General features: G+C 42.2%; 1 protein-coding gene and 1 pseudogene across 5 annotated transcripts; one reads left to right on the plus strand and one right to left on the minus strand.

Annotated features, from left to right (window-relative positions):
* The first annotated feature begins 11,659 nt into the window (after positions 1-11,659).
* Edem3 (ER degradation enhancing alpha-mannosidase like protein 3) lies at positions 11,660-75,479 on the plus strand. Of its 5 annotated transcripts, none has more exons than XM_052201244.1 (20): positions 11,660-12,036; positions 16,085-16,130; positions 27,477-27,577; positions 28,121-28,160; positions 32,491-32,603; positions 33,986-34,139; positions 37,177-37,311; positions 39,344-39,449; positions 47,033-47,130; positions 49,458-49,583; positions 49,761-49,844; positions 50,911-50,994; positions 51,601-51,725; positions 57,394-57,559; positions 57,801-57,955; positions 58,967-59,123; positions 60,687-60,878; positions 61,482-61,647; positions 64,843-65,028; positions 71,695-75,479. In XM_052201244.1, the coding sequence occupies exons 1-20, from the start codon at positions 11,876-11,878 to the stop codon at positions 72,099-72,101; spliced, it is 2,802 nt and encodes a 933-aa protein (XP_052057204.1). In that variant the 5' UTR covers positions 11,660-11,875; the 3' UTR covers positions 72,102-75,479. The 5 variants fall into 5 exon arrangements, with proteins under 5 accessions (XP_052057204.1, XP_052057206.1, XP_052057205.1 ...); XM_052201246.1 differs by having other exon boundaries at positions 58,967-59,066; XM_052201245.1 differs by having other exon boundaries at positions 58,970-59,123.
* Positions 75,480-108,992: 33,513 nt separating this feature from the next.
* LOC127697999 (uncharacterized) lies at positions 108,993-109,072 on the minus strand (annotated as a pseudogene).
* Between the last annotated feature and the right edge of the window lie 13,434 nt (positions 109,073-122,506).

A 122,506-nucleotide genomic window follows, 5' to 3' on the forward strand; every position in this document is an offset into this window, starting at 1 on the left:
CCTGCGCAGATCTGTGTCAGAGAGAGTCCCGGTGCTGAGATGGGAAGGGGACACAAGCTCCCATCCCTAACCCAGAAGCTACAGCCGCCCCCAAAGGAAAACTAGTTTTCTCCAGTGGAGTCTCACTGCGTATACAAACCGCTCTGAAGGGCAGGCCCCATGTCTGCTGTAGATGCTCACACTGAACCAACTCAGTGGCATTTTTGAGGTTCTTTGTCCCATAATGCTTTGTCTGGGCATTATTTAAGTTCCTGTCTCTTTTTCTTTCTTTTTTTTTTTTCCTTTATAGGTCTTTTGCATATATACTATAGTTTCCACAGTTTTATTTTTATGGGATTTCTGTGTCAAATTCATCATGCCCCAGCTGAACTCACTTGTCCCTCTTCCCCACCCCTTCCCTCTTTTCCCCACTGTGGTCACTCATCGTACGGCTTCCATTGTAGTGAGTGGCACAATCGTTTAATCACTTGCCTAAGTAATAAAGATGTAAGGGATTCATCCCAAATTGCTACTTCTAACACATGTTTGTTGACTGCCTGAAGTAATGAACAGATGGAAAAGCTGACCAGATATGACGAAGACAATAGGTGAACCCTGTGGCGGGTGATGTAAGGGCCATTATATCTATACTGGGCCTGTTTTTAACTCTGCATACTGCCCAGTACTTATTATTTACTAACTTAAGGGACAGCGCTAGGTATAGATTTCATTAAAGATTGAAATTTGACAGTCTTTCAGGAAATTAAGGAGCAGAGTTGGTCAGAAAATAGTGTGTTTCCGTGACATAATTTATCGAAGTTTATTAATTTTACTACATGAATAAGACATGCTCAATTGTCAGTGGCTCTTCTAGGATCTTGTTCCTTACTGTCGCCCTCAAAGGTCTCAGCGCAGCTTATATACAGTAGCTGTTAAAGGATATTTAGGAAGGCAGGACACTCTTTGGAGTTTAAGGTCATTAAATTTGGCAATGTCACCTCCCCTGCATTCTCTTTGCTTTTTAGCTGCATTATGCTGGTGGCAGACACTGGTGGCTTTATGATTTCTGTGTATATCATACACCCTTATCAAAGAGATCTCACCCTGACCCATCTCTGGACTCTGAGCCTTATAACTTATAGCTCATAACTGAGTTAATAAAAGTTCATCATTAAAAAAAATAATTTAGAGGCAGTGTAAATATCAGATAAATATTATGAGTGGTATAAAGTTTGTATTAATCTCAACATTTTGTGTGTGTGTGTGTGTGTGTGTTTCATCTGCATGTATTTTGTCCACCACATGTGGACAGTGCCCCTAGAGGACACTAAAAGATGTTGGATCCCCTGGGACTGGAATTACCGATGGTTGTGACGCACCACAGTGGGGCTGGAAATTAAACCCCAGTCCTCTGCAAGAACAAGACGTGTTCCTAATTAATGCCATCACTCCAGCCACCTTCTTTGTTTTTTAAATATGAGAGCAGTAAGCTCGGCCTTTAAATACACTTCAGAGTTTTACTTCCGTCCACCGGCAGAAGGGAATAGGTTAACTCACAGGAGGTAGCGGTGAGGCCAGGTACTGGGTGGCTGAGTGTTGCCTCCAAGCTGGATTGAGTGGAGTTGAGACCTAGTTCCTCTGTGGGAGGTGAGGGGATAACAGAGATACTGTTAGTGGATAAAAACAAAGTACACCATGCAGAACTGTTTTATTTTCTAATTATTCTATGGAAAGAAAACACAAGAGTAGAAAGGGTAAGGGGAAATGCTTGTCTAGACGAGGAAAGAATGGAAAATGATTCTACTTGGATAAAACCACACCCATGGCTACCATTGTGCTCAGAGCACCAAATACCCAGTGCAGGTTTTTACCACCTAAATTAAGCATAGTGAATTAGTATTTGTTTATTTATGGTTTTCTAGACAGGATCTACTATGTGGTCATGGCTGGCTTAGAGCTCACTTCTGTGTAGACCAGACTCGCATCTAGCTTGTGGTGATCCTCCTGTCTCTGCTTTCTGAGTGCTGAGATTATGGGTGTAAGGTATCTCTCCTGGCTTAGTAAATATTTATCAAATGATTTATGTATACTGAGTATTGCTTTAGCAAATAACAAAAAGGTGCTTTTCCACAACCATTTACATAGTAGAGTCTGTAATAAAATAAACTTTTTGCTTATATTTTTGTTTTTAATGGTGATTTGCAATCCTTTGAAATGAAAAGTAAGCTCGTTATTATTTATTGTTCATTAAATTGTAGTGTCTTAGTCAGGGTTTCTATTCCTGCACAAACATCATGACCAAGAAGCAAGTTGGGGAGGAAAGGGTTTATTCAGCTTACACTTCCACGTTGCAGTTCATCACTAAAGGAAGTCAGGACTGGAACTCAAGCAGGTCAGGAAGCAGGAGCTGATGCAGAGGCCATGGAGGGATGTTTTTTACTGGCTTGTTTCCCCTGGCTTGCTCAGCCTGCTCTCTTATAGAACCCAAGACTACCAGCCCAGGGATGGCACCACCCACAAGGGGCCCTCCCCACTTGATCACTAATTGAGAAAATGCCCCACAGCTGGATCTCATGAAGGCATTTCCTCAACTGAAGCTCCTTTCTCTGTGATAACTCCTGCCTGTGTCAAGTTGACACACAAAACCAGCAAGTACAATTGATCCCTTGTCAACTTGACACACAAACACATCACTATTAAGCCTCAACCCTTACTTTCTTATTCATCCCCAAGATCTAAATTACTTTAAAAGTCCCACAATCTTTACATATTAAAAGTTCAATCACTTTAAAATGTACAATATCTTTAAAATTCAAAGTCTCTTAACTGTGGGCTCCACTAAAATACTATCTTCCTTCAAGAGGGAAACATATCAGGGCACAGTCACAACCAAAAGCAAAACTCAAACTGCAATGGTTCAATGTCTGGGATCCAATTCACAATCTTCCAGGCTCCTCCAAGGGCGTGGGTCACTTCTCCAGCTCTGCCCTTTGTAGCACACAGCTTGTCTTCTAGGCTCCAGTGGCCTGTACTCCACTGCTGCTGCTGTCCTTGGTGGTCATCGCATGGTACTGGCATCTCCAAAACGCTGCTATCTTCCACTGTAATTAGGCTTCACCAATAGCCTCTCATAGGCTCTCTTCATGGTGACAAGCCTCTGCTCCTATGCATGACCCCTTCAAGTCCTGGGACATCAATTGCAACTGAGGCTGCACCTCACCAGTGGCCTTCCGTGGCTTCTCACTGTGCCAAGAGCCTCAGCTGCTCTTCATGACCCCTTCATGCCTTCTAAACCAGTACCATCTGGGTGACTCTTACACAGTACCAAGTCCAGCCACAGCACAAAATACAACTGTGGCTATCTCTGGAACACACTCTCTGTGCTCTCAGGAAACACTTCCAAGAAGATTTCATCTCAGTGATGCTGTTCTCTTCTTAATCACTGCTAATTTCTTAGCTCCATCTAACCAACATCAATAGTCCCAGTAACACAAAGGTTTTCTTTAGTGGTTCTGGTATCTTGTTACTCACAGCTGATTCTTCAGGCCCAGCTAACCAAAACCACAGAATCTTCACAATCAAAACATGGCCACTGTAAGAGTCTTTAATCTTCCCTCTGAAATTTCACAAGCCAGGCCTCCATCTTTTGCACTGTTCTCAACATTGTCTTCCAAGCTCCTACAGAACTTTCCACCGAGCTCTTCATATTCTAATGGCTTTTTTAGCTCAAAGTTCCAAAGTCCTTCCACAGTCCTCCCCAAAACATGGTCAGGTTGTCACAGGAATACCCCACTCCTGGTACCAATTTGTCTTAGTCAGGGTTTCTATTCCTGCACAAACATCATGACCAAGAAACAAGTTGGGGAGGAAAGGGTTTATTGAGCTTACACTTCCACCTTGCAGTTCATCACTAAAGGAAGTCAGGACTGGAACTCAAGCAGGTCAGGAAGCAGGAGCTGATGCAGAGGCCATGGAGGGATGTTTCTTACTGGCTTGTTTCCCCTGGCTTGCTCAGTCTGCTTTCTTATAGAACCCAAGAATACCAGCCCAGGGATGGCACCACCCACAAGGGGCCCTCCCCACTTGATCACTAATTGAGAAAATGCCCCACAGCTGTATCTCATGGAGGCACTATCCCAACTGAAGCTCCTTTCTCTGTGATAACTCCTGCCTGTGTCAAGTTGACACACAAAACCAGCAATTTTATTAGAAGATTTTTTTTTTTTTGGTAACTTCTTGGCTCTTAGGAAGGATTTTATTCTGGAGACGTAATTTAGAGGCAAATGGGCACACATTTTCACACAATATTGTACTCTAAATTTTTGCTCAAGAAAAGTTCTTTTCCTTCGCAGACCATGTTAACTGACTAGCGAACCTCCCCTATTCTCTTCCCCAGGCTTCACCTCTCGCTGCCTAAAACCTTCCTGTAGCTTTAAAAAAAATGTATTTATTTTATTTATACGAGTACACTGTAGCTGTCTTCAGACACTCCAGAAGAGGGCATCAGATCTCATTACAGATAGTTATAAGCCACCATGTGGTTGCTGGGATTTGAACTCAGGACCTTCGGAAGAGCAGTCAGTGCTCTTACCTGCTGAGCCATCTCTCCAACCCCCTTCCTATAGTTTAAAGAGAGAGAACGGGCCTAATCAAACCTGAGGTTCACAGTAAAACAAACTCTGCCCAGAGTGTTCCTGGTTGTCCAGTTCAGCTTGCTGACCTTTTCCAGAGTCCCCTCTTTTTAACGACTTACTTTTAGTGACGTGTGTGTGTTTGTGTGTGTATGTGGGGGGGGGTATGTACACATGAGTGCCTGTGAAGTCAGGAGAGGGTATGGGTGGAGACTTGAAGCTGGAATTATAGGCTTTTGTATATTCTACTTGTCTTGAGTAATTGTTTCATGGTTGGGGCTTCATGGTGTGTTTCACGGTTGATTCAGGTCATGGTTGTGATTCTAAAGGTACAGAACCTGGGGCTTAATCAAAATCATGTAGGCTGTATGTGGTACCTTGTTGTTGCCTGCCAAGAAAAATTAGCTTGAGACTTGTCTCGTTAACTGGTTATGAAGTGGTCAGGTAATAGTTAATTTTCACCCTACTCCTGTAATTTGGCTGCTGTAATTGCCATATTTGCTGAAAGCAAGCTAGTAGTTTTGTATGATTAAACTGTGTCCTAGTTAGGGTTTCTACTTCTATAGAACAAACTATTATAAAACCAACAAACAAACAATACCATGATCAAAAGCAATTTGGGGAGGAAAGGGTTTATTGCATTTGATAGTTTGTAATCCATCATCTAGGGAAGTCAGGGCAGAAACTAAAGACAGGAGCCTGGAGGTAGGCGCTGATGCAGAGGCCGTGGAGGGGGGCTGCTTACTGGCTTGCTTTCGTATGCTCTCCAGGACCACTAGCCCATGGGTGTACTTCAATGTGCTGGACGCTTGCCCATCCATCATTAATCAAGAAAATGCAGCTTTCAGGTGGTGGCCTTTAGTTTCAGCACTCAGTAGTCAGAAGCAAGCAGATCTTTGTGAGTTTGGGGCCAGCTTACCTGCAGAACAAGTTCCAGGACATTCAGGGCTGCACAGAGAAACCCTGTCTTAGAAAAACAAAACCAACCAACAAACCAAAAATGTTCCACATGCTTGACCTATGATAGGGGCATTTTCTCAGTTGAGGTTCCCTCTTCTCAAATGCCTCATTGTCTTGTGTCAAATTCACTGAACATTAGCCAGCACAGACTGTATGTAACAGTTATTCGATACTTTTTAGGTTTTTTGTTTGTTTTTGTTTGTTTGTTTTTTCTGAGACAGGGTTTCTCTGTGTAGCCCTGGCTGTCCTGGAACTCACTCTGTAGAGCAGGTTGGCCTCAAACTCAGGAATCCTCCCAAATGCTGGTATTAAAGGTGTGTGCCACCACTGCCCCTATTCCATACTTTTAAATGAATCAGATTCATACCTGAATCCTCTGTAATTCTTCTGTAATTTACATTGGGAAAAATACAACCTAAAATTGAATCTTTGAGAAACTGGATTATATACAATGTAAATGCTATATCTATGTCTTAGGTGTATAAGGTATCTTATTCACATTCTATTCAAAGTTCAACAGTCAGGAGGAGTAGGCACAAGGTACAAGTATATGAACAGGCATGCCACATATATTGGAAATAATCCCAAGTGGCACATGACACATGGAATCCTGGGAACCTTATTCCCCGCCCCCTCCTCCAAATTGTCTGTAAGCCCCCTGCAGAAGGGATAGGAAGGCTCTTAAGGTAATTTTTTCGTATCAATTACTTGTACAAATGCTCAATAAAATCCACCAGTCTTTAGCAGTACCGCTGCGCAAAGCTCATGTTATGGTTTGGATATGCTCAGCCCCGGGAGCAGGGTGTGGCTCTGTAGGAGTAGGTGTGGCCTTGTTGGAGTAGGTGTGTCACTGTAATGTGGGCTTTCTCATCCTAGCTGCCTGGAAGCCAGTATTCTGCTAGTAGCCTTCAATGAAGATGTAGAACTCTTAGCTTCTCTTACACCATGCCTGCCTTGATGCTGCCACGTTCTTGCCTTGATGATAATGGACTGAATCTCTGAACCTGTAATCCAGCCCCAATTAAATGTTGTCTTTATTAGAGTTGCCTTGGTCATGGTGTCTGTTCACAGGAGTGAAACCTTAAGATAGCTCATTATCTGATGCACAGAAAAAGATGAACTTTGAAAGGATGGTGGTATCTAAAACCACATCTCTCAAAGTTTGAAGTTCAAATCCTTTATCTGGAAGTGGTAAGTGGATTTCACAAGGAGATTAAATCACCTGTGCACACACATGTACACACATAAACACATACACAAGCATGTGACATATACATACAAGCCTGGGGAAAAACCCCTCTCTAGGGGCTAGAGATGGCTCAGCAGTTAAAAGCACTAACTGTTCTTCCAGAGGACCTGAGTTTGGTTCCCAGCATTCACATGGTGGCTCACAACCATCTATGACTCCAGTTCCAAGGGATCCCATGCCCTCTTCTGATGTCCATGGGAACAGACACATACGCAGACAAACACCCATTCACACAAAATCTGTAAAAAAAAAATATTATACAGAATCTTTAAAAAAATTTTATAGACCAAAAGCTCACAAGACTTTCTAACTATACAGTCTCCAACCCATCTTAACAACTCTAAATGCCTTACAAGTGAGGTCACATTTCCTGAGGAAGGAAAGGTACTAGACATTTGTACATATGCACATTTACCCCAAAACAGGGGTGAGGCTCTGTGGCTTACACAAGGTCTCCATGGCAGAATTTGCTGCTGTCTGAGTAGCATGGAGGTCCAGGAGGGTTAGTATTTAGGACAGGGAAGCTGTAATCAGCAGAACAAGGTGGTGGATAAGATTGGTGGTAGAGATTAGATCCAGGGCTGTGGGCATCTACACCCGCCCATGGCTCCTACATTCATCATGGTAGCTTTCCCATTCTATTCCATAGTAATGATAAACATCAATGACTACTATATATTGAGCTGTTCTGAATTTTTCTACATATTGTGCACACACATTTTTTTGTTATCTTCACAACAGCCCCAGAAGGTACAGATGCCAAGTCACAAGCGCCTCCCAAAGTGCTGTGAAATCAGCCTTATTTTATAAGCAGAAATGCTAAGACACAAAGAATTTTAATAGTTGGCTTGTGTGAACATGACTAAAAGGTAGCAGGGCAATGGCTCAGACCTACTGTTCTGGGCCTCTGTGATGCCGGAGCAGGACACTATGGAGCAGAACTCACTGAAGACCTGTGGCTACTCTAAACTAGGGACACCCACGTGGGTGGTGCATAATGAGGCTGTAAGCCTGGAGAAAGAGCAATGAAAACCGAGTGTCACCTCTAATTAAGAGAGGACATAAAAAATGGCTACTAAAAGAACAAATGTTTCCATCTTGTATCATTACAAATGATACAGGAGCCCGTACTGATGTCAACTAAGCAGTGAGAGCAATCTGAAGTGTTCTTCTGAAGGTCTCAAATCATTGCTGACAGTGACTCATCTGAGTTCCTCATTCCCTTTCTGGAATTGGGATAAGACAGCCAGCCATTCCGGGAGACAACCCATAATATTTACTGAGTACTTTTCATAAAATACACCTTCTGGAACCTTAAAGTCCCAGAGTATAAATGCAGAATAAATGTTGCCTTGATTTAATATACACAGGCTTGAGTTCACAAGAAGAAAAGTGTCCTGAAAATTCCACATTATCAACTGATAGGAATACTGAAAGGATGGGAAGTCATTTGAGGAATGCTCCGGCAGCCACTTCCAGATCCTGTTTTAGGAGTTGTGAGAGCCGTAGAATTAAAGAACACAGGGGCAACTGCTGCTCTGTTCCCAGCCTTGTTCAGCTGCTCTCAGTCTCCTGGGACTCTCCTTGAGTCCTAATCCAGTGGAAGTGGAGCCTCTCCCTTGTGTCCATATGGTTTCTACCCATAATCCTTCATAGCCTCTGACACATCCAGGCAGGAAAGGGAACATATGTATTTGCATAAGATACAAGGCTGTAGAAACAAACTCTTAGCTAGTTAAAGGGCACCACTTTATAAACTGCCCTTATTATTTTTAATGGGCTCTACACATCCAAAAAAATCTGTTTTACTTTTTTTTTTTAAAAAGTCCTTCTCTTTTATTCCCTTTGGTGCTTTCCACTAATATTGTTTTTTCTGTATAACCCCAAGTTCTCCAAAATAACTTCAATATCATTTAAAGAGATTACTCATGTATAAGTTTTAAAACTAACAAATGTAAAATTTCCCAGTTCATAAATTGGCATTTAGCTAATAATTCCTATTCCCATTAATGGATTAAGATGGGATCTACTTTGAAATGTACTTTTGTGAATGTATTTCCATCATGAGTGTGAACCTCCAGTTTAGAAATGTTAACTTCCAAATCTTTTCAGGTCATACCAGATTTTCCTATTTATGATTTTGCAGAGGTTAATGAAAAATGGGCTCAACTATTGACTAGAAGTTGAATCACAGTGGGGAGAAAAAGATGCTTATTATTCAGTGAGTCAACAAAGAATGTGTCCTGGCCACTCATTACAGCCTTTAAAAATGCACTGTTAGCTTGGAGACAAGCAAAAATGCAGAAAGATAAACACTAAGGCCAGGACTTCCTTTTCAGTACGTTGTGTTTCTTTGACAAGATCACTAATGCCTTATTGAGAGCCAAAGACTCAGAAGTCTTTATGATTAGAACATCAAGAAGACTACATAATAATAATAATAATAATAATAATAATAATAATAATAATAATAAAACCAACTGGGTTATTGCCAATAAGCCGCTTCAAATAACTAACTTGAAAAGTCATTAGATATTTTTCTACTGTCTTTGCTCTTCATTTTCAAATACTAGATGATTGGTGTTGACCTTTGGTTTGTCCTGTTCTCTATGCCACATCTACACCAACTCAGAGGTATTTATTTACTAAGCTAACTTCATCATAAAGGCTGCCAACAAGGATCCGGGATAGCAGCAATGAAGGGTTGCAGGTTTGTTAAAGGGATAAACACCATTCAGAAATGAGCTCATGTGTACAGAATCCATATGAGTACAGGGAAAGGTCATATTATTTCCACTTTACAGCGACGAAACTTAAGGACTAAGAAAACAATACTTCTTGAACATGTAGAGTGGGGGAGACACAGCACTAGGCCTTTTAGAATAATCTGGTTATTTAGAAACAAGCTGGTTAATATCCTTCAAATGATCATAATCTAGTGTACATAATATTATACTAATAAATACAGAGTACAGTGGAAGAACAGGAAGGAGGTTGGCTTGAGCGCTCTGTGCAAGGTTTAGAACTGTTTTGTGGAGATGGAATCTAAGCCAAGCCTTAATGGTTTGTGGTTGTGGGGCGAAGATTACAGAATAACAGAAGAGATAGAAGAGCACAGATAAAGAAAGGCGTAGTGTGAGAATTTATTTCACTGTCGCATAGAACTTGAGGGCAGGGGCAGATCGAAAGCAGAGAGAGGAGGAATTCGTAGGGTTTGTAAATTGAAGGCCTACTCTGGGGCAGTGTAGAGGAGAATAGGGTGGGAATGTAATCACTTAGGCCATTGCAACCGTTCAGCAAAGAGATAATGAGGGCTGGAACTGCTCAAAAGTGGAATAGAAAGGCAATGGTCTGAAAGATAGTAGAGATGCGGATCTGGGTGATTTAGCCACTGGTAGGACACTAGGGAAGAAGTTCTGAAGCATCAAATAATTTTACACTTGAGTTTCTCTTGGACCAGACAGAAAAGAAGCAATGGAAGGCATATATAAATCAGGACAGGTATAAATCTAGAAATCAATCGGACAAGGTGCCTGATTCTGTGTCAGGAACCGCTAAAGCAAAACCCCAGGAGTACAATGGGGCAAAAGAGTTGAAACAAACCCTTCAGGAAACACCTGCGTTTTTGAAAGAGGAGTGAAGGAAGAAAGGCTATTTTGTAACCCGGATGGTCAGAGATAAAAACTTCAGTGGTGAGGCATTAAAAGCAAGAGGTTTCAGACAGCTCGATACTGCTGAAAGAACAAATATGAAACTTGCTGTGACCACAGAGGTCATACCCAAGCTCCTCAGCTCTGCCGCCACCTGCTGAGATAGCACAAAGTAAAGAAATGTGAGCTTACAAGAGAAACCCACTTGTTATTTTACCAACAGTTAGCCTGCCAATCAGCCATTGCAACTCATTACAACATCAAGTCTTCACTAAATTAAAAAAAAATCACTTTTGCATTGTACACTTTTTTCCTTCATGGGCTTTTAAGATAACTATTATTAATCACGTCCTTAGCTTTGTTTGCCCTCCTTCATTTTGAGGGTCCTGCTTAGTTGCTGGGGCTACTGAATTAGAGGTGTAATCCAGGAGTGAGATTAGTGTTTGCTAACTTCCTCAAGCCTTTGTGCAAAAGTTCAAACTACTTGTGCAAAGTAGAAGGACGATATATACAAATCAGAGTTGAGTATATGCGCGAATGAAAGTAAAACTCTCACATGGTTAAGTCATGTTCGAGTCATTTTGCTGTTGTTCATTTGCTTGCTTTTGTTTTGTTTTGTTTTGTTTTTGTCATTTCCTCGAGGGCAGAAGGCAATTCACACTGTTCCCCAAGACATTCGGGTACCGACCTGGGGGCAAGTCTCAATCTGTCAGCTCTCAGGAAAAACATCTTCAGGACGAGAATGGCAAAGAATTTAAGAGTCCCAAGAATTGGGCGGCCCACCGACGAGGTAGGGTTGGCCAAAGGTCCTGCAGAACACAGAACGCCTGGAACTTGCGTGGCCTTTACAGGATGGGACTACAAGTCCCAGAACGCAGGGCGCTACTAGGCAGTAATTTAGCAAGGCGCCTGCGCGTAGGGCTGTAGTCAAGCTGGAGGAAGCGGTGCACCTTGGGACTAGTAGTTCCTAGGTGGCAGCTCCTGGGGTCGGAGGTGGGTCGAAGGGACAGCTCCCTGCCCAGTCCCGCCTTTTGTCCACGTCCCGCTTCTCTTGGCCAATGCCCGGTCCTGTAGCTGCGGCCAGCCCCTCTCCGAGGCTGTCTCCATTGGTCCCGAGGCTATCTCACTTCGGCTCTACCCGGAAGTAGCCTTGGGGAGGCGGTTTCCTAGACTACGACACCGGAAAGCTGGGGGCGGTGCTCCGAGCCGTGGAGGGCGGAGGGTGGTGGCAGCGCTGGCGCTGGGGACCGGCTCGGTGACTTCGGCAAACAGTTTGGCGCCGGCGGCCGCCAGCCTCATTCCACAGCCCGCCCTCGACACGGCTCGCAGCCTCCTCGCCGCCAGCAGCCCGCAATGTGGCCCACCGTGCCGGTGTAGCAGCTGCGCGTGCGCGGAACCGCGGGGCCATGAGCGAAGCCGGCGGTCGCCGGGGCTGTGGGTGCCGGGTCCCCCAGAGAGCGTCATGGAGCCTGGTGGCAGCGACGGCCGCGCTCTGTCTGGTGTTGGCCACGTCCGTGTGCACGGCAGGGGCCGCGCCCATGAGTAGGGAAGAGAAGCAGAAGCTTGGGTAAGGGTGCGTGGCTGTCCGGGTGGGTTTCCTCGCGAGGCTGCCAGCAGTGGAGGTGCCTGTCATTGCGCCTCCGGCGCACCGTGGACTTTTTCTGGGGTGACTGTAACAGCTGGTGAGGCTGGAGGAGCTCGGTGCTGTGGACAGGGTCCAGGACGATGGGAGCCGATCTCCCGGACGTGACCTCGGGGGCTGTCGACTGTCTCCTGGGCAGCCTGTGACTTCTGTGGTGTTGTGTCAGCGCCTCTGCCAGGTCAGGGGCGGTGGAGGGGCTACCGCCTGGGTAGTGGAGTTGTGTGGGCGCCTTTTGGCAGAGGCAGGGTTAGAGGTCTCACCCAAGTGAGTTCCCAGCGGGAAAATGTTGCGATGTTTACACCTGTTAAAGGAAAAGGGGCGTTCACTGGAACTTGAACTTTTCTGACTCCACTATCCCTTTTGCTGTGTTTTCTTTCCTAAACAGCATTTGTGAAGTGGAGCAGGCGATTTGATTCAGAAGCCTTGATTAAGTGTACCCCCTTAGAGTAGTTTTATGAGTCTTAAACGTGTTCCAAAACACTACAGCATTTAATCCAGTAATTCTAATACATCCGAAGTGGCACAAATGACTAAGAATGAAGTGGAGAGTCTGTGGGAATTGGCAAAACCGTGAAGTTAAGTGAGAGAAGAGGAAATGTGTGCTTGTCAGTAGCACGACGAGTTGATGGTGAGAGATGCTTATTAAAACAGTGAAGTGGGTGGGTTTTGCTTGTCTGGTTAGTTAGCAGAGAGCATTAGAATGCAGCACTGCCTAGAGACGATGTGAGAAAACTGGGTGGGAATGTAAACCGCGTGACTTATTGACACCAACTCCGGAATTTTAAATTGTGCTTGCTCTTTGATCCATTTCTTCCTCTGGGGAATCTATCCTACAGAAATAAAGACACTGTTAGAGATAAGGGGATAACGGGGTGCATTTTGAAAGACCAGGACAGGCTCCAGGATGCCCGTACATTTAGAAAGCGTTCTGTACTAAAGCAAGTTGTAGGGTATTATATAAATAGAAAACATACCATTTTATAAGAAAAAAAGTTGCCTGAACTCAGGGGGGAAAAAAAGGTAACTTATCCCATAAAGGGAAGTGGAGCCATTAGGTTCTAATGTAGATACTTCTTTATTTCAGTCATTGCAAAAGAACTATACTAATTTTTTAATCAAAGAGCAAATAAAAATGTGAGGAAAAGAAGATGAAGTGTTAGCTATTCAAACAAAATGACCAGTGAACTCTAGTATCTTGCTTTTTTCCTTTATAAGTTTAATGTATTATTTTGTGACGTTTTAATGGTGTTCCTACTCTGTTGGCATTTAACTCAGTCCATTTCTAAAACTGTTATTTCATCATGAGGTGGATGCTATCTCCATTGTGCAAATGAGGAAATTGAGAGTCAAGGTCAGAATCTCCGAGCTGGTAATTGATGGAGTTAGGTTTGCTGTTTTTTGTTGCATTTGTATTTTTAAGCTATGTCTGATCTCATAGCTTGCAGTCTGTACAGTGCTGCACTTTCTTCAGATCTGGGGGGAGGGGAAGTATTATTTCTATTAAGGCTGCAAATATTTTCTTTGACATTCTTATTAAAATTTTTAAATGAGTCATTGGCCTGCCAGCCCCAGGTTCAGTCTCAAAACAAAACAAAACAAAAAAACTCCCCAAGCTGTACACACCCCCTCCCCCTGCCCCCAGCCCTCCTCCGCTGGAATTGTGAACAGTTGTTCAGTTTCTCGCAATCAAATATCTGATCATGCATAGTCTTTCACAGAAAAATTTTTTTCAGGGCAAGCAATCTTGCTAATATTTTTAGTTAACAGAGAATATAAAATCGGTGCTTTCTCTATTGGTGTTGGGAGGCAATGTGACTTTAGGAAACCATTTATAGAAATTAGTTAGAAATGAAAAACATTTTTAAATGGGGGGAGTGTTAGATTTCCAATGTTTTATATAGTTACTAAGTTGATATAAAACCATAGAGACTTCTTAACAGTTGAGTACAGTCACCGTGCCTTTCTGTAGCTAGGTCCACTTTGAAGTTGATATTGTGGGACTTGCTGGTTGTTGCAGAGATGAAAGTGTGCCCTTGTGTGCAATCATAATTTACTCATAATCTAGAAAATTGACAGCTCTCACAGTTGAGTTAGCAAGTTGGAGATTTTTTAACCTGTGATCCACCTCTAGGCTGTAGCCTTCCCAGAGACAGACAAGAGATTTCCCTTCTTGATATTAATCAATCAATTATTCACCTTCTGAGAAGAAAAAGTTGGTATATCCCATTTTTATGTGAGTACCTGCAGGTTTTGTGGGTCCTTGACTTTGCAGATGTTTGAGAGATTTTTATCATTTGCAAGATGAGGAATTCTCTAAGATAATGCTTAATTTTCTGAAATTCCCTGAATCTGTATAAATGTACAATATTTTAACACAATAGTAGGAAGATTTTTTTTTAAGATTTTATTTTATATATATGAGTACACTGTCTGTCTTCAGACACACTGGAAGAGGGCATCTGATCCTATTACAGATGGTTGTGAGCCACCATGTGGTTACTGGGAATTGAACTCAGGACTTCTGGAAGAGCAGTGAGTGCTCTTACCCACTGAGCCATCTCTCCAGCCCCAGGAAGGTTTTTTAAAATTACATTTGTGGGTGTGTAAGTGCGCCACGGCACGTGGAGCCACAGAACAACATGCAGGAATTGGTTATCTCTTTCCACCATGTGGGTTCTTGGGATCAAACTCAGAGTGGCAGGCTCTGTGGCAAGTACCTCTACCCAACGAACCTTCTTGCCAGCCAAGGTTTTGTTTTTAATGGTTAAGTGTTTTAAAATAGTGATAAAAGTTGTCAGGACTTATTTAGTTCACCAAAATGCAGTGTACATGACCTTGCTGATCAATAGCCAGGATCTGGATATTAGATTTTTCCTGCCTGTAAGCTTTATTGTTATCAGAAATTGTTATCTTCCATTGTTCTGAAAACGACAGTATAGTATAATAAATAGGAAGGGAAAAATATAGCCGGTCATTTTCTTTACTACTTTTTCTATTCCTAATTTTAGTATCTGGAACTTTGGGAAGAGAAGAGTTAGTGAAAGACTTGTTTCAGTGTTTTCCTTTGCTAGTTATTGGATTTGGCCCTGGCTGGCTCTCACATTAGCTTTTGTAATAACACTTCATTGTAAGACTTATTTCTTAGTTTCTGAGATTTTGTGGGGTTTGATTGGTAAATCTGGTTTGGGCACCTGAAACCTCCAGTTCAAACAGCTGCATTGGAAGTTGGTACACGTCTCTCTCTCCTCCTTTCTCCCTCCCTTCTCTGCTTCCTGTTTAAGGATCTGCCTTGGCTGATCTTAAACGTGTGATCTTCCAGCCCTAGCCTCCTGACAGCTACAAGTCTCCCTTAATATCTCTCTTCTGAGTGTTAGAGTTTTTACTTTTGAAGTGAAATCTCCTTTTTGAGAGTGTTTTTAAGAGAGCAGAGTACATTAGAAAGTGTATCTTTTGGAAACGAGACATAGTATGTACTTAACTAGGCATTAGTGGTTTTACTGAGTTTAATGGGCAAGGCAAAGGCTTGAGGAAAATGTTTTTATTTCATAGTAGGATACACCTCACGACTGCCCTTAGTAGAACATATAGAATAAGCAATAAATGGTGCTAATAACTGTTGCTTTGAGTTGTCTAGAAACCCCCACTCCAAGAGTACGTTACATAATCATGTTAATAGCGGTAGTGTTTATTCAAGCACTGCCTTCCTTCTCTGCCATTCTGACATGGATCATTCAAGAGTTTTCTCAGGGAAAGAAAAATCCAGAAGTTTTATATAAATCGCCAGTACTAGGACTAGTAAAATCCTGGCCCAGCTCCTTGTGGCGAGGTGAGAAAGGCCTCTCTGCTCGCTCTGTGGCGCCTGAGCTTGTTTTATGTTTTTATTAGTGTGCTTTTAGGAGGGAGAATTATGGTCCTGAAGTACAGTAGATAGACTATACAATAACTTTTCTCCCTCTCTGTTTTTCACAATTAGAAATCAAGTCCTGGAAATGTTTGACCATGCTTACGGCAACTATATGGTAAGTGTGACGCTCACCTGTACACGCCACGTCCTGCTAGGAGCCAACTGCACACAGTTAGCTGGCAAGTTTTGAAACCTGAAGTACTAATGTATATTTTTAAAGAAAGCTTTACAAAAAAAAAAAAAAAAAAAAAAAAAAAAAACAAACCACAGGACAAATGTAAGCTAGCAGGGCATTCCTGTTGGCGATTCCTAGGGATTCAATTTATTGACTAGGCAACAAATTGAAAGCAGGTCATGAAAGTTTGTATATAAGTTTACTTAGGTTTTGGCGGCAGTTGGTAATGTACATGGGTAAAGAGGAAAAAGATGTCTCTGGCTTTAAGGGATGGCCTTTAGGAAAACTACAACGTTACTTTACAGCCACCATTAAAACAAACCATTGCCTTAGGGATAAGATCACCCACCTTCTGTCCAGATGTTATGTGTAGACTCTGGATTAAGCATTTGCCTTCTGCTGTCCAGTGTCTGAAAATGTTTCAGGGCTCCTGTGAGATGCAGGAGCAGCTTCCACTGTTCAGGATGAAACGTAGGGCTCCGTAGCCCAGGAAGGGAGATAGCAATAGGCACGTCTTAAGAGTTCAAAAGGAAGTTTTGCATACAAATTTCTATAATTTTGTAAGGAGTTTAACCAAATTATGCTGAAAATTTCTTCTCATTTTCTTTTCTTTTTACATTTAAAATAAGCCAGATTTTTCCTATGATTACAATCTAAAAGTATAGTTAGCAAAATTTGACAGAGAGCTAACTCTCATTCTTTTTAAGATACTTTCCACCTGAGTCAGTAAATCTATTTTCAATTATATAGGACAGATATCATTATATATCAATTATTATTAGTCCCTTTATATATTTTTGTATTTTCTATTTTTTTTTAATTTATATGTCTGTGTGTGAGTGCTCACCGAGGCCAGAAGAAAGTGTCCAATGGCTAGGAGTGACAGGCAAGAGGTGGGAGCCACCCCGAGTGCATGCTAGGAATCAAGAGCAGGTCTTCTGGAAGAGCAGGAAATGCTCTTAGCCACCCGTTACCTCCCAGGCCCTGGTTTTATATTTTAAACACGTTTCATATTTGATAGCCTTGTTATCTTTTACCATCTCTTGGTTAGAGTGAGGCTTGACTTTCAGTAAGTTTTCTAGAATCTGATTATTATGAAACTTTGGGTGTAAACATTGAAAACATGGTTTTAAACTTACTACTCAGAGTAACTGTAGCTACTCCTCTAATATTTCTTTCAAAATCATTTACTCCTCATTAACTTTGTTTAGGGGAAGTGTAATTTAACAAGTCTAGGCTAGTTATGGTATAGAAATAGACAAATGGACCCCTCACAAGACCCTCGAGTTGTAGCAACTCATGCAAGTAAACTTCTGATTCCAAAGTTCAGTAAAATAGGAGACAGCTAGATGGATTTACCACATTTTGCTCTAGGGCCCTCTCCTAAAAGATTATATTTACTGAGTGTATATATTTGTGTATGTGTTCATGTGTGCGATGGAGGACAGAGATCGGCATTGGGTGTTTTCCTCAGTTGCTGTGCACCTTATATTTTGAGACAAGGTCTCCCTGGTGCTGAAGCTGGCTCACGCTTTGGCTCGATGGCAGGCCCAGGGAGCCTCCTTTCTCTGCCTCCCCAGTGCTGGGATCGTTGGCATGAATTGCCATGTCTGGCTTTTTGTGTAGGTTCTGAGGAATCTGAGCTCAGGTCTTCATGCTGAAGGGACAAGCACTTTACTGATTGAGCTGCCTTCCCGGTCCTTAGGAACCTTTCTTTATAAAGCATGGTATCTGTCTTAGTCAGGGTTTATTCCTCCTGCACAAACATCATGACCAAGAAACAAGTTGGGGAGGAAAGGGTTTATTCAGCTTACACTTCCACATTGCTGTTGATCACCTAAGGAAGTCAGGACTGGAACTCAAGCAGGTCAGAGGAACTCAAGCTGATGCAGAGGCAGTGGAGGAATGTTTCTTACTGGCTTGCTTCCTCTGGCTTGCTCAGCCTGCTCTTTTATAGAACCCAAGACTACCAGCCCAGGGATGGCACCACCCACAAGGGGCCCTTCCCCCTTGGTCACTAATTGAGAAAATGCCCCACAGCTGGATCTCATGGAGGCACTTCCCCAACTGAAGCTCCTTTCTCTGTGATAACTCCAGCCTGTGTCAATTTGATACACAAAACCAGCCAGTACAGTATCTTTAATATTTCCCCCCTTCTAAGTATACAGCAGTTAGTCTATCCCTATGTATTCAGTGGGTTTGCGACAGAGTGGGCATCAAGGACAGCCCTCACAAGATTTCCTGACCCAGTTCCTAATGTGACCTAGCTGGGTAACTTTGCTGTAAGCAACTACGTATAAGATTGAAGTGAGAGGAATTTCAGGCGTGTAGGCTTTAGGGTTGGACGGTAGCTCTGTGTTGGTTTTTATTCACTTAGATCCTAACCTGATGAGTTAACTCCTTTGAGTCAGGTATTATAGAACGGGAATCATTGCAGAGGATGGTTGTAGACCATAAGACTTTAAAACAGAGACACCCTTCTTTATATTGAATTTTTAATAAAGTCATCTTTTATATGTCTTGTGCTTAGGATGGTACTTGCACACCTAAGTACTTATTAAATATTTTTTTAAAGAACTAAATTGAATTCTTATGAAAATGAAATCAGACATTTGATTAATACATCTTGCCTTTAAAGTAAAGAAGAAACTTAATAAACTTCCTTTAAAATCGAAAGTTATGGAGGATTTCAGGATCCATAAACTTTTTGTCTTGGCTTCCTGGGTTAAATGCAAAGTGCCTGCTACTGAACAGGCTTTTAATAATGTAGAGAGCTCGCCCTCATTTCTCACTAGTGTGCAGCGCTGCTCCTCGGTCTGTTCCACAGACTACAGACTACAACATGTCGTTGAATCTTCTTGGCTCCCATGGGAAGAAGATGATATTTCTAAAGATGGGCAGTGTAGAGTAGTTATGGCTGTGGACTTGGGAGCTGGAAGAGGATTGCCCTGTGGAGGCTCGGCCACCTCCCAGCCTGGTTAAGAAGGGAAGGAGGCTCGCCCGATCCGGGAGCCTGGTATCATCTGTATAAAATGAAGTCAGTCCTTTACCTGCCTTACATTCTTGGGCAGGCAAGACTGTCTTCATCTTACACAGATTGCCTCATTAGAGCTAGTGTCTGGCAAGTATTCGGAAGCACTGAATGGAAGCTCGACTGGTAATTATAACTTATATATTATTTGGCAGAGATGGAAATTTCTCTTGCAAGCTGAATGTAGTGTCATACATCTCTAATCCCAACATTTAAAAGGTAGAGGCAGGAGGATCACTGCAAGTTCCTGTACAGCTTGGTCTATACAGCAAGGTTTAGACCAACCAGGATTAAGACCCTGTCTCAAAAAAAAAAAAAAAAAAAAAGAGGAAAAAAAAAAAAACCAAAAAAAAAAAAAAAAAAAAAACCAAACCAACCAGAAAAGGAGAAAATTCTCTTCTAACAGTCACCTAGATTTGGACTCAGTTGTGTTTCCAGGTTGAGCATGGGGCTTCCTGACAGCTCACACTTCTGTCACTGTCTGGGCACATGCTCTTTGAGCTCATTTTTCTATCTGCTGATGAAATACAAGAGTCTCCGTGTACTGTTTCTTGATGGAACATCTTGCCAGCTCTGGCTAGATTACTACCTCTCTGTGATCCCTGGAGTTATCATGAGACATATTCTGATTTTTGTGCTATTGCCATGGTTATTAACATTATAATGATTGTTTGACAGATCTCTAGTCCCATCAGACTGTGGTTTATTCTCAGTGAACTAATTGCACAGATGGCTTTTTCTTTTCCCAAATCACATGAAATTTGGTGTTTGTTTTGGCAACTCTTGCATAATTGTACTTAGCCCAAGACAATAGTTACTCTAAGGCTTCTAGTAACAGGTTTTACATGTCTACTAAGTTAAGTTTGCACAGTAATACAGATGATAAAATGCTATGTCCCAGGGCCGTTCCTGCTTATGATATGTGATTCTCAGGGTTTATCCTGGCTGCTCTGGCGGTCAGACTGTTGTATGCCGAGCACGCTCTATTGTAGACCTCTAAATGCTACAGATAGAATTTGGAAGAGCTGGAAAGCACACATCTTTCAACTAGTACACTCCTCCTAATTCTACAAGCACTTTAAGTTGGATTTCTGGAAATAGGCTTTTTGTTTGTTTTGAGATAGTTTCCGTATGTGGCTTTGAACTCACTAGTAGCACTGGCTGGTCTCAAACTACATCGGCCTCTTGAGTGCTAAGATTAGGACTGTGCACCATCACACCCAACTGATTAGTTTTCATCATTAAGCCATAAGACCTATTTTAAAATTTTATGCACTTTAAATTCATTACGTTGGAGTTCTAGATTAGTGTTCATCTATTCCCCCTTTAAAATGTTATTTTACAAAATATGTACAACGCACATTTTAGTCATTTTTAGAAATACAGTTCCAAGGCGTTTGCCTCTGGAGCAGCGGTTCTCACCCTGAGGGTTGAGATCCCTTTGGGGGTTAAACGACCCTTTTACAGGTGTTGCCTAATGTAAATATCAGATATTTACATTACAATTCATAACAGTAGCAAAATTACAGTTTTGAAGTAGCAACAAAAACCGTGTTATGGTTGGAGGTCACCGCATTATCAGGAGTGGCATTACATGGTCGCAGTGTTAGGAAGCTGGGGAGACTCTGGTCTAGAGCCCTGTCCTTCCCGTCTGAAGTACTGCACTAGGCTTTTCTTTTAACTGTTTGCTCAGCAGAACAGTACTCTAGGAACAGGGTGTTTTAGGAAGGGTACCAGGTCACCTGCGCGTGGGAGTGTAGAGCAGACTGCCACAGTATTCATTTTGCATTTCCACCAGCAGTGTGTGCCTCAGTTACTACACATCCTTTCAAGGATGGCACTTCCATGTCTTAATTTTAGCTGTTCTGGTGGGTGTGTGGGAGTGTTTCACTTTTCCTGGTGACTAATGTGCTTGAAATCTTCCCATGCATTTATTTTATAGTCATGTATCTTTTTTGAAAAAGCATCTGTTACAATTCTTTTTTCATTTTAAAATCAAGTCCTTTGTCTTGTTATTGCCGAGTTGTAAAAATTATTTTATAACCTAGGTATGAAACATTTATCATGTTTTATGGATATTTTTTAGTTTATAATTTAAATTTTAATTTTTCTAATAGTGATGTTTGAAGTAGAAGTAATTTAAAATGTGATCAAGTCTGATTTAATTTTTATTTAAAAAAATCATGCATTTACAGTTTCCTAAAAACAAACAAAAACTTTCCAAGCCCAAGGTCACAAAGCTTTTCTCTTTTTGCTTCTAATGTTTTTATAGCTTTAGTTTATTCACTTAGACCTATGACTCATTTTGAGTTAATTTTTGCATATGATGAGATAAATGTTGACTTGCAGTTTTTTTCATGTATGGCTGTCTAGTTATTATACCAGCATTGTTGTAACACCTGTGGGAAAAGGAATGATTTGACTCTATGTGTGTATGTGTGTGTGTGTATGGGTGTTTTTGTGTGTGTGTGTGTGTATGTGTGTGTGTGTAGGTCGATGGGTCTCTGTTTGTTTGTTGCTCCTTTAGACCAATGCCCCATTGGCCTACCTTTTGTAACCTTGTGATGCATTCTCAGCTCAGCAGTATGGATTTGCTAGCTTTTCCAAGATGTTTTTGGCAATTTTAGGTTTCTTTTTGCAATTTTATGTAAAATTCAAGACCATATTGCCAATTTCTACTCAGTCACCAGGTTTTGTTTGGGGTTCTGTTGAGTCACTAGAACAATTTGGAGAGAATTTCTTTTTTTTTTCTGAGAAAGAGTCTTGAATTTACTGTGTAGTCAAAGATCACCTTGAACTGTTGATCCTTCTCCCTCTGTCTTCCAAGTGCTGAGATTTTGGGTGTGTGCTCCAATACCCAATACCTAGCTTTTATAGAGAATTGATTTCTTCCCTTTCCTTCCTTCCTTCCTTCCTTCCTTCCTTCCTTCCTTCCTTCCTTCCTTCCTTCCTTCCTTCCTTCCTTCTTCCTCCTTCCCTCCCTCCCTCCTTCCTTCCCTCCCTCCCTCCTTCCCTCCTTCATTCCTTCCTTCCTTTCTTTTTTTTTTTTTTTCTTTTTTCCTTTAGGTTTTTCGAGACAGGGTTTCTCTGTATAGCCCTAGCTGTCCTGCAACTCACGCTGTAGACCAGGCTGGTCTTGAACTCAGAAATCTGCCTGCCTCTGCCTCCCAAGTGCTGGCATGTGCCACCACTGCCCGGAAATTTTTGTTTTATCTTACTTTGTTTTGTTTTGTTTTCTGAGACAGGGCTTGGCCTCTCTGTGTAATAGCCCTGGCTGTCCTGGAATTCACTCTGTAGATCACGCTGGTCTTGAATTCACAGAGATACACCTGCATCTGCCTTCTGAGTGCTGGGATTAAAGTTGTGCCCCACTGCTACCTGGCTGAGAACTGATTCCTTAAATCTTTAATCTATGAATATAGTTCTACCTTCTTAGGCTCAATAATATGATTAATGATTTTAGTTGTTTTTAGTAGGATAAAATGCCTTCCCTTTACCTAACATAATAAGTGTTACTAAAACATCTTTGGGCTGGTGTTTTAACTTGACTCCGTATAGATGAGTTTATTACCTCAAAGCAGTGGTAAATTGAGAGTCTAATATGGAGAATCTACTAGCTTGTAACTTCTGTTTTCTCCTGTGCTTTTAGTCAGGTACATTTTCTACTTAGTTTCTGCAAGACTGTCAGCATCACCTGAGTTTCATTTCTGAGTTATAATTAATTGTTAAGTGATATCCTGACTCTTAGTTGTGTCAACACGTGAAGAGGAGACTAACTGTGCCTCACACAGCTGTCTGAAGCCCGCCTGCTGCAGCTGTTTGTTGACACGCATGCCTTGCTCTGGCCTTATGCAAACTCTCTGGAATGTGCTTTGTGGTTAACTTGAAGAAAGGCTATGGTTTTATTTTTACCTTTAATATTGAGACAAAGAGTGTGAAGTATTTTTACACCTTAGCTCAAAGTTACTTTGGTTATTCTGCTGTGTACTTGCTATGGGTATTTTTTTTATCTAGATAGGTTCAGGATTTGAATTTTCATTTTAAATTTGGAGTTCAGATTTAATTTCAGATAAAAGCATTTGTGTTTTTGTTTACTAGAAATCTAAAAATAGTAGTGTGAGGTTTCTAAACAGTAGCTTAAAATAGTAAGGAACTTTTTGCCATCAAGTTAATTTTTTTTTTTTTACAAAATAACTTTCAAAATTTTAAACTTTTTAAAAAACTTTTTATAACTTACATGTGTTAAATATAAAACAAAGCAATAAAATTGTAAGCATTCTGGGGAATTGGTTGTATTGAGATTTATATATAAAAGTAATTAAGAATTTGTGCTGGAAATGTGTATTTTAAAATTTTAAACATATAGTATGGGATCCAGAATGTAGTGACTGTACATGAATTCCAAATATGTCAAAATATTGGATGAATACAGGATGAATCATCATGGAACATTCAATTTTTTCTAAAATGTAGGCTAAGAAATATAAACAGTGTTGATGACTATAACCACATATTCAAGTGAATATAAAAATTGAGAATTTAACAAGATTTATTTTTATTTGTATATGTGTTTTCCCCCACATGTATGAAAGCACACCATGTAATGCAGTATCCTTGAAGGCCAGAAGGGGGTGTCAGATCCCCAGAACTGGAGTTAAAGGTGGTGGTGAGCCACTCTGTAGATGCCAGGAACTGAACCTGCGTCCTTTGGACAAGCAGTTGTTTAGTCTGGTTCTATTGCTGTGATAAAGCACTATGACCAAAAGCAGTTTGGAGAGGAGAGGACTTATTTTGTCCTGACAGTGTATCATCCAGGGATGTCAGGACAGGACCTGGAGGTGGGAACTGACGCACAGGCGCAGAGTGCTGCTTCCCGGCGTGTTCTCCCGTGGTTTGCTCAGGCTGCTTTCTTATACTACCAAGGATCTCCTGCCCACGGCGGTCGGTGCCATCCCTAGTGAGCTGGGCCCTCTCAGACCAGCCATAATGAGAAAACACACTGCAGACGTGCCGGAAAGCAAATCCTCCAGAGACATTTTCTCAGTTGAGAATCCCTCATGCCAAGTGACAGTGACTGTGTCATGTTGACAAAAACCAACCAGGACAAACAAAGTGCTTTTCACTGCTGCTCCACCTCTCCGTCTCCCAAAATTGAGACTTTGGCAAAGAGCTTTGAAGGTTCCTAACACTCACGCTGTGGTCTGGGGACAGTCCCCAGGTGGGGAGTGTTCAAGTCCTCAAGGGGAGCTGACCCGCACCCCTCTGGTCCTCTTGTCCGAGTTTTGATTTTGATTTCTGCCTTGGTTGCCTGATTTCCTCAGGAAGTTTCCGGGGTTTGAAGATGTCATAGGTGTTGTATTTCTCTGGTAGGTTGTCGCCTCCCTTTCATAACTTGGAGAATACCCGAACAGTCTGGAATTGCTTAAGACAGACATGCTTTCTTTCCTTCAGAAACTTGAAGACACAGTTCTGCAGTCCTTTTGCACTGGCTGGTGTTTCTGTGGAAAGTTTTCAGTAGTCTGACGTGTGTGCTGTGTGTGACTTGTCTTACTACTCGACTGCCCGTGCAGTTCTTAATTCTTAAAGTTCAGCAGCAGTATTTCCAGTTGTGTGTCTGACTCTGTGTGTCCCTCATACAACTTTGTTACCTAGACTCCAAACTTATAGTCTATAGCAGAAGAAAATAGAGACCAGGAACACCAAACGCATGGTGTTTCTCAAAACTCTCTGATGGTTATAGATAAAAGGGAAAAGTAGCAAATCTAATATTTAATGTTTTTAATATTTAAAGTATTAAAAAGTGGAAAGTGAGCCCCTCGCTCAGGAGAGTCTCCTGGTGGTGCTCATGCAGTGCTTGCTCTCCTAAGACAGGACAAGTGCCTCCCCTGGCGTGGGGCGTCATCGCAGTCCTTCTAATTCCGGATGGATGTCAGGCATTTGATACTTTGCTCTCTTAGTGTCATGAAATATGTCTAGAATTTCCTTTGTAGGATTACTTTCTCTGTGACATCTTTAACCCTTTGTCATAATCAGTTTCTTAAATTACATCGATAATTTGGTTGATATATTTCATATCATTGAGAAATAATGAATTCTTTAAAAAGTAGACTTTATAAAATTGCCATTTGGGGGAGCAAATAGCATTAAACATTAGAAACAAATTCCACATAGAGAAAACAATTTTAGAGTGTGTATATGTGTGTATGTATAAGTGTATGAGTAATGTTTCTAAGGGCCAGAGTATGCTGGTGTAGCATTTCTGAAATCCAGAAACATGAAGGAAGAAATGAATAGATTTACCTACTTAAAGCTTATAGTGAAAACACTACAAACAGAAATTTAAAACTTTGTAAACAAAGGAAAGATAAAAGATATTTTATTGTTTATAACAGATAATGTTTGTTGAATCTCTTTTGGTAATAGAAGTAGCCTTTGAAAATATAAATTATATAAATGGACATTTTTCCAGAGTGACTAATATAAGAAGAGGTGTATCCTTTTTAATACTGGAACTTTTTTTTTTTAACTCAGGAGATTGGCAAAATACAAAGCATTGATCATTTCATACTGAGTGAAATAAATAGTAAATTGATACCCTGCTGGGTAGTAACTATCAAAAATTCAATATCTCTTTGACTTATATTTATTTTCAAGTGATCCACATAAATAATATGTGTATGAAAGGTGAAATGTCCACAGATGTGTGTTCATCCTCCATGTTTATCCATACAGGATAAATAAATGTATGCATACTGGCAGGCTTGTCCTGATAAGGGTGTGGCTTCCTCAGTCAGGTGACCAGGGTTTGAATTCTGGATTCATCATGGCATCTGCTCAACCTAGGCTTATGTGATGTCCTTGGGTCCTAGTTTCCCCTGTGAAACAGACAATTGAATCTCCTTCAGGATTGTTGAAATAATGAAACTATTTGCATGTATAGAATAGAGGGTAGAAAACACAGACTCAATAAATACTAGTTATAACTTCACTTCATTATTAAGGTATTTCTGAAACATTCTAGCATGATGGGGGAGGTTGTCTTAGTAACACCATAGCCAAGGCAACTTAGAAAAGGAAGCATTTCATTGGGGGCTTGCTTACAGTATCAGGTGAGTCCATTCTCATGGCAGGAAGCAGAGTGGCAGGCAGTGGGGCTTGGTGCGTGAGCGGGAGCTGAGAGCTCCCACAGATCTGAAGGTAGCAGCCAGAGAGAGCCAGGCAGGCTGAGCCCTTCTGAAACACAAAGCCCACTCCCAGTGACACACTTCCTCCAACAAGGCCACACCTCCTAGTCTTTCCCAAACAGTTTCACTAACTGGGGATCAAATGTTCAAATATATGAGCTTGTGGGGGCCATTCTCATTCAAATCACCACAGGGTACCTTGTGTTTTGAGTAAAATGTAAAATATACGAGACCAGTGAGTGTACTTGGCCTAAGTGCCTATTTGTAAATATAATTTCTGGATGTGGGTCAGTCACTTGTAGAGTGCTTGCCTAATATGCCTGAGACCCTGAGTTTGCACACAAAATAATGTGTGTACATAGCTGATTGAGAGCCTGGAATATCCCTGGTATTATCCATTACCAGGAGAAAGGACTGCATTCAGTAAGATCCACTAAACTGATCTCGTTTTTGTTCAAGCCCCTGTTTTTATGTGGGCGTGGCAGCATGTGCTTATAATCCCAGTTTTCAGAAGGCTAAATCAGGAGAATTGCTGGTAATAGGCCAGCCTGGACTACATATTGAGACCCTGTTTCGAAAGAAATGTTATAAATGATAACATGTGCATGTATTTGACTTTATTAATACATGAATAAACCTAAAAGGCGGAAGGCTGGTCTTAGTGGTGGCAACTTCTAGAGTGAGATTCAGGGAGGGAAGCTAGATTATTAGGTTTTGTTGTTATTGTGTGTTTCTTGTTATTCAAGATGGAGTAGCCCTGGCTGTCCTGGAGCTTGCTCTCTAGACAGGCCAGCCTTGAACTCACAGACATCCTCCTGCCTCTGCCTCTGCCTCTGCCTCCTGAGTGCTGGGATTAAAAGTATGCACCTCCACTGCCCAGCCAGATTAATAGTTTTTTTTTTTTTTAAGAAATTTTAGTATGTTTTTTTCCAAGCATGTATTACATTTCAAATTAAAAATGTAAATGATCTACACATTGTATAGAGAGTCCACCTGTTACGTATTCTCTATTCTCTAAATGATGTGTATGTTTCTCACTTTCTCGTGACTTGTGAACGACTTTTTCTGTAGGAACATGCCTACCCAGCTGATGAACTCATGCCTTTAACCTGCCGAGGCCGTGTCAGAGGCCAGGAGCCAAGCCGGGGTGACGTGGACGATGCCTTGGGGAAGTGAGTATGAGCTTAAGGCACACAGCATGGCGGTTCAGAGTAGCCAGGTCCCACTGAGAAAATCCAGTCACGGTCTGAGGCTTTGAATTCCTTTTTCATTTGTTTGTTTATTGTATGTGAATGTTTACACATGTGCCACTGCATATGTGTGTATGTATGTGTATGCATGTATGTAATTGGTATGTATGTGTGTATGTATGTATGTATGTGTATGTATGTGTGTGTATGTATGTATGTGTGTGTATGTGTGTGGTATGTTTTGATTTATGACTACTAACTTATTAGTGTTGCTGGGTTTGGACCCCTAGCATTGAGCTTTAATGTTTTGTTTTAAAAGGACCCAATGAAGTTTCTAGGCATCTTCAGTAATACATAGGATGTTTCAGATGGCAAGGTCGTTGTATTATCATGTTGCAATGCATATACATGGAGGAGCTGCTTACTAAAACTACCAGTCAGTAGATGTAGATAATTCTGCTTACATGTTCATGGATGGAGCATTTCAAGTTCTAGTGTTACTTACTTGTTATGCTTGTTTCTTAGGTTTTCCCTAACACTGATCGATTCTTTGGACACTCTTGTGGTAAGTTCCATTTTTCTTGGAATTATTTATTTTATAAGTTTCATGATACCCATACTCAAGTATTTTAAGTGTAACCAGCATACAATGTATGGAATAGAAGCCTTAAGAACTTAAGATGTTCAAATCTTTGCTTCTCAATAAAGCTTGAACTTCACTCAGTTATATCAAATTATTGTCAGATACAGTCACATAAGCATAATGGAAACACTTAAATAATGTATCAAGATGTAGGGCCACATATTTCCCCCTCCCTTTGGAAAAGGAGGTCGAAGCTTTTGAAAGAAGGTAATTTGGAAAAATGCTTTGCTGTCCTTAGTCCATGGGGGTATGCCACATGGTGCTGCAACTATGCACAGGAGAAAGTTGTTTTTTCCAGCAGGGATTTTTGTCTCTCCTTTGCATCCTATATACAGGAGATCGTGTTCATTAGTCTTGGTTTTAGAGTTGTTTGTGGTGTAGAGGGGCAAGAGTGTGTTCCAGATGCCGTGAATCTGAAATGCTATCTGTTGAGGGTTTTTACTGCTGGACCATTGTGGAATGTAGGCTTGTGTAAGCGTTTGCTTTACTTTAAATTTCTGTACTTTAAATTAATATTCTGAATGCTGATTAATCTAAAAATAAGATAAAAACATCATTCAAGTAACAAAGTTTTGGCTTCTTGGAAGTGTTTCTGTGTTTTCCTTAGCAGCACATTCTTAATTTGGGGACAGAGATCTCACTGTGCTAGCACTTTAGAGAGTACGCTTCTGACATCTGGAGAGAGGCAGGTCCACTCAGGTCATGGCTCTGAGATTGCTCTGGTGAGGCCTCAGTCCAGCTTCTCTCTGACCCTGATGTAGCCATGGTGAAAACGGACTCTTTAGATCTTTTGGCTGGGCTGGAGTTCTGACAGTCACAGCATCACTAACAAAGATGAATAAAACTACATTATAAGATCTTGAAAAAGATATCGTTAGATGCCGCATTTCTGATTTAGTGGTCACAGGAGAGGGGAGAGAAAAGACACACAAACTACCCCAGCAGATGTGAATGTGTGTCCTGGAGCTGTGCGGTCTCTGGAAGACACAAGTGTCTTCCACTAGGAGGCCAGACGGTGTGATTTGTGTACCTGTAGCTGCGTGAGGCACAGGGCTGCTTTGGGATGGGGAGAAGGTGAAGAACAGGAGCTGCGAGTGAGCACTGGAGAAAGGTGACAGCCTTCCTCATTTTGTCAGCTCCATTCCTTCAGAGTTCCTCGTATTTTCATGACTATGGCTTTAGTTGTCATTATTGCTTTATAAAATATCTTCAGACATAAAGGAGACAAAGTGTTTCCACACTGCATAACATTCCTACATTTAGAAATCTGTCAACTTTTCTTACTGGGTGGCCACAAATTCTTACAAAGATAATATTCTTAAGATTGTACCATTTAAAAGAGTTTGGTGTTAGTTCTTGAGGTAAGATGCCTAGACTAGTAATAACAGCATTATTTGGGATCTAGTTAGAAATACAAATTATTGTGGGCTGGTGAGATGGCTCAAAAGGTGTGTTTACCCCCAGGGCCAACAATCTGACAAGCAGGACCCACATGATGGAAGGAGAGAACCGACTTATGCAAATCATTCTGACGTAGTCATGTACACTGTGACATACATTTGCCTACATACAAACATGGGCATCCACATTCAAAAAATGACATATTACTTTATAAAATCCTTAATTTCATCTGGGAATAACCAAAGTAACTACAGATCACCATCCCACTGGAAATAAATGAATTCATTTTGGATCATTATCCTAAGTATTTTTGAGTTTAAACAGAAAAACTGGAAAAAAGTAGATTACTTTCATGTGTTTGCCTGCATTTAGAGGTGACAATATGTTGCGTGTTTTTAATCAATGCAAGTATTAGTATTTCTAATTAAGTTTGCCTTTTTTAAAGATTTATTTATTTATTTAAATCTTTATTTATTATATGGAAGTGTACTGTAGCTGTCTTTAGACATAAGAAGAGGGCGACAGATCTCATTATTGATGGTTGTGATCTACCATGTGGTTGCTGAGATTTGAACTCAGAACCTTCGGAAAAGCAGTCAGTGCTCTTAACTGATGACTCATCTTTCCATCCCTTAAGTTTGCTTTTTAAATTGTGATTTTTTAAAAAAATCTTGTGATTTGGCGATGTGATAACACTAACAAACCTTGTAGGGATTAGTGTGCAGAACCCAACCCATTTTTGTTTTGTTTGTAATATACTATGTTAAGTCAGTTCCTCATGCCACAGTTTGATTTTTTTAAATTTAAATAGTTTGAAATGCTAGTTTCAACTTATTGTCATAGAATCAGGAGCTAAAACATGGACTACCCACATTCCTGTGGGATCTGAAAAAGCAACAGTTCCTGAAACAGAATAAAAGTGACCAGGAAAGGCAAGCCTAGACTCTTCTTTTGTTACTTGTTAGGAGACAAAGAAACAGGGAAAACGGAGAGCCTGTTAGAATTAGTTTTTTAGCTAATCACAGTAAAGATGAGTTCTGTTTGGAAGTTTGGATTGGTGCTCCCGCGATGTCTGCTGGAGGGAAGTGTGGCTGTCAGTGACAAGAATTCCCGGGAGGTAGGCCACAGAGATTAACAGGGTCACAGCAGAAGGGATGGCCAGTGGGGACAGAACAGGGCTGTCTCACTCCTAAGTGACAACGGACAGCAGGGCAGGGACGTCTGCATCTGCTCTGTGGGACTTACATGCATGTGAGGCTGGCAAGAGCAACTAGTCAGTTCAGAGTCAGGTTCCCCACTGTCCTTGATGTCAGGCTTGCCCCAAGTGTTACTTGAATTTTAGACACATACTTTTAGGGAATCTGTCACACTTCAGTTAGGATCAGATCAAATTTGAAAAAGAACTGCAAAGTATTGTCAAACAAAAAGATTAAACAGGCAAAGGCAACTTTGTGTACTGACCTGGTCTCTGTGTAACATCTAACCACGTCCCTAAGTTAGGTGGACAAAAGGAGAGCAGCCTTTGTAATGACAGTGGCCCCTTTTCATGGAGCACATCCCAAGAACTCACTGAGGTCTCCATTGAGTCACAAGTCTGCACTTGCTTGATTATAATAATAATGATAGTAAATACTTGCTGTTCAGCACGCAAGTCAGATGCTCTGGCTAAAGTGTTTTGCACACGTGGTCTCATTTAATAAAACAGCTCTGTAGAGTAGTTCCTCCTTCCCTTTAGATGCAGGGGCACGCTCATGTGGAATAGCTTGGCTTGAGTCACGGGTGATTCACGTGAACTGGAACTCCAGGCAGGGCCTGTTCTGTACTGTAATATTACATGATTTCCTTTGCCGGCTGGATGGGATGTCCATGATGTGAGGGTGGCAAAGGGCGAAGGCTTAGGCTCAGTTAGATGAAGACAGTGCTTCCTTCTGAAGCAGGACGTTTCTTATTTTACATGTTTATGTATTGTGTGTTTATGTATGTGGGTGCATGTACCATACTGTGTGGTACAACTTGGAGGAGTTGGTTCTCTCCTCTCATCCGGGTCTAGGGATTGAATTCAGGCTGGGGGTGTGGGGGGAGTACGGAAGGTGCCTTTACCCACTGAGAAGCCCAAGAGAGCTTCGTTCATAGATGGTGCTTGATGAGCAGGGCGGCTGCTTGCTTGTACTCACTTAGAAACCAGCACACCTCTTACTGTTGGCCATACTATATATGTATATGTATAAGTATACATATACGTATATGTGTGTATACACACACACACACACATACACACATACATACATGCAGATATGTACAGTATTTGAAGTAGAAGAACTAGAAATAGGAAAAGTTCTTTAGACATGCCTGTCTATCTCATGTCTATGTATGAAAAGGAATCTTTTTTTCTGAATCACTTGGTTCTAAAAGTTTGTATTTTGGAACATGTTATAGGCTGAGCATTCCTAATCCAACAGTCTAAAATAGTTGACACCTGTAACATTTTGAGTGGTGCCAACAAGATATTGAAAACCTAAAATTTTTAGGTTTTGAAGCATTTTGTATTTTAGATTTGAGCTGAGCGATACTCCTCCTGCGTTATGAACCCCGTCTGGATCCCTTCGATGGAACCTTTAAAGCCCTGAAAGGGCATCTTGTTTAAAGATGCTGCATTGTTTGTACTTAGCTCTTAATGTCAATTTTAGACATTATCACATTTTTATAACATCCTTAAGGGATATATTATTTTGAATGCCTCATTTTTCTGACTCTTAAAGTATGCTAATATTGATTTTAGTATCTTATTCCGAATATAATTTTTTCTTGGCATGGTAGAAAATAATTTTATTTCATTTTTTTCTTCCCCCAGGTATTAAACAAAACTAAGGAATTTGAAGATGCAGTGAGAAAAGTTTTAAGGGACGTTAATTTAGATAATGATGTAGTTGTTTCAGTCTTTGAAACAAATATCAGAGTTCTTGGGTAAGTACACAATACTAGAGTCATAATGCTAACTATAGAAAAAAGCTTCCACATTTGACTATTTCTCGAAGGTAGCAAAGACATTTTTATACTTAAAAAACAGAATTCAGGGAACAGGAGAGATGGATCAACAGTCAAGAGCACTAGCTACTCTTGCAGAAGATGTAGGTGCAATTCTCAGCTCCCACATGGCCGCCCACATCTGCCAAAGGTCTAGTCCCAGAGGATCCGATACCCTTTTTTAGTCTTCAGAGGCATTGTGTGCATGCGGTATACAGACATTCATCAGCAACCAAAACACCCATCACATAAAATAAAAAGACAAAAAGAAAAAAAAAGAAAAAGAAAATTTGGACTCTAGGCATGCTGGCTCAGGCCTGTGGCCCTGGCGCTCAGAAGGAGAGCGTTAAGAAGGTTAAGTCCAGCCTTGCCACGCGGTATTTCCCATGCCAGCCTGAGCTAGAGTGAGCTCTCCCTTCAAAAGATAAAATTTGGGATGTTGTGAAACTGACCAGGGGATAATATTATATTATGTTGTAACAGACACAATAATCTTTGGAAAGAGACTCACACAACAGGTGATCTGCATGTGAAAGGAAATTGTAGGTTGGCCATGTTTTTCCTTAATTATGTTAGAGCTTTCTAAGAGTCTTTACAGTTGGCCAGCATTAGCCAGGGACCTCTGTAGAGCAGCCATGGGAATCTGAGAACAGTGTACAGGCTTGCTCCTCAAAAGCAATGCGTCAATACCTTTGAGGGCTACAAGGTAAGTTCATGTTCAATAGCTTTTGTAATTCTCTGTCCCATCTCTTCAGTTAAATGTAAGAAGTCTAAGATAACCTCTTAGAGACTATTAAACCTTTTAGCGAGGTTTAAGGTGTTTTAAAATTTTAAATGTTACACCAAGAGTCAAAGATTCATGGTGATGAAATTAAAACTTTAAATTCATTTTGAAGACCTTTAGCTCATTTGTTAAAATGCACGTGGTATCTAGGATGTATTCTAGTACTTGAGAATGTCAGGTACTTTATAATAGTTTGTATATTTTTGCATTTATTTATTTGTTATGTGTATGGAGGAGGGGCCTGCAGGGCAATAGTTTTCTACTTGTAGTAAGTGGGGTTTGGAACTCTAGTCTGCACCCTTGGTAGCAAGCGCCTTTACCGACTGAGCCTTCTCGTCAGCCCCTAGTGGCTTGTGTTTGTTTTACTATATTAGCTATGTGATTATAATAGTTTGCCACAAAATGAGTAATGAGTGAAAAAGAATTCACTTCCCTTATGTTTGCAAGTTGTTGGGAACAAAGGCCCACACCTTCTCAGGCAGTAGCTTGTAGATATCTTCAATTAAATTGGTGTAAAGTTTTGTCTCTGTGATCCCAGGGGTCTTTTGGGTGGACACTCGCTGGCAATCATGCTGAAGGACAAAGGTGAGCACATGCAGTGGTACAATGGCGAGCTTCTCCAGATGGCAAAGCAGCTGGGTTACAAGCTCCTGCCCGCCTTCAACACTACCAGTGGGCTTCCATATCCCAGGGTGAGTCACCGTAAACAAGCACAACTTCGGTTCTCCGAGGCTTCCTCGGCTGTGTGCAGAGGGAGTTCTGTGATCAGAGGTATTCCTCACTGGCAGGAGCCTCGAAGACGATGCATCAGAGCTGACAGCAAATTCACTTGACATTTCAGCTAACATTTGAGTGATGTGAAAATGAGTGTAAGCCTTCCTCAGCCTCCATGTGTCAGACTAGATTGTGCTGCAGGAGGAGGAGACAGATGCCAGGATGCAGTGTGGGCCAGAGTTGTTGGTACTTAGACAGTAGTGGGAGCTGTGAGAGTAGGAAGGTGTTACTCTCCGAGGAGAAGATGATGAGGAAGTGGGGCTTGTGAAGAGGAAAGCATTTAGATTTAGGAGCAAGCATCCCACAGTAGGCAGGGCAACAACCCCTAAGAAAGGCGTTCCAGGAGGGGAGTGTCTTGGTGTGATCTCTCCAGGCCCTGCAGGGTGGTCTGGGCAGCCGAGTGGGGAAGGAGGCTGCGGTGTGTCTCACTCATTCAGCCACCCTGAGACCTGGCAGTAGAGTTGTTGAGGGAGCTGTGCTGTTGGCTTGCCCTCCAAGAATAGTTTCTATTTAAAGCAGTGGGGAAGGAAGCCACTGAGGATGGAGTGAACTCTCTCTTTATTAACACTGTCTCCCATTTGTCCAAGTTAGACATGCGGTCTATCACTTCCCCTTCATCCTGCTGCTGTGCTAGTAAAGCCAATGTAAGGGCTCAAGACATGGCTCAGCCCTTAAAGGCTAGGCTCACAACCAAAAATAAAGCCAGCTTAATTTCATTCATAAACTACTGTGGTTATTCTTTTCTCAGGCTTACAATTCAGGACACTTGGGAAAATAGTATGACTGAAACATTTTTGTTTTGTTTTGTTTTTCAAGGCAGGGTTTCTCTGGCTGTCCTGGAACTCACTCTGTAAACCAGGCTGGCCTCAAATTCAGGAATCTGTCTGCTTCTGCCTCCCAAGTTCTGGTATTAAAGGCATGTCCCACCACTGCCCGGCTGACTGAAACATTTTTTTATTGAATTGCTTTTGAAACTTTAACATTCTTCCTGCTTCATTAAAAGTCCCCTAACATTCAGAAATCTTTATAGCTCAGCAGTAGACTTTGTAATGTTCTCTTGTGGTCCTTAGTTACTCTTCTATTGCTGTGACAAAACACCATGGCCAAGGTAACAGGAAAGGAAGAGGCTAGGACTCATGGTTTCAGAGGCTTAGAATCTGTTGTGACTGAAAGATGGCACAGCAGCAGGAACAGCTGAGAGCTTACATCCCAAACTGCAAGGGGGTGGGGGGAGCACAGCCACAGCTGGGAGCACAGACAATGAAGCTCAGCCCTGCAGTACACCTCCAACAAGGCCACACCTCGGAATCCCTCACTAATAGTTCCCCCAACTGGGGACCAGGCATTCAACCCTGAGCCTGAGGGGGCCATTCATATTCAAACCCCGATACTCCTGTACCCCTGGGAAACTACCTTTCCATCCAAAGCCATATGCAGTGATCTCACAAACCCCTAGGAATTTTTTTTATTGCATGTTTTAGGCCTACCATCCCTACTATCTAGTATAACTTCTCTGAAAATTTAAGCCAAGTAAGGCTCATTTTCTGTACTTGTGAAGTCGTTGTTGAATGAGTAGGTAGGTGGTCAGCAGTGTGATACGGTTAGGTCCTATCTGTATTTTCAGACCAGCGGTCATTGCTGTTGTTCTTCCCACCAATTTATTATATCATGACTGGCACTTTGGAGCTTTTTCTTTATTGGAAGACTAGTATTGAAGCCCATATTCTGTAAATTTCCAGTTTGAGTACTCTTTCCTTTTTCCTTTCTTCTGTATATGCACAGTATATGCACAGTTAGTGTGAGCATGGTGTGAGTGTGCTGGGCGTGGGTATAGAGACCTGAGCTACACGTTGGTTGTCGTTTTTCCCGTCTTTTTTTGAGACAGGGTCTCTCTGATTCTGGAGCTTGCTAGTTTATCTATGCTGGCTGCTAATGAGCCTCTTTGGGTCCCACTGGTAGAGGGGCTACAGGAGCATGCAGCCAACCCCAGAGAAGGTCCTTGTGCTTATGTGATAGCACTTACTGCTGAGCTATCTCCCTGGCCCCAGTTTTAGTATTTTAAATAGCTTTCCTGTCAACCATCTTACATACATCTTTTTACATCTTTTTTGGATGGTTTTTCTTTCAGATGAATTACTAGAAGAAAGAAATATGGAATGCCTTTTAAGACTCTGAGTGCTTATTACCAAATTGTTACCAAAAAGATATTTTAAAACTCCCTTAATATCATAGATTGTGTGATACAAACACTGTATTGTATCATTTTTTTCTCAGTATGGTGAGGGGAAATTGCAGTCGTTTTAAATGAGAATTTCTTTGTTTGCTAGTATATTTGCATTGTTAACTAGCCATTATCTCTTAGTTTATTAAAGTTAGATGCAAACTATTTAGAGCAGTATGTATACATTGAATTTATTTTCAATATTTTTAATTTTTGTTTTATTTTCATTTTTTTAACTTACAAAATTATGTGTATGGTTGTTTTGCCTGTATGTATACTAATGCCTGCCTGGTGTTCACAGAATCTAGAAGAGGCATTGGATCTCTTGGAATTGGAATTTCAGACAGTTAATTTATAGAAACCTATAAAAAAAATTAATCTCTTCTAAATATATACCATTACAATCAAAATTTTCTCTGTGAAGGACTTAAAATTGTACTAGTTTCACAAATTCTTAATTAAAGTTAGTTTTTTTTTACAGCTAATCTAACCTGTATTCTTCTAATGATTATATTGTTATAATGTTTTTTACCCCATAAGTTCTGTATACTCTGAATGTATTTTCCTGGATGTTCATTGGAGACATGAACAGCAGACATCCTCAGACTGACTTTACTGGTCATTCAATTCACAAATCATTTTCACAATCTGATAAAGTCTGGATTGACAGTGAGAGTTCATAAATTCGTTTACTTCTTGGTAGTTGCTCATGGTAGCATTCTCATTGTCTTTAGATTAATTTAAAGTTTGGCATCAGAAAACCAGAAGCCCGGACGGGAACTGAGACCGACACCTGCACAGCCTGTGCAGGCACCCTGATCCTCGAGTTCGCTGCCTTGAGTCGATTCACAGGAGCTACAATATTTGAGGTTTGCTTTTCATGACCTTTGATCTCCTGGGGTTTGGGAGGAGCTAATTTTCTATTCGTTTCCTTTGGCTAAGGATTAGGATTCTAATTGTAGGATTACTGGTACCTTAGTGTTACAGGCATGGAAGTCATTGTGAGGCAGCTGCATTAGATATAAGTTCACTTTTTGTTCATAGATCATAAAGTAAAGTTTTAGTTTTCTTCTTAGAAGATTGTTTAACTGCATCATGTAAATTTAATGACTCCTTGTTAGCACAGATGTTCTGCTATCTGTATTTATTTATTAGATTTTTAAGTGGCTGGTTGTATTTCTGAAACCTTCACAAATCATTTAATAGTGAAGTTTGTAATATAATTATCATTAGATTTCAAGAGTTACTTACGTGCCCACTTTATCAAGCACATGACTTAGGCAAACATTTTACAATCGTGGGATGGTCACATGGCCAGGGCAGAAGTAGGCCCATGCAGCACCATCATAGATACTGGATGAGGATGTGAATGAAGGCAGCCTTGTCTGCTTTTGTCTGGGTGTGAACGGATGCCCCTGTGCTCGTGTGTTCTCGAGGGCAGATTTATCGGGTATTATTGGTAAATGTTTTAAACTTAAATCTTAAAAATATACCTTTTGGTCTAGTAGTTTTCCTTCATTAAACATATAGGCAACTGTAATACATTTTAATATAAATTAAAACTTTCTGTGATATTGATGCATTTATAGGCAGAAGTGAGTTTCAGTGAGAGAAACCTGCAGTGTGTGGGTGAACAAATGTAACTGGATTTAGAGCCCATGTCTTTACTATGTCTTGGCCTATTTTGTTTTTCTGAGTAAATGTTGAAAAATCATGATTTGTAAAATCTTCTACTTTGCCTTTGATAGAGCCTTACTGTTAACAGGGTTTTGAGCTGTAGTCTGTTTTTTTTTTTTTTATAAGTTGATGTGAAACCACATCTCTGCTCTCTGTTATAGTCACAAGTTGAGAGTTGTGACCAGTGACGGTATGACCCACAGTGCCCAAACTGTTTCCCTCTGACTCATGCCAGAAAAGCTTTGCTAACCCTAATGTATAGAGGCCAGTATGCAAAGAAGTCAGAGATTGTGAGTTAGTGTCCTATAACTAAATTTTAAACTTTGCTTAAACCCATAGTTTTACTGTGCCTGGTCTTTTTGCTTTAGGCTGTAAAATAGGACTAGGGAAATATAATCAGTATCAAGGCTTCCAGATTTGAAAATCCACCATGTCATTATAGTTGTGATCTGCTTTGTTGAAATATAATTATCATACAGAATTTGCATCAAGAATGTAAATGATTTTGTACTCTATTGCCAAACCTACAAAGTAACAAATTAGACTTAATGATTTTTTTCTTGCAATGCTAAATATGTTCATGCCTTAAAAGTAATTTAGAATTTTACTGGTAGCTATCCTTTGCCATTCTGCTAGGAACATCTTTTATTGAAAGTCAAGAGTTTTATAAGAAATATTTTCAATATAATATCCAGTGAATAAAAATAAATGAAACTTGTCATAAGATTGCGCATTATATTTATGTATATATACATTAGTATACAAATAAGTCCTCAGTAGCCTAGTTGATTTGTTAATTTCTAAAAATAAAATTGTGTCACTTATAAAACAGTATCTGAAATGACTGTGAAAGATAGCATAGCAGCTCTGACTCTCTTTAAGCTTGCTAAATGAGACTACTCTAGGAGATTTCCACTTTGCACTTAGGTGGTAAGAATTATTTTAACAAGTACATTTACTTATGTCAGCAGTTACTAAAATAATCTGTCTATGTATGTGACCCATGCTACAAGGGCAAATGGCCATGGGTCTTCTCCAAGTGAGGGCACTTTAATCTGAAGTGGTTAAAGAGGAGCCAAGGCAAGATTTTAAGGAAATTTATAAGTGGTTGTCTTAAGAATTTTGCTTAATTCTTTTAAGATCCTGTGGCTCTTTGATTTATGGATTTTCCACTCTTTGCCAAAGACAAAATTCTTTAAATATGCTTTTGTTTTTTAATTATAGGAATATGCAAGAAAAGCTCTTGATTTTCTCTGGGAGAAAAGACAGCGAAGTAGCAATTTAGTAGGCGTGACTATCAATATTCATACTGGAGACTGGGTGCGCAAAGGTATGCAAGCTGGGCTTCTAGACCCAGACCTTTACATCTTCAGGATGCTTGGTAAATGCAGTAGTTGTGAAAATAATCAGGATCGATTAACCATAAACGTAATGAGTATAGCATTAACAGGTGCAAGGAGAAACGAGACACCGGGTAATTCCTTGAGGACAGTCTCCCCTCTCCCCGTTGTGTGTGTGTGTGTGTGTGTGTGTGTGTGTGTATCCCACCTCTAGAGATAGACTGGAGCATAGACTCTGGAGTCATATTGTTGGAATTTAAACTGTATGATCTTGGGAAGTTATGTAACTTATGTTTGTCTGTATTCAGCACTGTAAGATGAGGCATTAGTACTACTTCAGAGTTACTGTGAAGGCCAAACGACGTGACTTGGAATCCTGAGGACAGGCCTGGCATGTGTACAGTGTGCACTTACTATGAAAAGTCACTGGTAGTCCCTCTGACTAGTAACTTTACTTCTGGAATCTAGCCTGAGGAAGTTTGTTTCCAAAGATATTCATCACATATTTATTTATAGTACTGGAAAACAGAATTAAGTGATAATAACATAACTTAGAAATTTATATTCTACATGTCTCAGTATTAAGTTTTTAAAATTAATTAGAATCAGGGAAAGAAACATAGCGATGTTATGAGCAAATCGTATCGGGTATCCTGTAAAGAATATTTTGGGTTGTAAGACTCCCCTATTAGATAAGCACTGAAGAATGGAAATACACTGGAATGTTCCTAATGAGGTTATCTTTTATGTTTCTTTGCTTTACAAAAGGCTTGTCTTGTTTGTCTATAAATAAAAATTAAGTACCTGCGGATAAATAAAAATTAATGAATTTATTAATCTGACATTTAACTATTATAATGGTTATAGTTAATATACAATTTTTTTGTTCCTCCCCATATTCCTTCCCTAATCTCCCTCTTCTGTCTCCCTCCCCATTTGGTCTTCCCATATCAGCCCCCACCCCTCATCCTGCCCATCCATAACTGTCTAATTCCCCTTTCTATGGTAATCTGATTCTTCACCAAGTCCCTTACTCTATAACTAACCACTGAGGTTATATGGATGTAGCTTAATAATGGAAGACTTAGAAGATAAAATCCACATATAATGAACACATACCATATTTGTATTTGATGTATTTGAATCTAGGTTGTCTCATTCAGATGATTTTTTTCTTTTCATTATAAAGAAAGATTAACAATAAAATATATAAAATATACACACTGTGATATTTTAAAGGAACAATTTAAATGTAGCTGTCAGCTTTAATATTAATCTTTGTTGTGTCTCAGGCAATGTGCCAGTAATTTTATTTATATTCATTATTTTGGTTTCTGTTTTCATCTGAACATGTCCTTAGTTTTGGCATTGTAACAGCGGATCAGATTCTTTGCACAAATTTGTGAGATGAGCCTCCATCCCAGATGTCATGAGTTAGAATTCTACCTAGTGAGAGAGGTAGAGAGGTCCATGGGGGCAGAAAAGAACGCTTGTTCCCTGCTAAGTGTCCATTAGACTCAGTTCCAAATCAGGTAAAGGTAGAAACAACTAACTCTTCAAAAAAGTGCCAGGAAAGTATTTCCCCTGATGTCCTACACACCATGAAGCCAATCACTCCACATGGCAGCTCGTCGGGCGGAGGGAGGATGGCAGCTGTGCCAGCAGTGCTTGCAGAGCAGTGACTTGGGTAGCACCAGTGTCCCATGCCTGCAGAGCTCCTAGGGGCTGCGAGAGTGGCGGGGGCCCCTGAACTCCTTCCTGAGAGCTGTGGACCATTGCTTGCACAGAAATGCTACAGAAGTAGGCTCTACAAGAGCTGGCAGGACATGAATTATTATCTTTGAGAACCTAAAGACAGGTGGGCAGGCAGCAGTTGTGGAAGTGTACACCCACGCACCAATATGCCATCATTAATCCTATGCTACTACACGTTTATAATGTGTGTCTACACTGTTGGGCAGCAATGGTGGTTTTCTTCTGTTTGTCTGAATTTTCTTTTCTTAATTATATTTTTATCATTTAGAACAGTTTTGAATTTAAATATATTAAATCATATTCTTCCCCTCCCCCAAGTTCTTCCAGATCCTCTCCTCCCTACTTACTCAGCTTTAAATTCTTTCTCAGAAGACAAGCCAACTCCAGTACTAACCCCAGAAAACAAAATAAAATAACCAAAAAGGAAAAAAAAACTGTAACAAAATAAAAACACACAAAGAAACTGCATAGTCCATTATTCCTTTGTCAACTACTCCTGGACATTGAGACCTGTCCTGGTGTGGTTAATATACCCAGGTATATCAGTTTTATTAGTTTTTGTTTGGGTCTAAAAAAAAATCCACATTTAAGTAAATAGAATCTATAATTATTAATCTGACAACTAAAATAATACTTATATTTAGTATCTATACAAATTTTCCTAGGTTTGTTTAAATGGTCCCTGAGAACTTTATAATTCTTCAATTTTCCCTATTTTTTAGGTTCTCATAATCTTCTTGAATTCCTTGTAACTCCTCATAGATGGCATCATCATGGGTTCAGGCTCAGCCCGTTTAATTAGTCCTCCTTAATACCAAGTGCCTCCTAGAGAATGGTGTAAGTTAATGTTCTCCACTTCAGGATAGGAGTTCTAGTTCCAATCTCTTCACTTCTATGTACTTGACTAGCAGCATATAAGAGACCTGTGTGCTAGCATCTTCTCTAACACTGTATTGCCAGCCTTTTAAAGTGTGAGAACACTTTAAGAGTACCAAAAAACAAATATATAAGCCAGCCAATAAATATGAAGACATATTTGACATCATTGTTGTCAAACTAAGTGAGTGTCAAAATGCCACCCCATGTGGTTTAAGTTGTTTTGTTTTGTTTTGGTTTGGTTTTTGGTTTTTTGGATTTGTTTTTTTTTTTTTTTTTTTTTTTTTTTTCCCCGAGACAGGGTTTCTCTATATAGCCCTGGCTGTCCTGGAACTCACTCTGTAGACCAGGCTGGCCTCGAACTCAGAAATCCATCTGCCTCTGCCTCCCAGAGTGCTGGGATTACAGGCGTGCGCTACCACTGCCTGGCTCTGTTTTTGTTTGTTTGTTTGTTTGTTTGGTTGGTTGGTTGGTTTGGGGTTTTTTTTGTCTTTTTTTTGTACTAGGGAATCAAATCCAAGTCCCTACCCAACCTAGGCAGGTGCTCTACTACTGAGCTGTGTCCCCAGCCCTGTTTGATTATGTTAAACTTATATGTTTTTGTGGTTTTTATTGCTGGCATTTTGGTTAGATTGTGATTTTTTAAACTGCAGAATTGTCCCTCATGGCTGCTGCTGCTTGTGAGCTGTGTGCCTGCGTGCCCTCCTTGGCCAATGGCGTGTGCTCCCACGAGGGGCTTCTCCTTATAATGCCACTCACCAGCTTTTTCTCTGATTGACTCTATTTTGTTTTAAGAACATTTTCTTAATATGATAGTAATAGTTTCAAAATTTTGATACTAAAATTGACATTTGTGACTATCTGACGTTGATGGGTGTCTGTAACATGAGCCGCACTATCTCTGTGTAGGAGGGGTCAGCAGGGTTGTCACCTTATAGATACAGTTTCAGTTATGCCTGGGATTCAGTGGTCTGTACAGTACCTTTATGCTGGTACCTGCTCTAAAATTTATCAAGTGTTCTTTTTTTTGGCCTAAAACATGGACAGTTTTTGTAAATGTAACTTAGGGATTAGAAAACATTTTTCCTAATTGTTATTTGTAGAGTTCTGTACATGCTAGTTTTCTCAGTTAATTTTTTTGTTTTATTGCATTTTGATTGCACAAAGTAATGGGCTTCACTGTGACATTTTCACACACACATGCATGTCATGGTCACTCCTCGGTCACTTTCTCTTACCTGCTTCCTCCTCCTCCTCTTCCTCCTTCCTCCCTGATAGGCTCCCTTTACTGTCTGGGTCACTTCCACTTCCTGCACATATTTGGTTTCCTTGTGATAGAAACCATATGATTCTTGTTTTCTAAATACCATGTCTTAGTCAGTGCTTAATTGCTGTAAGAGACACCATGACCAAGGCTCTTATAAAAGAAAACATTTAATTAGGGGCTTGCTCAGAGTTTCAGAGGCTTAGTTCATTATCACCATCTCGGGCATCATGGAGGTACACAGGCACGGTGCAGAACAGCTGACAGTTCTGCTTTTGGAGCCACAGGGCTTTTGAAACATTAAGGCTTGAGTGACACAGGAAGGCCACACTTACTCTTCACAAGGTCCAAACCTCCTTATCATTCTCAAATAGTTCCCAGTGACTAAGGATTCAAAAATATGGGCCAGTGGGGGTCAACCATTCTTATTCAAACTGCTACACAGCATAATTAATTCTTTGCGTGTTCACACACACACACACACACACACACACACACACACACATTTTGACTGTTCATTTGTTCACAAGCACTCAGGTTATTTCTGTAGCTTGGTGATTGTGAACAGAGCTTCAGTAAATATCAGTATGTGGCTGTCCCTCTTCTCTGCCAGCTCTGATCATCAGATAAACCCAGGAGAGGATCATATGCTAGTCCTATTTTTTTAAGGCTTTATTTTCTCTCTCCCTTTTTCCCTCTCTCCCCTCTGTCTCTGCCTCTCTCTTTTATCTCTCTGTCTCTCTCTTCTATCTGTCCCCCCCCCCCCCCAAGCATGAGGACAATTTAATTAAAGTTTCAAAGACAAACCCCAGGGCTGACAAGATGTAAATTAGCAGCTGCCTGGAGGAGGAAGATTTTGAAGGGAAAGAGTGTTAGCCACACGCCAGACAAGCTGCCACATGGTAAGAAGGAACGCAGCCCAGTGTGTTAGGGAAAGCGTATGTAAAAAGACACAGAAGAAAGGAAACCCAGAAAACCAGTCCACGGCCATGGTGCTGTGGCTCTGCACAAGGGAGGGATTCTGGGAAGGGCATGTTTGCTTATTAAAGGGAGAATTATTCCTCCATCTCTTTAGTATGACTTAAGGCAAATCATTGTAAGGGGTGACATCTTCATCAGTTGACTGACCAACCCAACTGATTTAACTCTTAAGGGAGGAGTCTATGCATGGGCAGCTCAGGACAGGAAACTCAGAGGCAGCAACTTCAGATTTGCCCTTGGTCTTCTGGCCAGAAAGTATTGGAAGAGAGCTCTGATTTCTAACTTTTTTCCCAGATGAGCACTCCTGTCTTATAGACACAAAGGATCGGCCTAGAATTCTGGTCCAGACACTCATCCCATCTGGTGAACAGCTTTGAAACGGTCTCTGGGTTTTCATGGTGAAGATAGGCTTTATCTGTTCTCCACCTTCAGCTGTCTATAAATGATTTTAGGGTATGTCTTCAGAGAGGGGAATGTTATAGTGGTATTGGATGCTCATTAAGCGAAAGATATTTTCTGGTCAGAAGAGTGGAATATTTAAAATTTTAAAATTCATACTGAGTTTCATAGTGGCTGGGCTAATTTACATTTCTACTCAAATTATCAATAATGTATAGACCATATTAATTACCTGTTTGTTTAACCTGTCAAAAATTAAAGTAGATGATTTCTAGCAATGATTTTTATATGTGTTCCATTGAGTACAAGAGGTGATTCATTTTAAATTGCTGTCTCTTTTTATCTGAACCCTTTGTCACAGTGCAGTGATCCCTTAATTTCTAACCCTGTCTCTGAGTAGGTGTCTCCACGTTGTCTCGCAGTGTTTGCCAGACACACCTCTCCATCCCATGCAGGGGCTTATGCTGTAAACGTGTCATTTATCTGATTTGCACATATCTCCATGAATTTTTACCTCTTTTCATATGTAAATCTGTTAATATTTTAATACATATACGTTTATGATACTTTTATATTATCTCAGTATGTAACATCTTTTCTAGTTGTTTTTTATCCTCTTGTTTTTGATATCTTTGTCTCTAAAGACAAACTGAATGTGCTCTCTGTACTGGCTGGTTTTGTGTGTCAACTTGACACAGAGGAGTTAGCACAGAGAAAAGAGCTTCAGTTGAGGAAGTGTCTCCTTGAGATCTAGCTGTGGGGCATTTTCCCAGTTAGTGATTAAGAGGGGAGGGTCCCTTGTGGGTGGTGCCATCTCTGGGCTGGTAGTCTTAGGTTCTATAAGAAAGCAAGCTGAGCAAGCCAAGGGAAGCAAGCCAGTAAGTAACATTCCTCCATGACCTCTGCATCAGCTCCTGCTTCCTGACCTGCTTGAGTTCCAGTCCTGACTTCCTTTGGTGATAAACAGCAATTTGGAAGTATAAGCTAAATAAACCCTTTCCTCCCCAATTTCTTCTTGGTCATGGTGTTTTGTGCAGGAATAGAAACCCTGACTAAAACACCCTCTGATCCCTTTGTCTCTTCCTCCCCAGCCCTTTTCTGTTAGGTGGATGGTTTGAGTATCTGTCTGGTGTCTCTGTTTTCTTTTGGGTTGTTGTTTTTTTTCTTGTCTCTCCCCTCTTATGCTCCCTCCTCCGCTGTTTGACTAACAGCAAGCTTCATTAAGGTATTTACTTATTTGTACTTTGAGTATCGATTAAAATACATGAATTGTCTCTTAATTAACTCGTCTCTGCATATATGGGTTCTGCTCTAGTATTCAATTACCTGCACATGGAGAATATTCAGGGGGAAAAGCTCCATTTACTCTAAACATAATCTAGATTTATTGTCTCTAAACAATTCAGTATAAAAAGCATGTATATAGCTTATACATTGTACTTTGTTAAAATGAGTTTGGAGATTGCTCAAAGCATCTGAGGCTATGCCAGTTTATACCATTAAAATCCCCATGAGTCTCGAAACCAGTGTTCAGGTAACAGAGGTGATTGTACAACATACTAAACTGTGTGGTAGTGTTCCATGGGCAACAAAGCTGTGTTTCTGTAGTTGTTGATTATTTTAGTATTGGAGTGACGGCTTAACTGTATGGAATTCTTAAGTTACTTTCCATCAAGTCTTTAAAATACAATTCTTTTATTTTCAAACATCCTATTAAAAATGTGATATTGTTCTTATTTCTATGCCCTTAATATGTGTCTGTCCTTTCTTTTACAATTCTTTTACAAATCTTCCAAGTCTGGAAGATTGTAAATAACAAAAACAATGAAAAGTTTACAAAAATGTTGTTGCAATTTTGGTATAAGTTTTCGTCTTTCCTTAAGCATTTTTGGGCCTTTTAAATTTAAAATGCTTTTAATTGCTAAAGTTTGGTTTCTGTTTTTCTTTTTTAAGATATTTCGATTTGTGTTGGATGAATCACTGCTAACTATTCTCCATCTAGCATGGACTTGGTGATAGTGCTTTTTATAAATAAGAATATTTGTAACCATTTCATATAGCAACTTTTTAACAATAAATTATCAGTAGGGGAACTGTTATTCACAAAGCAGATAAGGTTGTAATTCTAGAGATGTACAGTTGTTACAGTAAAGAGTTTCATGTTGGTGTGTAATTTCATGGTGTGCAGTTGTTGCAGTAGAGTTTCATGTTGGTGTGTGATCTCCTTGTGCTGTAGTAGTGTCCTCATTTGAGTTTTCAGACATGTTTAATTAAGGACTGCCTGTGTGTGTCCTACAGATAGTGGAGTCGGAGCAGGCATCGACTCATACTATGAGTATCTGTTGAAAGCCTATGTCTTGCTTGGAGATGACAGTTTCCTGGAAAGATTTAATACAGTAAGTTGATTTATTTTCCTATTAATTTTGTAGCTAATTTTACAAGTTCAAGTTTGATGAAAACGTAACAACCTAAATGATGTTCTTAAAACAGTTTGTCTTAAAATGTGTTGTAGTGTTTTGCCAGCTCTCACTGATGATGTTGGGCAAGGCAGCATGCAAGTGACAGGGACACATCCACAAAATAGTCTCTTCATCTTTCATCAGAAAATTTCTTAATTTGGCAATGTATGTCAGAATAGGTAGATTTGGGTTTTACCTAATCTTGTTCTGAACAAAGAAGGCAGTTGCTGGAATGAGACACAGCTAGCTTTCGTTTTTTTGGGGTCCCAGTTCTATTTGAAATGTTGGAAATTTGGCCTAATCTTTGATCATACCAGCCAATCAGGGTTTGGGTAGTGCATATACATTCCAAAAGATGGTGTCTTCAGAATGGACCATAAGAACACACATAGAGGCTTTGGGGAGGAGATAGTTGGGCACATTGTGGGTTGCTCATAATTGAAGTAAGCTAAGGCTAATGTAGCAAACTCATCAGCTGTGTCTCTAGAGTCATGTGGACACAGTTTCCTTTTTTGACCACCCATCAGTTCATATGCATTTTATATGTGATATGTTTTGGTAATATAGTTAAAAGTAATAGAAAGATCTTGGTTTATATCCTGTTTGGGCAACATACTAATTTTGTGAGCATTTCTGGTTGCCTTCTGTTTTGGGAGATTACAAGAGTTTTTATATACATAGTGATTAGAACATAGCTAACTAAATATTGTCAATAGTAGCAATTAAATACCAGATGAGCTAGCAAAACAGCTTAAACTGGGGCTGAAGAGACTTCTCAGTGGTTAAGAGCGCTTGCTACTTTGACAGAGAACCTGGGTTCAGTTCCCAATACCCACATGGTGTTCACAATCCCCTTAAATCCATGTCCTGGTGATCCCATGTCTTTGTCTGGCTTTTCCAGGCACCAGGCATGCATACGGTGCACAAATATTCAGACACTCGCACATACACATAAAATAAAAATAAATAAAAAATACAAAATCCTAGTACAATTTTGAGTACTTAAAAAACTGTTAAGGTAAGATTTTGTTTTCTTCTTAGATATGAATTAAGTCAGTAACTTATTTTCATTGGCTTATTGATACAGCTTGTCCCGTTTTCAAAGCTGAGGCATATATATAGGAGAAGCTGTTAAAAGGAGGGGAAAAGGAGTCTCCAATAACAGAAAAGGCAGAGGTAGCAGACCACGTGAGTGGTAACAGTGACTCTGTGCATTAGTTTGGGTAGTAGTAAGTACCAGAATATTGGGCTAGCTGAGAAGGGACCACAGTTCTAGGTAAAGGAGAAAGACTAAACTCTGTAAAATGGAAACTGATTTTGTTCTAAGGGGACCAGAGAACATCAGTGGGCCACACAGGCATCCTAACCATGAGCCGGTCGCACAGTAAATAAGGATGCTTAGATCTGTTTCTCAGGAGACCCTTCCCCACCTTTGCTTTCTATATGTGTTCTTGTATGGTCAAGTGTATGTGCATGTGTGTGGGGGCCAGAAGCTGATGTTGACTGTCGTATTCAATTGCTGAGTGCCTTACCTTCATGAGACAGAATCTCTTCACCAGACCCAGAGTTCCTAAATTTGGCTAGACTGGCTGGGCCAGCAAGGGACCATCCTCTCCCTACCTCCTAAGCCACTGGGGCAAGAGAACGGTGCTTCACCTGGCTTTTTTACATGGATGCTGGGTGTCCGAACTCAGGTCCTCATGTTTGTGCAGCAAGTTCCAAGAAGTCTCATGTTAGTTGTAGGCTTTAATATTCTGCCTTGGAAAGATAAAGAATCCTGTATGTAGCCTACGGTACCTTTGGACTCGTGTTCCTCTACTTCAGCCTCCCAGGGTTGGCGTTGTGGGCACTTAACCACTGCATCCAGTCTTGTTATATACCTTAGTAGGTGTTTGTGTGGGTTGTTCGTTCTCTCTCTCTCTCTCTCTCTCTCTCTCTCTGTGTGTGTGTGTGTGTGTGTGTGTGTGTGTGTGTGTCTGTGTGTGTATGCACGGGCACCCATATGTGGTGTGTGTACATGCCTCAGGTACTTGACACCTTGGGCATGCTAGACAAATGTCCTTCTGTTGAGCTATAACCATACTTCTGCATATGACTGAGAAAATATATAGCAGTATATATAATTTCTTTCACCTAAATATTTACATAATCAATTGACATATCAGGAATTTATCTATCTTTATATACTCAGACGTAATTATTTTACTGTATTATATGTATATATTTACTTGGACTTTCATGAGCATTTTGTCATGATCTTTCAGCATTACGATGCCATAATGAGGTATATTAGCCAGCCGCCTCTCCTACTTGATGTGCACATCCACAAGCCAATGCTGAACGCTCGGACCTGGATGGATGCATTGCTCGCCTTTTTCCCAGGTTTGCAGGTAAAGAAACCCATTTCCTTCAGGTTAGACTACATTTATTTTAATTAAGTGCATTTGTGATATCCAAAATCCAAATGATAAACGTGATCATTTCAAGGTTGTACTAACCTGGTAAAGTAGTGGCCATAGATGAAATTAATTGATGCTTTACTGAATGATTTGGTTGTTTACTTCTAGGTTTTAAAGGGTGATATTAGACCTGCTATTGAAACTCATGAAATGTTATACCAGGTGATTAAAAAACACAATTTTCTACCAGAGGTAAGCTAATAATTGAAATTCTCCTACACATGCGTGCACGTGTGCGTGCATGCATGTATTAAATTTCTAATTTAAAGCTCCACATGGCCAGTCACTACCATCTTTAACTCCAGTTCCAGGGGATTCAGCAAAGACATACACATGAAATAAAAAAAAAAAATTAAGAACACTGTTGGCTATTATTGGTTAAATTTTAATTAGACTAATTTTAAATAAGTCCTTGATTCATTTCGCAGAGGATTTGACATTATTATAAAAGAAAATAGGCTAAAATAAAAATATATCCTTGAAAGTACATAAAATAAAAAAGAACAGAAAATACATAGAAGAGTGCATTCTAAGTGGCCTAAAAAAAGTTACGTATTTTTACATACATACTTATAAAAGATGAAACATATATGGATTGACTTGACTTAGCATTTCACTGTGTGTGGATACAGTGTTCTGTGTACCGTAAATACAGTTTTGTCAACTAGAGAGATTGAAAGGAAGTCGGAACAGCAGATACATACCAATTCAGAGGGAAAAGGAAAGAAACAAAAGGAACGTGCAGTTATTCACAACATAGGATGATGCATTTATTGCCACTCCTTAACGTCATTAGTGAGGTGTTCTGATTTTATTGTTGGTCCAGTTGGTTATTAAAAGGAAATGCAGAGATGGGTCAGTTGTGAAGTGCTGAGTTCAGTCCCCAGAAGCCAGGGTAGAGCACACCTGTAATCCCAGAGCTGGATAGGCAGCTGACTCTGGGTCTCACTGGTCAGCCATCTACTCTACTTGGTGAGATGGAAGGCACTAAGGAACACAAGGGTTGACCTCCATGAGTACTTCTGTGATTACACATGGATATGAGCATGTACACACAGAAAAATAAACTCATTAAGCTCGGCTAAACAGACTTTCTAAAAATGAATTAGTATTTTAGTAACAATATTTTATGGATGAAAATTTACCATGACTTGGATATTAATTACTATGATCTTTTATATATATTGCTTTGTATTCTAGAACTAATTGTTTATTTTCAGTCACATTTTAATACTCACTTGTATGTTGCTCTGTACAGGCATTTACTACAGATTTCAGGGTCCATTGGGCTCAGCATCCTTTAAGGCCAGAGTTTGCAGAAAGTACCTACTTCTTATATAAGGTAAGATAACCTACCACTCTTGGCTTTTCCCTACATCTTGTTGTCTCTTTTATAATAAAAAATAGTATTTATGGTTTTAATGGTTAGCTATATCATGATTTGCATTCATTTATCCCATAAAATTATAGAAAGATTTGATGTGAACTTCAATGCCTATACAAATACTCGAGGGAGAGGCTGTGGCTCCAAACAGAAGACAGGAAATTGAGATCCTAGCTATGCTATACATTAGCTCCTCTGAACACTGTAAACATGTCTGCTGTAAAGAAGAAGGGTCATGAGAACAAAAGAGAAAACAAGCAAACAAAACCCAATAAGCTTATATTGAGGATCTACATCCTAAAACGAGTCTCTTCCTTTCAACCAGGGAGTTCTTTTGAGCATTTAGAAATGTAACAAAAAGGCTAAGGGTATGGTTTCAGTTGTTCAAAAGTCTATAAATCAAATCTGTGATGTATTTCCAAACCTGTTTCCTGTGTAATGTGTGCTGGTGCCCACCACACGGCCTGGCATCTAGTAGGCACTCAGTAATTACGGGATGGATGAGTGGGTGTATGGCAGCATATGTGCTGTGTCTGTACATACATGTATTATCCTTTCTAATAGGCTACAGGAGACCCTTACTACCTTGAAGTAGGGAAGACACTTATTGAAAATCTGAATAAGTATGCGCGAGTGCCTTGTGGATTTGCCGCCATGAAGGATGTCCGCACTGGGAGTCACGAGGACAGGTAAGCAAGCCCCGCCCCTCCTTAGCAGGGACACAGCACAGTGTGCAGAGACACACACTGAATGCTGGAACACCCAAGGAGGCAAACCTTAGTTCATTGTGCTTGGTTTTGTTTTTTTAAAAACTTTTTGATCTGCTTATTTAAAGCAGTTTGGAAAGCCATGGTTTTTTGTTTTGTTTTTTGTTTTTTGGGTTTTTTTTTCTTTTTTTTCTTTTTTTGTTTTTTTTTTTTTGTTGTTTGTTTGTTTTTTTTTTTTTTTTTTTGCCATAGTGCCTCATGTATAGCAGGTACTCATGATTTTTAAGCAGAATATTACACATCAAAACCTGTTTTCGGGACATTGAAAACATTGTGTGTTGTGCTGTAATTTTTTAAAAAATATTATGTAAGAGAAATTATCAAAATAGTGAAAGAGCTGACTTGTATTCAGTCAGGAATTCTTCATCAACATTATCATGGTCAGTGTGTGGGCTCTGATTCTGACCCTGCTGGGGAGACCAGTGCTGGGGTCTGACTCACTGTCTGCTAGATAGGTGTGGTGCCATGAAACACTCACGTGATAAGGGCACACACATTGAGCAGTGTGGCTGTCACATTACTGCTGTCCCAAGGTCACTTTCGTAGCCTTCCTATCTCTGAGTGACCACTAAAGCTTGTTTATTCATTTGGTTAGCAAACATCCATTTCAAAACTACTCCTTAAACCCATTATATGCCAGCATTATACTAGTTTTAAAGATTAGACATATGGGGCTAGAGAGAGATGGCTCAGTGGTAAGAGCACTGACTGCTCTTCTAGAGTCCTGAGTTCATTTCCCAGTAGTCTCATGGTTCATCTGTAATCGGATCTGATGCCCTTTTCTGGTGTGTCTGAAGAGAGGTGTACAATGTACTCATATACATAAAATAAATAAATCTTTTAAAAAGACGATTAGACATATGAAGACATGTCCTTTGAGCCTCTGAGTCAGTAAAGGCAAGATTTATAAACAGACTTTTCAAATGTGCTGCAAACCATTTGGAAGGGGCATGAGATGCAAGGCAGGCTGTGATATTCACTGAAATGCTTCTGGAGAATGCTGAATCCTGACAGATGAGGAAGAGTGAGGAGACAGAGTGAAAAATTTTTCTAGGCAAAGAGACGGAAGACCTGAGGGGGAAGACCTGAGGAACAGGATGTTCACTCTCTCACAGCTCTGAAGACCTGAGGAACACAGTACTCATACTCTCACAGCTCTGAAGACCTGAGGAACACAGTGCTCACACTCTCACAGTTCTGAAGAGGAACACAGTGCTCACACTCTCACAACTCTAAAGACCTGAGGAACACGGTGCTCACACTCTCACAGGTCTAAAGACCTGAGGAACACGGTGCTCACACTTTCACAGCTCTGAAGAGGAACACAGTGCTCACACTCTCACAGCTCTGAAGAGGAACACAGTGCTCACACTCTCACAGCTCTGAAGAGGAACACAGTGCTCACACTCACACAGCTCTGAAGAGGAACACGGTGCTCACACTCTCACAGCTCTGAAGAGGAACACGGTGCTCACACTCTCACAGCTCTGAAGAGGAACACGGTGCTCACACTCTCACAGCTCTGAAGAGGAACACGGTGCTCACACTCTCACAGCTCTGAAGAGGAACGGAATACAGTGCTCACACTCTCACAGCTCTGAAGAGGAACACGGTGCTCACACTCTTACAGCTCTGAGGAGGAACATGGTGCTCACACTCTTACAGCTCTGAAGAGGAACATGGTGCTCACACTCCCATAGCTCTGAGGAGGAACATGGTGCTCACACTCTCACAGCTCTGAAGACACAAGGAACACAGTGCTCACATTCTCACAGCTCTGAAGATATGAGGAACACGGTGCTCACACTCCCACAGCTCTGAGGAGGAGCATGGTGCTCATACTCTCACAGCTCTGAAGACATGAGGAATATGTGCTCACACTCCCACAGCTCTGAGGAGGAACACAGTGTTCACACTTCCACAGCTCTGAAGACATGAGGAATATGTGCTCACACTTCCACAGCTCTGAAGACATGAAGGAACACGGTGCTCACACTCTTACATTACTTGCCCTTGATCCTTCTCTCAGAGTCTTTCAGAACTATTTAACTAGCCTTGGACTCCCTTCCCGGACTGTAGCTGATGAGGAAAGGCTAGGTTTTGGGAAGTGGACCTACAAACAACAGCAGAAACAGAAAGCAAACACTTCCCTGCAGTCAGGTGCTCTTCTGAGCACTTCATATGTTCCACTCACTTGATCAGCAGCCCTTGGAAGTGTAAACCCATCACAGCCTTCATTTTAAAGATGAACAACCCTGGAGGGAAAGTAAGAGAGTTGCTTCCTAGGCAGTGATAAGGCTAGATGAGAATTGTAATCAATACATTGGCATGGACAACCATGTGATAGCGGCAGTCTATTCAAAGCACAATAGTTAAGCACTTACTGTATGCCAGGCACTGCACTTAAGTGTTAGGGTTGGTAGATGAGATGCAGTCCTGGCCCTCCAGTGCTATGTGGTCGGTGAGCAGGGTGATTGTGTAGAGGTTAGAAGTGCAAGATACAGGATGCGGTGGGAGTTAGAGGACAGGTAGGTTATTCTGTTCAGAGCTTTCACTTTTCAGAATTTACCAGCCCCCCTTGCCCTCTCCTTGCTACCCACTACTCCTTTTATGATGTTGTTGCTCAACTTGTTATCACTGCTTTGCTCCTTTCTGATTGTAGTCCAGTATATAGAATATCTCTTGAATGATATGAGTTGGGGATATAGATTGATGGTAGAACGCCTACCTAGCTTGAGTTAAGTCCTGGATTTCATCCTCAGCTTGAAACAAAACTCTGCACACACAGACACACACAGACACACACAGACACACTCACACTAGTCTCTCTTTCTCTCTCTCTCTCTCTCTCTCTCTCTCTCTCTCTCACATACACACACACACACACACACACACACACACACACACACACCCCCCACCATCACCACCACCACCACCATCAATTCTACTCAGGCTGTGCCCAGCACAGAAAATAGCACTGTAATGATATGTAGTCATGTAGTCTTCATTATATTGTCTTATTAACTGCCGTTACATTTGTCTTTGTTTTTATTTCAGTAGCTATTTTTGTTGAATTCATATTGAATTTGTGTGACCCAGCTAGTCTCAGATACTGAGCTCTAGGCTGCTAATAAACATATTTTCTGACTTAATCCTGAGAAGCTGATTTATATTTAGAAGCATGAATTTAGAACTTTGTATTTATCCTAGGGAATTTTCATTTTTGTTTCTAGACAAAGCTTTCAGGCTGAATATCATCTCAGGATCTTTTGGCCAAACTGCTGGTTTTCAGTATCCTGCATCTTAGAGAAATATAATTTCTCTAATTGATGAGGAAGACCTTTGGATTGGGATTGTGACCAGTCCCCCTACAAGACACTTGAGAACTTTAGTGACAGGCTGTTTGCTTCGGATGCATATTCCCCTACAGATCTGCTGACATTATCCTGTAATCACAGGCATCTGCATGCAACACACACACACACACTTTTCAAGAAGGAAATATTTGTATTTTTCTAGTGATATGTGAAATCACTAAAAACAAACTAATTGACCAAAAAAAAAAAAACCAAAAAAACAAAGAAATGAAAACTTTTGAAGACCCCGCTGTAATGTGCCTGCGATGATGCTGATCACTTTGGTGGTCACGTAGACATGGGGAATGCATTTGCTTCTGTGTGTATATTTCTGGCTTTAGATAAAACCAGACCATCTGGAACTAATGGATGAGTGATCCAACTATGTCTTTTCTAAATGTTTACAAAACATGGTTTGTAATCAGTCTCACTGCTCTTACTTATTAATATACCCCTCAGGCACAGTTCTCCACGGAGCCATCAGAAAGGGGAACTACAGTAAGCTTAGTACAGATCAACAGGGCAGTGTTTTTCTAACAAGGTTTACATCAAAAACAGGCCACAAGGCTTTAAAGTATTATAACCAGGAGATGGCTCAGTGGGTAACGTGCTTGCTGCACAACATGAGAAGTGTGATCCCAGCATCCACAGAAGAGCCAGGCCTGCCCAGTGTCTGCCAGTCCAGAGATGCAGGGGCGGAAGGAGGGTCCTCCGAGCTCACTGGCCACCCCGTCTAACCAGCTGACTGGTTCCAGGCCTGGTGGGAAACGTGGTCTCAGATCGTAAGGTGGAGAGTAAGAGAACACACCGTGTCAGCCGCTGACCTCCCCATACACACCACAGCTGTTCAGACACAGGAAAGAGTCGAGCTGTGGTTTCATTCTCACACATGAGTCTGCTGTTTTGTTCCCTTTGCAGAACAGGAAACAGAAGTCACCGACTTTAGGTAATGTCCTAATGGCCAGTGACTTCCTAGCAGAAGAGCTTTGTTCATCTTTAAAGCCCTGCTCTTCACCACTTCTTAGTGACGCCCTCTCAGTTTGCATTAGGAAGCAGCACTGAGGCCTATGGCGAGCCGAGACTGAGCTTGGCGGGAAATGTGATCGGAAGTGACCTGTTAAATAAGCCCTAGGCTTGGTTACTGCCAAGCCCTGGCGCCTCGTTGTGGGGGGTAGTAAATTTACTTACATTTGATGTTGCAGTTTCATCTGCTCCCTATATATTCTTTTCCTGACATGTCATTTATTTGAATTTCTCTTTAAAATGTCGTAACAATAACCTATTTGTGAAGGCATGTCCACACTTCCCTCTTTCTCTCCTTACCTATCTAGTAAACAAATAGATAAAAGCTTATAGCTCTGGGACACAGTACTGTACAAAACTGTGCCTACAGTCCTGGGGCTTTGTGTTTACTTTTGTGGAGCTTTTTATAAATGACCCCTTTAAAGTCTTCATCACTTAAATGCCTGCATAACAAATGTCATGAAAGTGACGTGCCTAAGTCATGTGTTAACATGACTTGAAGATTCTTATTAGTCTCATTAGTAAATTTATCTTGTAGTTTACTTACTGAGTGTGCAGTAGTCTCCATAGTAGAAAACCTATTAAATGAGCAGTGTGGGGACTGGTGAGATGGCTCAGTGCTCAAGAATGCAGGTTCTTCCTGAGGTCCTGAGTTCAATTCCCAGCAACCACGTGACCTTCTATAAAGGGATCTGATGCCCTCTTCTGGAATATAGGGGTGTATGCAGACATAGCACACTTACATTTAAACAAATCAAAACAAAAATAAATTAATTAAAAGAAAAAAAAAAAAAAAACCCCAGGCAGTTGTGACTTAGGCCTTAATCACTTAGCACTGAGGAGGCAGAGGAAAGCTACTCTCTGTGAGTTCAAGGACAGCCTGGTCTACAGAGAGAGTTCCAGTTCCAGGACAGCCAAAGCTCCCCGTCTCAAAAACAAAAACAAACAAACAAAAACTCCTAAAAAAACAAGCAAAAAAAAATAGAGTAGGGTGAATTTTGTGTGTTTGTGTGGGATATTTTACAGGTTTCTCTTTATGACTCTTTGATAAGATTAACAGTAGTGGTAGGCAGCTCCTCTAGTCTTTTATGCCATTGTGTTATTCTGGAGTTCAGGTTATTTTGACAGGGGAGAATTGAAACACTTTGTGTTATATCGACTCTATGACTGATATTTGGATTTTTGAATATTTATTTGTGACTTCAATTTAGAATGGATTCATTCTTCTTGGCTGAAATGTTTAAATATCTGTACCTGTTATTTGCTGATAAAGAAGACATTATTTTTGACATAGAAGACTACATCTTTACAACAGAAGCTCACCTGTTACCTCTTTGGCTTTCTACCACAAACCGAAGCATCTCGAAGAAGAACACAGTGAGTTTTAAATTAAATGCCTTCATCACTTTTCACTTTTATATATTTGTTTTATTTTTCTAAGTAAGAAGTAACCCATAATTAAAATGTGATAATATATGCCTGGTAGGAGGGCGGCTACTTACAATATTGTCTTATTTTCTTTTAGGAAATCACTCTTGTTTAATAAAAATTACTTCCTTTTTATCCATAATATTAAGTATCACTGTTATTATTGGTTACATTTTTTTTTATGTTCTAGACCTCAGAATACACAGAACTGGATGATAGTAATTTTGATTGGACTTGTCCAAACACGCAGATTCTTTTTCCTAACGATCCATTGTATGCTCAGAGCATCCGTGAACCCTTGAAAAACGTGGTGGATAAGAGCTGCCCAAGAGGCATCATCAGAGTGTAAGATGTATTGTTTTATATTTAATACCATAGTTATTTTATAAATACCGTTATATTTAATAATATAGTTAATGCCAAGTTAATTCATAATAAATACTGTGCTTAAGGAGCTATAACAATAGGTGAAAAGACTTTCACTTAGACCAAAGATACTGAGATATGTAGTTTTTATTGAATAAAAAATTATGTGAACTTTATTATACTTTCATTTAATAGTAGATAGTATACAACAGCTTTTAAATTGAGATCCATAAATTATTTCAGCATGTCTTGATGTTTCCTCTGTAGTTTCTGTATAGTGGAAAGACAGTTTTTGTATTGCTTTGTTTGTGTTTTATTGTTTTTAGAATTCCTTCTGACTCTGGATTGTAACTAAACTTATTTGGGAGGCATATAAACAAAATCATTTTCTTCTATTTAGATAGTTATCATGAAGGCTGTTGACTACAAGGGAGCTCAGAGAGTGAAGTAGGCATTTTTGTTATCCACTGATGAAAATATTATTTTGCTTAAGTATTGTTAAGGCTGGTGAGGTGGCTCCGCAGTTAGGAGCACTGGCTGCCCTTCTAGAGGACCCAGGTTCAATTCCTTATACCCACATGGCAGCTCTGAACTGTTTGTAACTTTAGACCCAGGGATGGGACATCCTCCTCTGGCTCTGAAGGGCACTGTATGCATGTGGTGCACAGACATGCATGCAGACAGAGCACCAGTTCACATACAATTTCTAAAAATTAAAACTGGAAAAAAGTGTGAGAAAAACAGTTTTTAGAGAAAGACAACATACATGATCTAGTTAACTGGAACACATACACAAATGTATACACATACGGGTGGAAGTAGCACAGTTTGTTAATAATCAGAATTATACATGGGAAAATGAATTACTGCAGCTCTACCAGCTCTAAAATGAGCTGTTTTGCAAATATCTACTAAGATTATTCTTATTTTATTTTTATATTTCACTACTTGTAATGTGTAGTTGTAAGCCTTGCTTCTGATCCCTTTCAGCAGAGAGGAGAGTTTCAGAAGTGGAGCTAAGCCTCCTCTGAGAGCCAGAGATTTTATGGCCACTAACCCTGAACATTTAGAAATCCTGAAGAAGATGGGGGTGAGTTTGATTCACCTCAAAGATGGGCGAGTCCAGCTGGTCCAACATGCAATCCAAGTAAGACATTGCTGTATGGGCTAGGTCCTGTCTCTCTGCTCTGTGTGGGCTAGGTACTGTCTCTCTGCTCGGTGTGGGCTAGGTACTGTCTCTCTGCTCTGTGTGGGCTAGGTACTGTCTCTCTGCTCGGTGTGGGCTAGGTACTGTCTCTCTGCTCTGTGTGGGCTAGGTACTGTCTCTCTGCTCCGTGTGGGCTAGGTACTGTCTCTCTGCTCTGTAGCTTGAATAGGGTGATGGCGTTTGACTGGTAGAAGCCTGAGGAGGAAACACATGGAAGTCTTTTGGGAAGATCTGAATTCTTGTCATCAGTGGGATCATTCATTTGTATCACTATAGTCAAAAATAGGATGTAAATCTTAATTTTCTTTCTCAGTTCATTGTCTCTCCATTATTTTATTTCGAGTTAGTGGTTAATTTTAATATTTACATAATAATATTTCACACTGTTTTAGTTTCCCAAAAGCATTGAATCTTGGTACTTCATTCATCACAGAAACCAAGCTTTACATATATTTGTACCCGGAAAATATAACATACTTTTTAGATAAATTTTATTGGTTTTTACCTTAAAGTTTTTATAACATGAAGCCTTTAATTATGTTATTAGCACCTTGACTCTGAACAGCATTGTATTCTGAATAACTTTAAGCTTGAAGCACACTTAGACGATCTTTACTCTCAAGTCAGCCTGCCCACGACATCACCTTCCCCTCACATTCTTTTTCTACTTTCTTGTCACCTCTGACTTTGATTTAAGAATATCTCTCTGTCCTTATGGTCCCTAATGGTGATTGTGGATCTCTAATGCTTTTACTTAGGCCACCACTGAGGTAGTGGCCGCCTGTGGCCTCTTCTTAATCATTAGTACAGCTTAACTTTGCTTAACTGTTGATTTTCCTTCTCTTAAGATATTTTCTTCCTTTTGGCTCCCAGCAAAATAGTTCCTTTTCAGTTCTCACTTTCGGCTTTGTAGATTCCTTCATATGTCTGCTTCCCTGGCACACCCACTCAGTGTAGGCCAGTCTAAGACTCTAGGTGATAGTCTTTTCTCTCTCTTCTTTAACAGTATTCTGTTAAAGCTGCTAGCTTTGAATAGTTGATGTTTTGGACAAGTGCATATAGCACTTATTCAGAACTTTAATATCTTTGCTCCGTATTTCTGCATCTCAGCCTATGTCCGCCCTGATTTGAATTGTGTCTTCTTCTTGTGTAAGCTTTCTTCCTCCGAAAGCAGAAGCTTTCTTTTCTTTCAGAGGGGAAGCCAGAGAGGCAATCAAGCAGGAGGAGGGTGCAAGGGCGTTTGATATAGGACAGTTTCAGGTCTCCCCCAGAGCTGGCGTGCATAGTGGGAAAGAGACACAGAAAAGTTACAGACAATTGTTTTCAGACAATTTAATTGATGAAAGTAGTTGTATTGAGGTCAAGTTAGATCGAAGATATTTAGTGGGAACCTAAATTAAAAGGAGAGAAATTCTACACCCAAGTCTGTAATTTAGGAAGTCAAAAGGAAGGGGAGATTTGCAGGAGGACAGCGAAGCTCCACTGAATCTGTTTCTTTCATAGGCTGCTAGTTCAATTGATGCTGAAGATGGGCTGCGGTTCATGCAGGAGATGATCGAGCTGTCCAGTCAGCAGCAGAAGGAGCAGCAGCTGCCTCCTCGAGCTGTCCAGATCATCTCCCACCCGTTTTTTGGCAGGGTAGTCTTAACTGCTGGACCAGCTCAGTTTGGGCTAGATCTATCTAAACACAAAGAGGTAGGTGCACCCCAGTAAGCTTACTGGAGTTTAAATAGTAAGTACTTGACTTCTTTTTCTCTTACTTAGTAGCTTTATGTGTAGAAGTTGGGGACTCAGTGGTGGAAACACATAATCAGCTGAGTGAGACCCTGACTTCAGTCCCCAGCACAGCTCAGCACAGCACAGCATTACGTGAGCATCCATCCTCCTGCACTGTAATTTAAAGGGTTCTTAAATGGCCATCTGGCTGAGTGGCACTGTGGTCATTACAGTGCTTGCTGTGCACACATGCAGACCTGAGTCCATCCCAAGCATCCACATTAAAGCCAGGCATGTTAGTGCCTTCTTTTAACCCCAGCACTGGGGAGCAGAAACAGGAGGACTTCTGAGGATCCCCAAGTTGTGTGAGAAATCCAGTCTCAAAAGATGAGGTGAATGGCTCTTGATGGTGCATGATACTGATGATTGGTCTGTAGCTTTTGTCTGTGTACATATATATACTCAGGAGAAGGGGAGGGAGGAAGAGAGGGGCCGAGAGTCCTTCCCTTAAAACTGATGATACTAAAATCAAATGACTAGGTTATAATTGAAGATGATTTAGGTTGCTTTTATTTCTGACAGACAAGAGGATTTGTTGCAAGCAGTAAACCATATAATGGTTGTTCAGAGCTCACTAACCCTGAGGCAGTGATGGGAAAAATTGCCTTGATACAAAGAGGACAGTGCATGTTTGCAGAAAAGGCACGCAACATCCAGAATGCTGGCGCCATTGGTGGCATCGTGATTGGTGAGTAGTCCTCTGGGTCACTGTATTGGGCAAAGGTGATGATTGGAGCCTTCTCCTTCTATTTTAAAAATCTTGTCAAAGGGATGTTCAGGTTATTTATATTTTGACAACATAAAGGAGAGATGGTTCAGTGACGTGATCATTTTTTGACGATCCAAAGGTTTCTGTATATTGATGTCAGCGAAAATCCTTGGGGTGAGGTGGGAGGGTGGAATCAGAGGGCTGTGAGAATGCCCACACTCTGGAGAAGAACTGTCCTTGAGACCTACAGACCCCAGGGAAGGGCGCGCTCAGCCTGCAGGGGCAGCCTCTAGAGCCTTCTGTCCCTCCACAGGGTGGCAGGCTTTGGAATCCCAGACGCAGCTGTGGGGGCAGCTCCTGGCTCTGCCACAGCCTGGCATTGCAGGGCTGGCCCAGCTTCCGTGGTGAATTATCTTTTCTTTCTGAAAAGGGTTTTGTGAGTGGCACAGTACTGAGCAACACATAAGCACTAGTTGCCAGAACAATTTATCCCTGTATATGTTTTCCACTGAAGTTACAAATTACTAAGTTTAGCCTATTTTGCCCATGTGTTTCAACATGTGAGTTTTGCTATTCTTTACCCCTCCTGTTTTCTCCCTAACAAGCCATGATTATCAGCAAGAATATAAAATTGTGTATGTCTAAGGTAAAAAGGCATTTACATTTAGAAAGAAGTGAAAGACTGGAATCTCACATCAGTTGCAAAGTGACTGGGAAAGTTCATTCTGCATTTTTCTTTTCCTTAATTAGCATCCATTTCTACATTGAGAGTACATTAGACATTTAAAGGGCTGGGAGGGTGTTATCGAAGGGGTGATCCTACTTTTGACTGTAGCATCATGAAAAAAATGTGAATAATTAAATATTTAGTTTTATTTCAGCAAAAATTATTTACTATTCCTTTTGTTTATATGGGTACTAAAACATTAGTTCAAGTGCATAAATTTTATTAGTTTAAAGTTTTATGAGAAATTGTATTTAATAATTTAAACCCATATTGGGTGTGGACCTCCTAGCTTGTGTCTCAGTTTAGATGTTGCTGAGACACAGCCAACATGCCTCATGTACATCCTGTCTCTGAGTGCTTTGAATTGTACAGCTGGGTAGTTCTGACAGCTCTCACTGTGGGGCTGGTTTCAGGAGTTTTTTCTGACTCCTCACTTAAATCTTTTAAGTGTGTGTATGTACATGTTTGCGTGTGCATACGCATGTGTGTGTATGTACAGGTTTGCATGTGCATGTGTGTGTATGTACAGGTTTGCATGTGCATGCGCATGTGTGTGGTGGCCAGAGGTCAACAGTAGTGTCTTCCCAGCTGGTCTCCATCTTGTTTTGTGAAGCAGAGTCTTTCACGGAGCCCAGAACTCGTGACTTAGCTGGACTGACTGGGCAGTGAGAGATGAGGGTCTGCCTGTCGACAACCCGAAGCCCCGGCCGGTGCTAGCGTTTCTGATGTGTTTCCCAACAGCCAGCTCATACGCGGGTACTAGGCATCCACACTTGCATCCTCATGCCTGTGTGGTAGGCGCTGCACCAACCGAGCCCTTTCCCAGCCCTGAGTCATCCTGCTTGTCCTTGGCTGTTTTCATACTGAGGTTGCTCTTGCTGAAGAACTTAGTGTCTTATTGTCACTATGATTTTGAGCATTTCTTACTTACCAAGACTTAAACACAGAGATTTAAAGTATAAAACATAGCATAGGATGTGTACATCAATCTTTTAAAAAAAAATATCTGTATATAAGATTATCCCAGTTTCTGGGCAGAGTCTTCATAATGTTCTATATATTAAGATTGTTGGGTTGGAGAGATGGCTCAGTGGTTCAGAGCACTGATTGCTCTTCCAGAGGTCCTGAGTTCAATTCCCAGCACCCACAATGGTGGCTCACAACCATCTGTAATGGAATCTGAAGCCCTCTTCTGGTGACAGCTACGGTGTAGTATATTCACATATATAAAATAAATAAATCTTTTAAAAAAAAAAAAAAAAACTGTCTGGCCAGACATTTTCTTTAGTAGCTATTGGTACAAAATCCTACACTGGGTTTTGTGGAACAAGAAATGAGATTTTTTTTTGTTGTTCTCATAAATTTCAATTAAAAACAAGAAATTTAATGTGTGTGACTTCTTTCCCCCAAGGCTTTTTTCCAGATAAAGCAATTTTTTTTCCTTTGAGAAAATTTGTTTCTTTATATTTTTTTATTATGAAGACAAATTACATTAGAAATCATGTGACTGTAGGAGGTAATAATTTACTTGTTATTTTAAGAAGGGAGGTTGCTTATTATATGGAAAGGGATGATTTCATTCAGCTCAAGAGTAGGACATATAGCTATAGACGTCATGAAGTGCGCGTTGCCGTACTGATGGGTCCTTTGTCTTCATCGGCGCTGCCTCAGCTTTGGGTCTCCATGGCTGTGCCTCCTCCCACATCTGCTTCCTCTCCCTCATTCTCAGTCCGAGTCACGTACATGGACTGTTTACGGCGGAGACAGGGCTTCCATGTGGCAGTTCTAGGGTCACAGCGGGTCAGGGGTCAGACAGCCTTCCTTTGTCTGATCAGACATTATTAAGAGAAAGACATGTCTGCCACCTAGCTGGGCCTGTGAAGGGCTGGGACTGTCCTCTGCACAGTCACTGATGGGTGACACGGGAACTGGGTGTGATTGACATGGACACCATCAGAGAATTACCTGATACCTAACCAGTGTGAGCTAACAATACTGTTTAGTTCAGCTTATTACCAGTTAAGTAATCCCAGGTCTAAAATTTGTAACTTCAGAGCATTTTAAAGTTCTGAAGTAGGAATGTTCAAACTGTAACAAAACCATTAGTGGAAATCTAAAAGTTAGACCTGTGTGGTCCTGGTCATTAAAATCTTTCATGTGTAAGCTCTTCCTTACACATACGAATGGAATCCAGTCATGAAATTTGTGTGCTGTGCTTCTCAATACTGTTTTCTGTGTCAAGTAATTCATCATAACTTATTGAAAGTGGTTTATAATTGTGCAGTTCAGTACATTTATTTGAAGTTAGAGTTTTTGCTGCTTTCAATTATTTCCTTAGGATAAATCATAAATTAGTTCATCTAAAGGTTATGCTTGGTGTTGGGTGCACAAGAGCATTTCCATCCGCAGGTGACAAGCGGTGACATCCCTCTTTGTTCTCTGTCCAGATGACAACGAGGGGAGCAGCAGTGACACGGCCCCGCTGTTCCAGATGGCCGGCGATGGGAAGGACACGGACGACATAAAGATCCCCATGCTGTTCCTGTTCAGCAAGGAAGGGAGCATCATCCTGGATGCCATCCGCGAGCACGAGCAGGTGGAGGTGCTCCTGTCGGACAAAGCGCGAGACCGAGGTGAGAGCCAGGGCAGTGTGGAGCCCTCCTCCGCCCGGAGCACTCTGCCTGCCGGGGGCTCACACTGGCGTGCTGCTCTGCTGCTAGGTCACCGGTAAAGCAAGGAACAATTTTAGATGGTGGTTTAGAAGTTTTCTCTTGGAGACAATAGTAATTTATTGTTTTTATTTTATTAATATTATTACCATTTACTGTTTCATATTTAATTATATGTAATATAAATTATAATTAATAAGTAAGGCGTTTAAAATAATTTACTATTAATATTAGGAATTATTATTGTTGTTGTTGTTAATAATAATAATAATAATAATAATAGTGAAACATTTGTTTTGCTGGCTGAATTGGAATGCTTTTAGAACTCCATTTTTACATGCCGGGTGTGGCATACAGTATGGTAGTGGTGGTCTTCCCGCCACCTGTACCGCCATGTCCACGTTTGATAAAGGCTGTAGAAATGCAACAGTGCTTCAGCTCAGGGTACTTGTGCTACAGGAGCGACAAATGCTGTCAGCATCTCAGAGTTCTCTGAAACCACGGTGTAAAGGCCACAGTGTTAGCACCTGAGGAGATGGGGAGCTGTGGGGAGCAGGCTGTCACAGGCTGTCAGGTGTAGGCTGTGCTCCTGCTCCCGGGAGCAGTCATTCTAGGCTGTATTGTAGAAGGAGATGGTGACAGTGAACGGTGTTAGATGGTATGTGGGGTTGTGTTAACAGATACTCAGAACCATGTGGTTCACGGTGACTAACACGTGAGACATCTTTTCTAAATACTAACAGGACAGTGCTAGCCTAGTCAGTGTTCTGCCTTCTTGTGCTGCTTTGTTCTTTGAGAGCCTTTGAATTGTCAGCAGTCTCAGAGCAGTGGGGTGCATGTGTGGGGTGCGTAAGGATGTGTAGGCATGGAGACAGAATGTGAACTCTTCTCATCGTCTCCAACTCCCCTGTGTACTTGATTCCCTTTTTCCGGGGCCCTTTTTCAAAATTCCCTCCCTTCCTGCTCTGCTGCGCATCAGACGCAGGCAAGTTAACATGACTGTACAATCTGTAATGCCTTTGCTTTCCCTTCCTTCTGCTGCCCTGGAACTCAGCAGCCATATTAAAAGGTAAAATGATTCCAAGCTTCATTATTAACAGTAGTAAGTATCTTACATTAAAAAAACAGTTATATATGCATGCGTGTATACTACATGCATATATACACACATGCATATATAATTTTGTTTTACTAAACCAATTATTATATATATAATTTTGTTTCACTGAGTACCATAATATATGACTTAGTGTAATTTATAACTTCCATGTCCAGTTATCCAATAATAATAATAATTTATCGATTCTTTCATAATCAATTCTATTAATTATATAGTGCATAATCTACCTGAATTCGCTAATCCATGCCCATGCACGAGTCACCCTAACAGCAGCATTTTTAGATAAGAAACTATTACTGTGCATCATTTTTTTGTTTACAAGGTAAAATATTTAAATAATGGCTTGTTTATAAGCTCCTGAGGAGGGGAGAGGTGCACCCCCGTTAAGACTGTGTGGTGACAGGAAATCAAGGGCTCCACACGCCAGGGAGCGTGTAAGGAAGACGGTCAGTTTTTCTAGGAATAGCTTGCTGAGGAATAGTCCCTTAAACACTATGTGTTAAGAAGGCATTATGTAAGTAATATTTTAGACCGCTTTGATAGTCTGAGACTTTATTGAGCTGTTAATCTCATAGTGCTCGTTTGATAAAGGGTTTTAAGGTTTGTGTATATAATAGTGCTTTGAGAAATGTATAACTGTGTTAGCCAAACCAACAAGTTATAATTATATAATATTTATCACTAAGATAAATCAGTGATACTAACTCTATCACTAGATCACCCACTCTCTTCACTTAGGGTCATAGTCTAAGAACTTAGGTTCTGCAGTGGTTATCAATACTTGCCCCATACCTGGTGCTTTGCCAGCAGCTGGAGTGGCTGATGCTCTTGGAAATGGAATCTCCTGCATTCTCTGCTGTGCTGATTCTGTGTTAGATTCTGAAGCCCGGATCAATCCCACACGTGGACATACTCAGCAGACAATTGTAGTACGCTATTTCTTCCCCTGCACTTTGACAGCCGTGGGACAACACCCAGAATACCAGTCTGTCTCTCAGCTCTGCATCACGAGGTCTAGTTCTAATTATGTAAGGGATCGTCAAGTAAGAAGTATGTAATCCAAGTAGCAAAATGTCTTCAAATCATCCTTCCAAATGATGTCACATTCTTTGTTGATGAGAAGTCCCTTGCATGTGTAATATAGGAAGTAGAAGTCCCAGACAAGCTTCCTCCTATACCACCTTTTTCTGATAGGTTTGACTATTAGAATATATATATATATATCTGATGCTGTCCTTCTGCCTGCTAGCAACAGTGTTCAGATATTACACATTTTTCAGAGGCGAAAGCACTACAAATTTATTAAGTAGAAATGTGCTGCTTCCTTTGGGAAACTGTTCACACTTCTAAAATTAAGTTATCAACACAGTTTTAACACTGTCTCTTAGTGTCTCATTGCTTCAAATTTTGAATTTTAAAAGATATTTAATAATTCCAACCCTGTCTCACAAACAAACAAAAAATGTGTTGGTTACCTTTAAAGTGATGCAGTTTACAATTTAGAGTCAGTTTTCCTCTTCTCATTATTATTATGCAGGAAAACATCAGCATTTAAAGTTCCAGTACATTGTCGAGCTTTCAAGGCTACTATTGTATTTATGTGTATGTGTTGGGTAAAAAGTCAGACAGAAAATAAAAGAGAGATTCAAGGAAGAGTCTTGTCTTATAAACTGTCCTGGATCTAAGCCAAGCAACCTCAATCCTCAAATAACCCATCCAAAGTAGGCTTCAGTGTGGCTGCCCTGGCTCTGGACTGTGCAAGACCGTGGGTAGAAGGTCTGGCTCCCACAAGGGCAGCCTCAGCCGTGAGCAGATGGCTCTGTGCCTGCAGAGGAGTGCCCAGTGTCGTGGTCAGGAAGCCACCCGCCTGCCCCCTTCTCTGACAGGCCGCTTCTGTGTGGGTTCACTTGTTAGGTCTTCACGTCCTGGAGCGCTTTTCCTCATTGAGAAGTTCAGCCTTTCTAGTCTCAAATCAAATGCCGCCACCAGTATGACATTTTTTCTCATTCTTGACAGAATATAAGTTTTTTTTCTAATATAGTTTAGTGATTGTATTGCATGATTGTTTAATATGTAGCTCTTCTTAACTACATGAGTTTTGCTTTTAGTTACCAAGGCATGCGCTGGTGAGTGAGTGACGGTATAGCATGCGGACTCTGCAGTCCTCCCCAGCGTGATCTTCCCCTTTTATTGCTGAGGCCCACTAATGCGCCTTTCTCCAGTCTTTGTTTCTTGGCTCTCTGACATGCCGTTTCTGCAGCAGCGTCACACCCTTTAGACGTGACACGGCTGGCTCAGCTCCTTTGAACCTCTGTTCCTTTCAGAGCCCAGGCTGGCTCCGCTGCTGCTCCTGCCCACTCTGGGTCTGTGGGTCCACAGCTTTTACAAACTTCTGACCTGTCTGTTTATTCCTGGGGTACGCTATTCTGGGGTCCCTTAAGTTATTTTTTGAATACATTTCATATGGTATCTCTTCCCTTACTGGATCTGTTTAGAATGTCAGTTTTAGTTCAAAAAACTAAAAGAAGTAGAAATGAGATTCATTTTTAAAACACGTATTTGCATATTTTTATAGTGCATAGAAGATTGTTAAATGTAACGATGTCCTGTTCTAGAACATATCTATAAATTTAATCAGCTTTTATTTTTACTGTCATTATAATTGTATATTTTAAGCAGTATGAGCTGTATACCTGTCATAAATTTGTTTTATGGTTTTTTAAATTTATATTGTGAAAGAATGTACAATTTCACTTTTAGCTGCTGGCGCTTCTATTGAGTTAATGCTGCTTGCACTTAGTTTTCTTTACAATTTTTGTTTGTTTGTTTGTTTGTTTGTTTTTGGATTTGGTTTTTTCGAGACAGGGTTTCTCTGTGTAGCCCTGGCTGTCCTAGAACTCACTCTGTAGACCAGTCTGGCCTCAAACTTAGAAATCCACCTGCCTCTGCCTCCCAGAGTGCTGGGATTACAGGCGTGCACCACCACCGCCCGGCTCTTTACAATTTTTTATTAACTTTGATAGTATTTCTTAAAATTAGATTTGGTTTATGTCTTAGTGTTCTATTGCTGTGAAGAGACACCATGACCACGGCAACTCTTATAAAGGAAGACATGTAACTGGGTCTGGCTGACAGTTTCAGAGATTAGTCCATTATCTTCATGGCGGGAAGCATGGCAGCGTGCAGGTAGATGTGGGCTGCAGTGGTAGCTGGGAGTTCTCTGTCAGCAGGTAGCAGGACGCAGGTGGGACACTGGGCCCGACTTGAGCATTTGAAACCTCCAAGCTACCCCAGTGATGCACTTCCTCCACCAGGGCCACACCTCCTAACAGTGAAGCTCTCTATGGGCTGTAGGGCCATTTTCTTCAGACTGCCACACTTTAGTTCCAGTATACATTCACAATCTAAAAATAGCGGTAATGGTTGTATTTTTTCTATATTTACCCTAGTTATTCTGTTGTTTATGGCATTAACTAGACACCAGAATAATAATGTGTCACATGTAACCTCTGAAGGTCTCAGCCACAAGCGGTCTCCTACTAGACAGGACAGCCCTGCGCTTGTCTCCCCTTCTAGACTTGAATAGTACAAAGAGACACTTGAGGACTTGGTGGTTCTTGAACTGATGGTTGCCTAGTAAGGGAGTGCTGAGCTCCCTCTTTTTTATCTCACCCCCATAGTTCTCAGAACACTGAGATGATAAAATAATAAGAGAAATAAAGCATTTCATTAAAAGGGAAAGAGAAGAGAACTAAGATGTCTGAACCTTCAGCTCCCCTGCAAAAACAAAACAAAACAAAACAAAACAAAACAAAAACCAGAAACCCAACTGTGTTAAGTTACTTTTCTGTTGCTGTGACAAAATACCATGGTAAAGGCAGCTTACAGAAGAGTTTGATGTGGATGATGTGTCACAGTGTTAGAATCGTAATGGCGGCTACAGCCTGGCAGCTGGCAGCTGAGAGGCCACACCTTCAACCTTAAGCAGAAAACAGAGAAAGAAATGAAAGTGAGTCTAGGCTGTAAAAGTCCCAAAGCTCATCCCTAGTGGACACTTCCTCAGGAAGACTCTGCCTCCTAAACTTTCCCAAACAGCACCACCGAGGGCAGCTGGGGATCGAGTGTCAATACTCAAGTCTGTGGGTGGCAGTTCTTACTTAAACCATCCAAAGACTCAGGACCTGAGCTGGGGAGAGTAAGCGTGTGTGCTCACCTGTGTGCAGACTCTTCCCTAATGAGGCGGTGCTCCCTGAGACGGGGTAGTGCACACTCACCACATGGGCCCGCTTGTCCACATTTCCTCCAAGGCGTAGTTTGGTTTTGTAGTAGGTCCATTTTCTTCCCTCTCTGACCTGTGCTTTCTTCCTTTTCAAAGGGGTCCTCAGATGTTACTGCAAGCTTCCCTTGAAGCCCATGCCCAGCTCCCCCATTAAAAGTGGGATATTTTCTTTCGTTTTTTTTTTTCTCCAGTTTTTGTGGATGTTGTTTTCTTGTTGGGCTGTGAACGCTTAAAACCAGACATAGTGCTAGCTTCCGCGCCTCCTTTTCTCTCTCGGCTGCAGCAGGCGGCTGGGAGAGTTCAGTTGGCTGCACTGCAGAAAGAGGCTGAGTGAGATGTGGACAGTGGGTGACAGGGCCGGTTAAATACTGGATTGTAGGAATTCAGAGTGCATCCAGGGCTTTTATTTTATGTTCATTACAAAGACTGTACCTGCTCGGGCTCCTAGTGAATTTTAAAATAACTTTAAAGTTCATAGATACACAGTATTAGTTTTATTAACAATCTCAGTTCTTGTCTTTATGAAAATATTTTAATGAGTCATATTAATACCTGAAACCATCAGGTCTCCTTGTTTGAATCTAAGTGGATCCCTGAGTGATAATTTCACTTTTCCAACCAATATGATTTCAAGTTTTAGCAATGATATATGCTATTAAAATAGTAAAATTTATTGCATCTAGGATGTTCTTGTGTGCAAGCCTTCTTGAACTTAGGTATTAATAAATTGTATGTGTGTGATTGTATGTGTAGGGATGTGTGTGCATGTGTGCATGTGTGTGTGTGTGTGTGTGTGTGTGTGTGACACACAGAGGCCATAGGATCCTTTGGAATTGGAGTTAGAGGTATCTGTGAGACACCAGGTTGTGACATGGGTGCTGGGACTCTGTCTAGGAAGCACGCTTAGCTGCTGAGCATCTCTAGTCATGATGCTGAAATTTTATATGCATTTTAACAGTTTTGTTTAGTGCTTTTGTTATTTATTAATCCTCATCCAAGTCAGGGTTATGCTACTAATGATTGCTGATCCCTTCCATTTGGAGTGCCATTTATTGTCACAGTCAGCTGCCTGGAAAAGGGATCATAAGACCTTGACTTCAGTGCCACTGTTTTCTGACCACCATCGATTGACTGCTTTCTTTCTTTCTTTTATTGCAAAAACCAGGTGACTTTGTAAGTGTGGTGCACTTTTTAAGAGGGAGAGTGATGTGTTTGTTTCTTTCCTGTACAGATCCCGAAATGGAAAATGAAGAGCAGCCATCTTCTGAAAATGATTCTCAGAATCAAAGCGCAGAGCAGGTGCTGTCACTTTCTCAGACAGTTGACTTGGCTGATCAGGAGACCCCTGAAAACCCTCCAGATTCTCACTCAGAATCATCATCTCCAGCAGACACTGAAGAAGCTGCTGACTTTGTCCCTTCTGAGCAGATATCTAGTTCCACAGAAAACCACGAGACTACAAGTCTTGATGGTGAATGTACAGACTTAGATAACCAACTTCAAGAACAATCAGAAACTGAGGAAGATTCCAGTCCTAATGTCAGCTGGGGTTCAAAGGCCCAGCCTATAGACTCCATATTAGCAGACTGGAATGAAGACATAGAAGCATTTGAAATGATGGAGAAGGACGAACTATGACTCTCTGTGAAGACTCTGGTGGTAGATATTTAAAAAGAAGAGGTAAACTGTGGTTTTCAACACCCTATACCAAGCAGGCTCTCCCTGGAGGCTCCGAGCATTGCTCAAGCATGTTCTGACTGGGGTAAGGAGTACCTTAGGTGTCTGGAGCATGCTGTGTTAGAGCTGACCTCACTGAAACTGTCCCATCCAAAGTGGAAACCCTCAACCCTCAGATGGTGGTATCATACGTATAACCTGCAGCTGCCAGGCCAGAGAGAGAGGACTGGCCGTTCCTGGGTAGACAAGAAACAAATTCAGCTAATGGACCTGGGAACAGAGTCAGTGCAGCTTTCTAACTGAAGAAAGTTTCACTGCCTTGGGTTTGGGGTCAGAAGCCCTTTGGGGAAGATTTGTGGCATTGTGGCTTTGCTGCCTTCACAGGAACTCTGAGTGACCTCCGGGTTGTGGAGTAGATGCATTTATGGTAAGGACAGTTTCTGCTCATCGCTCTTACCTGCTTCAATCAGTGACAAATAGCCAAGATGACTTGATTTTTTTTTTCCTCTCCCAACAATGACCTTAGCATTTAAACCAAAGGTGAACCCAGTGTACTTTTTCCATAGGTCTCCATAAAGACCTACTATGGGACCATGAAGAGGGTCCGGTAGATATTCTGGAAATTGGTTGCTTAATGCTCCGGGTAAATAGAGGAGAAGCTGTAATGTTGCAATATCAACTTCCCATTGGGCTGCCCTGGGGGAAGCTGGGACTACTCTGAGTGGAAATCAGCATTAGATCTGGTGGGGTAGATTGGAAGTCTTTTCTAGTTCATTTCTCTTAAGGTGGTTACTCTAGCCATCAGCCTTACTCCATCCCACGTTTAGTATGCAGCTTGAGACAGAAGGCTCATCGAAGCCCTGTTCCATTTCCCTGTCCCACAGAGCTATGAGAAACCATGGTAGTGGTCTGCAGTCCCAGAGGACTGCTGTCTTTCTCCTTTGAAGCTGGAGTCTGTCACATTTTCTGTTAAATCATGGATTCAGGTTTGTTTAGTTTTGTTTTAACAAATACTCCTTCCTTCTAATGTGGACTTGAAAATTAGTCTCTGGTAACCTGTATAAAAAACTATATAGCCATATAAGTAAAAGAAAAAGATTTTTTTTTAAATTTGGTGTGGCAGTCTGGAGCTGGTCACATTTAATTATTTTTGGTTTTGCTTATTGGTAGTTCTACATTGAAATCATGGTTTTGTTCATTTTATTTATTTTTAAACTTGTTTTAATTGCTTCTAAAGGAATATTTGAGGGACTTAATTCCTTTTTACCTTTATGGCATTACACAATAACTTTTCTCTAAAACATGGTTTTGAGGTACTGAATTACTTAGACTATCTGTGGAGCTATGGAAGGCAGCAGTGCCGTGCTGTAGTATGTGTATTCATGTACATGTCTTAGGCCCCAGGTAAATATGCCCTTTTATAAGGGAATAAATGCCTGTTTTCAAAAGATCCAACTAAACATTATTGGTCAGTAAGTAATAAATCTTAGAGAATTCCCTGGCATGGGGTAGTATGACAAGGCCTTCATTAACTCGTAGTTAAGCTTGACAGCAAAAATGGGGATTTTAGTCTCTCTGCATGTGAAGTTTGGTGCGAGAAGATAGAACTGTAATACATAGAGTATACAGAAGGGTAAATGTGCTTCGTTTTATTTCATTGCAAAGCCGCCAAAATAGCTGATGCTTAAATTTCCTGACTTGATTTATGGGACTAGGGCTTGGAGAAAGGGAACAGGTGTTCCTCAGAGACTTTGATTACAGAAGCCTTCTATGGATTGATTTTGTATTTGTAGCTCAAAGCCATTGTTGACTAAATCAAACTCTGCTAAGTTATCAAAGCCGCATATTTTTCCCCCTTGAGAATTTACTGACATGAAGGGGAGTCCACGACACACTAGGAAAAGCCAGCTTACTGCCGCTCACCGTTCCTTTGGCCACTAGGAGGTGCTGTTGCCCTTCATTAAGATTTAGCTGCACCTATTGATTTGTTTAGAAAAACCAAATCCTTTAAAGAAATAAATTTGAGACATTTTACTTACTATCTAAAAGGAATAGTACTGTTTCCCCTACTTAAGAAAGGAGGAAGCTGCTCAGCTTCAGGACACAACATTCTAACTGATTCTCCATTCATTTTTGTATTTGACATACTGCCTGCCACAAAGTCTTTGAGTTCACTAGAAAATTCCAACAGCATAGACTTTTTTAAAATTTTTTTCATTGTTGTTAATGTTTGTTAAAAACCTTTCATAGATATTTTATTTACTTGCTGAAGATTCAGGGAATTCTGAGACCCTGAGTTTAGAAACATCTGGTCTACCTCAGTTAAATGTTGACTGCTTAGAAATAGAGCTGAAATGATCACCACAGCCATAAAATCGTTTGACTAAGAAAGATTTATATAATGTTTACAAACCTGGAATCAAGTGCGGATAGAACCTGAAAGCTAAAGGTTAGCTGTTAGAGCAAGTATTTAATTCAGGTATTTTCAAGTTTTAAAACTTGTTTACCAAGTAAAATTAGGTATTTTTTTCTCACATAAAAATGCCATTGAAATTATATGCCCTGATTTGCAATATTTTCCCCATAAAATTTAAATGTGAAAGAACAGTAATTTACTAAATATGTTTGGGGTGGGGAATTTTGTTAGGTAGGTTTTCTTTTTTTCTTTTTAACCTATGTAATAAGCTTCCAAAAAGAGCATAATTGTTTTCGAACAAATTATTTTCTAATTTTATGTTTCCTTTTTCTTTACAGTGTTAGATATTTTTAAGTGAAAAATTATGCACTCTCTGACTTCAATTTCACTAATGTAATTATTTTCTCTGGAATTCTTTTAGATTTAAATTGCCATCATATAAAACTTTCTTATAGCACAGCCAGCATCTGTTCTCTCACCAAACTCCATGCCAGATTCATCATAAAGAAAGCTCAGCCTAAGTAACTCAAATAGTGCTTATAACTTTAGAGGGGAGGGTAGCGTTTAGTAGTAAATATTCCAACTGGTTGTTTTATGCACAAGGCTACAGTCAGAACATAGAAAAAAAACATTCTGTGAATGAAACATTGTATGTTCAGATTTTATAAAAGACATTTTTAAAAGCCCAATTTACAGCCGTATATTTTCTTATGATGTAATTTATGAAAAAGCTGTCTGTACTAACAGGTGCTGTAACACTACTGTTGTTGGGTTTTATTGTTTGGTGATAAATGTATACAATATTTCTAATGGAAACTATGTACTGTGATGTAAAAGTCTGGGCAAAATGTATATAATCCTTGTATATAATTGTGTATTTGATTATATTACTGATTGTAAATTTAATAAAACATGTAAATATTCTGGTCTAGTTTTAAATTTTGAATTTTAAGAATCATTGTACAAATATCTAGAATTTGGTGTCTCTGTTTTCCTTTTGTCTCTCTTTACCCAGAGAAGTGAATTTTGGGGTATAGAAACCCATGCAAGCATCAGTTCTAAAACTCAACTAGTACCTAGTACAAACTAGAGTTTAAAAAAAGTAATTCTGTATGACTGTTGGTAACATTTGTGTCTTGAATTTACTTATATTTAATAAAATTACTTGCCCTCTTGTAATATTATCATCAAAAGTAGGTTCATTAGTTACTTTTCTATCCCTATATTGAAGACCATAACCAAAAACAACTTTGGGTTTCTGTTCACAGGGGTGAGAGTCCGTTGTCATCATGGTGGGGAGTGGCAACCATCAGGCATGGTGACGTAACAGCTGAGAGCTCACATCTAGAACCATAAGCAGGAGACAGCAAACTGTGGTGGCGGAAGCAAGGCCACACCTCCCCAAATAGTGTCACCAACTGGGGATCAAATATTTACATGCCAGAGCCTATGGTGGCAGGAGGGTAGTGGTAGCACACCTCATTAAAACCAGCACACTTTGTTTAGCTCCATACCCCACTTTTTAATAGGGTTATTTGGTTCTCTGGGGTCTACCTTCTTGAGTTCTTTGTATATATTAGATATTAGCCCTCTGTCAGATTTAGGGTTGGTGAAGATCCTTTCCCAATCTGTTGGTTGCCGTTTTGTCCTTTTGACAGTGTCCTTTGCCTTACAGAAACTTTGTAATTTTATGAGGTCCCATTTGTCAATTCTTGATCTTGGAGCGTAAGCTATTGGTGTTCTGTTCAGGAACTTTTCCCCTGTGCCCATGTCCTCAAGGGTCTTCCCCAGTTTCTTTTCTATTAGTTTCAGTGTGTCAGGTTTTATGTGGAGGTCCTTGATTCACTTGGAGTTGAGTTTAGTACAAGGAGATAAGGATGGATCAATTCACATTCTTCTGCATGCTGACCTCTAATTGAACCAGCACCATTTGTTGAAAAGGCTATCTTTTTTCCACTGGATGTTTTCAGTTCCTTTGTTGAAGATCAAGTGACCATAGGTGTGTGGGTTCATTTCTGGGTCTTCAATCCTATTCCATTGATCCACTTGCCTGACATTGTACCAATGCCATGCAGTTTTTATCACTATTGCTCTGTAGTAACTTTTGAGATCTGGGATACTGATTCCCCCTGAAGTTCTTTTACTGTTGAGAATAGTTTTAGCTATCCTGGGTTTTTTGTGATTCCTGATGAATTTGAGAATTGCTCTTTCTAACTCTATGAAGAACTGAGTTGGGATTTTGATAGGGATTGCATTGAATCTGTAGATTGCTTTTGGCAAGATGGCCATTTTAACTATATTAATCCTGCCAATCCATGAGCATGGAAGATTTTTCCATTTTCTGAGGTCTTCTTCGATTTCCTTCTTCAGAAGTTCTTCTTGTATAGGTTCCTCACATGCTTGGTTAGAGTCACTCCAAGATACTTTATACTGTTTGTGGCTATTGTGAAGGGTGTCATTTCCCTAATTTCTTTGTCAGTCTGCTTATCCTTTGAGTATAGAAAGGCTACTGATTTGCTTGAGTTGATTTTGTAACCAGCCACTTTGCTGAAGTTGTTTATCAGCTGTAGGAGTTCTCTGGTAGATTTTTTTGGGTCACTTAAGTATACTATCATATCATCTGCAAATAGTGATAGTTTAACTTCTTCCTTTCCAATTTGTATCCCTTTGACCTCCTTATGTTGTCTAATTGCTCTAGCTAGGACTTCAAGAACTATATTGAAAAGATATGGAGAGAGGGGGCAGCCTTGTCTAGTCCCTGATTTTAGTGGGATTGCTTCAAGTTTCTCTCCATTTAGTTTGATGTTGGCTACCGGTTTGCTGTATATTGCTTTTACTATGTTTAGATATGGGCCTTGAATTCCTGTTCCTTCCAAGACTTTTAGCGTGAAAGGATGCTGAATTTTGTCAAATGCTTTTTCAGCATCTAATGAAATGAGCTAAACAAAGAATTTTCACATGAACTTCGGATGACTGAGAAGCACCTTAAGAAATGTTCAACATCATTAGTCATTAGGGAAATGCAAATCAAAACAACCCTGAGATTTCACCTCATACCAGTCAGAATGGCTAAGGTTAAAAACTCAGGAGACAGCAGGTGTTGGCGAGGATGTGGAGAAAGAGGAACACTCTTTCACTGCTGGTGGGATTGCAAGATGGTACAACCACTTTGGAAATCAGTCTGGCGGTATCTCAGAAATCTGGGCATGACACTTCCGGAGGACCCTGCTATACCACTCCTGGGCATCTACCCAGAGGATTCCCCGGCATGCAGTAAGGACACATGCTCCACTATGTTCATAGCAGCCCTGTTTGTAATAGCCAGAAGCTGGAAAGAACCCAGATATCCCTCAGTGGAGGAATGGATACAAAAAATGTGGTATATTTACACAATGGAGCACTATTCAGCCATCAGAAATAATGAATTCATGAAATTCTTAGACAATTGGATGAAGCTGGAGAACATCATACTAAGTGAGGCAACCCAGTCTCAAAAGATCAATCATGGTATGCACTCACTGATAAGTGGATATTAACCTAGAAAACTGGAATACACAAGACATAATCCACACATCAAATGATGTCCAAGAAGAAGGAGTGAGTGGCCCCTGGTTCTGGAAAGACTCAGTGTAGCAGTATAGGGCAATACCAGTACAGGGACAGGGGAAGGGGTGGAAGGGAGAATAGGGAGAGGGAAGAGGGCTTATGGGACTTTCAGGGAGTGGGGAGCCAGAAAAGGGGAAATCATTTGAAATATAAATAAAAAATATATCGAATAAAAAAAACAGCACACTAGCCTTGGCTCTTCGCTGTTCACCCCCAAGAAGCCATTGTGTCAGTAACACTCTACAGTGGCTCTGAACTCTGTGCTAGCCCTGGGTCTCTGAGCAGATACATTAAAGGCCATGTCATGATCATTATCAATTTTAAGACTTGAACAAGCACCATGCATCTTAGTCAAAGTTCCAAATTTAGTGACTGGGCAGTGGACAGACGGGAGCTCTGGTTTAATTCCAGAGGTGAACCTGAGCTCATCCCAGAGGGTCACCCTGTTCTTCAGTCTGCCTCACCGCTAGTCTCTGCTAACCTTTTCCTCTGCCACACTCCCTACTTTGCATATCTCCCATCTGAGACTGAAGGCTACGAGTGATAGCGTCTGTTCTAGGATTGTCTGGGCAATTAGTCCAGCCTCACTATGTCCCCCCCCCCAACCCTTCCAGGACAATGACAGTATCACTGTTGGACTGTGAGGCTAGAAAAAGGAAACTTCAGAGGTCCATCTACTCAGAGGCTGAGTTCTTTAAAGGTTAATGGAGAAGAGTAACTACCTACCTGCTAATAAAGTATGGGTGCTTACTTATTAGACCTAACTTGTTGGCCATGAGCTTGCGTTGGGCTAATTGATTACTGTCTGCTCTCTTCAAAGGAACGCCACTGATGGACCTCTGGAAGACTCTTGGTCTATAAAAGAGTGCTAGTCCAGGTTAAGGTGGAGCATTCCCTTAGGAATTCTGTGGTGCTCGCTAGGGCAGGGACTTACACCACCAGGTTTGTCTTACAGCAGCCGGTGGGTGATGCTGAGGTGACGTGAGGGTTTAGACTGTGACTAAACCCATAGCATGTGACTTCTCAGAGTCAAAGCCTCCTCACAGTCAATCAGAGAACCAAAGGGTAAATGGAGCCGAGTTAGAGGACCTTCAGTCTGGAGGCTGGCTGCTGCCACAGGAGTCCCTGGCACCTCAGCAGCCGTCCTCCACCTGGTGTCCCCTCTCTCTTTTCAGCTTCTTCTCCCGTAGACTAGTCAAAGCTTCCTGATACAAACGGGTCCAGACAGCTGCTACAACTGGAAATGCTAGACCATGCAGCCGCTCTCCTGCCCTACCATAGAACTATTAAACAGAATCAATTCTAGCCTGTCTTCTTGTTAGTAGCCACAGGGATAGAGAGTTTTCAGATCCCTCTTAACCCGCTTTCTTTTTCTTTCTTTTTTTGGTTTTTTTCTAGACAGGGTTTCTCTGTGTAGCCCCGGATGTCCTGGAACTCACTCTATAGACCAGGCTGGCCTTGAACTCAGAAATCTGCCTGCCTCTGCCTCCCGAGTGCTAGGATTACAGGCGTGCGCCACTACTGCCCATTAACCCCCGCTTTCAAAAGGATCCTTTGCCTGGAAATCTGGGCAAAGGTTTTCTGAGTCTAGGAGGGCAAAAATTCAGGCTACTCCACACACCCACATCTTGGTGGCTAGGGCAGCTTTGAGGGAGGAAGGGATTTCAACTGGGAGTTTCTGGGCAGGGCCTGGTGTGGGTGTTGGTGGGGATCTTCTGTGCCCCACTCTGATTCTTGACCGCCCTTTCTGCCATTTGATTCCTCCAACCTCAAGTCACTGTGATTCCAGTGACACAAGCTAGACTTGTCTGTGATCTCCCATTCAGCATCTGTGATAAGCTGAGCAACTTGGTCAACCTTCCAGCCATCTTGAAGAGGACATTACCTTACTGTCTGATGTCTTTCCTTTTTGAGCATGCCCTTAACTAAACAGGCTTAGTAGTGTACATCCTAAACAAGTCGTGTACCCACCCAGAAGTGCCTTTTCCAGATGAATATGCCTAGGCTTTGTGAAATAAATTCCCTGTCTGTCCTTTGTCATGGAGACTTGCTGTTTGGGGGTGCTGCAGCCTGCATTCTCAGGCCTTTAGGCAACAGAAATCCACTAAGTCCAACTGCACACTGATTGATTGCACATGTGTCCACTGAATAGCTTTGGGAACTGGGTGAATCAAATCCCACTGCTGACCAGCCTCGCTTAAAATCGTGACTGAGCGTCTCAGGTGAGATTTAGCCCTGCCTCAAACTCTAGCCTCATTTCTCTGATGGATGTTTGCAATACATCTTGGGATAAGTTCCATCATTTCTTTCCAAATCTCCCACACTCATCATCAAGGAAAACGGATGCAAATGAAGGTTCAGTATTCAGCAGACTATCCCTGTGTGCGCTTCTTTACCCAGCTCCCTGAAAGAATCCAAGGACTCTTTCTACCCTCATACCAGAGAACAGGAACCTCAAATGAACCAGATGTTCTGAAACTCGGGGAAACAAATCAGACTATTAGACTCCAGGTGAGCCTAAGAGGGAAGGGACCCTGCCCACTGCCTGCATCCCTTTCTGCACACATCAGGAGCACCCCAAGGCATCCATCCCTGAGTCATGGGAACAGAGATGCTGGGTGCTGAGTGACAGTAAGACCTCTCGCTCATTCACTGAAACCAGGTGGCTCTTTGTCTCGTTTTTGTTGTATTTTTGCTGCTGGCGAAAGTGCAAGCAGGACCCCAAAGAGAGGGAGAGGCAGAAACGGAGAACGAATTTTTGTGCATAACAACACACAACAAAGTCCGTTTGTTTCTTTTTTCAACTCCATCATCTGCTTCAGGAACCCAAAAAGATAACAAGAAACCCACTCATCTCCTTTCAAATACTTGGGGGGAAAGGAATGAAAATTTGGACACATGTAAATGTCTGCAGGTAAATGTTTCAACAGTAGGATACGTCAAGGCGGAACAATGGGAATGAGGTCCATTTGGAGTGCGGGGTGTCTCAGGGGCGTGGTTCCGTGTTGATTAATGAAGCCCTTGTTGCCTTTGCTGTTCTCCAGACACTGAACTAGGCTCTAGGAATCCTAGAGTGATACTCACGGCCATTTCAGATCTGTTTTTAAAGAAACTTTGCTGTCAAATCCAGAAGGCACCGAACAAGACGTACCAAAGCAATGAGGTTTTTGAAAACAGACAATCTAGATCCTATAGGGATCTATGAGACAGGATTCAGCCCTGTGGGGAAGCTGTGTTGTGGTGGATGTTAAGGTTTCTGAGATGCTTTAGCTCCAAAGATTAGGACTGTGGGTCTTTCCAAAGGGAAGGCTAAAGGGTTTTGATACATAAATAAGGATTTTGAATTTTGTTCTAAGGGTAATGACAAATCACCGAAGGGTTTTAAATAAATCAGTGGCTTGCTGAGATATGACTAAATAATGAAAAAATCTAGAATTACCTATCAGATATGAATATAGCCGAGGGTTATGGGTCCCACATCTGCTCTGCCACGGGGCCCGGCCGCTCAGGGAGGCAGGATGCAGGAAGTTTGATGGTGCTTACCCCATGCGCTGGGCAAGCTGATGTAGGGCAGCCCTGGGACACCACTCAGGGGGTAGGGAAGTGCAGTCTGAGGTATGGGACCACTGGAGCTGGGTTGGGGGTCCCTGGGCCTGCGATGAGGCCTGAGCCATCGGGTTCTGAGGATCTTGGACACCCAGGCACCGCTGGGAGCCACGGAAGAGCTGAGAAAGGTCTAGCCTGGGACCGGCGGGAAATGGGGGGTGGGGGTGGGGTAGGAGTGGGGGGGAGCTCCGGCTGGTCCTCAGGGAGAGTCTTTGGCAGGAAGGGTGGCAGTCTTGAGTTTGGGCTTGGTGGCAGCCGTGACTGGGAGCTCAGAGAGGCTCTCTATGGGAGATTAGATGGCAGCTGGATAGGTGAAGGCCTTCTCCATGGCTCCCTGTGGAGGATCCTGATGAAAAGATGGTTTTAAGGCATTTATGGTCATGGTGGAAAGTGGATGAATAAAACCGTACTCCACCTCTCAGGGTGGGCCTGAGATTAAATCCCTTTTGCAGGGAGGAATGTCTGGGAAGGAAAGGTTATTGGCTCAGCTCTCCAGACCTTTAGGGACCTCATTAAAATGGAGCTCTGTCACCAGGCGGTGGTGGCACACACCTTTAATCCCAGCACTTTGGAGGCAGAGGCAGGTGGATTTCTGAGTTCAAGGTCAGCCTGGTCTACAGAGTGAGTTCCAGGACAGTCAAAAAGCCAAAAAAAAAAAAAAAAAAAAAGAAAGAAAAAGAAAAAAAATGGAGATCTCTCTTGAGCCTATGTGACTACAGGTTATGTTCTCTACTTGTGGAGAGGCTTGAGGCATTCCCCTTATGTGACTGGTGTCCACAAATCTATGGGATCCTTGGCTAGGGACAGGGGCCTGGTGCTTGGGAACAGGTGAAGTGCTTACCATCCCTTCAGGATTTCCGGGGTTTCAAGCCTTTAGCTCAACCAGGAACCAGGCTACCTTTCACAGTCCTACATGTAACTTTGATAATTAAATACACACACACACACACACACACACACACACACACACACGCACATACATGTATAGTCATGACCTTAACTCATAATCAAGACACATTGAGTACCTCCTATGTGTTAGGACATTCAATACCATAGAGTGTAGCAACGAACAGAAAGGCTCTAGAAGGTACATTAAATAAATAAATAAGTAAGTAAGTAAGTAAATAAAGTGAGTAGTTTATGGGAAAGGTATGCTAAGTGCATAGAGAATGGTGGGAATCAGCACAGGCTGGGATCCTATTTTAAATAACAGATATTAACGCATGGAGATACCTGTCCTTATCTCTGGATAATAGGCAACCGCTCTTTCTTGTTGTATGTAGCAGTCTCTACTACTACTGTCCTGCACACTTCCTTATTGAGATTACGTGAGGTGATGTAATGCTCACAGGAGACAGGAAGTGAGTGTGAGGTGGGTGATGGGGTGGGCATTGTGGCCAGTGTTATGCTGCTGTGTAAGGCTGACTTAAACACAAGCACAGTTACACAGTACCAGTCCGTCCCATAGTGGCTACAGATACTGAGTGACCACCAGGCAGCTAACAGATAGAGTGCACACACTGAATATTTTTTTGAGAAAAGTCAGAAACCCAGGTGAAATCTCATTTGTTTAAAAATAACCTTTTATAGATTTTTTTGTGAATTTCCCATCATGCACCCCATCTCCCTCATCTCCCTGTTGCTCCATATCTGTCCTCTGCCCTTGCAACCCGCCCCTCCCCCCCCCCCCCCCCCCCCCCCCCGCCAAGAGAAAACAATCTTCTCACTTTAAAACACTGTTGAAATAGCTGTCTAATGCAAAGACAAGAGTCCTGAGAAAATCGACTTAACAGAAGACGATGTTGGTTTGGCCCATACTTTGAGGGGTTTTGGTCCATGGTTGTTTGGCTCTGTGGTAGGGTAGACCATTGAGTAGGGTGCAAGTAACAAAACTTCTGAATTTGTGGTAAACAAAGAGCAGAAAAAGAAGGAAAGAGAGCCAGGTCCAAGTAAGTCCTTCAAGAAAATACTCCTAGTGATATATCTTCCTTCCACTGGGCCCCAGCTCCTAAAGGTTCCACGATCCCCCACCCCCATTGTGTCACAGGCTAGTCACCTAGACAGTAGCATATAAGCCTGGGTGGTATTTAATGTGTTAGTTGTTTTCAAAGTGGAAAAATATCCAAGAGAAACAGCTTGAAGGGGGTAGGGGGAGGGTTTATTTTGGTTCACAGTTTCAAGGTGTCAGTAGTTGGTTAACTTACACCATTGCTGTGGATGTGGTGAGGCAGAGTATCATCCTAGCTAGGGCATGTGGTAGATGTTGCTGCCTACCTCAGGGTGACTGGAAGGCAGAGTACTGAGGGGACGGAAGGAGGTGGGAACAGGTAAAGTCTTCAGTGGTAGGCTCCAGGGACATCTTTTCCTCCAATTAGATTGATGCTCTCATCACCTCCCAATAATGTTGTCAAGTTAGAAAGTCATCAACCCATTCATGAAGCCAGAGCCCTCGCAATCCAATGACTCTGCCACTAAGCCTGTCTCTGAGTACTGTTTTTGGTGGCCATGCCTACAGCACTTTAGGGCGGGGACCATTTAGATTCAAACCAAGAGCAAAGACATGACTGTGTTCAAGTCAAAATGTATGACAGAAAAAGGTTTCCGGACTGCAGCCTTTAACCCGTCAGAGCATCACTCCGTGCTTACATGGAAGAAAGAGTCCTCTTCATGGTTAGAGGACCAATCACCATCGACCTTCCTTCAGTTCAGGATGAACTCCATACCCCAAAGGCATCCTCTAAGGGTTGAGATTTTCCCCGAGGTGTATCAGCCTCCCTCTCTGTGATTGTGTGACTTTCTGACTCAGAGCTCTACTCCAGCCAGGTAGGTCAATGGACATTGGCCCTGTCCTGCCTTCCTCCCACATCTTCCCTGCCATCTTCAACCAGAGATGCTCTTTGACCTGAAGCAACGAAATGTCTCTCAAATTGAGTTCCTGTCTTGCCGTTATTAGGCAGTCCAGCCAAGCTGCTGGTTTAGTTTCACCCCACATCTTCCTTCTGTGGTTCCTGGGGCTTCCCAGGCTCCAGCAGTACCACGAGAGCTCCATACCACATTTACACACATTTACAATTTTCTGTTCCCTCTCAAAAGTGGTTCCTTCCAGTCCTGGCAAGTTCTCAGAGAGGACTGAACAGGCAAGTGCTAATCCAACATGGCAACTAGTGTCCTCCTCATAGGCCTGAGCGTGGAAAAGGCTACGCTGTTTATTATTGTTGGTACCTTTGGCAGGCATTCTCACATACCAAGTGGGTGACTCTTTATCTGTGTAGTAGCTTGGCAAACTATAACTGTAGTTTACAGAGATGTTTACAAGGAGCCTTTATGGCCAGCTAGCCAGCTACTGAGGGGGACCTGGGAAATGAAGGCCTTAGTCCTTGCCAGAAGGGTGGGAATGGGGAAATGGCCTGCTTACGGACCTAGGCCTCTGGTTTCTGAGTCTGGGGATATTCATCAGCCCCTTCAAAACGGTAGAGAAGTGAGCTAGCTCTCCTTGTTTCCAAGGAAACGGATGTTTGGCTCATTCATCATCCGCAGTCCACACAGCCAGACCTTAGAGACATCTATAAATTATAAATAAATCCCACTGGCAGTCAGTTTCCCTGGCTTGTCACTAGACTGAGAGCCCCTGGAGTGAAAGGAAAAGTGGTCTCTTGGTTTTCATTTGGAACAGTCTGGGGGACTCGGGACGGGCAGTCACTAACCTTGGGTGAGCTAACTGTAATGCCTAATCTGGAATGTGGGAGTGGTTAGCACCTTCCCAGGTCACATTTATTCTGAAGGAGCAAGGGTTTGAAAGCCCTGGGAAATGTCAAAGAAATGCAACAGCCTTGCGTCAGGACAATGCTGAAGAAGCACTAGTCGTCTTTTTGAAGTAGACCTAGAAGAGAACATAGCCTACATGGGAGTCTTGAGATTTCAGAGCCGAAAGGTTCGTGAGAGCATCCTATCACCCATTCTCCTCAGTGTCCTGGAAACAGAAGCCAGATGTGGAAAGCTATCCTCGGGGCCACACCCGTGTGGGACTGGCCCCTTCTAAGCTTCCTGCAGCGAAAAGGCTCTGCGCATGTGCCTTGCGGTCATGGCGTCACCTGACAGACGGACTTTGCTCGCTCATCCTTCCTTTTTAAGTTATCATCCAGCTAGTGAGATCGTTACCAGCTTCAAAGCTGCCCTGCAAAACTGGCGCAGACAGGGAGGGCTCCACTACCCTGCCGTCACATTGACTGACGCAGATAGAGTTGTTCATTATTTAAAATTTACAGCACATTTGAACAAAAACGTCCTTTAATTCCCTAAAAACTGGCTCTCCTCACTGGAAGTATCTGTTCTTCTTTTCCTGATGAATAAATCCATTCAAGAAAGAATACATTCTGTGCTTTCTTGTGCTGCCTTTCATCCTGATTAGCTCATGTGTGGGCAGGGCTCAGCGGAAAGAGCGACTCTGATTCTTAGGCGGGTGGGTCTCAAACTCAGGCTTCCATGCTTTGGGGGGGAGGGGGACGGTAGAACCGCTGCTCTTTAGACCCAAACCACTGAATCTGGCATTTCTAAATTTGAAACTGTGGATATCATAGAAAGCTGATGCAGAAAAAAATAAGACCTCTACCTTTTGAGTACACACGTGCATGTGTGTGGGTGAGTGCATGTATGCACACATATATGTGTGTGCATATGTGTGTATGTGTGTGTATATGTGTGTATTGAAGGTGACTACAGCTCCTTCACTCTATCACTGACCCACAATCCCAGTCTCCTCATGTGCATATCTTTGTGAAGCTCTGTAATGTCTTATAATAATGATAGCTATTCCCATTTTACTCATGAGAAAAGCAGAATGCTTATAGCTGGGATTCTAATACCAACCACTCCACCAGTCCACCTTAGGGGTTTTTCATCTCTGTCAAATTTTTATTAAAAAAATTCTTACAACATATTGTGATCATGTTTTCCCCTCTCCCAATTCCTCCCAGATCATCTTCTTCTTCTTCTTCTTCTTCTTCTTCTTCTTCTTCTTCTTCTTCTTCTTCTTCTTCTTCTTCTTCTTCTTCTTCTTCTTCTTCTTCTTCTTCTTCTTCTCCTCCTCCTCCTCCTCCTCCTCCTTCTGTCTGTCTCTCTCTCTCTCTCTCTCTCTCTCTCTCTCTCACACACACACACACACACAGAGAGAGAGAAACAAACACAAGCAAGCAAAACAAACAAAACAAAAAACCTCCCACAAAACAAAGCTAAATGAAATAAAATGTCTGCAGGCCTCCCACTGAGGTCGCTTAGGCCTGCTTCCCTTGGGCATGGGGCTGGTCTGAGACTGGAGCTGTGACTGAACCTGGAAGCTCTGGAAGCTGGATGATTTGTCAAGACTGGCTCACCAGCCGGCCCCAGGCATCCTCCAGTCTCTGTCTCCACAGCTCTGAGGTCACAAATGTGTGTCCCATCATGCCTGGCTTTTGCATGGTTGCTGGAGATCAAAATCACGTCTTTGTACTTGCATGGCGAACACTTTCCCAGATGAGCGATCTCTCTGGCCCCATGTGACCAAGGCACAGAAGGACATGTAAAACAAGTGTATTACCTGTAGAATAGCCTTTAAATGCACAATTCTTTTAAAATCCAAATGTATTTTGCTGTCTGTTTTTAAACTCGTCTTCAGAGCAGTGATTTGAGAAGTAACACGCGCCACATGATCTGTTTGCTTGCTTAGTAGACATAGCCCTCTGGCTGGTACTAGAAAGAGGTACAAGTTTCTTGGAGAGTCCCAATGGTGACACCACAAGGGGACTTGGGATGGGGTGAGGTCTTTGAGATTTTCTCTTTATTGTGTGTAAACTAGAAGTCAAGAGTGAGTCCACCCCAGGCGCCAGACTGCTGAGTAAGACTCCCAGCCCAGTTAGCTCACTGTTTCACTGTGAGAACCCAGTAAAGTCCTGGGCGCAAATGAGCCCTCACCACCTGTCCTTCGCGCCGCCTCCCTGCCTCTGCGGGGACCTTCAGCTACAAAGTCCTAAGTGTAAGGATCAGTCCTGTGTCACCAGTGGCCTTTGGCAGAGTGATAAGTCCCTTGACTTCTAACAGGACCAACTAGAGAGGCTGGGAGAGAATCCGACCAGTTGAAACTAGTTTCTCCATCTTGAACTCTCATAAAACTTCAGGAAAAGATCACTTGAAACAAGGAGCTTTCAGAAGCCAGATATTGAGGAAGTAATGGGAGACTGCAGTGAAGAGCTGAATCTCAGCAGAAAACAAGGTATGCCCTAAGGGGGCCAGTCCTCGGGATAGCAGGCTTCATTCCTCGCCTGAACTGTCATCCTGAGAGTCCAGGATGGGCGAGGCAAGCAAGGATGCTAGTTAGCTCTCCACGGCAGTACTAACGTTGCTGCCCCTCCATCTTGTGCAGATGAGAAAAGCAGAATCCTCCATCTAGAGGAGTTGCTCCACCCTTTAAAGGGTGGACTGTCTCCAAAACCAGAGAAAGTTCAAAACCAGCCAGAGCCATGTGCAGCAAAGATGGAACGGAGTTAAAGGCAGATATTTGAATAAAGCATTGGCTTTTGTGAAAGCATCAAACACGACAACTTTCCAGAGTGTTCTAACCTCACCGTCAAAAATAGATGTTGCTACTAGTCTTCCTGGGGAACATGGTCAGCAGAGACTCCATGACTCCCGGAGAGACGCCGTCTTTCTTTAGTTATCAAGGGTTACATCTTTTGTTTATTTCTGTTGCCGTTTCTCCCATTACATGTCTTCCCTTTGCTACATAAAAAAATAAAATAAAACTCCTGATGCTTCTTATCCCCAGAATGTCTTACACAGTATTTGATTTTTATAAGCAAAATAACTTGCTCTGTTGCAAATTACCTGCAGTCTCTGAGACTTGGTTTTTTTTTTCCATATGGAAAACTAGCTCTTTCAGTCTAGCACTCTGTCTTGCATTTTCTGTGAGGAATACCACTGGAGCCAACATGGGTCTTGGTGTTGGGTTCTGGGCCTCTGTGTGCTGTGTATGTGCAACATCTGTCTCTCACCCCCCATCTCTCAAAGGGACTGTCCTCTCTAAGAGGACGCCTCTCTAGCCTTTCCACCAGCCAGTCTGGAGCCTCTCTAGAGCAGGAGGGGGAAGGGTATGAAGATGGGAGAGGCCTGAGTGTCCTGTATTTCACTGTCAGAATAGGGACTGAGGACGGGTCTACTTGATACTATAGTGGCGTGTTGACACTATTGGATTTATCCATGCAGCCAGAGGCTTCAAAAGACACACTTCATTTCAGAAGGGAATTGTATATGGCTTTATGTGTATGTAATTATTTGTAGATATCCAGCACAATGTTTATGGGAACATTTGGAGGTAAGAGTCAGCAATGAGTGTCTGTCTCAGTAGCCTTCCACCTTAACATTATATATATATATGTGTGTGTGTGTGTGTATGTGTAATATATATATTACACACAATGTTTAATCGTGTCTTTTTCTTCCATCAGCTCCTCTCAGATCCTTCCCACCTTCCTACCAACTTCATGTTCTTTCCCTCTCAAAAAACAAACAAAAACCAGTAAGACAAAAAAAATGCCAAAAAAATCTAAATAAAAAGCACACACACAAACCATGGAGTTCATTTTTGTTGGCCAGCCCTGCCCAAGCTGGGACCTGCCCTGGAGCTTGGTTGACGGACCCAGTAAGACTCCACTGAAGAAAATGAACTTTCCATTTCTCAGAAGATATCAATTGCAAATCGTTTTTGCAATTGTATTTTTGCAGGGATTTTTGTATCCACTGCCCCTTCTCTGTGCTAGGATTTTTGTCTGGTTCAACTTGTGTAGGTACAGTGCGTGATGTCACTGTCTCTGTGGATCTGCATGTGCACCAGCCTTGTGTCTGGAAGATTCAACTTCCTTGGAGTTGTCCACCACTTTTGGCTCTTAGAATCTTTCTGCCTCCTCTTCCACACACATCCCTGAGTGCTGAGGGGACGGCATGATAAGTCATCCCATTGAGGGCTGAGTGCTCCAACGTGGCTCTGTACATTGTCCACATTCTCCCCCTTAATTGTTTGGAACAGGGTCTCTCTCTCTCTCTCTCTCTCTCTCTCTCTCTCTCTCTCTGTCTGTCTTTCTCGGTTTGTATGTGCTTGGCCCAGGGAGTGTCCCTATGAGGAGGTATGACCCTGTTGGAGTAGCTGTGTCACTGTGTGTTTGGGCTTAAGACCTTCATCCTAGCTGCCTGGACATCAGTCTTCTGTTAGCAGCCTTCAGATGAAGATGTAGAACTCTTGGCTCCTTCTGCACCATGCCTGCCTGGATACTGCCATATTCCCACCTTGATGATACTGAACTGAACCTCTGAACCTGTAAGCCAGCCCCAATTAAGTGTTGTCCTTATAAGACTTGCCTTTGTCATGGTGTCTTTTCACAGTAGTAAAAGCTTAACAAACTCTCTCTCTCTCTCTCTCTCTCTCTCTCTCTCTCTCTCTCTCTCTCTCTCTCAACTTAGACCATTCTATTTTCTATAGATTGGCTAGTCAGTCCCAGGAATCTCCCTGCTTCCACCTCTCCAGCATGGGATTACAAGTATGCACAACCATGCCTGTTTGGTTTTGTTTGGTTTTAGTAGGGTTGATAGCAAACAAACTTAAGTCTTCATACTTGTTTGGCAAACACTTTACTGAGTGGTCTAGCCAGCCCCTGTATGATAATCTTTAAAAGGAAAAAGGTCTTAGAAATATTAAATGTACAATAACATTTAAAAGCACAATTGTTTTAAAAATCAAACCTATTTCTCTGTGATCAACCAACCTAACTTATTTTCAGACCAGTGATGCATGAGTTTCTATTTGGGAAAGAACACATACCATATGGTCTGTTGTGCTTGTTGGCACACATAGCTTATTGTTGTCCTGAGGTAGACATTCTTGATCCAATTGAAATTTACCCCAAGTAGTACTTACCATTGCATCAAAGTAAATTCTCATGCACATTATTCACATATGCCTCTATACTGACTGCCATAGATTCCTAGCAAGAAATGAAGTCGGTTAGTGTGAATGCTCCGATTTTGTTATTTTCAGTTTTATGCCCCTTTCCCAGACTGTTCTAGATTCTTTATGTTTCTATATAACTCTTAGAATAGGCTTGTCAGTTACGTCAGACATTCCTGGCTAGCTCTGTGGAGATGCTGACTGTAGGCATTAAACCAGGAAAGAAAGGGCATCTCAGACAGTGCCGAGCCTTGCCCGCTAGACTCATGGGATGCTTCCTGCCTCACTTAAAAAAATAGATCTTCATCAATGCCCATCACCAGTATCTTAGAACTTACAGTGCAGAATCTTTGAATGTCTTTTGTTAAGTTTCAAATCATTTAATGCTTAAATATAGACATAAAGTTAGTTTTCTTAAGCCTTGTTATGTTTCCTTATGAGTTCTTGGTAATTTTTGGTAATTTTTCGGCAGTTTCCTTTATCTTTTGAAGATAGCATTACTCTGAGGGACACTTTGAGAAGAGGAAAATGGTACATTTCATCCCTAAAATGGTGACATGAGTTTTCGGTTCAAAGGAAGAATGGGGAAGTGTGTGAGAGAGGGACCCAGCCTTAGGCAGTCTTAGTCAAACTTTGACTTGATTAGTCATGACTTCAGCCCTGGTTCTGCAAGGAGACCTCTGGAAGTCATTATTGCTTGCTGGGTGGGGACAGTCTGGTTCCTGTGAGATCATCACCCCTCCTTGGGGGTGATTTTGACATCTGTCTGGGTGGGTCTGCTGTTTCTGGAAACCAAGGTCACTACAGGTTCAGGAAAATGACCGGAGATTTCCTAGTCTCTTTTAGAGTGTCTGGAGCAGGGCCTTATACAAGCTGCCAGTCGTACAGATGCCTCTGCCACTCGTACCTGTGTGTATTCAGCTTAAAGGGGATTAGATAGTCTAGGTGAGACCAGCACATCCTCTTTAAAGGAGACGGATACACAGCAAAGGCAAGGATACCTGGCTTCCCCCTGCTGTGTAGTTCAGGTTGGCCTTGAACTCAGAGGTCATCTTCTGCCTCTCCAGTGCTGAGACTAAAGGCACTTGAGGCCAGTCATCCTGTTTGAGTTACATTGTGGGCCCAAGTGAGGTGTAAGTGCTTTTAGGAAGACATAATTTCTTAGTACCTGTCACAAATATCCCATTACTATATATGTTGTTAGCTACATGATTTTCAAAATTTCCCTTTCCAGGTTGGGGTAACTCCCCCTCTGTTCCTACTTTAATGAGAATGTTTTTATGAATGGCTATTGTATGTATTTATGTATGTATGTATGTATGTATGTATGTATTGTATTGTATTTATACAATGCGCTTACAGTGTAAATTGTATACATTTTCTTCTTTGTACTGTTGCTACAATCGATTACATTGACAAATATTAAATCAACTTTGAACTTTTGGGGCCAACCTTGGTTGAGCTTATAACAAAGTAGATAAAGAATAGGTAGGTACAGGAATGGAGAGATGGATCAGTGGTTAGCAGTCTTCCTCTTTTCCAGAGGACCCACATTCAGTTCCCAGCACCCACCTGGTGAATCACAACTGTGGGAAGCTCTAGTTTCATGGGACCTGATGCCTCTTCTGACCTCTGTGGGCATTACATGTGTACATGGTATACATGCATATGTGCAAAACATACATACTAAACAACAATTTAAAAACCTAAAATAATGTATAAATAGATACTTACTTCGGTTTCCCATCCCCCGGCCCTTTTTTTTTTTTTTTTTTGGTTTTGAAACAGTGCTTTTTAAATACTGTGAAGTTTTTATTTGGATTCTTGACGTTATATAGAATTAAGTAAAATTGCTGAATTTATAGAGTTGTCATGTTTATAGAATTTATAGCAATAAAGTTATTAACAATAGTTTCTTACTCTCCTCGTATTGCCAATACAATTTATAGTGGTACTTCTTCTTTCTCAATATTGTTTTTTTGTTTTCACTGCTATCAATCTAGCTAGACTCTGGGATCAGGGGACACAGGGACATGCTTTGCAGTGCGGAGGAGGGTTCAGTGGGACAGTGAGGCCTTGGAGCTCTGGTACCCAGCAGGCTAATGGCAGCTAGCACTAATGTGTTGCTACTTCAGGGTTGCTAAGAGACTAACTTCTACCCATCTTTATCACTAAAAAAAATGAAATATTTGGGTGTTGAGTATGCTAATTTGCTTAATTTAATTTCCTGTTATATAAATGACATAGATCACACTGTATCCATGGAAATGTATAAATTGTAACTTGTCAATTAACACTTTTTGAAAAGATAGTGTCAAATCGTTCCCCGCCCCCAAAGTGGTTGCACCAGACAACATATGGTCCTGCCACAGCCCCTGAGAGATCCTGTTATGACAAATGACGTTGCCTTCCAACATTTGCTTCTATAGAGATTGTCTTAGTTAGGTTTTACTGCTGTGAACAGACGTCATGACCAAGGCAACTCTTAAAAAGGATATCATTTAACTGGGGCTGGCTTACCGGTTCAGAGGTTTAGTCCATTATCATCAAGGCAGGAGCATGGTATTGTCAAGGAAGGCACGGTGCAGGCAGACCTGAGAGGTCTACGTCTTCATCTGAAGGCAGCTAGGAGAAGACTCACTTCCAGGAAGCTAGGTTGAGGGAATTTAAAGCCCATTCCCAGAAAGACATCCCTGCTCCGACAAGGCCACTCCTCTAAATAGCGACACTCCCTGGGCCAAGCATATTCGAATCATCACAGAGATGTACTGCCCATGTACTCTGAATAAGATAGCCAGCCCTCTTAAAAACACACGGAAAAACAATAGCAATGTTCATCTTGAGGGTCAAGCTGGCCGACTCCTCAGCCTGGAATTGTCAGTCCAAAGGGAGACTGCCAGCCAGGGATGGAGATGCAGGGCGACTTTGCATTGTTAAATGGCTGTCACCAATGGGTGGTAGTTCTCAAGGTGGACTCAGAAGAATTTTCTCAGGGTCCTGGAGAGAAGACAGTTGGGGAAGCACTAGCATTCTGTTGTCTTGTAGACAGAAATAGAGTAGCTTCAAATAGCCTATTTGACATATTTTGTTTTGAAACTGAACATCCTTTGAAGAAATACTTGCTTAAAAAAGTTTGGAAACCAGCACTAGGACTTGGGAGCCTAAGTGGGGAAAAGAAGGATAGAGGTTACATCTATCATCCCTTTAGGAAAGCAGAGAGCCGTAGCATGAGGTTATATGTCACCAAGAGACAAATCCGAGTGATTTCAAAGCTAACCAAGAGTGAGCAAGGCTTGTATTATCTCATAAAAATTAAGCAGCTAAGCCCAAGTTCTGGGGTTTGATATGACTCAAGAATAACATGGAAGGTGCTGTGATTCAGACGGGATTCCGTTGTGCCTTCCCTAAAATGTCTTGTGGTTTGATCCTTGGTCTGCAGGGTGGCAGTTCTGAGAGGTGGTGAGACCTCAAAAGATGAGACCTCCTTGAGGGGTTCTTAGGTATCTCCCTAGAGTGTGGTTGGGAAAGGACCAAAGCTAGGCTTTCTTGTGGCCCCTGCATTCTAGCTGAAGATAAACTTTTTCCCAGGTTGGCTCTCAACATCTTGATATACTTGGCTTACACATAAAGGAGACAACTGTCGTTTCCTTCTTTTCACCAGTAAAGAGAAACCAAGGATCGCAGCAAACGCTAAGCACCGTATCTATCACATACTGCACACTAAACACGTGTGTTCCCTGGAAGCCTCTAGTGGGGACTGGCCATGAGAGGAGAGAGAGACAAATGAGCTCACGTAGGCTCTGCAGATATAAACACACAGATTCACCTCAGGAACGTACGCCACAGTGACTTTAGCTTAGCAGTGCCTGACCCCAAGCGCTGTCTGAGGTCACTAGCAAATCATCCACGCTCCATTCTTGGCTCCTGATTCTCGCCAGGGTCACACTGTGCCCAGGAGACCACTCTCCTTTCTGTTCTCACAGCAGAAAGGGCTGTGTTGACCACAGCAGGTGTACTTGGCAAAGGTTCACAAAGGTGAAAATCATTAGCATTTGTGTTAAATGCAGGGCGTAAGGCATGCTTCAGATGGTACTAGTCATTGGGGGAAAAATGTGTGTGTTCAGAGAACTCAACTGAACTAAGTCCAACTTTAAGGCAGTAACAGGTACTGGCTGGCTACATTAGCCAGTTATTGACTGGTATTGAAGATAAGTGACTGAATGCAAAATTCGTTTCAATGCTCAGAATGTGGTGTTGGGGAAAGCTCAGCATGCACAATGGGTGATCTGGCCGATTATTGATTAGCTCTGCATAAACGGATCAATGTCCCCCGGATACCTTATAGCCTGGACTCCTACTGGAGATCCCAGGCAGAACAGATCTGGAGACTTCAGCCCTTACCAAGAAAGGAGTGTTTAAGTATTGCTTAGTACAATGACCAGGCGCTAGTTCAAAAGAAGTGGCCTATACTTGTTACACCTCCCTGTGGACTCAAGTTGATATGCAAATTATGTGGAACCCTGCCTGTTAGGCAGCAGACACACCTTCAGGAAAGGGATCTTCATTAAGAACATGGTCTTCTTGAAATTTAAACGAAACTTTCAAATATAGCCCAATTAATAAGAAATATAGCCCAAAGCCTATCAGAGAGGAATATGTCAGCTGTAATTTTTCAGATGCTCATCCAGAGGATGAGGAACTGGGGAATGCTGATCTAGACTTGAGCCTCTGTGTTCCTAGACAAGTTCACAGCTGCCTCATGATAGCCTGAACCTTCTGTAGCTGCTAAACTCTGCCCCTAAGCCCCCTAAAAAGTATTTAATACTTTAGATATAATAAACCATTTGTATAAGATTCAGTGGGTGGCAGGTAGTGTGTGTGTGTGTGTGTGTGTGTATGCAGTTTTACAGAGAAAGGTTACAGAGTGAACAAGCTAGACACAGATGAAGACAGAACAAGTCAGAGATGGAGTAGGTGACAGAAAATTAAAACAAAGTAAAATTCAGAGGTCCAGAGGGCCACCACACACCACACCACCCTTTTGATTTCTCTCTGTCTGCTCTTAAGTAGCCTCTCCTCCCTGTGTTGAGTGTATTCTGTGTCTGATTCATTCTGTCAAATCTTTTTCTGATTCGTCACTTTGTCTGCCCCTCAATTAGACAGCACTTTCAAGCATGGATGCTTCCCTCTACAAACGAACTTTACCTTCATTGTTAGGAGCTAAAGGTTCGTACTAAGGTCACGTCTGTATTCCCACCAGATCATATGGTAATCCAGAACGGGTCTGCATTCCAGACAGATCACATAGACCTAGAAAGTCTTGGGATGTGATCCCTTGCAAGAGTAGCCATGCTGGATTAAAATTCCTCTGCAATTCCTTTATGGACCAATATGAGTGATTTAAAATACTGCATTAGGCAAAACAGTCACTCAGAGGATTAACCAGTCCTTGAACCTCATCTCAATCACTTGTTGACCCAACTGTGGGCACAAACAGATCCCAACACAGCTGTAATGTACCAAGGAAAAGGACCTTATTTATCTGTCTTCACATCTTCATCTCAAAGATGATTACAGCATAATGCTGACAGCAACTGTAGTGATAACCCTCAGTGTTCTGTGTTCTCTCTGTTTGGATGCTGTTGATCAACACATATGCTATGGAGAACGGATTTTAGCTGTGGAAGTCACAAACACACAAGGCACTTCCTAGGGAGCATTTCAGAGCAGAAGTGAGGTAGGCATGGGTGTCAATACCACCGTTAATAACTGTCTGGCAATTGGGACGATTCAGAATGGCTGCCTCGGAAGTGGTGGTAATTAGAGAGACACAGTGTTTCAGACCCTATGGTGGAACATCTTTAATCCTACCACTTAGGTGGGTGGGCGGGGCAGAGGCAGAAGGTCATCCGTGAGAGTTCAAGGCTAGCCTGCTCTACATAGCAAGTTCTAGGCCAAACATGGTAAAACATTGTCCCCAAAAGAGACTGTGTTTCAGAGACATTTCCAGCTAGAGCTGGGGTCTACCTGGCAAGTAGATTAGAGATGTCTTACATCATAAAATGGGCCTCAGTCATCTGAAATATGTTGGTGACAAAAGAAAGAACAAGCCAAAAGGTGGAGGGAGATGCTATTTGGAAGAGCATGGGGAATGGCAAGGGAAGTGGGGGTCTCCCCGAAAGATACCAAAATCATCCCTTGGTGGCCTTGTTTCTACCGTCACACACACCACTCACTCCCAGAATACACACCCGAGGCTCAACATTCTTCGATAGCCCCAACATGACCTACAAAGTAAACAACCAACTTCTTACTGATCACCATCACCATCTGTCTTAGTTAGGGTTTTATTGTTATGAAGACGCACTGTGACTAATATACGAGAACATTTCGTTGGGGATGGCTTACAGTTTTAGAGGTTTAGTCCATGATCATCATGGCAGGAAATGTGGTAGCATGCAGATAGACATGGTCTAACCTGATCTGTAGCTCCTTCCAAAGCCAGTTCTCACCACTGGATTGTTTCCTAAAAAGACAACACCTCTCTTAAATTGGACATCACTTCTTACTTCTACTCCCCTCGCCCTTCTGGATGTGGTTCTCAACTCTTGTGGTTGAATGGATGAGCAGAAAGAGACATTTCAGCTAGATCTGAACGGTATCAATACAGACCAGCTTTATGGGGAGGGATTTCTAAGTCCCCTTCAATTGAACTTCATGATAATCTGTAATTCTCATTTATGAACTGTCTCAACAAGTTCAAAGAAACTGCTATGTAAAAGATTATGCAAGAATTCTCTCTTGCTGGCCATGGTAACACATGGCAGAGGGCCTCCCGAGGAAGCGTGAAGCCCAACAGAGTGGAGATTTGGGCACAGCACATGGGTCTGTAATCCCAGCATTTGAGAAGCTGAGGCAGGAGGATTGTAAATTCCAGAATAGCCTGGGCTACCTAGGTGGTTAGACCTTGTCTCACTGAGCCAAAGAGCTTTCTTCCCTTCCAAGAATCCCTATCTTTTGTTGTTGATTAAAGTTGTCAGTTGTTACTACTTACATAATTTAGTTATTTATTTAGAGAAAATAAATACAAGTTGTTAAATTTTGTTGTTGTCAAAGTGTTTCCTTTTGTTGGTTTAAGGTTGCCTCAGGACAATTAGCCTCAAGTGAGTGATGGTCTCTGATGGTAATGGATACACTTATTGATCTAGCAAGTGTGTCCGGAAGCCTTACTGTTCCGCATTACTGGCAGGTATAGCGCATGCCCACTTCCCCGCAGACTTCTGCCTGCTGCATCATCTTGCTGATAACACGCTTGGCTCTGTGATTCCTCTGGTGACACATTTATTTTCACCCTTTCCGTGCAACAGGAGGCCTCCTTACTAATTCATGTGCCGCTGTTTTCTAATTAGGTGTCTTGACACAGCAGGCGTTCCAGTCCTGAACATTTCTCTTTCTTTAATGTGCCAGCGAGCTGCCTGCCTTTGAGCTGAGTAGTCTTCTTCTATAAAACAAGCGAACACACAGAAGACACCTAGCCCAGTGCCTCACACCTCGGGAGGCCCCCCGAGGCGTGTTCATCATCTACCTAGCTTGTCTCTGCACCGTCTTCCCTTCTGGCATTTCAGTTACCCTTAGAAATAAAATACCGCCATTATAAGGCTCCATTTTTCTTCATCCCGTTAGAAGGCAGCGACGCTGTAAATGCAGAGTACATGGATCGAACGTTTCATTTCTGTTCACCTCACAGCGTACCTCATGTGGCGGAGACTTTTATTCACTTTGCTGTGTGGGGGAAAGAAGCCTTCCACAAGAAGTGCGGTAGGAAAGTTACAACTGTGGGTGTGTGAGGCGAGGAGGGGGGACCATAAACTTTCATCCTCAACAATTACGCTTAGGGGACTCTGGGTGACTGTCGCATGGAGCATGAGGGTACTAAATAGGGTACACAGTGGGGGAGAGAGCTGGGCCACCTGTCTCCTGTGGGCGGTCTAGAGCCCCAGCTGCAATGTGGAGGAAGAACTCCATGCACTGAAGGCACGAGGTGACCCTCCCAGCCCCACTACATGATAAGGCTCAGCCCAAAGGGAGACAGCAACACGGGCTCTACCACCCACAGCTCCAGGGTCTAGCTGTGCTCCAGCCCACGGCCCCAGGCATGGGGAAGCACGGGGAAGCTCTTACCAAAGGGTCTTCTCTGATTGTCCACAGCCTAACAGCACCTCCCGGATGCTAAGGAAAGCCACTGCCCTATGCTGCAACAAGAACTCCCCTGGAAGGTTTGGAGCTGAACCCCTGCGTCTTGTGATTCCTGCAGAGTCTCTGGACTAAGGAACAGAGCTCAGGCTCCAGTTACCTGCCAGGCAGAAGGAACTTGGATCTCCCCATCGCCCAGTGGGGGACCGCAGCTGCCACCTCGGGAATGCCTGAGGCTGCCTGCTGGGGGCGCTGTGCTCCAGCCTAAAGCACAGATGCTGGACTTGGCCAAGAAACCCCAGAGGGCAGAGGGCCTCCCGAGGAAGCCTGAAGCCCGACAGAGTGGAGATTTGGGCACAGCACATGGGTTTTAGAATCCAGACAGATTCATGTTCATACTCCGAGTGTTGTTAACTTGTTTCCTGGCATTGTGCGAAGGGGTTTCCATTATTGTGCCGTGTAATGCTCGCAGTAGCTCTTTAAGAAAAATGATGTAAAATATTCATCTCCATCTGACAAGAAATAGTTCAACTCTTTGCTTCTGGACACACTCCTTGGCCACACTTATTTTTAAGGGAAGGTTATGTCTTATTCATTAGATAAAAATGAAAAAAAATAGTGTGGCGACAGCACTGGTCATTACATGTTTCTCGGTGTGCTAAAACTGGACGAGTCACGTGCTACTGGAAGGGCCTTTGCAAGAACTAGAGGCAGTGTACACATGAACAGTGCATAGAAAAGCGTGGGAGGCTTCCATCCCTGCCTTTGGCACCCAGGGGCTTTGGGTAGACCTGTCTCAGGACCAAGGGAGGGGGTTGGAGGGAGATACTCAGAGTCTATGCTACAGCTGCTATTTATTTTAAATTAAATATTTTCCAGAAACATACATTAAATCAAAATAAAACAATAGCTGAATCTGAATGGGTATGGCTTTTGCTCTTATACTTTCTAAATGAAAAGAACGTATTGTTATTATCACAGTAATACACATGGATGTGTTACCCATACAAAAAAATAAAGAGACTGTCAAAAAGGAACAGGGAAAAATGTCCATTTATGATAAAATTGAAGATTTACATGGAAAATGTTTCTGATAAAATTGAAGAAATATATACAAATTCATTATAATTGACAATTTTCATGGAAAATTAGAGAGTAAAATGGTAGACATGAAAACATTGCTAAATTAATTGAAAAAGGAAGTAGAAATATTTTATGATAGAATTGAAGATTTGCATGGAAAATATTTCTGATAAAATTCAAGAAATATATAGAAAAACATGTTAAAATGGACTGTTTCATGGAAAAATTATGTAGATAGAATGGTAGGCATAAATATATTTCTAAGTTGAATGAAAGTGGAATTATAAACGTTTTCTGATAAAACTGAAGATTTAAATGGAACATTTCTGATAAAATTGAAGAAATATATATAAGAACATGTTAAAATTGAAGATTATCATGGAAAATAATACAGGTAAAATGGTAGACATGAAAAAATTACTAAATTAATTGAAAGGAATTATAAACATTTTCTGATAAAAATTGAAGATTTACATGAAAAATATTTCTGTTAGTCTATATCTTTTTATTGGGGAATTGAGTCCATTGATGTTAAGAGATATTAGGGAATAGTGATTGCTCTTCCTGTTATTTTTGATGTTATTTTTATGTTTGTGTGGTTACCTTCTTTTGGGTTCGTTGGAAGAAGATTACTTTATTGCTTTTTCTAGGGTGTAGTTTCCCTCCTTGTGTTGGCATTTTCCATCAGTTATCCTTTGTAGGGCTGGATTTGTGAAAAGATATTGTGTAAATTTGGTTTTGTCATGGAATATCTTGGTTTCTCCATCTATGGTGATTGAGAGTTTTGTGGGGTATAGTAGTCTGGGCTGGCATTTGTGTTCTCTTAGGGTCTGTATGAGATCTGCCCAGGATCTTCTAGCTTTCATCGTCACTGGTATAATTCTGATAGGTCTGCCTTTATAAGTTACTTGCCCTTTTCCCCTTACTGCTTTTAATATTCTTTCTTTGTTTAGTGCATTTGGTGTTTTCATTATTATGTTCCGGGAGGACTTTCTATTCTGGTTCAGTCTGTTTAGAGTTCTGTAAGCTTCTTGTATGTTCATGGGCATTTCTTTCTTTAAGTTAGGGAAGTTTTCTTCTATAATTTTGCTGAAGATATTTACTGGCCCTTTAAGTTGTAAATCTTTGCTCTCTTCTATACCTATAATCCTTAGGTTTGCTCTTTTCATTGTGTCCTGGATTTCCTGGATGTTCTGGGATACAAGCTTTATGCATTTTGCATTTTCTTTGACTGTTGAGCCAATGCTTTCTATGGTATCTTCAGCATCTGAGGTTCTTTCTTCTCTCTTTTATTCTGTTGTTGATGCTTGCATCTAAGACTCCTGATTTCTTTCCAAGGTTTTCTATCTCCAGAGTTGTCTCCCTTTGTGATATCTTTATTGTTTCTACTTCCATTTTTAGATCCTGGATGGTTTTGTTCAGTTCTTTCACTTGTTTGTTTGTGTTTTCCTGTAATTCTTTAAGGGATTTTTGTGTTTCCTCTTTAAGGGCTTCTACCTGTTGACCCATGTTCTTGTATTTCTTTAAGGGATTTTTGTGTTTCCTCTGTAAGAGCTTTTACCCGTTGACCCATGTTCTCCTGTATTTCTTTAAGGGAGTTATTTCTGTCCTTGTTGAAGTCCTCTATCAGTATCATGAGATGTGATTTTAAATCCGACTCTTTCCCAGTGTGTTGGGATATCCAGGACTTGCTGTGGTGGGAGAACTGGTTTCTGATGTTGCCATGTGGCCTTGGTTTCTATTGGTCGGGTGCTTGTGCTTGCCTTTCGCCATCTGGTTATTTCTGGTGTTAGTTGTCTTGCTCTCTCTGGTCTTGTCCCTCCTGTGGGCCTGTAAGCCTGTGTCTGTACTCCTGGGAGACCAACTCTCTTCCGGCAGGGTCTAGGTACAGAAGGCTGTGGAGCTGCCTGGCTCCCTAGTGCAAATGGTGGCAGGAAGACTCCTGTCCCAGCTGCTCCACTCGCTATCCTACATTTTGCCCTTAAAATTCAATACTTCACTCTTCGTGGCTAGTCAAGTGTTTTCTATAAAACGTTGTAATACTTGCATGCAATCTACACATAGCCTGATTGTACTTTGAAACATCTCTAGATTACTTCTAATACCCAAATACAATGTAAATGTAAATAATAGCTGTTATACTGCATTGCACAGTGAATGAATAATGCGTGAAAAAGTCTATGTCGTGTTAAAGCAGTTTTTTTTTTTAACGTATTTTCTTGGCTAGCAAGATGACTTAGCACCAAGCCTAGTGATCAGAGTTAACGTCCCAGATCCGACATGGTGGAAGGAGACATCCAGCTCCTGCGAATTGTTCTCCGACTTCCATGCATGCTATAGCATGCACCCTTGAAATAAATAAATAAATAAAATAAACATATCTTTACAGTATTTTCTGGGTTAGGTAGATGGCTCAGTGGGTAAAGTGCCTCCACTTTTATTTTTTAATTTTTTTTTTTGGTTTTTTGGATTTGGTTTTTTGGGGACAGGGTTTCTCTGTATAGCCCTAGCTGTCCTGGAATTCACCATGTAGACCAGGCTGGCCTCGAACTCAGAAATCCACCTGCCTCTGCCACCCAGAGTGCTGGGATTACAGGCGTGCGCCACCACTGCCCGGCTAAAGTGCCTCCACTTTAAATATATATATAGCTAGCACTGTGTTTAGATCTTTAGCATCAACCTAAAGGACTCCAGCATGTTTGTGTGCATTTGCAACCTTAGCATAGAATGGGGCAGAGAATCCCTGCAGTTCTCTGACCAGCCAGTCTGGCCAGTCAGTGAGGGCTGGATCAGTGAGAGATCCAGTCTCAAAGGACGAGCTGGAAAGTGATCAGGAAAGACACTCAGGTGGCTGGAAAGATGGCTCAGTGGTTAAGGTACTTTTTGTTCTTGCAAAGAACTTGGATTTGGTTCTTGGAATCTAATGGTAGCTCACGGTTGGCTATAACTCCAGTTCCAGGGGATCCAGTACCTTCTTCTGACCTTGGAAGGCACCAGGCACACGTGTGGTACACAGGCACACATGGAGGCAAAGCACTTATAAAATAAAAGGGAAAGACATCTGGTGGTGACCTCAGGATTCCACACACACATATTAGTACATACACATATGCTACATACACATATGCTACATACACATATGCTACATATGCATATGCTACATACACATATACTACATATGCATATGCTACATACACGTATGCTACATATGCATATGCTACATACACATATGCTACATACACATATGCTACATACGCATATGCTACATACGCATATGCTACATACACATATGCTACATACACATATGCTATATACGCATATGCTGCATACACATCTGCTACACACTCATACACTGTGGTCATTTGAATATGCTTGGCCCATGGAGTGGCACTATTAGAAGATGTGGCCTCGTTGGCTGAAGTGTATCACTGTAGGGCTGGGATTTCATTGAGACCCTCCTCCTAGCTGCCTGAGAGACTATCTTCTCTTCAGAACTAGATGTAGAGCTCTCAGCTCCTTCAGCACCATATCTGCCTGCAGGCTGCTATGCTTCTCCCATGATGATAATAGACTGAACCTCTGAAGTGTAAGCCAGCCCTAGTTAATGCTGTCCTTTATAAGAGTTGCCTTGGTCATGGTGTCTCTTCACAACGATGGAAAACAGTAACTAAGACAGACACAGAGTATTTCCTGCCCATGGTTGGTTGAATCTGTGGATGGGGAAACCACAAGAGCCAGCTGTACATCATAATCACTTTTAACATATTTTGAATAGTCTTAAAACATGCAAGAAAGAATGGCTACTTTCCAATTTTCTTTACAAAGTTGTTTATTGCCTTTGTAATAGAAAAAGTGTCTATGAGAACTCTGTGTGCTAAGAAGATATTTGTAAAGTGTATGATGCGTTTATTGATGGAAAGATGGCCCAGTAGTTAGGAATACTGTCTGCTCTTCCAGATGACCCGGATTCAATTCCTAGCATGCAATGGTGAGTCACTACTGGGCTGAAGTGACACTTCCAGGAGATCTGGTACCCTCTTCGTGCTTCAGAAGGCACTAGGCACGTAAGAGGTATGCACACATATGTGCAGAGAAAGTACCCATGCTCATACATGACAACAACAGAAAAAGAGGAACACTACCTTGCCAAGTAGATAGAATGCCCAATGTTTTGTATGTAGCACAGGCCATGAGGAAGCCACTTCTCCGGGAACAGTCACGACATGTAAAGCAAAGAAGGAGTTGGCTTTGTGAGGAGTAACTGAGATGTATGTGTTATGTCTATCAGACAGGGAGACTGTGATGAGTAAAGGCAGAGCTGTGGTTGTCATTGACAATGCAAGGGAACAAATTGCATGTTTGCTGACAGTGACCTGGAGACCTTGCAGACACCCCTGTGCCGGAGACAGACAGCTCCTACAGGGTCTCAGAGGCTAATTACTCCACAATCGGGAACTTTACAAGCTTGCTGCCAAATGGCGCAACATTTTATTGTCCCGTCAAACTTTGTTATCCTGGGAGTCTTTAGACCCCAGAAATTTGACATCAGGAGGTGCTATTCATTTTTCTATTTATTTGCTTCACAGAGAGCTGACTTAAGGCGCCCTGGAAGGGATGATCTGAAGACATATTTCCCTACTTCAGTATATTTTGGAGCCTGCAGAAATCAGTAGCATTAGTAGATGCTATTGAGATGGTGTGTGGTAAGTGCAATCCGAAGCCTTGGTCCACTTGCTCTTTCTGTAACTAGAAGCATGAAGAGAGGGCCTCTGGAGAACCCACAAGGATGAACCGTGGCACTTCCGTTATCCTCCTAATGTTAAAAAAAAAATAGGAGGGAGGATGAGCTGTTAGGAGATAGGGGCACTAGTTCCTCAGTCTATACGAGCCCTATTCATTTAAGTGAACAGGAAGTTTGGGGCTGGAGAGTCATTCCTGGATGACAGAAAGTTGAATGAATGAGTTGAAGAAATGGCTCTATACAGAAGTCACTGCCAGTGTGCTTTAAGGACCCAGTGGCAGGACCTCAGGCCGCCCTTCCTCTGACTCCATTACTTAGTTCTGAGAGCTTCCTCATGCTCTAGGTACCTGGGCCCAGGCTCCATGTTGGTCCTTTTCCTCATTGTGCTAATGTGTCTTCTCCTGTTGCAGTTCTGATTCTCCAAATGCAAGACTTAGGACAGAGACCCGCTTCCGCTTCCTGTTTACTAGAAATAAATACGTGTGAGAAGGAGGAAAGAAAGTCAGTGAAGAATTTCAATGAGGTCTCTTAAAAAAAATCCAGGCCTGCCTGGTGAGGCCTTGTGGCGTGCAGTATTGTGTCTTAGGTGTCATGTGCCACTCACCGAGCACGGGATTTTAGAAAAAGCATCCCCTAGCCCCCAATGACTGCTTGTCTGGGAAGGGAAAGGCCTTCCCTGTGCTGCAGAGGAATGCCCTGGAGGAGCTACCGGTGAGTGCAGGGATGGCTCCCTTGAGGGGAGCATCACATATTCTGTTTGTTTTCCTTATGGAGGAACAGCCTCCTGAATTTCCTTCTGCCTTGTTGCTCTCGGAGGAATTTCCAAAGGTCTGGGACACGGAAAGGGAACGAGGATATGGTGAACGTGTAACAACTCTTAGGAAGTGCCTTGGTTCTGGGGGGCTCTCAGAGGGCTTGCTTCTGGACTGGCTCCAGCAGGGCGGGCCTGCTCATACCTACACAGGCAGGCCTTCACTCCAGATCCACTACCCAAGGCCAGGATAGGACAAAGGCCTGTTGGCAGAGCACGCGGCTGGCACGCGGCTGGCACGCGGCTGGCTTTCCCCGCTTTCCCGGCTTTGTTTCTTGTGCCACTTTCCTAGCAATATTCAAAGTGGAATAACCACCCTTTTTCTGGAGATCCCACTTTGCACCACAGGTGGCATTTGGGGGAAGGACATCTGTCTCCCTCCAGGGTCTCAGCAGATTTTGGTGTCTTTACTCTGTCACAGAATGGCCTTGGCCTAGCTGCTGTGCTCTCGTCTTCATTTGGTTTCCTTTTTTAATCTGCATCATACTTGTCCAAGCTTTCTAGTTCTTGCAAACAATGCTTTACAAAATCCTTTTCAGGATTCCAGATTCATTTAGAAAAAGGGAAATATTGCCCTTCTTTTTTTCTCCATTCTTCCACACCATTAAAAAAACAAAACAAAACCCCACAAATATACCAGGCAGAAAGGAACCCTAGCCAAGCCCTTAGGAATCCATCTCTGGTGCAGGCAAACCCATGTGTTTCCCACCCTCTGTCCAGTAGCCCGCTTCATAGGCCAGAATATTCCTTTTTGGTTTTGTTTTTTTTTTTTTTTTTTTTTTGTTTTGTTTTGTTTTGGAATAAGGGTGATTTTACAGTTTTCTCTGGATGAGATTCTTGAGGACAAAGGGCTTCTTCATGTTTCCCCAGAACAAAAGGGAAGTCTACCAGAGTGTGTCTGAATTACCGTCTTTTCAAGAAAAAGTGCCTTTCAATGCTGAAATCCTGTTTAGCCCAGAGTTTACTCAACCAATTAAAAAATTAGAGAGCAATTATAGCCACAAGATGCCACAGAGATACAAAATAACCTTTAAAATGAGAAATAGCGAGCCAGTGAACAAGTTGAGAATGGTTGATGTGAGAAAGTTTTACAAATTAAAACCAGAAGAAGACCATAGTCTAACCATACCAGTAGATCCAGTTACAGAAGGGCTGAATTTAAAACGGGCGAGAGACTGTTGTATCGTAGGAATCATGTTTAACTGTGGAGGTTGTACACTAGGAGTGTGAAAATGGTTTTGAATCAACAAGTGTATCAATGTATTGCATCGTGTTAGTATATTAAAGCACATCCTTATTCTTTAAAATCCTCGAGTATAAATATAAGCGTAAATAAGATATGTGTATGCGCTGGACATGAACAGATATCAATAGTGAGAGGATGTGGAAAGTTACTGTCATTTAAATCACAGCGAGAAAGGCATCCACGAGATCACACTTACAAACCCATATTATTCAGAGGTTCTAATAAATGCAAGAAAACGATGAATTGGAATGTACAAGTATGTAAAAACAAGAAGTGGCATGTAAGAACTTCGGTCACCACAGTTTTATTCCTGAGAATTCCAGCGATATCATGGTCCTAGAACTAATACAACTTTTTAAGGATTATTAATACAGACAAGAAAGCCACAGGGGCCATATGGAACAATACTTTATCAAGAGATCTGTTAGATCAGAAAAAAGTAATGAAAACATATAGGAAGGGAGGGAAAATGTCATACTGTACAACTGTAACAATTTTCCAAATAACAAGTATACTTGTGGAAATCTAATTGGAATCCAGAAGTAGAGTCTTTAAGTTAGACACCGGATTTTATGATTTACATGCAATGTTATGTATCCAAGAACAGTCATACAGTGATGAGAAAGAATGAGGCAGGAGGATTCCTACCCTGAAATAAACTACTTTCTAACAGCATTGGAATACATTTCCTACAGTGTGGCACAGAGCCTTAAAGTTTTTCATACAATCCCCAGACCCTCATAGATAGCTTAAAAAATAAATCTGAATAGTAATATACTGTATGGAAAAGATAACATCTAATCTAATAAGAAGGGACCATTTCTATACTGTAATAAGTGACATTGGCTCCATGTGAAATCCAACAGAAGAAATTAAAGTTGGAGTCCTACCTTGTACCACAGTGAAAAATAGTTGTGACTGATTAAAACTTTAAAATGATAAAATGTCAATATAAGCATATATATATACAATTATGTATACTTAGATACATGCATATATATACATATATATGACAATGTTTATTGCAGAGAACATTTTTACTGATGCAAGGAAGGCCAGAAGCTATATCTCTATTTATCTATCTATTTATCTTTCTATCTATCTATCTATCTATCTATCTATCTATCTATCTATCTGTCTATCTTCTGGCCTCTTTCGGTATTGCATTCAGGGAAACTCATATATATATGCAGGTAAAACATCTATGCACATAAAATAAAAATAAATAAATCTCAAAAACCCCAAACAAATTAACAACCAACAAATGATAAACTTGGGGCAGTATTCCAACAGAACTATGGGTGAATGATTTTATAGTTCATATCTACATATCAAAGAGGCCTTCATATTGGCCCTCAAAAGACAATCTAACACAAGTTTGAGTAAAATAACAAATTAGCACTTTATGGAGAACATCCCCAAATGTCCGCACCCAGATGAGTATGCTGTGTGCCCTGGAAGCTGATGGGAAGACAGAGGGAGAGAAGGCCCTGCAGAGACAGGAATTACTGCTGTGACCTTGACCAGTTACAGAATGTCCCCATCCTTTGGTTTCATGGTCTTCCACTCCCTGAATCCTGGATTGCTGCAGAGGTGAAGGCCTCGCATATGTCGTGTGGGCCATCCGGAGCCCACACGTCAAGCCTCGTGCAGAGCAAAGCATTCTGTAAACGTTTGCTGGAGTTATGAATCAGGAAACTGTAAATTAGGATACCCTCACCCATGGAGCTGGTGAACACTGAGAGCGAACGCACTGTTGTAGGGAGTCACAGAGAGAAGCGGAACCACGGACTCTCCCTCTTAGCACTTCAAATCTACACCATCCTCTGACTCATCGCTTCAACTCTGAGAAGAGCTTTCTGCAGAAATACAGCCAACAGTGCTGGGATAGTCACTGCAAACGACAGGGAACGAGAGGGACTGTCAGGGGGAGGGGATGAGCAAAATTAAGGCGCATTTCTAATCTCGAAATATTACGACACCTCTAGTGTCTTATCAGTTTTCTTGGGGAGAATTTTTTTGACGATATAATTTTAAGTGATTAAAACAAACTTCAGAGAAGGTGGGTGTGGTTGTTTCCGATGAGAATGACTCCCATAGGCTCATAGATTTGTATGCTTGGTCCCCAGTTGGTAGAATGTTTTAGGAGGTGTGGCCTTGCTGGAGGAGGTGTCACTGAAGGCGGGGATTTAAGGTTTCAATTAGCAATAATCATGCCTCGGATGAATCTCATTGGCTAAGATGCTGCCATTGCGCAAAGCTGGGGATTTAAGGTTTCAGAAGCCTTTACTATTCCCAGTAGCTAGTGCACTCTCCCTCTCCTGCCCCTGTCCCCCGCCCCCCTGTGTCTTCCTCTGCTTTGTGTCTGTGGATGAGGAGGTAAGTTCTTAACTACTGTTCCAGCACCACACCTGCCTGCCTGCTGCCGTGTTTTTGCCATGATGGGAATAAAGTCACCCCCTGAACTGTAAGCCCCAATAAACTGTTTCTTCTGCATGTTGTCTTGGCTGTGGTGTCTTCACAGTAGTAGAAGAGGAACTAATACAGGGTGGGGAATATACTTGCATAAAGCATGACTATGTGTTTGCATGTTGTTAACTGGAAACATGAATACAAGAATGAGTAAGTATGGGCTGTTACTGATTCCCTACCTTGTATTCAGGTCATGTGTGTATATGTGGAATAAATTCAAACACAAAGAAACATAGGAAGCTAAGGACAATGCTCTGAATATGCCCTGCCTCTTGTAAATGATCACCATTAATGTCTTAGATTTCTCTCAGACATTTCTTCATGCATATTCACGGTGTTTTGCAAATGGAATGAAGGCTGGTATTTTAAATCATGTACTCCTTTACTGACAAAATACATCAAATCCTGTTTCATTTGGAGGGGAAAAAACTTCAACAAAACTTTACATTGAGGGCTTTCTGCAGAGGTAAAGTTCTGGATTAAAGCCAGGAGGTGTTGAGAAATGATGGTCAGTAAACCAGTAACAAGAATCTGTTCGAGTCATTTCAGTGCCCTGGGCGTCAGGGTCTCCAGTAACAGGAGAGTTAGGTAGGTGATCTCTGAGCCTTCCTCCTGCTCTTCCAGTCCATGCTAGAATGAGTCAAAATGCCTGGGGAAGAGTGGGAATAATTACAAGAAGGAAGATGCAAACTGAAGAGTCAGTGCAGTGAGGTGAAAGAAGATTTGGTATCATGGCACGCCCTTGGGCTATAGAGTTCCTTGCTTGGGAAATGGAGAACTAACTCTTATAGTGTAGAAGCGTGAAGACTGATTAGAAAAAATACATAAATTGTCCCAGAGAGTTGGCTTAGCAGTTAAGAGCATTCGTTCTTAGAGAGGACCTGGGTTTGGGTCCTATCACCCTCATGGTGGCCTACAACTGTTTGTAACTCCAGTTCCAGAGGATTTGATGCCATTTTCTTGGCACTAGGCATTCAACAAGTGCATAGACATACAAACAGACAAATAAAATAGGATGAATAAATCTAAAAGAGAGTTTAAAGAAAAAGTGTAAGTCATGGAGCATACCATACATACATGTATAAGTCCAGATGAGTGCATAAATATGTATTTATTATAGGCTTAATCATATCTACATGCTTATTTATTTACATGCATAAGTATATAAACTCTAGCACTAGATATTATGTTATATATATATATATATATATATATATATATATATATATATATATATATATATATATATAGCTAGCAGCTGTTATACTTTGAGGAATCCCAGTTACTGCTGAGAATATCCTTCAGGGTGAAGCCAGTGATTCAGCCAGATTCTGGAATATTCTTTCTTTCTTTCTTTCTTTCTTTCTTTCTTTCTTTCTTTCTTTCTTTCTTTATTTGTTTGTTTATTGGTTTTTTGGATTTGTTTTTTTCAAGACAGGGTTTCTCTGTGTAGCCCTGGCTGTCCTGGAACTCACTCTGTAGACCAGGCTGGCCTCGAACTCAGAAATCCGCCTGCCTCTGCCTCCCAGAGTGCTGGGATTACAGACGTCTGCCACCACCGCCCGGCTGGAATATTCTTACTAAAAGACAAAAATATCATTAGAAAGCTTCATCACACAGATTCAATACTGACCCTTCAGCATATATCAACTGTTTTGAAAGAGACAACACTGTCGTCGTCGTCGTTGTTGTTGTTGTTGTTTTATTGAGCTAGGATCTCAGTATGTAGCCCAGGGTAGTCTCAGACTCACAATCCTCTTACCCTGGTCTCTAGCAAGATACAATTCTTTAAAATTGGAAAATTTACAATTACTCACTCTGTATGGCGACCTTTAAAAGCCATAAATATTTAAAGTAATGTATAAGTGGAAGGTAATTTGTGTGACAGAGAGACTCACACTTTGGGTAAAGAACAAGAAGGTAAGCACATAGGAAAGAGAATTTGGAGAGTGATATCTTTCATGACACGAATGTATACTATCCACATAAAGTGTGTCGGAGAGAGGAATATGTTGTGGGCCAGGATGACCGGCTTGCTAGTGACCAGCATGAGGGGCCAAAAAGACATTTTACAAGGAAGACAGATGCACCAGATGGCTTAGAAAAGTTTCCTTTTTCCAAAGAATTTTATTTGGGGGATGGTCTATGTGGAAACTGTTGTTTTAAAATTCAACTCACTCCAGGGACTTCCTTCTCCTTCCTTAAACAAATGGTTTTTCCTTCTAGGCAGCAGCCCCTTGGGTTGAATGAAAGAAAGCTTTTCTTCCAACACTGGTGGTCAAATTAAAGACAGGGCACAGGACAAATAATTCATTCATTTTCCTAGGTAACCCAGACGCTCAGTTGAAATGACATTGCAAGTGTCAGTCACAAGAACAGAAGAGAGACGTCAACAGATCTGCTCTATTTTTGGAAATATGCGCCATTGCTCCGAGGAATTAAGACCAGATAGAGCCATGGGGACAAGCTCTAGGCAGGGGTTTCAAATGTCTTCAGGTCAAACTTGGAGATTTGTTTTGGTTTGAATTGATAGGTGCAGTAGCGAATGTGGGTATGCTGAGCTACAGTTTAACTATGAACTATTTAAGCATGTTTCGATCACCTAATCTGATGCTCACAGCTGCATAATCAGACATCATCCTTAGTCACAGATAAGACCAGGCTTCGAGTCAGGAAGTGGTTTAACCCAGGTCTCCTGCTTCCCAGAGGCTGACCTTGGGTACAAGTTTAGGTGCCCTGATGTCAAGCTCCTTTTCTTACTGTTGGTTTCATTGATGTGTTATTTATTTTCATGCTTGTGTGCGTGAGAGAGGAAGCAGCCTGCCTGCCTTTGTTTGTTTCCTTATTAATTTATTTTCATGCATGTGACATGCTTGTGTGCGTGTGAGAGGGTGCAGCCTCTGTCTGTCTGTCTTTATCTATCTATCTATCTATCTATCTATCTATCTATCTATCTATCTATCTATCATCTATCTATCATCTATCTATCTATCTATCTATCATCTATCTATCTATCTATCTATCTATCTATCATCTATCTATCTATCATCTATCTATCTATCTATCTATCTATCTATCTATCTATCTATCTATCATGTATGTGTGCATGCTGGCATGCATGAAGAAGGGTACAGCTTTGATTGTTACCTTCAAGAGCATGGTCCACTTCCTTTGAGAGAGGGTCTCTCACTAGCCTGGTGCTCACCCATCAGGCGGGACTGGCTAGGCAGGAGCCCCGGTTCACCCTGCCTTTGCCTCTCCATCACTCCATGTAGGTGCTACTCCACACCCATTGTCTTTCCATGGATTCTGTGGTCGAGCTCAGGTCCCCCTGCTCCTGAGACAAGCATTTGCCATCTTCCCAGCCCTACTGGTGCACTTAAAAGAAGACCTAAAGTCACAGAGTCCTTGAGTTGAAACAAATCTAAGGGACCTTCTAGGCTAGGAGGTGCTTAGTGCTGGCAGAACCTTGACACAGTTTAATAAAACATTTGGGAATGCCAGGCTAAAGGATGTTAAATGGATTTCATGACCACAGAACATTGTAGACCAGTGGTTCTCAACCTTCCTAATGCTGCAACCTGTATACAGTTCCTCATGTTATAGTGACCCCCCAACTATAAAATTATTTCATTGTTACTTCATAGTTGTAATTTTGCTAGTTATGAATTATGATGTAAGTATCTGATATGCATGATATCTGGTGTTATCCCCAAAAGGGTCATGCCTGAGAAGTTGAAAATCACTGTTCTAGAGTCTTTATAATACTAATGCATCTTGGGTTTATTTTTCTGATCTTCTTTTGCTATAGATTTCTTTTGGGGATCATCAGTCATTGAATTCCATGGCTAGCAGAGAATCAAGCCAACACTATATGTTTAGACAGAACTTTGAGATAGGATGGTTTCCTCTGGCTCATGGGCCCTGTGTCATTTGGGATTTTCTAGGCAGAACCATAGACTATATGTATTTATTATAAAAGGGAATTTACTGGATTAGCTTACACTACAGAGGCCAAGTAGCCCAACGATGGCTGTCTGCACTCTGAAGAGGCTGAGAAGGCAGTAGCTGATCAGTCCACAAAGCCAGAAGGCCCGGGAATTCCAATAAAGCCCTGAAGGCCCGGGAGCTCGCTGCAGTCAGTACCACTGAGTTCACATTGAAAGGGTGAAGACCTTTGGGGTCTGATGATGCAGGCCTGCAATCCCAGTTATTCAGGAGGCTAATACAGGAGGGTCACAAGTTCTAGTCCTGCCGCAGTGACTCAGTGAAACACTGGCCTAAAATAGAAAGAAAATAAAAAGGGACCAGGGATAGAGCTTAGGGGCAGAATGTTTGCCTAGAGTGGGTGAGACCATAGGCTCAATCCCCAGTGCCAGGAAACAAATGCCTAGTGAGCTGGAGACTGACACCATTCTTCAACCATAGCAGCCACACATACCCACAGCCGGGAAGGAAAGGGGAGCCCATGTGCACACATGCCACCTGCGTTCCTCCATCTTCTCTGCATCCAACTGTCTATCCATCAGCCGATGCCTCTCATGTTCAGAGTTTGCCTTGTCCTGCAGTCACTGTCCACACAGCAATCATCTCTGGAAATACCCCCACCCTCCCCACAGACCTAGGGAGGCTTGGTTCAAGGGTCCCAGACATCTCCTCATCCTGCCACATTCTTTACCAAGACGAACTGTCACAGGGCTCTTCCCCTCTAATGCTGCTTGACACCCTAGTGCCCCTCACCTCAGGAGCCGACATCACGGGATATTTACTGCATAGCCAAACTTGCCGGAGGGCCTCAGCCAGGCCCTCAAGGTTTCCTTACAGCCTCTTGCACACCCCACATTTCAGGGTCCAAGGTGAGGGATTTTGAAAGCGATCTTGGGACCCAGCGATCTCTGTGTGCCCACTTTCCTACCTGCACAGTGGGCCTCACACAACATTAACTTTAGAGAATATTATAAATATTGTTAGCTCACACAGAGGAAGCACTCAGTTTACTGCCTGATCTCTAGAAAGGGTTAAAACCCCTCACACTATTGCTATTATCATGCTAATCTAGTAGATAAGCATTGTTGAAAGACAGGAGGTCTGTCTAGTCCTCCACATATACCAGGCAGCTTTGACTCCTACAGAATTGTTACTAACAGCAGGCGTGGTTCCTATTGCTGGACTCAGAGGGACATGGCTAGTCTGAAGAAACTGCCTTAATGTTACAGCTCCGACCGAGCTCTTGAGTGGCAGAGGCGAAAGGGCTGGGATTTTGGACTCAGAGGCTCCTGAGCTGGAATTTAGATACTTATTACCTCAGGGTTTCAAAGCCAAGGATGTATCAGCTCTGGGCGCTTAGGTCAGAGGGCTGCTATGGGGTCTCCAAGGCCAGCATCCGGCAGCCAGCTTCTTGATCCTCAGCTTTTGGGACCCTTGTTCAGCTCCTGGTGGCTCTGTGAGGGCCTTGCAGCCTTTGCTGTCTTGACTGTTTTTACATTCTGTTTACTTCAACTTTCAGAGTCGCATTCTCTACCACCTTGGCTTGCTGTAGCTATCCGTTCCCAGCTCCTCGTCTGCCTTCTCTCTGTTGTTGAGGTGAAGCAGTTCTGTTCCCTCTTAAATACCACCAACAAGCACATAAAAGATTGCTCAGGAGACAGCTTTTGTTATTAATTGTTGTTTTGCTGCTGTAATAAGGCACGGTGATTCAGATTATTAAGGATGGTTTCAGAAGGTCTAGGAGTCCGTCCCGATGGGGAACCGATAGCGGGCGAAGCTGAAGGCACACAGTCATGGAGCAGAGGGGCAAAGAACTGGAGGCAGGCACAGTTTTTCACTCTTAGAGCCCACCCTGGGTGACACACATCCTCCAGCAGGGCCACACATCCGAAACGTCCCCAAACAGCTGGGGACCACGTGCTCTAAGCATCTGAGCTCACAGGACCACAGTCTCACACAAACCACTACAGCTTTATTAGGACGCAATGTAACACCGAAGGGCAGGGGAAGGGAAACCTCCCGACTGGTGCACAGAGCCTGAAAAACGAGCTGCTTATGTAGCCCGGAAAGCTGTGTGGAAGCTTGTGCATGGCTTCTGATTCCTCAGCCAATACCCAGCTGCCCAGGGGCAGCCTTGTAGCGCTTCTAACCACACACCTTGTTGGTGAGCCGCTCTCTCATAATGCTTGTTGTGTCACTGGAGAGGAAAGGAAGGTGGTGTTGCCCTGAGAGCCTCTCCAAGAGGGTCGGACCATGAGGATACTGAGCCTTGTCATCGCTGAAGCGAAGCCTCTCAGAGTGGGTGTGAGCTGTCTGCACCAGTTACCACCGAGGCAAGGCCTCCCCAGCAGAAGTTGTAGTTGCAGCAGCAGCAGCAGCAGAGTTTAAGCTCAAATGGAGTCCATGGATTCTTCAAAGCACTCACTCAGGCAAGGGGGAGTGTCTGACAGCTGTCAATCAAAGATTCAAGGTGCTCCACGCTCCACAGCAGTTCCAATCATTTAAAAGGGGGAAAACATCAAAGGGTACCCGCTGAAGATCTACTATGGAATCAGTGTTGTTTACATTGCTTGGTCTCCAGTTACTATTCTTAGGGAGAATTGGGTCGCTTTAATGTCTCAGTGTCTAAACTCATGGATTTGTACTTTGAGGTCACAAGGCCACACTTTTATGGGATGTAACAAGCTATAAAACAGTGAGCATACTCTCACAGACACGGCTCTACATCTCTCCGTGGTGAAGTTCTGTGCTAACTTTCTTGTGCGATGCTCCTCTAGAACCAAGTTCAAGCACGCGTTTAGCATCTCCCAAAGGCGGCCATCTTGGCTCTCTGCTCACGTGGGGACCTCACAGTTTTGTCTCATTTTGCTAGTTTCTTCTTCATCTTAGACTTCTTTTCTCATTGGATTGCCCTTTACATATTCATGGGTTTGTGTTTATTTTTTTTCTTGTGCATAAAGATTAAAGACCAAGAGGCATGCTGGGTAGTTTAGTAACACGTGTCACGTTTGAGCTCTCACATGTGCTGGAATAGGGAAGGGCGTCTGTCTCCCCTGGTTCTCACAGCCCGGGTTTCCATCTTAAACAAGATAACACTGAAGCCCAGAGAAAGTAATTTTTCTTTGAGTTCGCCCACCTGGCCCGTGGTGGACTTAAGATGCGAGTCTGGAATGGCTGATTCTCCTGCCCGCCAGCTGCACTGTGCATCGTGCAACCTCGTCTACAAAACTGTATCCGGCAGTGGCTGAGGAGGCCACTTTCTCCATAGCGGCTGCTGTGGCGACTTTAAATATGTCCACACACCCTTGGGCTTTATTTTTTTCCCAGAGAGAGGGAGGGGGAGGGAGAGGGGAGGGAAAGAGGGAGAGCACTGAATTCTGCCAACAGATTATAGAGGAAAGGACAGACTGACTTCCAAGATCAGACAGAAGCGCATGGAAACTTTCTTTCTGATGCTCTGGGGATGTGGGGGAGGAGGTCAGCTGCCACATTATGAGGACCTTCAGTGGCCTTAGGAGCTGCTCTAGGAGAGATACCTGTGGTGGGGCTGAGGCCTTGGTTGAGGCCTTCTGCAGACAACCTCTGAGAAACTGTTTGGGTGGAAGCATAGACTCTGGTCAAGCTTGAAGATGGCGTCAGCTTTGTCCACCTTAAGAGACACCTAAGCCAGAACCATCAGCTATCTGGCCTTCAGTGCCCTAGCCACAGGTACCATGGATGTTTATCCTTTTTTGCTGCTAACTGTTGGCGTGACTTGTTACTTAGCAACAGGCACTACAGATCTCATGGTACTGGAGGCCTTTGGCTTTGTGGAAGCTCTTGGGGCGTTCCTATCTCTCTTTTCCGGGATGCTAGGGCTCTGACTGTAGTCATTCCTGCTTCCTTGTTTCTTGCCAGTTTAGTTTATGTTGTCCGTGGCTTTCAAACACAACAGGGCAGGCGGGCCGGGCTTCCTCTCTTCATCTGACACTCACTGGAACCTGGAAGAATGAGAATGTGGGAGAGAAGTCCGAGTAAAAAGCCTGGCCAGGCCGCGGGGATGGATGGCTCAGTCAGAATATAAGGTGCTTGCTGCGTCAGCACTCACGTGGGAGCTGGGCTCCAACTTCTTGGGAGGCAGAGATAGAAGAGCCGTGTGTGGATCTGGCTAGCTAAAGTGGTCCAGTCAATCTCCAAGCTCCAGGTTCAGAGAGAGACCTCCGTGTATGAAGTACAGAGTGATCTGGAAAACAGCTTTGGGGCTCCACATGTATGAACACATAAATGCCCTTACATCAGCACACACATACGGCCACACACGAGAACATGTGTGCCCCACCACAAGATATGTGCACCTCCATACATATAAATAAATAAATAAATATCCTGAGGGAGCAAAGGCTTGCCAAATCTTGCTGAAACCCTTGATATTTGAGACAGAGGACAGGGCCAGGACTTGTTAATGCAGTCATTTAATATGTATTTGCCCCTTCTGTCCCTGTGTGAAATCCTGTGATAAGGAATCAAAGCTCTTGAAATCTTACACTCAGCAGAGAGATTTCATAATTAATGGAGTCTTTTTATAAAAATGGTGTTTCTTCCAAAACTCATAGTTGGACCACGCATGGTGGCATTTGTCATCCCAGCTGCTTGGGAAGGCTGAGGAGAAAGGCTCCCCTGTGCCTAGGAGTTCAAGGTCACGTGAACAAAGGGAAATATATTGTTGAAAAATATGACCTTGGGCTGGAGAGATGGCTCAGTGGATAAGGGCACTGACTGCTCTTCCGAAGGTCCTGTGTTCAAATCCCAGCAACCACATGGTGGCTCACAACCATCCGTAATGAGATCTGACACCCTCTTCTGGAGTGTCTGAAGATAGCTACAGTGTACCTACATATAATAAATAAATAAATAAAAAGAAGTTTCATGGATATTCTATAAAAAAAAAAGAAAAATATGGCCTCAGTTCCCAATGATTATATATATATATATATATATATATATATATATATATATATATGGTGTGTATGTGTATAAGTATATATGTATATACATGTATATATAAACACATATATTTATATATAAACATATATGTATATATACTTACAAATATGTATAGTTATACATATATACACATATACATATATATGTATATATACATATATATAAAATCATTAGATACCAGGTACAAATCTAGGACCTGGAGATCCTTCGGTGACCATAATAGACCAGATCTCTGCCCTCATCAAGTTTATTAAAGTGAGGGAGACAGACAATAAGCAAACAAGAAATTAATACTTCAAGGTCTGGAAAGAGGCAAATGTGGAGCTGGAGGTGTGGTTGCCCTGAGGAGGCAGAGACTGGAAAGGAGAATCCCTGGGGCTCTGGGCTAATGAGAACCAAGCTCAGCATCTCCTGCTCTGTGCTGAGGAGCTCACCAGTCTACCTCAGGGGCTGTGGCTGTGGCTGGGCTGTGGCTGTGGCTGTGGCTGTGGCTGTGGCTGTGGCTGGGCTGTGGCTGTGGCTGTGGCTGTGGCTGTGGCTGTGGCTGGGCTATGGCTGGGCTGTGGCTGTGGCTGTGGCTGTGGCTGTGGCTGTGGCTGGGCTGTGGCTGTGGCTGTGGCTGTGGCTGTGACTGTGGCTGTGACTGTGGCTGTGGCTGGGCTGTGGATATGGTTGTGGCTGTGGCTGTGGCTGTGGCTGTGGTTGGGCTGTGGCTGTGGCTGTGGCTGTGGTTGTGACTGTGGCTGTGGCTGTGACTGTGGCTGTGGCTGTGGCTGGGCTGTGGCTGTGGCTGTGGCTGTGGCTGGGCTGTGGCTGTGGCTGTGGCTGTGGCTGTGGCTGTGGCTGTGGCTGTGGCTGGGCTGTGGCTGTGGCTGTGACTGTGGCTGTGACTAGGCTGTGGCTGTGGCTGTGACTGTGGCTGTGACTGGGCTGTGGCTGTGGCTGTGGCTGTGGCTGTGGCTGGGCTGTGGCTGTGGCTGGGCTGTGGCTGTGGCTGTGGCTGGGCTGTGGCTGTGGCTGGGCTGTGGCTGTGGCTGTGGCTGTGGCTGGGCTGTGGCTGTGGCTGGGCTGTGGCTGTGGCTGTGGCTGTGGCTGGGCTGTGGCTGGGCTGTGGCTGTGGCTGTGGCTGGGCTGTGGCTGTGGCTGTGGCTGTGGCTGGGCTGTGGCTGTGGCTGTGACTGTGGCTGTGGCTGTGGCTGGGCTGTGGCTGTGGCTGTGGCTGGGCTGTGGCTGTGGCTGTGGCTGTGGCTGTGGCTGGGCTGTGGCTGTGGCTGTGGCTGGGCTGTGGCTGTGGCTGGGCTGTGGCTGTGGCTGTGGCTGGACTGTGGCTGGGCTGTGGCTGTGGCTGGGCTGTGGCTGTGGCTGTGCTGTGGCTGTGGCTGGGCTGTGGCTGTGGCTGTGCTGTGGCTGTGCTGTGGCTGTGGCTGTGGCTGTGCTGTGGCTGTGCTGTGGTTGTGGCTGTGGCTGTGGCTGGGCTGTGGCTGTGGCTGTGGCTGTGGCTGGGCTGTGGCTGTGGCTGTGGCTGTGGCTGTGGCTGGGCTGTGGCTGGGCTGTGGCTGTGGCTGTGGCTGTGGCTGTGGCTGGGCTGTGGCTGTGGCTGTGGCTGTGGCTGGGCTGTGGCTGTGGCTGTGGCTGGGCTGTGGCTGTGGCTGGGCTGTGGCTGTGGCTGTGGCTGGGCTGTGGCTGTGCTGTGGCTGTGGCTGGGCTGTGGCTGTGGCTGTGGCTGTGGCTGTGGCTGGGCTGTGGCTGTGGCTGTGGCTGTGGCTGGGCTGTGGCTGTGGCTGTGGCTGTGGCTGGGGTGACTGCCCACTTGGCTTCTTCCTAGAAAATGAATGAGAGAGTCCATTCCCATTTACACTAACCTTTCTCCACACATGCTGTGCTCTCCCCCCTGCACCGCTTTGGACTGCCTTACAATGCACATGAGGACTGCATTTATGAAGTCGTTCACGGAGGCAGATTTCATCAGCTGGTAAAAATGGCCAGCAGATTCCAGGCTCAGGGTCAGGTGCTGAGTGGGAAGAGCCTGCCTTCATTGTGTTGGCTTAGGCAGCACACATCTTAAAAAAGCAACCAATCACAGGTGTGATGCACGCTGACCTTGGTGTGACTGCTCCTTCCAGGAAGATCTTGATGGAGGGGGTGGGGAGTGGCTCACAGGGTCCCTTCTCATCCTCATGGTAGGACAAGAGCCACGTTAGCCCTGCACATGGTCTCATCGAGACGGATGGTGACCAGCCACAAAGCTGGGCCCTTGTATCTACTTGAATCAGTCCCAGTCCCTAGGAAAGCAAGAGCTGTCCTGACAGAAAGGAAAAATAGATGAAAGATATCCCATCAGCCCCCACATAGCCTGTTTTTAATTGATTTGGACACCAGCTCTTCAATCAAGGTATTAATATTTAATTGTCCTGTCAGGTCAGATCCTTTCCAGTCTGACAGTTAAAAATGGCTTGGGACAGAGGAAGAGAAGAGGTGGTGGGGTCACAGGAAGTGAGAAAAGTGAGGGGCTAGTTCAGAGATGGTTACTCTTAGAGACGAAGAGGAGGAGGAGAGCAGATACCGGCATCGGAGTCCTGTGAGGCAGGCATCTCAGTCTTTTTTGTCTGTCTGTTCCTTTTGTACATATGAAAGCACACAGTTTATCTATTTGCCCCACCTCCAATCCATTAAGAAACTATGTTGGAATTTAGGCAGTTAGGTATCTTCAATGGAATGTCTGGGGAAGAAGGCTGCTGGTTCATTCAGCTTTGGACATTGGGATGTAAACTGTTCTCTATTAATGTCATACAAGAGGGCCACACAGTTGAGTTACCAAAAAAGGGGTCAGGGCAATGACATGTTAGGGAAGTTTATGGATTTATGTTAGCCTGAATTCACAGCTATTCTGTGTGTAGCCAGTAGGCTATAGTCAGCCCATCAGTCCCAATGGGACCTGATTTTACATGCGCGTTTCTTTGGAAACAGTACCCGCCATCTTGACTGCCCAGTGTCAGAGTAGCAAAGAAAAATGGCCGGGAAACTATTTTAGGTAAAAGTACTTTCAGAGACAGCTAATAAATGTTTCATTGTGACTCATTCTCATGCTATTAGTAGTCAGGAAATGACATGGGCAGAACTAAATTCCATTCATTTTCAGCTTCTCCCTTTGTTCCTGTGTGTGTGTGTGTGTGTGTGTGTGTGTGTGTGAGAGAGAGAGAGAGAGAGAGAGAGAGAGATTACATGTGCATGTGCCTGTGCATGTGTATGAGTTCCATGCATGTGTGTGCAGGTGCCTGTGTATGTGTGTACAACACACATACATATGGAAACTTACACACAGACACACACACACACATACACACACAGAGGAACAAAGGAAGAAGCTGAAAATAAATGGAATTTAGTTCTGCCCTGTCATTTCCTGCCTATTAATAGCATGTGATTGAGTCATAATGAAAGATTTATTAGCTGGCTGGACACCACTGGCCTCTTCACAAACTTAGAAAATGTGTGTGTGTGTGTGTGTGTGTGTGTATGTGTTTGTAGACAGTCTCATTTTGTAGTCTGCACTGGTTTGGAACTCTGCTATCTAGGCTGACACTGGACTCACGTCGGCCCTTCTTATTCAGTATCCCATGAGTGCTGGGGTCGCAAGTGTGAGCCACCACACTTAGCGTTCAATAGAGCAAATGTAAAACCTGTCCCTTGTAAATTATAAATAATAGGATCCAAATTTATGAGTTTTTATGAGCCGAGCTGGTTTTGAAGATTCATTTTTTTCAGTTAGATTTATTAAGGGATAATTAAATAGCACAAAATATACCTTTGACTAGTGTTGGATATACCCTGACTCTAGGGAATGGCTTCGGATGCCTTTGCAATTTCCTCCGTCCAAATCCTCTGCAACACTGGTCCGATTCCGTCCTTGTACTTTTCCATTATGTCATAGAAGAGGAACTGGAGACTGGCATGCGTCACTTAACCAAACGCTGTGGGTTCTTATTGTATCTACAAGTAGCTACCCCCTTATCATTTTCCTCATGTTATATGGATCTACCACAACTGTTAAGCCATTTTTCAGTTGAGGGACATTTGAATAGTGCTTATCTTTTGGAAATCATGAATAGTTGCCATGGATATTACTGCACAAGTCTTGGGTGGGTTGTTGGGTCATAAAAAGAGAAAGAGGTTTAGAGAATGTGGTATACGGCGGTGTGGGGAAGGGGGTGTCCCAGCTGGCCCAAGCCCAGGCATCCCTTCCCCTTGAGGGAC

The sequence above is a fragment of the Apodemus sylvaticus genome, chromosome 12 (genome assembly GCF_947179515.1).
Source record: "Apodemus sylvaticus chromosome 12, mApoSyl1.1, whole genome shotgun sequence".
NCBI classification, from domain to species: domain Eukaryota; kingdom Metazoa; phylum Chordata; class Mammalia; order Rodentia; family Muridae; genus Apodemus; species Apodemus sylvaticus.

What these genes read in the sequence shown, in the direction of transcription:
- Edem3 (XM_052201244.1), top strand. Translation starts at nt 11,876, where the DNA reads ATGAGCGAAGCCGGCGGTCGCCGGGGCTGTGGGTGCCGGGTCCCCCAG. An exon ending in TGGAGACTGGGTGCGCAAAG is followed by an intron (nt 39,450 to 47,032) that starts GTATGCAAGCTG and finishes TGTGTCCTACAG; the next exon opens with ATAGTGGAGTCGGAGCAGGC. An exon ending in GTACCTACTTCTTATATAAG is followed by an intron (nt 50,995 to 51,600) that starts GTAAGATAACCT and finishes CCTTTCTAATAG; the next exon opens with GCTACAGGAGACCCTTACTA.